This window comes from Ceratosolen solmsi, unplaced genomic scaffold (genome assembly GCF_000503995.2).
Source record: "Ceratosolen solmsi marchali unplaced genomic scaffold, CerSol_1.0 scaffold35, whole genome shotgun sequence".
Classification (NCBI taxonomy): Eukaryota; Metazoa; Arthropoda; class Insecta; order Hymenoptera; family Agaonidae; genus Ceratosolen; species Ceratosolen solmsi.
The window spans coordinates 8,756,918-8,879,982 of NW_011948423.1; the positions used below are offsets into that span (position 1 = coordinate 8,756,918).

The 123,065-nt window shown below is 27.2% G+C and overlaps 11 protein-coding genes across 13 annotated transcripts; 3 read left to right on the top strand and 8 right to left on the bottom strand.

Moving 5' to 3' along the window:
- Positions 1–10,654: 10,654 nt before the first annotated feature.
- On the bottom strand, positions 10,655–16,030 carry LOC105362345 (uncharacterized). Its single transcript, XM_011499772.1, has 8 exons — positions 15,574–16,030; positions 13,867–15,469; positions 13,544–13,778; positions 13,307–13,416; positions 12,917–13,163; positions 12,643–12,847; positions 12,351–12,552; positions 10,655–12,262 (listed from the first exon to the last, which is right to left on the bottom strand). The coding sequence occupies exons 1-8, from the start codon at positions 15,783–15,785 to the stop codon at positions 10,754–10,756; spliced, it is 4,323 nt and encodes a 1,440-aa protein (XP_011498074.1). The 5' UTR covers positions 15,786–16,030; the 3' UTR covers positions 10,655–10,753.
- A 6,079-nt stretch (positions 16,031–22,109) lies between these two features.
- On the bottom strand, positions 22,110–24,405 carry LOC105362346 (protein PFC0760c). Its single transcript, XM_011499773.1, has 5 exons — positions 24,200–24,405; positions 23,931–24,092; positions 23,760–23,849; positions 23,526–23,694; positions 22,110–23,448 (listed from the first exon to the last, which is right to left on the bottom strand). The coding sequence occupies exons 1-5, from the start codon at positions 24,273–24,275 to the stop codon at positions 22,155–22,157; spliced, it is 1,791 nt and encodes a 596-aa protein (XP_011498075.1). The 5' UTR covers positions 24,276–24,405; the 3' UTR covers positions 22,110–22,154.
- Positions 24,406–24,682: 277 nt separating this feature from the next.
- On the top strand, positions 24,683–30,830 carry LOC105362347 (uncharacterized). The gene is made up of 5 exons (XM_011499774.1): positions 24,683–25,070; positions 25,308–25,496; positions 29,577–29,582; positions 29,685–29,974; positions 30,478–30,830. The coding sequence occupies exons 1-5, from the start codon at positions 24,824–24,826 to the stop codon at positions 30,730–30,732; spliced, it is 987 nt and encodes a 328-aa protein (XP_011498076.1). The 5' UTR covers positions 24,683–24,823; the 3' UTR covers positions 30,733–30,830.
- Positions 30,831–31,232: 402 nt separating this feature from the next.
- LOC105362348 (PDZ domain-containing protein 2) lies at positions 31,233–36,998 on the bottom strand. 2 transcript variants are annotated; one of them, XM_011499777.1, is made up of 5 exons: positions 36,390–36,998; positions 34,295–34,492; positions 33,603–34,223; positions 31,403–31,607; positions 31,233–31,309 (listed from the first exon to the last, which is right to left on the bottom strand). In XM_011499777.1, the coding sequence occupies exons 1-4, from the start codon at positions 36,820–36,822 to the stop codon at positions 31,411–31,413; spliced, it is 1,449 nt and encodes a 482-aa protein (XP_011498079.1). In that variant the 5' UTR covers positions 36,823–36,998; the 3' UTR covers positions 31,233–31,309; positions 31,403–31,410. The 2 variants fall into 2 exon arrangements, with proteins under 2 accessions (XP_011498079.1, XP_011498078.1); XM_011499776.1 differs by having other exon boundaries at positions 31,397–31,607.
- A 6,112-nt stretch (positions 36,999–43,110) lies between these two features.
- On the bottom strand, positions 43,111–44,752 carry Orc2 (origin recognition complex subunit 2; the record flags this gene model as incomplete). The annotated part of the gene is made up of 6 exons (XM_011499884.1): positions 43,111–43,322; positions 43,385–43,615; positions 43,681–43,921; positions 43,999–44,131; positions 44,212–44,426; positions 44,507–44,752. Coding segments are annotated over 6 exons (1,272 nt in total), but the record flags the coding sequence as incomplete, so codon positions are not given.
- Positions 44,753–46,067: 1,315 nt separating this feature from the next.
- On the bottom strand, positions 46,068–46,803 carry Ercc1 (DNA excision repair protein Ercc1; the record flags this gene model as incomplete). Its single annotated transcript, XM_011499778.1, has 3 exons — positions 46,068–46,280; positions 46,352–46,537; positions 46,615–46,803. Coding segments are annotated over 3 exons (585 nt in total), but the record flags the coding sequence as incomplete, so codon positions are not given.
- A 6,636-nt stretch (positions 46,804–53,439) lies between these two features.
- Positions 53,440–54,709, top strand: LOC105362444 (uncharacterized). The gene is made up of 3 exons (XM_011499885.1): positions 53,440–53,592; positions 53,803–54,024; positions 54,546–54,709. The coding sequence occupies exons 1-3, from the start codon at positions 53,547–53,549 to the stop codon at positions 54,707–54,709; spliced, it is 432 nt and encodes a 143-aa protein (XP_011498187.1). The 5' UTR covers positions 53,440–53,546.
- A 1,315-nt stretch (positions 54,710–56,024) lies between these two features.
- Cisd2 (CDGSH iron sulfur domain 2) lies at positions 56,025–60,212 on the bottom strand. Its single transcript, XM_011499779.1, has 5 exons — positions 60,029–60,212; positions 57,479–57,610; positions 57,213–57,307; positions 57,015–57,131; positions 56,025–56,254 (listed from the first exon to the last, which is right to left on the bottom strand). Exons 2-5 carry the CDS (start codon positions 57,573–57,575, stop codon positions 56,168–56,170), a joined length of 396 nt encoding a protein of 131 aa, XP_011498081.1. The 5' UTR covers positions 57,576–57,610; positions 60,029–60,212; the 3' UTR covers positions 56,025–56,167.
- Positions 60,213–60,246: 34 nt separating this feature from the next.
- On the top strand, positions 60,247–92,131 carry Efa6 (Exchange factor for Arf 6). 2 transcript variants are annotated; one of them, XM_011499781.1, is made up of 14 exons: positions 60,247–61,491; positions 80,101–80,167; positions 82,556–82,609; positions 83,142–83,472; positions 84,402–85,599; positions 85,668–85,906; positions 86,041–86,234; positions 86,427–86,619; positions 86,708–86,877; positions 86,953–87,169; positions 87,250–87,394; positions 87,496–87,639; positions 87,738–87,913; positions 91,991–92,131. In XM_011499781.1, the coding sequence occupies exons 1-14, from the start codon at positions 61,357–61,359 to the stop codon at positions 92,010–92,012; spliced, it is 3,285 nt and encodes a 1,094-aa protein (XP_011498083.1). In that variant the 5' UTR covers positions 60,247–61,356; the 3' UTR covers positions 92,013–92,131. The 2 variants fall into 2 exon arrangements, with proteins under 2 accessions (XP_011498083.1, XP_011498082.1); XM_011499780.1 differs by lacking the exon at positions 91,991–92,131 and having other exon boundaries at positions 87,738–88,081.
- Positions 92,132–93,587: 1,456 nt separating this feature from the next.
- LOC105362352 (uncharacterized) lies at positions 93,588–112,808 on the bottom strand. Its single transcript, XM_011499782.1, has 23 exons — positions 112,336–112,808; positions 109,733–109,868; positions 109,555–109,655; positions 108,325–109,063; positions 108,031–108,204; positions 107,742–107,948; positions 107,386–107,664; positions 106,776–107,312; positions 106,521–106,684; positions 105,870–106,022; positions 104,975–105,326; positions 104,470–104,657; positions 99,266–104,330; positions 97,686–98,972; positions 97,005–97,445; positions 96,659–96,929; positions 96,354–96,580; positions 96,061–96,278; positions 95,597–95,980; positions 95,178–95,531; positions 94,136–95,101; positions 93,865–94,047; positions 93,588–93,782 (listed from the first exon to the last, which is right to left on the bottom strand). The coding sequence occupies exons 1-23, from the start codon at positions 112,498–112,500 to the stop codon at positions 93,690–93,692; spliced, it is 12,684 nt and encodes a 4,227-aa protein (XP_011498084.1). The 5' UTR covers positions 112,501–112,808; the 3' UTR covers positions 93,588–93,689.
- Positions 112,809–113,256: 448 nt separating this feature from the next.
- Positions 113,257–121,450, bottom strand: LOC105362446 (Lost PHDs of trr). The gene is made up of 13 exons (XM_011499886.1): positions 121,225–121,450; positions 119,095–119,337; positions 118,840–119,017; positions 118,315–118,488; positions 118,012–118,242; positions 117,679–117,922; positions 117,488–117,605; positions 116,474–117,408; positions 114,404–116,162; positions 114,157–114,318; positions 113,946–114,078; positions 113,475–113,686; positions 113,257–113,402 (listed from the first exon to the last, which is right to left on the bottom strand). The coding sequence occupies exons 2-13, from the start codon at positions 119,303–119,305 to the stop codon at positions 113,257–113,259; spliced, it is 4,503 nt and encodes a 1,500-aa protein (XP_011498188.1). The 5' UTR covers positions 119,306–119,337; positions 121,225–121,450.
- Between the last annotated feature and the right edge of the window lie 1,615 nt (positions 121,451–123,065).

Here is a 123,065-nt window from a genome sequence, read left to right on the forward strand (position 1 = left end):
TACTTTCGTTGAATTTTACGAGCTGAAGCATTTTTCAACGTCTTATATAAGATTCTCAATATTTTTTCATAATTTGATCATATTTTAAAAGAAAATTATTATCCATCTAAGTGATATTTGGTGATGTTTTCTGTTCTATTTTATGATATTATCCTCTCGAATATCTTCATTTTATAATATTACAAATTTTTCTTCATTTATTTAACTATCTCTGTATAATAATGCATTATTATTTCTCTGTGTATTATAATATCATCGTTATATTTATTTATTTAGTATAATTTTGTAATATCCTATTGCTATATATTCAGTCTCATAATCCATTTTGCAATGGATTGCTCCGTTACAAATGTGCTTGAACACAAAAGGATGTATACGAGTTTATAAGTGTATCAAGAGCATATATGAACGCGGTCCATTTTAATGCATTCGAGTGCGTACGTAAGTGCGCATGAAGCAGAGGTAAATGTCTGCATAGTCCTGGCTAAGATTTCTCATTGTTGTTTCTCTTCGGTGCTATGTACTTTCTCCTGTGTGCTGCCATGCGCATTGTCCCATTGCAAAACTTCTCCAGATGTGACTTCATGCACGTAATGATATAAGTCAATTGTTTCTGATCGTCCTGACTGGCGTACCTTCCTCAATCCCTCCGACTTTTACCGGAGATTACAAATATTAGTTTGGAGTTTTCCTTTTTACCTTCACATTGATCTTTAACATTGAAACTTTTACCCATGAAAACTGTATTGCACCATGGAACCACGTAACATATAAACATTAAACTACGCATTTATAATCATCAAATTCATCGTAAGTCTGAGAGTTCATGGTTGTAACGGTATTCTGACAAGTAGAATTGTTAAGTTAAAAATGGATTGTTTGTAAGCACATGACTAATATTCAAATTACGTATAAGTTTAAATTTTTCTAACTTGCTTATAATTATTAATACATAATTAATTTATTCCGCATTAGGAGCAGACTTGAATAGTAAGTGGGTAAAAATATTTATAATTTTATTTTAAAAATTTTATTTCATTTGACAATACAACCTTTCTCCCATTTATATTATTCTTTATTATAATTTTATTATATATAATATTATAATAATATTAATATTATAATTAATATATTATATTAATATTATAATTAATATAATTAATATTAATAATAATATTATAATTTTACTGCTAAAATAAATGTTTTTAATTGATTCCTGTTAATTTATTCTCACACTTTAACTCTGATTTGACATTATAAAAAATGCTCATTAACGAATATTTATTTAAATAAACTTTTTTCTTTTATTCTATGCCTTTACTTTTTCTAATTATGCAATTTCTTTTATATATATATATATATATATATATATATATATATATATTAATAAATTCTACATAGAAATGTTAAAAACGTATATATTTTTTTATTATTTATTATATTATATATTATTATATAATAAATAATATACTTATTCTAATCGAATAATATACTAATATATTAATATATAATTATAATAATATAATAAATAAATAAAATAAATAATTATATATTAGATATTATATATATTTATTTAAATTATTAAATTAAATCTCTATTACTTATACTAGTTATAATGTATGTATATTAATTATACTATTTATAGCTTTCTAAATCTCTAATGTTCTGCTGTTTAACGTAAGAAACGTAGATTACTGCAAGATGATCGCTAAATATGAAATAAATATAATGTATACTGTCAAAAAATCTTTATTACATGTTATTTATTAACTATACGGACAATGATCTTTCATCAGCTTGGATCATTTGTTTTAATGCTCGATAATCCATATGATTCGTCAATGAAGTGGGATAGCTTTAGATTACCGTTCTCTTGGATAATTTATTTATGGAAATAACATTTGAATTTTGAGTTTGTACTTCCTTTCAGGTAAACAGCTGACTATTAAATTGATATATTTTAATATTACTATATAATAAAATATTAATGCGTTTCTATATTCTTAGTAAAATGTTAATCGACTAGCATGATGACTAGCGAATTGATTAAGATACGCTTGCTTACTTATCATATTTTATGATATTATAATTATATGTATTATGTTTTACAATTATATCTATTAATTATATCTATACTTATATACAATTATATCTAGAATTTAGTTTGAATGACTTATTTTTGTAAATACTATTAGTTCTTTACTATATCATATTTTCTCAAAGACATTTCTACGAACTACATTTGAGTTAAATATATCTTATTTATTTCCATGATATATAATCTTATTATGTATCTGTTTGCGGGTAAAACTGTTATAAATTCCTCGCATTAATTAATTTTTATGGACGGTATGACAGTCTTTAATGATTAAACATACATAATTGAATTACTTTTATTAATCTACATTCATTTGCACTCATAATTATATTATATTATTATATAATATAATTTCATGGTTTTTGTCTAATTTTGTCTAATGTTCTCTAACTTTTAAACATTATGATAAATGTTTAATTCTGATAATACGTGTGCGTATTTGTTTGTCTGTCTGTTATGTTAAAAATGTATAAAAATAGCATAATTTTATATTAAAAATTTATTATAATATTAAATAACTAATAAATATCAATATAATAAAATTTATAAGCTATGTATAACCATCGTTTTAATAGAAATATAAAATTTAAATAATAGGTTTTATTTATTACTAAAAATCCTAATGAATTCATTAAACATTATTATTTACCTTTTTTCTAGATTTTGTGATTTTTAATATTTGAAAGCTTTCGAACATCTTTTCCATAACGTATTCATTAAGATTAATCATATTAGTGTTTCTTCGTTCCAATCAATTCATCTTTATTTTCATGTCGACAAATTTTTGTAACCGAACATGTTGTTAATTTGTGCTATGATAATTGTGTTCTGTTTAGGTAAATGTTAAAAATGATAAATATGTTATTTTCCAAGTGTGCTATATGTTTAAAGCCGACAATAACATTAGAATTTAACGTTTATTTCGATGACAGGTTGGTATACACACGTTTATCATTATTATTCATATGCCTTGTTTAATTTATTTATTGATTTTATTTCAATGTCAGTTAGTATATTGTTAACTTATCTAATGATTTATTGTGTACTTTTCATATAAGAAATATTTACTTTTAATCATTATCATTAAATCTCATTCTTTAACGTGATTGAGATTACAATTTGATTGCATATTTTTAGATTCTAAGTTTGATACTTTCCGGGTTAGAAAATGATATGCTACATTTTTTAGCGAATTTATTATAATAATCATTCTTAGTTATTCTTAATTTTTATAAACATTAAATTGCACTTAATTATATTAATTACTTATTTAGTAGAAATTGTCATATAACTTGAATTGTTTATGATAGTATGTAATTTTATCATTGTTTATTAACGATTAACTTATTTTGATAACTTATTTGAGAAAACATTGGTTATTAAGAAATGAAAATATACATACATTTTAACTTAAAATATATTGTAATTAGTAAGTCACGTGAATTTATACATTTATTTTTTATAAGAAAAGAATTACTTAGGATAATTAAGAATTTACTAAAATTATATAAAAATATATTAAATATTTGCTAATTCCAAATTGTATTAAGAAAAATTTTGCCTATCTGTGGAATATATCAAATAAATTGCTAGTAAATATAGTGAAATTTAATGGCGATGCTTTCGTGTAAAATACATTATTTATTAAATTCACGTATCAATATTAATTGTTTTCTTAACAAAAATTGTATTTTATTAAATGTATTATATTATATATATCATCAACTTCTATATTTGATGTAGATTTATATTTTTCATATTATCAGTTTGATTATCCATTGAGAATTATCCGTATACTCTTATAAAGCGAGGTAAAATTTTTTAAATAAATAATATTTAAATACTATTTTTGCCTTATATGTACCTATCATGATATGTATTATTTGTTTTTTTTTACAATATATTTTTTATTTTATAGTTTATTATAATATTTATAATAAATTTATATGAACTCTCATATTTATTCGTATTGATGTGAATATACATGCAATAAATATTTCATAAGGACATTTAATCAAAACCATCTAAAGTAAATGCTAGGATTGATAACGTTAGATTCTTCTTATTTTATACTCATTATGTTTTGGAAGAATTAAAATTTGAATAATTTTATAAAATTCATTAAAATTTGAATTTAATTATAATTATTATTGAAATAATTATTTGAATTATAATCGCTATAAGTTTTACTTTATTTTATTTGTTTTACTAACAGTTAATTTGCCCCAGTATGAATTGCATATAAAGAAATTATCATAATTTATTAATATGTATTTTTGAGTTTCTGAAATTTGCAGAGCTTACAATTTCGATTGTATTATGTACTACATATTCTAAAATGACTTAATTTTTCATAAAAATTATGTTTATGCTTCTATATATAATACTATTAAATGCCAACAAAAAATAAGTTCGACTTATGTTTAATGTATTAGATTTTATATAACATTTTTAATATTTTTAAGAAAATATTGTATTGTGCTATTAAGTCATTACTCAATTATTTGTCGACTTGACTGAATAATAATGTATTATAAAACTTTGCATCACTTATTAATGCATTTATATGTATTGTTATACTTACCATTTTTAAATGCTTAGAAATGCTTAGAAATGATTGATTTTTTAATTTTACTGCTTTCAACTTATCTTGTTATCACTAAACTTAAGTTTTACAATTTGTAATTACGATTCTTTAATTGCACAATACTCTGAGCGATGTTACTTTCGTTAGGAATATTATTGATTCATAAGTAGCTCAGTAGCATATAGGAATTCATTATGAATCAATTTATTCAATCAGTTAAAATGAATAGCAAGTCTTTTGATCTTTGACAATAGGTTCGAAAACACCGTTGGTTTTCCTCTTCTAGATTAAATTATAACTTTATATTAAGTCTTTGATCTCATGGTATATGATATATATATATCTTTAATTTGGATTGTCTTTTACATTTTGGAACTTACTTTGATGTTCAAAAAAGGGGCATCAGTGGCTTTCAGACTACAAGTCATAGTACGTTATTGTTAATAAATTTTTTTATACGACATATAATACTTCTCACTTATAGCATTCTAAGGTATAGTTAAACTACATAGTGTGTAAGAGCTTCCATATATTTACTATAGTATTAATCAGAATATTACCATAGTATTACAACTATAACGTTTTAATTTTATCCAACTTATGATAAGCCTCGGAAAAGGTTTAGCTTTGAATAGTGTTCATTTACGTGAATGCTTATTTGATATGTGATACAATCCGCTATAATATAATCTAAGCACCCTTTTAAAATGTCATTTTAAGAATACGCACTTTTTAATATTAATTAAGAGCTGTTTCAACAATCTCTGGGCCATGTGCACCTTATATAAATAGTTTTTACATTTTATTTAGTGTGGTAACCACAATACTTGCCATGCACTGAAAGTTAACAGGAATGGAAGATAGCAAACATTTGTTGACAAAAAAGTTGATAAAGCATAAAATAGTGAACTGTATACAGAATAAGTGATTAATTGTCTTTCGTGAGAATCACTTGCAAGCATGAAATAATTAGGTCAAGGGATAATAATTCTAACTAAATTCTTAAACTTATTCAAGATGGCATGGAGTTGAAACACAAAATATACTTATTTTATGATCATTATGTTACAGTAATCAATGCAATTTCGGTACTTACCATACGTTTTATTTTACGCCTTTAAGTTATTTAGTATACAAGATCTAGCATGAGTTTTTGAATATTATTAAAATGTTACTCATTATGTTGTGAATATAATTTAAACATGTGAATTTTTGTGCAAAAAATATGTATATATATAAGTAAAAATAACCATAAAGAGTTTTCTGGATCTGCTAAAATTTCAGTATAAAACAATTGCTAATCTGAATTGTTCAAGCCGTATATTTCCATAATTGAGTTGATAATAAATTTTCTAAACATTTGATCGCTATTAAATATAAATGTTCGGTATTCAATATTATTTTTATTAAAAAAATTTATCATTCAATAAATCAAAAAATTCTTTTTAATCCTTCTATAACGAATAAATGTAGATATTTTCTGTGTTGTGGCACATAAAGATTTAACAAATTAAAATAAAAATTAAAACTGAGAATAATAAAAGTGAGAGTTCAATAGACTGATATCGCTGTGAAAAAAGAAGTGACAGAAAATCTAGATAAAATCTAGATCTTAGTAAATGATTAATAACGAAATAAGTGTATATATAAGGACTCGTAAAAAGTATATATATATATATGAACTACACAAAAGTAGAATGTCAATCTAATGAAATATATAGATTGTAAAACTATATATGGGATAGATTTTCATACACAAAAGTCCCGTTCTAATACGTTATATAATATAAAGTAAACTTATTGCAACAGTATTCAAAATTTAATAGTTTCGGATAAATATTTTTGCATTACAATCCAATGAATTTCAATTTTCATATTAAAGAAATAAAATTTTATGCTAATTATTATGCACACACTATGTGAAATTCTATGATTTGTATAATAATTATTATACATAAAAAAATTGATGCGCGTATATGCGAGTGCATTCTAGTATAATGTTCCTTTTAACTAATCTATATTAATCATTCTCTGTCAAAATCTAATAATATATTTTAGAGATTAAAAATAACATTCATTTACATAAAATAGACAATAAGTTAAATTTCTAACTATCATTATTTAATACTCGAGTTTACTATAAGTTACTTTTAATATATAATATTAAATTTGAACTAATGTTACATACCATTTAAAATTAAATTACATTTAAATTTATGTACAATATTAGCTGACCTCGGTTGGGATCATTAAAAATGCAAAAATTTAAACTGAATTTAATATCATACATTTTTTAATATGTACTGGAAAAAATTAATTTTTACCGAGGATCACCTGCTTTTATATTTTATACCTATAAATATCTACAATGAAAATAATATATTAGTGTTCCTTATTCTAATAATTACTAGTTTTGGAAATAATAATAAAAATAAAATTACTTATTTAACAATAAATATATTATAGAAAATAAAAAGTTCTAAAAAATGAAGTAGCTAAATTAATAAATAAGAGAGATGACAGAAAAATAGTAACATTATACAAATTTACCACGTCTAAATTGTAAAATTGTTAAACTTTGAATAATTTTAATTTTAATAAATTTTAATTCTCTGAAATTAATAAAAGCAAATAAAGTTTTAAACTAATTTTAAAATCATTTATTTGAACAAAAATATTAATCGTTCTTCAATATTTTAAATATGCAACGAAAATAATTTATATATATATATATATATATATATACAATGAAAAAATATTCGAATATATACATTTATAGTTTTTTATTCAAAATTTATTAATCGTTTTTAAGAATATGTGCAAAGTTAATTCAATTGTCGAATAACATTCAAAATAGTTCTTCTAAATATTTAAACTTACAAAGCCCTTTTAATTACATTAAAGCAATTCATTAAGTCTGCAATATAAAGTTTCACAATACACTGCATAAGTATTTTAATTCTAATTTTGAAGATTTGAAAAACAAAATTTTTTAAACATTGGTTGGTCCCAAAGTTATACAAGAATTAAATATATTTTTCAGAATTATATGATGAAATTATTCATTTTTTGATTTACTTAATTATTATAAATTCAAAATTACAGTACAATGTTTACAATTACTTAAATGTAAATTACTTTTAAATCTATGATATAAGTATATAAATGTAGATAGCCCCTAAAACATTTTTATTTTTAATTATGATACTTAATTTTTTTAATAAAACCATTTCAATGGATTGAAATTTATACTCCTACTCCTTTGAATGTTTTGTATACATTTTTTTTATTAGTATTTTATTTTTAATTCTTTTAACAAAAAAATGTTACAAATATAATTTCAAAAAACATTTAAAAAGTTATTTTCAAATGTGTAAAATATAGCATTTTTCTTAAGAACAATATATGCTTTTGTATTATATTAAGTAATAATTTACATTGAATAATTGTGACGAGTACATAAGATATGTATGTTACATTACATGGAAAGACATTTTTAAATGTTCCATAAATATAAAAATATAAATGTACTGTGATCCCACATAAGAACCGTGTATTATTTTTATAATTATATTTTAATTAATAATAATAATAATAATAATAATAATAAGCCTCAGCAACGCTTCATGCCATCTTAAGACTTTATGTAAAAAGATGTTATCGAGCATACAACATTAAAAAACATCCAAGTAAAATTAGTAGCATTTAAGATATAAATTTAATCTAATTCAAATATTAATGTATAGTATTAAATGTTTTAAAATTTCTTATAAACTTCGAGTAAAAAGTGTTATTAACAATTTTCTTAATTTGTTTTTAAATTAATCTCATAGATGTTTTAAGCTTATTTTTAAAACACATTCGGACATTCTAGAAGATTTTGTTTATCATGTATGAAAAGGTTAGTTGTACATTTTCAATTATTAGTTGAAATTTTAATTATTAGTATTATTTTATGAGATTATTTAATGTACTATAATACCATAAAAGTATTTTAATATTCTAATGCACATAGAAAAAATTATACTTTCCAATCAAATTGCGTGTATATTATGTACTATGATTTTTGATTAGACTTTTTATTACATTTGATTTTGATTTTAGTTTTCACAAATTATAAATAAAATGATAAATATTTATTCAAAGAATAATCTTATTACTAATCTCTTTACAATACAATCATTTATAAAATCTGCATTTGGCACTTATGCAGAATCACCTTAAATCAATAAATATTTACTAAACATTTTGGCACACAATTTTATATTAATTAATTCTTTGGTTAAGAAAATAAATGAAAATAAGTCTTTATAACTATACGTAACAAATATTAATTTAAATTGACAAGTGATTATAGAACCATAAAATTGTATTCTATAAGAAAAATTTTATTTTTTGGATGCTAAGTTAATGTCATCGTAATCACACATTCTCATTCCTAGCAGTAATAAATAATACAAATTTTCTATAATCCCTACTTCTCGAAATTGAAATATTATTCTAATCCTAATGTACATACATTTAACATCTGAAAAATAAAAGGCTGATTGTTTTTTATAATATTAAATTACAGACCATGGCAAATTTTATAATTATAAAAGAAGCAAATATTTATCTTGGAGTCAATACGATCAACATCAAAATTTATGTTAAAAAACATAAATTCCATATAAATATACTAAATAAATAATTTATATACTAAATATACTAAATAAATAATCTAACATCATTAAACTGTTGTAAAAAATTAAAAATTTTTTAAATCAATCCATAAATTATTCAATAGGTAATAAAATTAAAAATTTATATTTTACAAAAGTTCCAAATATAAATGTGTAATTTAAATTAATATGAATGAGTTACAGAAAATAAAAATATTTGTAAAAATTAGTTAACTTAGTTTTATTTAACAACAAAAAATATAAATAATTTGTTGAAATATTTTTGTATAATTTATTTATACAACTAATAATTATTGCACTATTCAATTTCATTTTTGTACATATAAAGATTTTCATATTTTAAAGATTTTATCTTTTTATGAAAAAAATAAACGTGTAGTTAAAAAATCACAAATTTTTCCTATAAATATTCGATAAAAAATCTATTATAAAATAGAAAATATAAATAAATGTAATTATATGTAGAAATATTATGTTTTATAATTCAACTATTTAATGCATAAAAATAAGTTTCGATATTTTACAGCAGTTTAACGAGTATTTGTTATTTTCTGTTTAATTTTCTAAATCACTGCTGCATATAACACTGGTGTTCATTTCTCTCCAGTAAATTTGAAAATAAAATTATTACATTACACTGTTATTATATATATATATTTTTTTTTTTTTGCAATTTGTATTTAATAAAATGTAATAAATGACTAGAGAACATTTTATATTAAAATATAAACAAAAATATTCTTATAACCTTAATAAAAAAAAGGTACATTAATTTAATGGAGTGTGCAACTTCTCAAATTTAATTGACCAATGCAATTTAATATCAAACAATTAAATCATATTTCATTTAACTTCTCCATTTGAAGAAATGAACACAGCTTTAGCTCAGTAAAATATAAAAAAAAACATAACTACTTATATACTTGATATGCTGTGCGGATGGTGACTAGATAAACAAAATTAATATCAATAATGGTATTACCGTGTAAACACTAGTATGTCTGCTAGACATAATATATAGCAAGTTAGTTACTTGATTCTAATAACTAATTTACTAATTTCATGTAATTCATTAAAATTTCGTATTTAACATGATTTCTCACATATTGCAAAGAATATTATGATTATGGCATCAATATTTACCTGTTACCAAATAAATAAAATAATATTTTACAATAAAAATATATCCTTAATACAATTATCGCAAATTTCTATATAATAATATTTGTAATTGTAAATATAAATAAAAAATTAAATAAAGATACGTAAGAAAATGCTTCAGGCAAAAAGGGTATCACGATCGTCTGTCATGTATACAAATTTGACAATGAACTTTTGAGTTATAAATAAATACAGAAAACTATAAGACATTGATAATTGTATACACTAATAATATCCAGAATAATGGTATCCTGACCTGGACGTATGATAAGGACTAGGTCCTACAGGATAAGCTGTATTATAAGCAGGCATTGACGGCGGAGGTGGGGATAAAATGCGAGACTCCAGACTTTCTGGTACTAAATGAGAAGTCATAGAACTCGCAGGTTGAGGACTGGTAATTATTCGTGAGACTGACGTGTGTAAATGATGAGATCTTGATGCCGATTCTAAACTAGCTACTCTTGGCACATCAACATGAGAATAAGGAGGATAAGGAGAGGGATAAGTTGGTGGAGACATACAGGAAGCTGTTCTACTCAAATCAACACCTTGACGCTCTCGCTCGCTCATTTCATATAGATGATGACGATGGTGATGATGATGATGATGGTGATGATGAGCGCTGGTTTGTATTTGGGATTCAAAAGCTTGTTGAAATCCCCTAGCTGACATATCTAAGCCCTGATCTCCCGCAGGTTGCACAACAAAATGTTCGAATCTCGCCCGGTCTCTATTAACCAAAGCAAATTCACTTTCAAGACCATCATACTTGGCTAATTCAAGTTGCTGCATGCTCTTTTCCTTCATGGGTAGGCTCAAATTTTGAGCAACAGAATCACCTTCATCACCCGATAACGATTCTGGTTGCAAATGTGGCTGAGGGTGTGAATGTGAAAGGTTTTGTTGATATCGTGAAGGAGATGTTAAATCTTGATTAATGTGAATGACGCGTTGAATGTCTTGTTCAAGATATTGTTCAATACTGTGCGATCTATTAGCCGCGCTTACATAATCGAGTGGCCTATGTATATGGTAGTCTAGATGCAAATGGCTGGGAGGTGTATGTGTAGCTCTAGTCTGGGTAGTGCTCTGTTCATCTTGAATATATGTGTCGAGATGTGTTTCGGGCGAGTTTTGTACAACTTGATGTTCATTCTGTGCACAGTTAGTTTTAAAATCAAGATCACTTGAAATGGAATATAAATTAGACTCGCGATCATTTTCCTCTAATATTGGACTAGATACAGCTCCGATTTCTCTTTCAGCAGCATCAAGAGCAGCTTCGACAAGGAGACTAGCACTCGCACTTTCGGTTCTTCTATACATACTTATACCAAGTTTTGGTTCGTCTATAAATGTTGAATTCGACGATTGAATCTTTGTCTCGTCTCGTCTATTTTCATGAAAGTCGTATATATCTGCTGCTAACGTAGACGGTGGTGTATCTGTTGCTGGGTCAAATTCAGTTATCCATTTTTTATTAGTTTTATTTAATTCTAATGGCTGACCATATATATCAGCATCCGACTCAGCACTTTCCACTGCTGAATCTCTGGTAATTACAGTTGATATTTGGTTATGCGATTCTACATTAACCTGTTGTTGTTTATTACAAGATGTACTACTATTACTACTACTACTATTACTTCTGCACGGTAATTCGGCGATCGATGATGCATTATTATTTTCGCTACTACAGTCGTCGAATGATGCTAAACTATCGCTGTTATCCTGTTATTAAAAGAGTTTTTCGTTAAACAATATATATAATTCCTATTATGCATAATTAATTTATCCATATCCTCTTTTATGTTCTTACCTGTGAGTTACCAGCATTGAATTTGGGGCTTTTCCCTCTACCAAGATCTTCTACTAAACCACCACTATAGGCATCAAATGTGTAGGCTACTGAACGTTCAATTTTTGGCATCATTTCTTCACTAAGGCCATGTACTTTTTTATAATGAAATTGTAGGCACTGTTTTGTCGTGAAAGCTGCTTTACAACCATTTTCCTTACATCTGTCATATATAAATAAATATATAAAACATATGGTACTAATAATAGATTATTATTCAGTATAATTGTTAATTTAAAAAAATATATCTTACTTGAAAGGTTTAACTCCGCTGTGGGTCAACATATGTATTTTTAAATTACTTTTATTTTGAAACATCTTACCACAACGGTCACAAGTAGCCGCTCCAACAACATCTTTATGATGAACTTCTTTCATATGTCGTTGAAGAGCAGCACGAGAACCAAGTAGTTTTAAACAAAGTTTGCATTGGAATTCTCGCAATACTTCTGACATATCTGAAAATCAATTTTACAATAAATATGTTGAGATTTTATTAATTTTATTTAAAAGCAAAATATAATTACCACTGTGCATTCTTTTGATATGAACTTTAAGTTTTTGTGGTTGGCAAAACTTTCGTCCACAAAAATCGCATAATGGCCTAGATCTCTGAGGATTTTGTGAACAACCATATGTTCTATGCATTTCAAGATAATTAAGTCTTAAAAAGAATTTTTTACAATACTGACATTGATATGCACCACGTCCTGCATGGAGTTGAGCTGCATGTTTCATAATATTGTCTTTTCCCAAAACAGCTGCACCACATATCTACACAAAGCAAATTGTATAATAATAATAATAATAATAAAAATAATAATAATAATAATAATAATAATAACAACAATAATAAGGATAATAATGGTAATAATGATAACAATAATGGAGCTTATTATTAAAAGGCAGATATTAACTTTGCAATGATATTTTCTTATGGTAAGACTGTAATTTGTATCATGGAAGATGCAACAATGTAAGCGATAATAGATTGGATGTATAAAATTTAAATTACATCCGCCACAATCTGAAATTAAAAATGAATTGTATTTTAATACTTTATAAAGATTATTTAAAAAATAAAATAAATTGATTCAATAAAAAATTTAACCAATTTTCCTTATTCGCATTTAGTTTTTCATATGAATTCTTACTTGTTTTATCTATTTTATTTTTTCGAGTCCAAGTTGTTGATTGCGAATCTGACCAATATGTCAACTCTGTTCCTGCAATTAGACTTTTGCTTGTAACTAAAAAGAGTTCTCCATTTTTAGTAATGACAGTTACATTTCTGTTATCTTTAGTTTCAGCTGGTCTGACATAACGAATCCAATTACTAGTCAATGGGTTAGTAGTGCTAATGTACAATGTTTTATTATTAAGATCAATCTGAAATTAATGATAGTAATATAAGCAAATTAATAAATAATAATAAATTAACAATATATTTAAATATAAATAATAAATAGTTTTATACCTCCCAAATATGTCTCATTGAAAAATCATCAGGAATGTCCATTTCTTGAACAGGTTTACCAATTAGAGGTCCTAATTGTGCATACATGGGAACAACACTTTTTACAAATACTCCAAGACCATGATCCATATTTGATAATTTAAGTTCTAAACATTCAGGCAAAGAATCTCTTGCGTAAAGTGGTCTACTTGTATCAATGCTTTGTTGTTTTTCTTCACAATCTGTTTTCATTTTTGATTTGTATAGTTCTGATGATTCTTCTTCAGAATCAAAACCATCATCTGTATGTCTGCCATAGCCTTGAGTCATAGGATCATTAGAATTGAAAGCTTTCATTACTTCCAAATTGTTATTATACTGTTTTATCCAATCTTCAAGTGATATTGAATCTTTAATTGTATATTTGGGTTCTTGTAAAGGACAAGCATCTTGTAAATGTCGACTGTTGCATTCTTGACATAATTTTATTTTAATAGCTAATCTTGGTGGTTCTGTACCATTATTTTCATTTCCTTCTGATAATAATGTGTTATTACATAACGAATTATCAACAGCTGGAATTGGCCTTACATCCTTTGGACAAGTAACTTTATCTTGACAATCATCTGCAATTATTAATCCATTCTGTGGGGCTTTACGAACATCACGATGTTTTTTCATTTGATCTCCTTTATTTTTCTTCTTATCACGCTTTTGTACTGGTATTACTTCATCAGAATAAGATTTATCTAGCCCTACTAGCATAATAGAAGATTCATTCGATTCATGTTTTGAACGCTTTTTTTTTTTATTTTGATTTTCACTGTTAGAAACTTGTGGACTTTCTATACCTTTTTGATACAGTGTAATCTTCTCTGACTGGATAGTTGAAGGTTCACTTGACTCTACAGAATCTACTATTGATTTTACAGAGCCATTTGAATTATTTTCTGCTTTTAAAATTTGTGTATTAGCATTTTCTACCACATTTAATTCTAATTGCTTTTGAGGATATTGTGTATTCAAAAAATTTTGATTAACGGATATGTCAATTTTATTACTCTCTGGACAAATAACGTGAGTGGCATTGGTACATGTTTGCATAGGTAGTACTTTATTCAAATTTGTAGAATTAGATTTTTTTTCTAATGCTTGTGATAGATTATGTTCCGCTAAGTTATTAGGGCTTTTCTCTGAATCAATATCTGAATCAAATTCCCAAGGAACATCTTCTTTCACCCTATTATCTAAAATAGGAATTACGTCCTTTGAATTTTTTACTTTTTGATGTTTTCTTTTTTTGCGCTTTTCTTTATGATGTCTTGCTTTATTTTTATGACGTTTTGTTTTACTAATACGAGAACCAGATTTTGAGCAAGACTTTGTATCTTGAGATATTTTATCTAAATTATTTGATAAGCTTATCAATCTGTCAACCTTTTCACACTTCTCTTTTTTTGCAGATTCTTCTAAAATTGCAAGTTTTCTCATGCTTCTTCTTGGTAGTTCTGTACGCAAAACTTCATGATTAACATTTTCATTTTCTGCAATACTCAATCTTTCTTTATCTTGCACACATTGTATTTTCCACGCTTCAATGTTTTCACGACAATTGTCTTCTCTACTGTAAAGGAGAAAATCCATTTAAAAACATCCAAATACTTAAAAGCAAACTGTAGAAGTAGTAGTTAAACATATTATAAAATATCTACTACTTGTTTTACTTACCGTGCAGCAATCGAGTCAGCAAGATCGAGTAAATAAACAACAAGATCATCGTCTGTGAGAAGACCAAGACGCTTTTTTAAGGAAAACCAACGCCGGCCGTTTCTTGGACCGATATGTACGCTACGATGATGTTTTATTTTTTCTGTTACTTCAATTTCAGCTGAAGATGTTGAATCGCGCAAATGTGCATATTTTACAGTCTTTTTCGGCATAGCTACATACCCTGACGTTCCAGCATAAAATGCTCACTATAATTTGATACGAATGCTTGCGATATTAACAGTATAACAGTATAAGTTTAACAAAATTGATTATGGCTTAATATCTGTCTACCTTAAATTTTCAATTAACAAGCAATGACAAGTTGCCGACAACGTAGCTACAGATACAACGTCAAACTGAGTAAATCAAAAAGGTAATTTTAATTCAAAACTACTATGGAGTACAGCTCCGTTGATATTCTGATATTTCTTTTATTCTGTTTGTCCTAATATCTATATATGCATCTCTACAAATCTATTTATCTATGCATTAATCTATGTATCTATTTATCTCATGGACCTGGTAATAATTTTAAACATTAAATCTTAAATGTAGCCGCGAGAAATTTTTAATCTCATCTGTGAATATGTTCCATTCAAATTAATTATTTTAGTTAAATAAAAAAAATAATAATTTTACAAACTCTACGACATTGTCCAATTTAAGATTTCACTTACAATGCATTTAATATATGTATATAATTAACCTCGGAAATGTAAGTTACGCTGTCATACAATAGTATTAAACTATTATAATTTCCCAAATTTAGTCAAAAAATCAGCCAATTAAAATTGCCAAAGATACAAATCTATTGTCTCCATAATACTTGAATTCTTGGGAACCAAATTTGAAACGTATTTTTAATATATATCATTTGAAAATAGATTAACTTTATATTTTTATTTTTATTTACAATTTTGACTATATACAATATTTAGGAATAATAATGAAAGTTAATTTTACGAATTTCAATTCAAATTCAGATAATTTTATCCCTTTTTTAATAAATATAAAGCAACACAACCCTAAATTTTAGTTGTCTTTTAGTCTCAAATAACACTCGCAGAGGCATTGCTGAAAACCAGCGGGAAAATTTAAAATATAAATTTTATATGCCTTATTTTATGACGTATGTATAATTATTAATTCTTATTAAAACAAAGAAATTTTATGTCTTAATGTTATGCTTAAACTACTTTCAGTTTTATTTTATAGAAAAATAGAAAGAAAGAAAGGCACCCAAATTGGTAGATTTATTAAATATAAATGGATATTAATTAGTGATAAATTAAATTAATTATGACAATAGAATCATCATAAAACTATTATATATACAAAAATCACTCTAAATCAATTTAAAATATATATATTTCATAGAAACGAGTTTTAATATGGATATTAACTCCAAGCTTAATAAAAAAGAATTATCAATTAACGCAAATATTAAAATTATTAATCATACTATTGAATTCTCTTACATATTAATGTCTCTTAAATTAGATATTCTCTTATATATTAAATTTTTAGTTTTCTTCAATTTATTATTACCTGTTAAAACTCTGTAATAATCCATAAATATCAATTCATAATTTCTGCTTAGACAATTTTGAGAACAAACAACATCAATAATGTCTGACGAATCTGATATTTTAAATGTTTTCAGTAGAATATCCAAGGGATTAAAAATGTATCCTTATTATTTATTACTTATGCTTAATTTAGATCGTTTAAATAATTGATGAAAACAGTTTTAAATGTTTATATGTAAATTTGATTCTGTTTGGAGAAAATTCTTTTTAGTTTATAGAAAATTGTTTTTCTTAAGGACGTACATTACAATATTCGTTTCAACTTATATTAATTTAAGAACGTTTAATCAAAACCTGGCATATTTCTATCATGCCTATTATAAAATATTTAAATCTTTGGGGATACTTATAAGTTACAATCATATTAACAAATTATGAATTTCAAATTTTTTTTTTGTTTTAGCCACTGTCTTTCAAAAACATCGAAATGTTAAAAAGATTTTTGAACATTTTTAATCTTTGAGATTATTGTGCCAATTTTAAATTGCCTTCTTCGATAACAATAGAAAAATATTTGGACAGTTTTTTTTTAACTTTTAAGAACGGGGCTGCTAACAAAAATTTTGATAAGAAGAATTAGGACAATCTTTTACATTGTACTCACACGTGGGAAATCAATTTTCAGAAATCAAACTATTTTATGTTTGGAGAATTTAACGATGACAAGTAGTACTAATACGTAAGTACTAATCATCCTTACTTCATAATGTATTCAAAATTAATCTTGCTGAATTTCAATTTTATACATAATAACTTAATTACGTTTCAAAAATGGACAAAACTTCATTGATATCTGAAATCATCAATTTATCTTCAATATTACTCTAATAAATCTGATTAAAATAGTAACGAAAATATATAACCATCTTTAAAAATAAGAAAAAAAAATTTTTTCAAATCAATTTTTCACCGCAACTTCTTTTTTATAGATGAATTAATATTCAGTGGCTCAGAGAACTTATGTAATAATAACTTCAAATTTATTAACCAAATAATTTTATCTAATACTTGCTGGCGTATGTATTATGGTATTAATATTCAAACTTAATAATCTAAAAGATCTCATTTCTTAAATGTAAATGATACGTGCTTCTTAATCAATTATTTATTAAATACAGAATGTTTTCTGTATTTAATTTGTTTATGTAAATTTGTGCTTAATGCACAAGAACTATATATTTTGAAACATAATCTATTGTATAATTTTAATGAACACTATATCAAAATATAAATGACATTGATAAAATTCTCCATATTTATAAATTTTCATTGCATCTTGTTTTCGACTCCAATGTTTGTTCTTAAAAAATATAAAAATAAAACAATACGATAATACTTTTACGCATAAAATTAAACATAATTATTAATTCCTTACAATTTCATCTGCAGTACTATTTGAAAAAAAAAGACATAATAAATGATAAATATTAAATGGCAAATGATGAATGATAAATTGTGAATGTTTAATGATGAAACAGAAATAATCAATAAACATTAAAATTTCTAATATACTTTAAAAGATCAAAATATCAAGACTGCATATGTTGTATTAAAAAATAAAATTATTTTTACTTAACTAGAGAAAAAATTATATTACATGTAGTTATCACTGATATTTCCTTATAATGGGATAATATTTTCTATAAGAAAAAAAACCTTAATATAGTTAAATTTATTTGATATGCGATTTGTGTAAGTGAAAAATCAAACGATAAAACTTTCTTATAATTGTTCAATAAAACGTTATTTTGAAAAATATTATTAAACAATTAAATTATAAATATAAACGCGAGTTTTATAAATTAAATTTAAATGCATCCATATTTCAATCAGTATTCAATTCTACTTATGTTTTATTCTACTTTCTGCATTATTTTTCTGTTAATAGCTCGCGCTTCTCTGAATTGCTACGTAATTCGTTCTGGAATATTCTTCAATTATATATCAGCCACAAAACAAAATGTAAAATAACAATGCATTTCTTTAATTGACCTAAAGAATGTGTTATTAAAGTTAAAAAAGATAAAAAAAAATTACACAAATATTATTAAAATATTGAACTTCTTTGAAATCAGAAAGTAATTACATTGTCACCATAATTTCTTTCAAATTTGTGAATTAAATTTTATTCATACAAATGGTGAGTGTTTAAAAATGATTAAAAAAAAAATTATAAACTGTTCCAAAATTAATTCAATAACAAAATTTTCATTGACTTCATCTTTGAAAAAAAAAGACAATGTAGTTCATTTGAAGAATTAGATAATTGGCAACAATTCACTCGTGATGACTGTAACGAATTGTATATTTCAATTTGTCCTTAAATAAAGTTATAATTAAAAGAGTGACAAAGATTATTTTTCTAATAATTGAAATCGCATCACGATCATGACACAATACACTAATTTCACTTGAATAATATTTTATAAGTAATTAACACATTTTCTATTTTCATCAATAATTAATCAATATATAATAATCATGATCTTACAGTCCAATAGTACTGAATCTGCTGTAATCAATTCTATATTCTGATTATTATTTTATTTGCTATGTAGTGATAAATTCACGTTTTCACAACATATTCATAAAACTGCAAAAAATTGTTTAGATTATAATAATATATATAAAAAAATTGCCTCAGTGAAATGAAAACAAAACGAAAGCGACAATAATTTCTACTATACTATTCAACAATTGATACGAAATACGAAATAACAATTTAATCAGAATGTTTATAATATTACTAAAATTTTGTCTTTTTTAATTGGGAATATCTTAATCAAATATGATTGCTCAATAACAAAAAATTTATCTCACAGAAAGATAGAAATTATTTAAATTTGGTCATAAATGAAACTTGTTATGTTATAAAGTTATTCCATACTGAGTCTTAATATGTATATTATTTATATTGCAACAAGGAATATTTATATATTTCCATTTAATTAGTGATAGACTCGTTTATAATAAAATATTGTAAACAAATTCATAGAAGTATACAATTTCAGATAAAAATTTATATATAATGAAAGTAATTATTAATTAAAACGCCATTTTATAATTCTTTTATATCTGAGGATATCATGATAAAATGAAATTTCATTTAGAGACTTTTATTGATTATTTAATGTTATTGCAAGTTTGTAATCAATAACTGAAATTATACTAAATTCATTCTGCAAAGGCTAATCTTAAAAGTGAAAATATTTAAATAAAAATGTATAAAACGGAATAAAATCATTTTTATATATTTTAATGTATATTTTTTGAAGTTTTAATAAATCGATTATGTTTAATAACGATTTTTACAATGTAATTATAAAATTATACAAATGAAAAGTTATATTAAGAAAAATTATACAAATCAACATCATAAAATTTAAAGTGTATTAAACTAATCACATTATGTAAACAGTCATAGAAATGTAATTAAAAATAAAAATTCCATATTCAATCTTATTACCTTTATGTTTATTACTACATATATAGTAATCAAATTAATTCTTTAAAAATTATTATTTTAAAATGTTGTAGTCCTAATGTATAAGTTCTATAAAAATATATTATAATTTTGGTGACAATATATGTATATATGTATATATATATATTTCTTTTTTTTTAATAAACTTACTAAAATTTGAATTTAGAAATTTTCGTTTAAAAAACTATTTATTGAAAAAAGTATATAATAATGAATTATATATAGAATTTAGAAGAATGCATATTTTCTTAATAAAAAGGATATTATAAATTAAATTTTTTTTTGTATTTTATTAATTCTATAATAACTTAGAAAATAATAGATGTAATGTGACGAATAGAATTATACTTTAAAATAATAATACTTAATTTATATTGAAAATGCAGAAATAGTGTATTACTACAAAAAGTTGTATTATATGTATAGTAATGGGACTTTTATCCGTACAATTTTATTTAAATATTAATTAAATGAAAATTTAATTAATTTATGAAACATTTTTATAATTAAACAATTTCTTGATGAAATAATTTTATGCTTTACTTGAGAATTTAAAAAATAAAATATTTATAAATCATTTCACTGAAAAAGTTCTAATTTAAAATCTTTAATCAATTAATTTCAATTTTCATTTTCGTAACTCATTGTTAAATAAACTTTTTTAAATATTTATGTTAAATAATTAATAATTGTTTATATTTTAAATATAATATTTAAAATAAAGAATAAATAATTCATTAAATATAAACATAATGACACGAAAATTGGGTAATAAAATAAAATTAAAAATTTTTTTATTAAATGTTCAATTAAAACTTAATATTCTCTTGTATCATGAATTTGTAAAATGAATCACAATTTTACCTGAAAAAGTATTTTATTACATGTAAAGAAAATGCAACGGAAAATAATATACACAGATCACTAAACATATCTCTTTCTCTCTCTCTCTCTCTCTCTATATATATATATATATATATATATATAAAAGTGAAAATCAATATCTTATGTTAAAAAATACATTATTTAATGATTAGTAATTCATTTTTAATAAATTACTCCATAGGTTAAAAATAATTGAATAATTGGTCATCTTCTTTATTATTATTTTCTTCATAAATATTAAAAATTAATATGATAATAAGAAAAATTTGTATAATTACTTTGATATTATATTCTAGAAAATTTTATAATAATAATAATAAATTAATAGAAAATATTAATATTGTGTACATAATTATAAATATCTATATTAATTATACGTTCTTTTCTGACTCAACGTTTTAATAATGCACATATAAAATATAAATAAAAATTAAAATAATATGACTTGTCAATAAATATATAGAGATACTGAAACATATATCTCTACTTTTACATTTTCATTTTTGTACAATAAGCTAGGCATTATTATTGTTCAAACTGTAAATACGTTTAACAAAAGATTTTTCAAAATTTAAGAAGTTTCAGTCTGAAAATTTCATAACTTTACTTCGCCTTGCAATTTTTCTTGCAAAGTTTTTATTACCGATGGTTGAAAGTGAATGTTGCTTTCGAGCCAAAAGATCAGTCAATTCATAAGTATAATCATTATCATATTCTTGTAAATCATTAGTTTTATTGGCTATAATTTTATTTTTATTTTTTTTGTATTTATCTGCTTGATTATTTGATTTATTATGACCATCTTTTAAAAAAGCATCAATTACGGCTTCTTCTTCATTGTCTTCTTCATCTTCTACTTCTGTTTCATCATCATTATCATCGTCTTCTTCATAATCAACTTCATCTACAACTGGTACTTCATCACTATCTACATGTTTATCAGTATTATTGTTATCTTCTTTTTCATTTTGTATACTGCTAATTATTTTCGTCTTATTATTTTCATCATTTTCATTACTTTCATACTCTTGACTAGAATCAAAATCGTAATCATTATCTGGATCATCATTAGAACTTTGATAAGTTTGTTGTAATTTTATAATATTGTTATTAATAGTGTTGACATTTTGTGAAGTGCCACTAATAATTTTTTTATTTGTAGTTTTTGATTTTATTTTCTTAATTTTAATATTATCTAAGTTATTTATATCGTTTTCTTCAGAAATATTATTTGATTCAGTGATAGCACTGCCAGTAATATACGTAGTACTATCATAAATAGTTTTTTCTGTGTTTTCTTTTAATATTTCTTTTAATGGATAATAAGTAGTTTCAATATTGGAATCATTAGATAAATTTATGACAGTAAAATTAGTTTTGTAGTGTAAATTTGACGTTGATGTATCCAGTGGTCGAGAGGATGAAGTAATAATAGATGAAACGATAGGCTCAATCGTAGCAATAGTAGAAATTGGATTTTTACTTACAGGAGATTCAGTAATAGTATGTACCACAGTTGATGCTAATGGCAAAATTGGTATAATGAAAGAATTTGGCGATTGTGTTGAAGTCACTTTAATTTTTTTATCACGAGAAGAATCATCTTCACCAGTAAAAATATCAAAAAGGGCCCCAAAACCTAAAAGATCATCTTCGTCCTCTTCTTCTTGTTCAAGAGCTTGGTTTTTATTACTTGAGATGCCAAAAACTACATTGTTTTCAGGATTTATTTTTTCATAATCTTCATCATCATCATCATCATCTTCGTCATCACTTAAACCAAAGATGTCATCGTAATCATCATCAGAGGCAGACTCAATAATAGTAGCTGGTAATGGTTCAGCTGGTCGTAGTTTCAGACCATCGGGGCCAAAACTATAAAAGTATTACATTAATTTTTATATTATTTATAATTAAGTTAAGTTGGAGTCGTGTAATATTAATTATGGTACCGAAAACAGCTCACTCGTAGACTTGCTTCCAGTTCAGTGACGGATCTTAATTCAAGTCCAAGACAAGCTTTAAAATGTTTATCAGCATCTCTTTTAATAGAATAAATTTTACCACAAAATTTTGAGAAACCACCTGGTAAAGTAACGCAAACAGGCTTTGGATTCTTACCTGATAAAATTAATAGACAATTAAAATAATAAATTATTAAAATATTATAAATTTAAACACATTACCATTAATTATGTTACTAGATAATATATTATCCCCGATGTTTAATTGCATAGCTAATTTGTCATCTTGAAGATACTGTAATGAGGCACAGCCTGAAAATATAATTAATTAGCATAATTCAATATCAAAAATAAAATATATCATTATAAATATATGTTTAAAAATAATGTTACCGGGTCCTGATAATTGTACAAGTGGAATATGAAAATCTCTGCAACAGTTGCAAATATTTTCGTTGCAAGTACAATATTTGTTAACATTTTCAGTTGCTTGTTTTAATGATGTAGAGCTATTAACTGAGCTGATTTTTGTATCAATAGCGTGAATATTGCGTTCTGAAAATAGTGATTAAGGATGATACTAAATAAAAGCCGATTCGTTGAAAATTTAATACTCCAATTACATATATTAATCAACGATTGGATGTAAATACAAAACTTACCGATGACTCTTCCGTAAGCAGCGAAAGCTACAAGTAAGAATATGAGCAAAAGCTCAAGTATTGTCGACAAGCGCATTTTACAATTGAAGCAGACAGGACTACCAGCTAGTGAACTGCTTGACCTAGATGACTCAGCTTCCGAATGTAGCTCTAATGCGAATCCTCTTTCAGAGACGAAGGCCGACTGACTGGCAACTAGCCGCACTGCTAACTACTGACTGTTCTCCTTTCATCCATTCACCTATTCATTGACTTACTCGACTTCATTTCCTCAACTCTCTCTCTCTCTCTCTCTCTCTCTCTCTCTCCCTCGCTCTCTCTCTGCCTCCCTCCCCTCTCTCTCTCTCTCTCTCTATGTGTGTGTGTCTGTCTCCGTCTCTGTCTCTCTTTCTCTTTCAGTTTATTACACGCAGTGGTAAATCTGGGGACAGAAGAGAAAGTAGCGATCCTTCGGTCGAGTAGCGGGCGCAGTAGCGGATTAACGGGACCTTTGGAAAGTGGCACTCACACTCATTGGGGATCGGGGTCAGCGGGTTAGTAGAACTGCTCGGTACCGAGTCCGTTCTCGCGGCACTCCGCACTCGGAGAGCAGACTCCGCAGCGTTGACTTGGACCTGGGTCCCGATGGCGCGCAGTCGAGTAATGAGTCTGCTGTCACTGTTGTTGGCAATGTTATTCGTAGCACCTGCGATAGCTGAATCCAAGTGCCTCTGCCAGGTTTCAGGCTGCCTTTGTTGCGTTGAACTTAATCTTACTACATCAATCGATCTAGGAGGACCTGCTTGCATTAATGTGCATCAAAACGAACGTAACGTTTCTCTCAACTTGAGTTACGCAGACAATTCCTTACACAATGCAACTATTGCCCTGGGTAAGCAAAATCATTAAGAGTCAATCGATTTACTTTATGCGAAACTTTATTTCTATACATAATTAAATTAGCTGGAATTAAAATGCTTATTTGTTATCTATTTGACGACCTTACAATTAAAGAATATTTAACTACTTTAATTTTATATTTACTTCAAGTTATTTTTTCAAGTGATTAACTTTCGCCAGTGCAATATTGTTTTCTTTTATTTATAACTGATGTATATATTCTTTACAGATAATGCTGCTCATAAGCCGACCTGCATGAATTTGCTTTCTGATTTGGCACAAATCTGTGCTGAATTTATTTCCATGAAAGTACCAAGTCAAGAAGAACATTCTTATCAGGGCTGTCTTATTATACAACCTGCTTTATTAGGTACACCACAGGCAACATATCCTGTGGGTTGCTTCACTTTCGACCGAGGTCAAGTGCGACTAGTTGAAAATACTACCATGTAAGTTAGTTCATCAGCTCTCTCTCTCTCTCTCTCTCTCTCTCTCTCTCTCCAACTCCCTCCTACTCACTCCTACTCCTTCCTACTCACTCACTCTCTTCCTCTTCACCACTTTTCAAGCTTTCTTTATTTTGCTTTTTTCCTCCTCATACTATCCCTACTTTCCATTGCCTGAAATATTATACTGCACAGAAATACGAGATTACTTATTTTAAATAATTAAACGTCATTATATTTATGTTTTATTGCTTCACCGCTTTTATATCATATACCCAAAATATTACATATATGCGTAAATATATATCCTTACTTACACAAGAAATTAAATTACGGAATTTAACATCTTATTATGATTATTATTAAATAGATATTATAAAGTAGTGTTAAACAACTAAAATATATAATAAATTTTATTTTAATATATTTACATTGAATATTTTTATATTCAAATTATTACCATTTACTCGTAATTTACTTAAAGATTTTTAATATTACGGCTACAATAATAATAAATATTCATTACCTCATTAATACAATTCATTTTTCGCTGACTATTGTGACAGTAATATTTTTAAATAAATATTTTGAAAATATAACATATTTAGCAAAATATAAAAACTTAATATAATTATTTAATTATTATAATACAAAGCTAATATTTAGCTTAAATTTATTCAATACTTTTATAATAAAAGTTTTATGGTTATTATTCGCAAGTAAATAAATGTAAGCATTTTTTAAGTTGTCGACATATAATAAGCATCGGATTGTAATATTTATATTTTTGTAATTTCTCAAATATTATTTTCTATGATATAACTATGAAATTTTATTATATAGAAATACATATAATTTTGCATATTTCTAATTTTCTCGTATGTTCAAATATTATTCAAATTTTTAATTTTTAATAATCTTTAAACTGTTACAATTCGCAGTATTATATATATATTTTTTTTTATATAATCAATTGTTATAGTGAAAAATAAGAATTATTAATACAGAAGATTAATTTAAAGTTATGAATGATATTTATTAATACCCATTATTTTTAATTTTATTAAAATTATATGGCTTTCCAATATTGAAATATCTCAATATTTATTAAAACAAACATTAATTTTAAAAGATATAGTTTTTCTTATTTTGTATCTTTATACCTCAAAGATGTTATTATAAAATTCATAAAATTACTGAACTTACTTTTGTTGAATTTTGAATCTTCTAAAATTATCTTTTGTTCTATTTAAATTAAATTATTACAAAAAATAATTTATAAAGAAAGTTATTGCGAAATTAATTATATTCGAATTATTTCGTAATTGTTTTTGATTGTCATTTGAATACCACTAAATTGTCACAGATCTTTGTACTATATATTTGTATTAAAAGTTGATTTTATCATTTCTTTCAATTTTTAATATTATTACTGAAACAATACAGCCTAATAATTATAAGAAATAATCTATATTTTAGAATTTTTTTTCATGCAACAAAAAATAATAATATTATACTTTTTTCATATATTTTAATAAAAAATATTCTCACTTGCATAAACATCACTAATTGCAAATGTTGTATTAAATAATGAATTTGATTAGCTTACCTTTGGAAATAATTATAATATATAAAATTTTATACCTTTTTCAATACATTGTATTAAATATTTTAAGTGTGATTGAAAATTTATATCTTTTTGTAGTTTTAATTTTCATTGAAGCTCAAAATGCAATTGAGAATAATACAATAAATACCGACACCCTTATCTTCGAAATATGATCATGTAGTGTATAATAAATTTGTTTTACATATATTTACTTTAAATTTTATAATATATAAGATTATAATAAAAAAATAATTAAGTGCGATAAAACTCTTTTTATATTTTTTAATAAAAAATAAATATCTTGTATTACTAGATGCTTTTTGTTATTTTTAATATTCACTATATTAAGACAATAAAAATAATGGAAATATACATATACACAAATTAATTTATATTTCATAAAAATTACAATATTAAACTATCGCATCAGAATATCTATGAACTCTTTTGCGAGTAGGATAATAATAAATTTATAAACTTATTTATAAAAATTTATTTATACTACGTATATAGTACGTTATATTATTTCTAAGTTTAAATTATTGTGATAATAAAGCATACGGCAATGTTTCAAATTATTCTGAATAATCGTCTGAATAATAGCAACAACTAAAATATATTCCATATAAGTAATAATAATTTTGTGAATATTTTAATTATATAATTATTTAAAAAAACAATTGAAAATTCAAATTTTCAAAGATAGGAAAATAGCATATAAAGTTGAACATTGATAATTATAAATTTCTTTAATACTTCTCCCTTTTACTTTTCGTACATAAAATTAATATTTCAATTGTCACATAACTTAAATTCAAATAGTTTAAAAATTCTTTAAATTTATATTATAAAATTAATTATTGATTTATATATGTTATTAAAAAGTAAAAAACTTTCCCAAAAAATAAATTTACATTTATATGTTAAGTAATCATCTATTGTAATTATTCTAAACTATATATAAATATTCTCTAATGAATACGTAGATAATATATATGTATGAAAACGGTCTAATTTATAAAAACATGTTTTTTATTAACTTTCGTTTTATTACATTAATAAGGACTTTCAAGAGAATCAACGTGGAAATGCAATGTTCAAAATTTCCGGGATATCGATTAGCATATAATTCGTATTTATTCCCTAGAATCGAATTTAATTGCTTTGACCGGGCATCCTTCACAACGTTTAATAGGTAACTGTACAAATCAGCACTTATCAGTTACCACTCATTGTCAAATCTTACAATATATAATTTTACAATATATAATTTATATTATTACAATATTTGGAAGTTACTAATTGTTTATTCAAAATTTACTTGGACGCCGAATAATTTTTCTTTTCATTTTATTTATTCTAAAATCGCAATTGAAGTATTGAAAATTAAACACATTTTATGGATAATATTCGCTTTAGGTATAACATAAAATATTTGCAAATATCAATTATGAAAATCATAAAAAAAATTGTGCATATGTATTTATAACAAATATTTACGATTTACATGCCTTATATTAAATATATGGAATATAAAAATTATAATAGAATTTTGTACTACTTATATATCCATTTTATTTATTTTCATCCGATTATGAATGTTTGTATAAATTATAACTATGTTTTTAATAATTACTGATATATTTAATAAAATATATAAAAAAGTAAATAATCATCTACATATTTAATTTTAAAATATGTTATTATTATAAATATATTAAAAATCTTCTACATTTTATACTATAATTTAATTATAAAACAATATTTAAGGATTTTCAATAATTTATAAAAAATTATAAAAATCGATAAAATATAAATAAATGGAATAGGCAGAAATATAAAATATTTGTAAGGTATAAAATTTTAATATACACATAACTTTATTTGTTTAAGAACAAAAAGTGAAAGTATAAATTAATTACTTCCGATTAGAAAAATTATTTAAAAAATCATCGTAACATCTAAAGACAATATTTTTTTAAAAGAAAGATTTTAATTTGATTGCAGTTTTTTTATGAATACTTTATCTTTCTGTTATTCGATTATATAAAAATTACACTTACTTTTGTATGCGGGGGAGACTTATAGATAGACAAAGATATATGTATAAAATTAAAATAGTTATAGATATTAAAATCTAAAAATATTAATATATTTATCAGTACTAAATAAATATTCATATAAAAGATATTATTTATTTTAAACTTTTTGACTATATATTAATGCATTAAAAAATTACATTCATGTGTTTGATAAATTGCAACTATATTATAGCAAATATATTCTAAATTTATCCGTGAATAATGTAATTTAAACTTACTAATATTATCATAAATCATAAAAAAATAAAAACAATAATTACATAAATAATCATAATATTATATAAAATTCTTATTCTAATAAATTGATTATAGCTTATTAACCTTGCACAATTATTTATAAGTTTTAAGTAATAATAGATGCAATTAAGTAAGTTTAGACCTAGAATACATATTTATTTATGAAATTATGAATATTTACTATTTTTTCAGTAAATTAAACGAAAAGCTAGGACAAAAACCAGGACAAGAAATCGGACATGATGAGGATCAAGAACAAGAAGATGAGGAAGAGGATAATGATTTAAATGCAGAAGATTTACTTGCTGCTGTATCTGCAAGTGCAGAGCAAGGAATTGTTCTATTTTCACAGTGGTTGGGATTAAATTTATCACCAAGAATAAATGTTACAAATAGCAATAATAATAAAGAACAGTCTATAAAGTTTGAGCGACCTATTGGTAACACGAATTATACGACCAGTAGGCATGGTCGGACTATAGCTGTTCTACTTGAAAATGAGGTAACTTTCTAATAAAATATATTTTTATAACTATTCGAATATATATGGCTAATAAACATGATAGATCACAAAATGGAAACAATTCTTTTACGATCTAATTTAGTTTATTGTACCGTATTATAATATCTAAATTTATATTTATAATTATAATGATTATTTTAGTACTAATAACGTTTTATTTTAAAACCAAATTTGTAGTAATTTGAACGAATTAATTCTGGTTACCGTCATTTAATTTACATTATTTCATACTTTTCTACATATTTTTATTGAATAAAAATATGGTGAAAATATTGTTGCAATTAATAGTAATTGATATAATTTTTTTTTATTTCTAAATTTAATGTATCCTATTGAAGAAAAAATTTTAACGATAAAATTTATATAATAGTTTTCTCATATTGAGTCTTTAGTTGATTTTCTCATATTTATATCGAATTTAAAAGATTGATAGTGTTCCTATGTTAAATTGCCTATGCTTATTATTGTAATACTTGTGACAGGATAAAAGTGACGAGAGATTTAAGCAACTACTTAGTGCTCAAGATAATATTCTAAAAGAATCAGCGACTATTGGTGAATCATCCAGTAATTTAGCGACTACTTTCTTTTATTCGCAACCAGATGTTGACGAAGCACGTATATCTAATTTAGAGCCAAGTGCTCTAATTTCTCCGGAAAATCTTGCTGTTGTATCTTCTGAGTCAAGACGAGGAGGTCGTGCTTACAGTATCCATCAACATATCAATGAAGTATAATGCAATGTTTTTCAAATCATGTTTAGAAATACTTATAATTTTATAATGGATTTCTTTTCTTCATCAGCAGTAAAGTTATCGTCATTGCTTATATTTTTCTAATTAAGATTGAAGTGTACAAAATTGTAAATTTCTACAAATTTTTATTTTGTTCAATTTATTTACATTATTATAAACTTATTTGATCTAATACTATAATAGATTAATTTTCAAAAGTTAAAATATTAATGGACTAGATAATAGCAGCATTTTGTATTACAAAGGTAAATTTATTTGCATATATACGAGCACATACGTCTAATTTATATCTTACTTCTAAAGTAAACTTCTGTACATAAAATATGTGTTTGTGAAAATATTTTTGGATTTTATCTTTGGATAAATAAAAAATCTATCCAATTCGTATAATATCACTTATTCCATTATTGTATAACTATAATAATAGACAAGTAATAAAGTGTATATATTTAACAAATCCAATAATTTATTATCCTTTTGTTTGCTGTTGTGTTATGATTAATTCTTTATAATTTATCATATTATGTACAGATTTGAAGTACGTACTATTGTACATTCTCTGAAAAATAGAAACATTGATTAAATAAAGCACATATAGTCACTTAAATTTACCTAATTATTCATTTTCATTAATCGATTCATTTACATCTACCCTCAATTTTATTTTAGAACGTTGGTAGAGTGTTTGGTAATATGTGATGGTGAAACCATGGATTTCAATTTATACTGAAGAGCATGAATGCGTCTTCCAAGATGAAGTACAATGTTGCCTATTTTTACAGCTTTAAATTCTGCAATTGCTTCGGCATGAGTCATGCCATGTAAAGCCTTTGAATTAATCGACAAAATTTCATCTCCTATAAATGATTTCATAAGAATCAACAATAATTACTATAGAATAAATAAATTATATATTAAAAATAAAGTATAAAGAGAAAAAACGAATTTTTACATAATTCATCATGTTTCACAAACACATTTCTATATAAATATATTATATTATATCTAATAATATAAAAAATTATTAATATATGTGAAGGATAAATTTTGTAATTTATTCAATAAGTAAGTATTAGCTAAATTTGTTTAAACTATCCAATTAAACGGTTTGTAGTTTTCTTCGGCAGTCTCATAAAATGCACGAACATTAATTTGTGTTAAATGTTAAGTATATACCTAAGTATGTAATTTAAAAAATAAAATCATCAGTGAAATATTAAGTGTCGTATGGTTATATGTATGAAATAATAAAACATAATGATATTATTAATGAATAATAATTTATAAATATTATACTAATAATTTGTATCTATTTTTACAAAAAATTTTAATATAAAATATATCTAGTTCGTGCAGAATTATTTATATTTTCATTAAGATAATTTATAAAATTAAACCGTAAATTATATACATTGTCAAATAAATATAATAAATAATACGAATACTTTTGTATTTATATTTTATAACATAAGCTTATGTTTAAAAAGTAAAATTATTGATTTGTATAGATTTTTTTTTTTTTTTTAATCAAATATTTAAAATTAATCAAGTTTTTATTTTATCTAATAAACATTTTAATTATTAAGACTAAGGAAATTCATTTTTAAAAATCATATGTAAAAATAACATTCGGAAGAAATTAAATATAAAATTAAAATATGTAAGACTTTATAATCGTACATCTTTACAGAGCCGCCATCAATAGTTTATAATATATGGATGTTAAATAACCTGACTTCAAGTATTCATTAAAAAATTTAAATATTAAAGAAGCAAACATAAAAAATAAATCGTTTATGAGTATTAAATTATCAATGACTTAGAAGCTAATGTCCACTGTGTATAAGGTTAACGATGTTGCGAACTGGAAAAGTGAAATGCGGATAATCAAGGCCTCATCGGACACATAAATATTTTAGTTTCATTACCATGTAAACCTAATATCTATATATCACCTATGCAGTTAGCTATATTAACGAAATTCTCGAACAATAAATTCAATAAAGATACCAATATATTGAATCGAAATATTATTCAAAAATATACAGTACGCCCTTACGCCACATTTTGTAACGATAAAGTACGAAAAAGAAAAGCTAATGATGTTTCCTAATATTTATTAAACTGGAAAGGTAAATTAAATTATATTTAATTTATTTTTAATTTTGTAGATGACATTATATTTTAAAAAGCAATTAATTTTTGTTCGCTATAATATTGATTTAAAGGAATTGTTACAAGTTCATTGATACTGTATTAATTTTATTATATGTTTACAAACTTGATAGCTAAATAAAATTTATCTAAATTTACTGTTCTTTACAAAAAGTAATTATTTTATCTATTGATTTCCTTTTTACAAAATTTCAGGTTTATACGTATCTTAAGCTGATAATTTTTGTAATTTTAACTTACTTAACTTTCTTTGATTTGATTTAGAAATTAAAATTATACTAATAAATTAAATTTATACATTTTTTTAATAAAAGATATATGAATTTGAATTAATATTATAAATTGTATGCTAATTACTACATTTTTCTAATGAGAGGATTTTATGTATATTTATCTTAATCTTAATAAGATAATCTTAGAATAATAGAACAACAATAATAAATGACCATTAAAATCTTGAATATTAAATAGTAAAATATTATAATAATAAAATTCAATATTCAAATTAAATACAGTAAGTAATTAATGAAATAATATTAATAAAAAATAGTAATTTATAATCTTAAATATATTTGTAGTCGTTTACTGTTATCAAGTGATTATTATATACTTACTTAAGTATCGACAATAATAACAACAAACAATAGTAATAACAATTATAATAATAAGAAGTGTACCTTCTTTTATAACATCAAGATCTGAAGCTTGTCCATTAGGAAATATTGTCTTAACATAAATCCCCATATTTCCACGTGGGCTATCAATACCACCAACGATACTAAATCCTAGTCCTTTATAACCTGGCCCTTTAAAAAACTTTGCGATTAAAATAGTATAGGATCCAAATTTATTAGAAGGTCTAGGTAATGTGCAAAAATGTAAATCATTTGAATCTTTCAGTTCATCTATTTCAAAATCTGAATTTAAACCTTCATCTATTTCTTGCGTAAATTTTGTTTGTTTAAAATCAGAATTTGAAAAGTCAAATATATTAGCAACACTTTTACTAGAAACGGATTTTTTTGATTTTATTGTAGCAACTGATACGGCTAAATTTGAAGATTCCGACTTGATCTCATTTAAATTAACTTGCTTCTTTCGACGATGAAGATTAATGATATTTACACGTGGAATATGATAAATTAAGCTTTCGTTTGATGAACTTAATGGACTTGGTACGTAAAAATTTGATACACTATCCGCAAAACTTAATGCCTTTCCTCTTCGTATTCCAGAATTTATTTTGTTAAATTTAGTACGAAGTGCAGTTTGTATATCAGTAATAGTCTTTCCTGTGCCTAAAATATATTGTCATTTGATTTTTAATTTAATTACTAGTTGACTAAGTTATTAGAATATTATAACCTACTAGGGAGTCTAAGAGAAGTAGTTTGTAAAATTTTTCGAGCATGAGATGTAGCTGATGTTATGGCTGACACTGGTGAAACTTCTCGGCTAACCGGAGTAGAATTAAAAGAACGTGTGCGTTGTGTGCTTTCCTTAACTATATTAGGACGTCGTAATTTTCTCCATCGTTGCCGAATAGTAATATTCCATGAATTAAAATCTGAAAATATAAAGATTTTTATCATTTCCAACAAATTCTATAAAATATTGTGTAATTCTCAACAACGTCAGTGTATTACTTAACATTAAACTAGTATAAACATAGAAAACAAAAAATAGGTGTATGCATTTAAATTAAATGAATTAATTTAAGGTCAAATTTTTCGAACTTATGTTAGAAAAAGTATATATATATATTTAAGTATATATGCAGAAAAAACAAAACTTATGATCGGATTTTCAATCATTATATCTTTCATTCGAAAGTTGTCTTTATGCTTACTATTAAAATAAATTGACAAATGCTAAAGACCAATGACAAAAGGCGATTGATGAATTTAAATTTTTCATCAAAATGACAGTGGTTTAAGAAAAAAAATTTGTAGAAACAATAATTATTCAAGAAAGCTTTAAAAATTAAAATATATTTGAAAAATATTCATTAAATTTCAGATGTTTTATTCTAACTGCTTAAATTCATTTTTGAATAGCATTATTATTAGATTTATAAATATGTTTTAAAATCTGTATTTTTTTTATAATAACAATCTTATTATTCATTAAAAATTAATTGTGTAAAAGTAATATTTAAAAATAAGATAAAACTGATAAATTTATGATTCAAATTATTGTTATTATTGTTATTATTATTATTATTCTTTTGAAATAATTTTAATGATTTGAATGAAAATAATTTGTTTATTTTAACTTTTTTAAAACTTTTTCAATAATAAATCACACTGAAAGTGGACATTTTTGTGGTTGTTAATTTCTAAACAATATAATACCAAACATTAATTTATTATTAAAAAATCCTTCAATTCTAATGAATTTAAAAATAATATTTGAAATATACTAAATATTACATCTAGCGGCGAAAAAAAACATTATTTATTATCACAGTTTTCTTTAAGAGTCCGACACATATTTTAAGAATTCTTTAATATTTCAATATCTTTTTTATATAAAACATAATATGAGCTCGAAAATATATATCAATTTTGTGTTCGAAATTCACATCCTTTGAATTTATTTTTTCACGTTGAAAAATAAATAATAGTTGCATTTGTCAATATAAAAGATAATAAAATATTATAGCTATTCAAATTTTAATTTATTCTATTTTGTCCTTGTCGACATAGAATGTTACTGCATTTTTAAATAAAAAATCCTTATTCTTCGTCTGGCGCTGTTTTTTCCTTGATTTCTTAGTTTCAACGATCTATTGACTAGTACATAATACACTATGTATGATTGTGTTCCCACTCTTAAATCAATACATATAAATACTTTGTGAATAATATGTTAATAATAATTGTATGTATATCAGGAACAATTATTAAATTCATATGAGTAGTAATAGCCTAATATTTTATCCTTTTTCCAAATCAACTCAACATACACATTTAACACATTGAACAATAGCAAAATAATACAATATCTACCTCGCATGTAGTTTTACCACAAGCAAATATTCATATAAACTCCTTTTATACTTCAGCTATTCATGTATTATCCCCATTACAATGAAAACTCTTTTTCACAATTATTCAATGAAATACGTTGAATTGAATACTTTTATTATTGGACATAAGATATATTTTACCATAAATAATATTTGATCAACAAATCAAATTCTTTATTATTCATTATTTTTATCAAATTTTAAAATTTTATAAAATTTTCGTCTAAAAAATCATTTCAACGTTTAATTTATAGAGTTTTTTAATACCTACTACCGAAAATTGTGAAATTAATAAAATAAACAAGTGATAAAAAGTAGAGTATTATAGCATTTTTGAGACATAATCAAAAACAAAATTTTTTGTTTTCATTTCTTAAATATATAGCTTATTAAGCTATAATAAGCATTAAAATTTAAAATAATTATTACTTACCACTTTCCTTTCCTTCCTTATCAGATTTTACAGATATTAAGTGATTACTTCTCGAATTGCTTTGAGGGTACAAATCAGTTTTAAATTCTTCTAATTGCCAGTCACATTCTTTGACTAATTTATCAAGTTCGTTGGGTAAATTCAAAAGATCAATCGTAGAATCGTTATCTTTACTTTCATGGTTTTCCTTCCTTTCAGATTTTCTGCGTTTAATTCTTTTTCTTCTAATTGGAGCTTGCGGTTTCTCTTCTATCTCTGCTTTCTTCTCGTCTTGCTTTATTTCATTGTAAATAATATGTTCGTCTTTGTTTAAATAAGACCTTCCTATTTTTTGTTCTTTTACTTCATCACTTATTGGTATTTTCTGATCTTTAGTAAGTTCTATTGTTGATTTAACTCTCAAATTCTCTAAATCTTTCAAATCAGCAAGCATACTATAATGACAATTCTTTTGAACTGTTTTCGATGATGATCTATTAATTTCCAATTGTTGCAAATATTTCTTTTGTTGTGCTTCATTCTGGTGAATACATATATTCTTACAAGTCTGGCAAATACTTTTATGTTTATTATAAACAAATGAATTTTCACTTAACTGTTTATTATTCATTTGCAACATTATTTTTTTACGTTATGAATGTCCTGTTAAACAAAAATTGACACTTTTTAATAAGTTTTCTCGAAGACAAATTTATCTTTGTATTTTACATGTGTAGTATAAAAGCTTAAAGGCGAAATTGACATTTAAAATAATTTTATGGAAAATTTTGAGCTGTTTATTTTTATATTAAGATAAATTTAAACAACAATTTTTTTCATTATTACAGTATTATTGAATTTACTCGTCTCTCTAGAGAATAAGTATTAAATTACCTAAAATAAAATGTATTTCAAGATTTAATTTTTACATCAAATATTTATATCAATAAGAAAATCTATATAAAAAAAAATATTGTATAATACTTATGTTAATTCTGCCAAACATATAAGCACTACATTGCAATACAAATAATTGAAAAAAAACTATTAAATTATCGGAATACTATTGAAAAAAATAATTATTTTCAATATTATTTGATCATTAATGAACCAGCAAAAATAATTTAAATAAGCGGAAGTAAGAGCAGTATCTAAAAAGAAATTTTTTTTAAATATAAAATTTGTATTGGAATGACATAAAATTAATGCTCTTCGTTATGTTATAACTAATATTGGAAAAGTATATTGCGACAATAAGTAAGAAGATCGTGGGCGTATTTCTCGAACGTTCTTGTCTTGCAACAAGGAGTTATCGCCCACAGCACCATTCGGTACAATCTGATTGTTCTTTAGTCGTATATTCCTGTTATAATTTTTTTCTTATTTTATTTAAATCCTTTATTTTTTATTGTGGTTTAATTATGTCTATATTTATTAATTCATTCAATTTTTTATAATTTGCACATTATTATATGGGTACAATTGCACATATATCAATATACATATATTCACATTCTTTTAATTAGTCGCTACTAATCCATAGTATTATTTACTAGTTATACAAAGAATATTATTATTAAATCGAGTTCTAATTTATGAAAATATATAAATTTCTAAATAGTTATAACCAATAATGTGCATATTCTTTTAATATAATTATTATTGTAATTCTTATGGAACAAACATTTACGTAATAATATAGATACATTATTACAAGTTCTATATATTTTATTACAAATATAAAGATGCAAATTAACTGTCTGACCCCAAACTCCCTTACTTTATTGACAGTTATTCGTGTGCTCTCTCTCTCTCTCTCTCTCTCTCTATTTCACTTACTATCTTACACACACGTTTTATAACTTTATTTTACTATTTTTAATATGAAAACATGTTAAATCAACTTTTCGCACATAATAATGTAATTATTAACAAATAATTATACATTAAAAATAATAATAAAATAAATATTAAAATTTGGATTTAGCAATACAAATATACATTGTTAACGGTGATAGAAAAATATTAATCGAAAATATGTTTGATCCATGGAATTGGTTGATAAACAATTATATAAAAAATATTTACACATTATGCGTGCGTGCGTGTGTGCGTACGCGCACGCTTGTTGTAAATGATTCCGTGTGCATACATGCGTGCGTATTCAAGTTTTAACCAAATTAAAAACATACATGTTAGAAAACAACTATAATTACTTATACATACCTAAATAGCTTACATTGATCACACCCAGTGCATTTATACGTAAGCAATATAAAAACGTCTGCGGAAGCTCTGAATTAGTTACGGTCCCGTCATGTAATGTACGCTCACGCATTTAAGCTGTTACTTTTCTTTCTATGTATCCCGTTGCTTCTCGTCGATGGTGCACGTACGAGTGACTGGTAGGGAGAACGCTGGAACAAACTATGAATTTTCTTGAGCTACCTTCTCAAGTCGAATGACTTCTCGTAACATAAGTCACTCCTTTGCGGCCACATTGGACAAGCCCAAATATGACACAATAGACTTGAAACATATTTTATTAAAAATCAAACAATACGCTTTTAAACTTACTTCTAAATGAAAAGATGTCCCTCAATTAGATTAATTTAATTTTAATATTAACTGTTATTTACTAATTTGTATTTCCAAGTATGTGTTTATAATTATAATTTAAATATAATATTATTGAAAATGCTAAGACTGGAGAAACTAATCGAAGAAACAGACTTTATTATTATTTAGTATAATTATCAAAATGTATTATTTATGACATTATGTATATTTATTTGTATAGTTTAAAAATTTATAATGAGTTAATTTAAATTTATAGTAAATTCGAGACAAATATCTATAATTCTTTAAGTAAATTAATATTTTATAAGTTGAACTACATAGAATTCAAGAATTTAGTATTCTACAAATTTTTATAATCTATACTAAATTTATGAAAAATATTTTTGTTATTATATATATATTTAAATTTGTATATATGTAGAAAACTCCACTTTCTTAAAGTATGTCTGTAATTTATTTTTGTTTAAATTATAAATAAGAAATATTTGAAATAATTTCAATCTATCATGTTGAAATAAAAAGATGCCTCAATTTATTTAGATTCATATTATTTTATATTAAAAACTTTGTGTGTATTTAAATTATATTAACTTTCTAATTTAATAAATATTGCAATAAATATAGCAACAATTTTGTATTATGTATTTAAAAAGATAATTTCATTTATAAAGATACTCAATTCATTGAAATTATTTAAATTTTATGAATTCAAACTAAATGTTCAAAGTATGTTTTATATTGAAGACTTTTAATAAAACAAACAAAACTAATAAAATTTATAAAAATATTATTATAATTATTCTTAATTAGTACTGATCTATTACTAACAAATGATTAATATATAAAAAAGGAAAAGGAAAATCTATATATATCATTAATACAAAATATGAATAATAAGTATAATGGAATTTTTTATATAATCTAGTCTATTAAGATGATTTGAAATTTTTAATTTATGATGGTATTAATTTAGTTTCTGATTTATAACTTACGAATTAAGCATACATAAAATAAATAATAATAATAATTTATTAACTAACACTAAAATTACATCTAAAAGATATTTGAAAAACTAGTTTTCACTATGTAAAATATAAAACAGTCGATTTAATTAAAATCATTATATTTTTTATAAAAATATAAATACTTTTCTTTTAAATAAAATTTTCGGATTTTTAATTATATATTTTATAATTAAATTAAATTTTAATTAATATAGCACGTTATAATATGCATTAAATGACATAAGACATTTATGTGAATCAAATTTACAAATACTTTATTCCTTAAAATTAGTTTGTAACATAGAATACATTTATTGTAGTATTCTTACAATAAACATCTCAAATATCATTAATATATCAATGAAATGTAAATATAGTTTTAAATATATAAAAATAAAAAAAAATATTTAGCATTTAGAATAAATTTAAAATTAATTATAACTTTGAAACATAAATTAAATGGAGATTAAGCCAAAATTATCTCTAAAAGTGCCAATCAAATAAAAAAATTTAAACTTTGTATTCTGCTTAATAAATAATTTTTAATTTTTGCTTCTTATACAATAAATAAATAAACAATAATATACAATAAATAAATAAAAAACTCATACGTATTTTTTTGAGTTACAGCGTTTTTGAGTATAGCGTTGAGAATTTTATGTTTTAAAAAAGTAAGCAATACTCATAATAGAATTAAATTATATAAATATTACTTATATTTACAATGTATATTATATTTACTGTGTTACGGTTTTGAATGGAAGATTCACACTAATTTTATAATAATAGTAATTTATAAAATTCGTATGCTTATAATGAAAATTTGTAACTATAAGTCAATAAATTGTATTAATATTCATAATGTATGCAAAATTACAAAAGCAATTACTATTAAAAACTGAATTTATCTACAATCGACCAATAGATTACCTAAAATTTTAAATTAATTAAAGTAATTGATTAATAGGAAGTTTAAAATTAAGAGAAAGCATTAAAAATTTTATATCTTTAATTTAAAGAACCATTTTTCATTTGTATTATTTATTACCAATACATGAAAATAATAATAAATTTACATTTTAAAAAATATAAAATACATTCAATAAAGTATCTCTTAATAATAATTTTATATTTATTTAATATCCAATTAATGAATATGTCTTTATAATAGTACTATAAAATTTAATGATAATTACAAGTTAATTAGAAAATTTGTATTGGACACTAACAAATTAATCCAAAATATTCTTGAAAAAAAAATTATTTTACAGTATATAAAAAGTAAAAAAAAAGTATTATAAAACATTTATTTTCATTACAAGAATATTCATCGTTACACTATTCATAAAAATTAAAGCGTAGATATTTTATTCTCTCTATTTACATAAATGAACATTTTATTAAATTTTATTGAATAATTGCCACTTCATAGAAATCAGTTCCATATTTAATAGTATTTTTTAAATAATTTATATACCTTTTCATTAAAATTGTAAAACATGAAGAAAATTTGTTTCTTACTTTAATTTTAAATCATTTGATTCAAAGAATTTTTATAAAATAATTACAATAAATAATTAAAATAAACTTAAATATATGTTTTTATTCAAAATTAATAGGATTAAAAATTAACGGCTATAAGTAATTTCGGTTTTAAATATGAAAATGCACTTTTATTTATTCTTTTAAACACAAATATTTTTTTAGTATTACTTTCTAATTTTTAATTGGTTTTCCTAGAAGTAATTTCAAATCATAATTGTATTTTAAAACAAAGTTATGTTGATTTTTAATTTTAAGTTCCATACAATTGTATGTGATTGTTCTTCTAATAAGCAAAAAGTTGTTTCCGTTTAAGCAAGCATTGTGAATGAGATCTAATACATACTTGAAATTATATTTTAATGCCTGCATGTATCGAATAATAGTAATAGAAAAGCAATGATTATAGATTCAAATAAATATTATGCAATTGAATAATAAATATTTCGATCAAATCATTTTAATAGATAATTTTCTTTTATTTCTAGAAGAATTCATTTCTAAGCTAATACACTCAATTATACATTATTTACAGTGTTCATTGCTAATTAATAAACATTTAAATGTGTAGAATTAAAACTTGTAAGTAATTGTAATTTAATATATAGTAAGATAATTGGTAGGCTGAAAATAAAATTATTTATATGGTAATAAGCTACATATATAAAAATAAGTAGAAAGTATCTAAAGTAATATTAGATTAAAATAGTATTAATTTTTATAATGTTATATTTAATGATTTATCAGATTTTTTAAAATACAATGACAAAATATACTATAACATATAATTATAAATAATTTTAAATTAATCAATAAGAAATACGCAATGTGAGACAATTATATTTCTCATATTTCATGAAAACATGAAAACATTTTTCATAAATTACTGAAAAAATTGTTTTATCGAAAAAAATAATATACAAAAGGATTCCATGAATATTTTATATAATTTTCGTTTATTATTACACACGTAATATTTATAAAATTACTTAATATCCTTTGTGCTTATCAGGTAGACTTTAAATTGATTGGTTACTATGTATAAAGAGTTTATAATTTTATATAAAAATATAATAAACTTTATGAAGTCATTAAGGTTTGTATGCTGTGTCTTTATATTTATTTGAATAGACTTTATTACTTATTTAAATTCTCAAAACTTCAAAATTTACTTAAAAATAGTTACAGTGTGAACACTGAAAATCTGAATCAAAGTATTTAATTAAAGTACATAAAGGTATATTGTTTTTAACAAGAAAGTATACAATCAATTATCAAGTTGTGTTTCATTTTTATTACAGAATATGATAAGAACTACAGATGATTGATAGAACATAATGTAGCGATTTCAAAATAAAAAAATAATTTATTCAAAAAAGATATTATCTTATAATATATAAATTTATATGCTTATACTAAAATATAGATTATTAATACCGTTTTGTTACAAATACTTATTATTAAAAATTTATAAAAATGACTGCTTCAATATTTAACAATAAAAAATAACAAAATCTGCACATTTGTCACATAAAAAAATAAAAAATTGAAAACATGTATGCAACCTCAACAATTGCTTAATAGTAAAATAATAAAATATTTTAATAAGTGTCTAAAAACAATTATTCCATGTCATTTTGTTGCTCCAGAAACTGTTTCAATAATGCATCATCTAATGGAATAATAAGATATTCAATTCCATCAACTTGTCTTTTAGTTTTTACAAGTTTGTGATCAATAAATTCAGTTAATTGAGCTCGCAAAGCTTGATCAGAAGATACTAAAAATGCCTCTCTAGATGACATATATAAATCTTTAAATGCCATTCCTAAAATAATATTAATCACAATTTTAGTGCTTACTACTAAATATACCTAGAAAAGTATTTACCAGAATAATTATTTCCATTGTGCTCTAATTGATACTTTACAAGAATTATATATATGGCTTTTGCGTTTGAAGTTAATGATGCAAATACATTTTCTAAGGATAACAAAGCAAGTACTCCACTTTTTTGAACAAGTAATGAACTTTCATATGAAATTTCAGCTTGATATGGTAAAAATGTTGTAACATCCATCCAGTAAAAATTATATCTTGCCCTTTTAACATTATCCCATACTAAAATAAATAAAATTAGTATTCTACATTTTTTAAATGATTAATTTAAGAAACTTTTTTATTACATAAAGGCGCATTAATATGATCTACCGAGGCTAACATATGAATATTTGGTATGTTTGCTAAGCGTGATAACATATCCTGAGCTTTATTCAAACGTAACATTCCGCAATCAATATTATGAATCAATAAATATATACAATCATCTGGGTGAGTTTTCATCGTTTTTTCAATAATATCATAACATTCATTTTGATTAGTGACTGTATTCAATCCTAATAATTCAACAATAATGTTATCTAATATCTAAAACAAATTATAGAAATAACTCAGTTTTATATCATAATTATGTATATACATATATATTAAATTTATATAATTACATCTTTTATCGTCAAACTTGGAAAGAAACCATTTATAACTAATGTCGGTTCATTAAAAATAACTTCTTTACGAAAATTATTAATTAAAAGTCTTTTTGATCCAAGACCAAATAATAATACAGTATAACCTTCTCTAAAAATTAAATAAAAAATAATGTAGCCATATTTATTCACAATATTCATATTTAAATATTTATTTAAATTTTGATTTACTCCATTATATAAAGCCATTCCTTGTAACACAAAATTAACGACTCTGATATTATTTCAATTTTTTTTTTATGAGTTTTTGAAATATAACTATCATTTGCTAATAATTGTTGTAATGTTTCTTCATCTAAATGTCGATTTCTTAATCTATTTAAAGTATGATTCGATGTTACAGATTTTTCTGACTGAGTAGTAAAATACTCATCTGCTTTTAAATGCTAAGAAGGTAAATATCATTTCTATAATATAAAAATTTCTAAAGCAAGTTTAAAAATATTTTATTAATTTTAAATCTTACATATCCTTTGTTAACCCTTGGTCTTAATGATCGTAAAATATTATTTTCTAATTTTGTATCAATTATATTTACTTTTCTCTTTTCATCTTTGTTACTATTGCATTCAAAATTTTCATCTATATTATTATCATTGTTTGTTTCATCAGCTGAACTTTCACTAGATATTTTCAAGAAATGTAATTTTTTCTTTGATATTTTATTTCTCAATTTAATTTTTTTTTTACTTTGATTTGAATCTGTTGGAATAAATATTAATTACATACTTATTATTTATTTATATAATTAAGTATATTTATACTCACTTGTAATATAATACTGATCTGTTTCTTTATTTGTTATAACTTTGGTAAGACATATTCTCAAATCTTTTTTTAAGGATATAGTTGGTTTATCTTTTACATTGCCAAACATTTTTGCTTTTTCAAACATTGCATTTTTCTTGATTGACGTACTAATTACAGGATATATAGTTTTACCATCAACATCAGTTTTCGAAAATAATTCTAAAATTAATAATCAAATATTTAAATATATAATTTTTATTTTTTATGATAAAATTATAACATTTTTTAACCTGTAGGTTTTTCATTATTTATCTCAGTATCTTGTGATTCTTCTTTACATTTATCATTTTCAAAATTAAGACTACTATCGCATTCTTGAAATTTACATTCAGTTGAACCTTTTAAATCTGCAAAAATATTATAATTCTTAGTGATAATGAGAAATAAAATAGTAAATTTATAAATTAAAATATAAAATATATACTTATCTAACATTTCAAATTTAATTATGAAATATATAATAATGGATATGTAAATATTGAAGTAAAAAATTTTAACCTGTATACTTTGAAATACTGTTACGAGTTTGAAATCTTGTAGACCTTCTGGGATTTCCCGACATCTTGATAATAAATTATAAAATATAAAATGACATAAGTTACAATACAACAGACTATGAAAATATTGTGACTATATACTATTATTTAAAGTACACATAACTGAGGATTAAAATCCTATAAATTAATGTGAAAATTTTTCCCGCCTAAAAGCATATGGCGAATAGAAAGATGAATTGTCACTAGTAAATTCATGCTTACTTGAATATATACGACACTAGCTCCATATTTTTTATATTTTGTATAAAAGTACATGTAAATACGGATAATTCCAAATAAATGTTTTTGAATACATTTAAACCATATATTCTTTAAAAATCATATAATGATACTTATTTTGACTCTATAATATCTCTATCATATAATACTTGATTATTATTTTAGTTTAACTAAAATGAATCATTAAACAAATACTCTATATAACCAGAAAATTCTGAAATAATATTTTTATTACAAGAACGTATAGAGTAAACTGCATTATTATCAATAAATTGGTTTTATTATCAATTATTTCAAAATAATACTTTAAACTTTCATTTATAAAGGATTTATTTCTAAAATAATCTCAAATGTTAAAGAAAAACTAGTATAATACTATACAAAAATTTAATACATTTCATATAATTTAGTAATTTTCGTATATAAATAATTTCTATACAAAATTTAGTTTTTTAAATTTTGATTATTAGCTCTCAAAAATGGTTCATGTAAAATTTTATGCAATCGCTGTGCTTTTTGTTTTCCAAATCCTGGACATAAACTTAATGATTCAGGTGATGCCTTGATTATGGCATTAAATGTTCCAAATGTTGATAAAAGTGTCAAAGCATCAGTTTTATTTAATGATCGAACTGTAGTTAAAGCATTTATTAGCTATGAAACAATATCGTATTAGTAATTTCGTTATAAATACTTAGTAATATAGTAATTTCAATTGTATTTACTTTTTGATGAGGTAATATATCACTCCGCTCCATAATCATATCTGCTGGTTTATTTTCATAAACTTTATATGTTTCAATCATTTTACCTGCCTCGTCAGCACTCCATGCCAACATTAGTGTTAAATCAGCCAGTATACAAATTTTTGTAAGATGTTTTAATGAATGATGTGGTTCTGCTATATCAACCTTTTTAAATAGAAAAAATATAAATAGTAGTATATATTTTTAAAAAAATATTCTATTTATTTGATAATAAAATATACTTGAACTAGCAAAATACGAAGATTATATGAAGAACCTAATGTTTTTAATCGATCATGTATGTAATCAGGATTTAATTGATGATACCGAAGTGACAAAAACAAAATACATGAAGTTTTACTCATAACATAGTCAGGAATAATTTCTGAATATTCATACGGTATACTGGTTATGTATTTTATTAATGGATTACCTTTCTAAAAATAATGTAATTAATGTTAATATTTAAATTATATTCTACATTATCAGTTTACATAGGACATACTTGTTTTGGATTAATTAAAAGAGGATTCAATTTCAAAGTATTTTTTGTACTTTCTAAAAATTCTTTTTTTAAAATATCAGATTTTTTTGATGAACTGAAGTTTTCTAAAAATGTAAAATTATTAATTTGAATTAATATATTAAATGTTTTTAATTTTATTATATAAATGGAAAATAATTAACAATTATAGAAATTTACCATTAATTACAAGAGCTGATTCTGATTTAGTTTTCTTTATCTTTGGTTCATCAACTACCTTATCTATTTCATTGGCATTCATATTTATTATTTATTAAATGTACAAAATTGACAATTTTAATTTCAGCTAGTGATATAATTTGCAATATTTTTTCTATATATATTCTTTTTTTTTTTTTTAATGTGTACATTTGATTTTATCCATTAAAATTATAGCCATAAATTTTACTATAAACGAAATATTTGTATTAATATTTTACTAATGCGGTGGGCCAAGGTACGAGAATGTTGCGTATTAAAATCAGCTGTTGTGACTACTTTAACCTATATCAAATACAAGAATGCGTGGATAATATTTTCATTACGTCATTCATAAATTCTAATTATGATTAAATCCCACATAATTTTTTATGCTTTATATGTATTTCTAACGAGTTTAATGAAATGGTGGTCAATTTTATGACAAAGTATTTTTATTTGATCCTAACAAATCTATTTTAGACTATATAGCTTTATACTTTTGTTCTAAGATGATTATTTATTATTTAGGCTGATACTGTTGCCTAGGCTGGATTTTTGTTATTACTGCTCGAACTTTTCTGCCACCAATGTTTTGACATTGTATAGCCAAACTATTATTATAACCAAAAAAATTAATAACATAAGAACTATATAACTTTGATGTAAACCAGTATTAGTATTACTATTATCATCTTCTTATGCTGTAATTTTGTATATAAATCAAAGAACTGAAAATACTTTTTTACATGTAAAATACAATTTATTAAATTTTATAATATATTTTAGTATGACGTTTATTTCTTATATTGTATTTATTTACTAAACTAATTTACAACATATTTAGAAGTCACCCATACCCCATTAAACGTAAAATCCGTAGCCCAAAAGTTGAAACTACGTCGAGATACAAAAACGACTAAAGATCTTCAATTAAAATTTAAGAATACGAGCAAAAATTTTAGATTAATTTTATCTAGTCATACTATCACTTAAAATATAGCTATTATCAATAAAACAGCATTATTGCAATTAGTGTAAAAAAAATATATATAACGGACAATAAATTTGATATTTTATTATAGACATTTGCAACCCAAACTGCATTTTACCAAGTGTTGATCTTCATACACTTTGCTCATATCAACATATGATTACTAAAGCCATTGCAATAGCTTGCATAACAAAATTAGACAGGTAATTTTGACACTGTACTTTTGTAAAGTTGTTAATAAATATAATGAAAACGTATATTAATTTGGAAATTTTTAATAGGACAACCTTTTTTTAATTAAAGCCTCAACTTGATTTGAATTGTATTGCAATTTTTTTGATAGGACAGATTTTATTCATTAGCGCGTGAATTTGATTGGAATTGCATTATAAATTTTAGAAAAAATGGTTTTCATGCCGATCCTATTGAGCCACCTTTATTTACAGTAAATTATTTTTCTACATTAATTTAATCATTCAATTCTATTTTTATTTAAATATAAATATTTACAAATATCTATTTTAGCAAATATCACAAGAAATTTATATAAAATTTTCCCTAGCTTTTTTTCTTAGGGTATATCTTTAATTTTGAAAATTATCTTTTAAAATATATATTTGTCTTTTTTTTTAATAATTTAATACGTAATTTAATACTTAATAATTTAATACTTTTATATAAAACAAATCTTATCATTTAAAATTTTATTTAATATTGCTTTACGAGTAATACATAGAAGACAAATTTTAATAAGTTATTTAATAATGTATGTTTTATTACAGACAGCTAAACTCTATTAGCTTGGATCTATTAGCATCTATAAAAGCTATTGATTTACGAAAAAAATATTCCAGTACAATCACCAGAAGTTTTACAATATCAATTCTTATTAAAAAATAAGCTAAGACACATAAAAATATTATTGATTAACGTTGTATAAAGTCATCAATTAAGATTATGGATCCGTTAACGCTTTTAATGACTTTCAATTTCATTATTTTTACGTCGAAATCATGATTTGTTGGTATTGAAACGAAGAAATTATCGTTAAATATTACCTTTCCTGAAATAAATTAAATTTTTTATGTTTTATTTAAGTTTTTTATTATTTAAATTTAATTTTAGTTTTTTCCATGCATATTTTTTACAATGACGTTATTAGGTCTTCTATGTCGGCTATTTAAAAGGTAGACGAAAGAACCTCTTTATGGTGTATACTCAAATACATAAGTCTTTAGAAATAATTTGAGATTAAAATTATAAAATTATTTTAGGAGACATTAGCCAGTAAGGTAGATGATCGCATAAACTGTAGCATTATGCTGATTTTTATAAAGTTTGACATATACATATTTATACCGTATAAGTATTGAGAATTAAATTAATTAAGATCCTAGTAATTTGGTTATTATGGAAACCAAGGGATTTACATATATATATATATATATATATATATATATATATGGATGTATGCATAACAACACTTAAAATGAACTACTAATTATATATAATGTTTAAAAAAATAAATATAAATGTACTACATTATTTTTCTAGAAACAATTTCTTTAGCTTGATGAGAATATAAAACATTACCATTCAGATCTATTTAATCACACATAAAAATTTTAATTAATTTAATATTTAAATTATTTTTAAAAATTTATGAAAATTATTTAAGAAATCATTTTAATTTAATAACAATTTTAAAAAGAATGAAAAAAAATATATTTTTTGTAAGAATTAAGTTGGTTTTGTAAAGTAAATTAATGTTATTGTCATTTGTTTACATTATTTAATTTTTTTTTGCTTTTGTAAAAGCTCATAGGCTTTGAAATAATCTGTACATTATTATAATAGGCGGCACTATTTTTAATTCCTAATTTAATAAATCAATAAAACTAGTCTTTATTACACTACTTTTTTAAGATACTCTGATACAATTTGAGTCGGCAAGTATTTGGGTTATATGAGCACAACCATTGAAATATCTCTGATCTAATGGAAGCCGTTTAATTCGAAAAAGATAAATCAATAAATAAATTGGAATACGCATTTAGTTCGCAATCATGATATGAAATAAATTGAGCTTAATTATTATTTTAGGTTTTAAAAGTTACTATATTAAATTACTATATAAAATTACAGTTCAATTTTTAGAATATAATATTTTTATTTCTAATTGATTTTCTTATCAATACCTAAATACCATATGAAACGTTGGTTCTAACTTGTTCAACTAAAATAAAATTAGCAAAAACAAATATTTATGCTAATTAATGCTTGATTAACTTTAAATATGGTTATATATTTTTATTAAATTAAGATTGTTTTAAAGAAAATAAAAAATTAATTGTATAGTTACGATAATTTTATACAGTGTTTACGTTAGAAAGACTGGGAACTTCAATCAATTAAAACTGACATGAGAATGAAAGTGTTTCATTGTTTAATAAAACCTTTTGCGTTTAAAAGGTGGCCCAGCCAATTTATAGTCTTCATAATAGTTTTTATATTTTTATACATCACTTAGATACGTTTTGTAATCGCATTGACGACGTTTCTTCATTCGAGATCAAGTATTTAGATATAGGCTTTTTATATTAGTATTCAAAATTTAAACAAAAATTAAGAAATTATTTCATTATAAAAAAATCAAAAACGTGCGATTAAAATGAAGTACCTTCAATTTTATAAATTACCACTAAACTATGTAATTATACAACAAACGGCATTTTATTAAATTTATTATGTGCTTAATCTGCGAGAAAAAATATTAAAATTTTCAAAATTATATTTATATGAAGACAGAAAGATTTGATAGCGTAGAATCAAATAAAGAAATAGAAAAACACGCTTAAGAGAACGTTTACAATACTAGCTGTATGTTGCTTAAACTAACAAATATTTTTGCTGCTATTGTTGATACACTTACATGGAAAGTAAGATTGGATACATGTAACGATATTAAAACTTACGTGTGTTGTTTTAATTAAGCAAAGCACATTTTAAAACTAAAGCAAATACGTCCTTGTGTCCTTTATGAATACGTGATATTTACGTAAAATAAATTAAAATCTAAATAAGAAACGAACATATATATGCAAAAGAATATGTCAAAAAATGTTATAATCACTTGCAGTTCCCTTTGTTCAAAATGCACTCATATAGTCATAATTAGCTTTTGCGGATCTTTGTTGCTTAGAAATTTAGAATTGCAAACCTCATCAATATTTCTAATCCCTCTCAATTTAAAAAAATTTTCTTGTTTACAATCATAAATAACACTGTTGTATTTACCAACTTGAAACAAATCATATTATAATAGAATTTTAATAAAATCAATAATTTTACTCCAGTATCTCCAACGAAGTATTAATTTTTATCCAATAATTTTCCCCATATTTATTAACAAAAAATAATATAATTATTTGAAAGAGTGGGTAGCAAAGCCATTGCAAAATTCATAAAAATAACCATGATTTTTGGTTAAGGCTCAACAGGCTGAAAAAGATGTACCAATGAACATATTTAACCTGGAGAACAAGATCAACATCCGTAACGTCAACCGCCGCTGCACGTCGCTCACGCAGCCGCGATATAAGAAATTCTTTACAAATAGCAAATACTGACCATCGGTAAATTCAAGATCATTCGCTTCAAAGAATTTTTGCATGTTACATTCACTTTTTTTCAATTTAACGTACGTTATTCTTTACCCTCCACTGATCACTGATCAAGAAACTATTTCAATGAGATTCGTGAGTACTTGTACAAGTTGCATTGTTATATATATATATATATATATATATATATATATATATATATATATATAGTAGTCCTGAAAGAGAAGTTATATAATTTGTCGTACTAATAAGTTAATATTAATAAAGGAAAGAGAAAGATAATTTAGTAAAAAATACAAATTTTTTGTTCAGTAAGTTGTATTACTATTAGATACTAATACCCTCTAATTTAGACGGTACTTAAAATTAATAAAAATATGCACTTTTTTGTATGTTAAAATTATTAAGTATTTTATTTTATATTTCATATGAAATAAGACATGAATAATAAGTAACATATATTTTCAAAAGAAAATGAAACTAACAATTGACATATCTTTCTACGTGATTATTACAAAAGAGATTCACATTTTTAATGTATCACGTAATATTTATCAAATACTTGCGAAACATTTTATCATTGAAAGACAATTATAAGCTTTATTTATTGAAAGCATTAAAATTTTTTTAAAAATAAAAATTATTTGCGTTAAACAACGAATGTGTATTAATTAAAAATATATATCATAAAATATTATATAAAATTTTGTTAATAGAATAATTTATACAATTTTTCTAAATATAAAAAGTTAATGGTAATGGTTATATAAATACAAATATCAGTGTACTTAATACTTGATTAAGAATGCAGTGCTCTTGCGTAGATACATAAATTTATTAAAAACGAACAAGGGCATATGATATGTTTATACTTATTTAAAAGTCATGAATAGACAAAGAGTCAACTAATTTTATTATAAAGAACTGTCTATTTCTTTAACACCCACTGTTGGTAAACGCATTTATTTATAATTTTAATATACTTAAATAATTTGTTCTATCAATTACATAATCAATTAAATGCAAAGTAAAAACAACAAAGATAATTAAAGAAGTTCATTCAAAATTAAGAGTACTTCAAGTAAGTACAGATGGTAATAAAATCTTTATTTATAATTAATTATTTACTTTAGTAGCATAGATATTCATGTGATGCTGACTGGCTCGAAGAATTATTCTTAAACATTTCGTTTGAAAGATTAACCCAAGGTAGGTATATCATTTCAAAAAGGAATGTATACAGGTCGATACATAGTAATAGAAATCAGATTATAAGACGATCGACAATAAATTAAATTTCACTTTATTGGTAACTAAGCATTGGAAGTATTGTTCCATATCGTTTAGCGGTAGTGTGTAACACAAAAACATTGGAAAATATATCGACCTCTGTTGAATGTTATTCAATAGCTCTTCATGTCACTTATTAAATGTCAAATTGTATTAGATTTGAGCAAAAATATTTTATAAATATGCCACAGATCGAAGTGCAGTAGTTAAAAAAGAAGCTACTGGTATAAAAATTCTGTTAAATTGCAAGGAGTAAAATTTGAACATAGAGTTGACAACATTATGTCAACTTGTACATTTTATATGTTTTATTCATTTCCATAATGATAATTCACATCTTTCATTATTTATATATATAATGTTCGATAAAAAGCGATAGAAATCTAAAATACCTTGTATAGAATCGAATGGATTGAACTGTTTTCTTATCTTTTTTCAGGAGTAAAAATCGATAGAGTTAATAGATAGTAATATTAACGAATCAATACTTTAGTGCTTGTTTCTACAAAGTCACTTCATTAGATTATTACACAACGTTATTCGATCATGTTAATAACACCAATTTATTATTTATCTATATTACTCTGTTTTGGTGAGTTTTATTCAACTCGGATTCTATTAATATAACAATAATTAAATTTCATTAATTAATAATTTATAATAATTACTGTCGATGTCCAATATTAAAACTTTATTTGACAATTAATCAAATGTCTTATCAAAGTCTATTTTTATATTACCTGACGATATATTATGTACTAAAAAAATGCTTAAAATTATTATATAAATTATTTTATTACAGAAAATATAGTTATACAAGGCTTGAGATATAAAGAAAGTATAAACCAAACTGTTGAATTACTAGATATCGAAATACTGCAGCATGACAAATCACTTCCCAAAGAAACTGAATCGAGCGATGTGTTATCGAATTATAACATAGATGGCATCAATACTATGCCAAGTGCAAGAGTATTAATTAAGAACGATGAAATTATTGACAACAAAAAAGGCAATAAAATAAGTAAATTTAAATTTAAAATACCAAATACTATTGTTTTATCATTATATAATAATGATTTTATAATTTTAATCATTTTTAATTTGCTTAATATAATTATGTTCAATTATACTTATTATTATGAATAAGTATAAAATTTAATATTTGTTTCAAATAAGCTAAGAAATATACGTAATATTTAATATGAGTAAGGCTCTTGTATAACTAAAAATATTCAGTTTTATAAAAAAATTTGATTTTCATTTAAATAAACTGAATTCATTATAGTTTTCCTTTTAAATGCATATACAATTGAATTAGTAAATTTTATAGAAATCTGTACATCTATATATTATGAAAAATATTAAATTAATTTAATACTACATGTTATTTTACATAATATAAACTACCATAACGAAATAAAACTAATAAACATGTATATATCTATTAATAGTATTTTATTATATTATAATATGATTATTTTAATATTTTAAAAAATACGACCAATTTTTATTCTTTTCATAATTTAATTCAATTCAATGAAGACATGACTGGTGAAATGACCAAATATAACACCGAAAACGAAGGAATATCAAATAAACTAACTACAATTACTAAAAATCGTCTAAAGTCAACATCTGAAGCCAATAGTAATAATTACAATGGAACAGAAACTTATCTAATTATTGATGGTAGAAATCATTCTTAAAAATTCAATAATGTAACCAAAATGTTAATAACTTTATCAACATTAAGAAGTCGTTAAAAATAATGTTTAGAAACCACATTGTCTGACCTCACAACCGAAGATAACAGTGAAAAAATATCAATAATAATTGTATCTTCATCAGAAACTACATCTACGTTATTCAACAGTTTAATACCCATGAATGATTCTACAAGTATGGAACCATTAACGAAAGAAATTGAGAAAATGTCTTCGGGAATAATAGCAGTGGTAATGGCTATTGTTTTTGCTATCGTTGTAATACTTGTCTACATAGGCCTTTTAATTTGGAGACGCTATCTAGAGTAAGAACATAATTTATTAAAATAAAAATACATTTCACTGAGCAGCATTGACATTTTGGATATTTTTGAGAATACTTCTTACTAATTTAATTCATATTCACTTAATACACAATGAACAAAAAGCATCTATTTATTCATTTTATTTTTTGTTAAAATTCAAAACATCTTAAAAACATTCAGAATACATTTGTATTTTTAATAATACCTAAATAATAAATAATTCCAATTTTTTAATAATTTCTAAAAATTTTCTAACATTTTTTTTTATTTTATAAATAAAATAAAATATCTTAATTACTAACATTTTTATTAATTTTTTCAGATATCAGTATGGCAATCGTGAACTACTTGTTAATGACCTTGAATTTGATACTAACGATCTTCATCATTTTGAGGTAAAATGTTATGTATATAAACAAATTAAAAATTTTAAATAATTTTATACACAAATAAATATTTATTTTCAGCTATGATACATTAATATTTTGTGAATTTATAAATTTTGAAGCAGTAATAGGTACCATAAATTAATCGCTCTGTGATATTTTAAGTGGCTTGTTTATATACCGATAAAAGGTTCTACCAATGTCACATTAGCCAATTTCCATTTATGTTATTGTTAAATAATTAAAAAAGTATCTAATAAAAATATAAATAAATATATGATAAATTATTTATATGAACAAATAATATTACATTAGTAAATTTAAGTATAATAGTAGGTTGTTTTTAAAACTATAATATACTCAATATTCATTCTATATTAAGATTTAATTTTAAATTTCATTGTAATTATACATACACTTTTGTATACTGCAATTAATGGAATATATGTATGTTACTTTTATATATTTATATAACATATATCATTAGATGTACGATTTTATAGAAATTCTTATAGATTAATAACTAAATAACATTTTAAGTATTAAAATTTTTTATTATATATTTATATTATAATTATATAAACAATTATTAAAGATTTAATTATTTAGAAGATTGTTTAATGACAATTTTTTAGAATTCCTTATATACCAATTTACATCAAATGTACCTCCCAATAGACTATGAAAAATAGGTAACATGTACATGACTCTGCTTACATCAATGGTTATTATGAAAAATTACTTTATTTTTAGTTTTTCTTATTAATAACAAGAGGACCTAAATTATCATTACATTTAGAGTTATGACCTGCATGAGAACCATCACAGTAGGGCCACTGCAAATAAGAAATTAAACATTTAATTTAAATTTAATATTTACAATATAAATAATCGCTTTAATATTAATTTATAAATAAATTCGTATTCTCAAATATATGTTTATATAACAATTATCTGATTTTATCTCTTTTTAATATATATTTTTGAAAATTTTCAATTCCTTTTATAATAATCAATGTGTACAAGCACAAATGATGTAAAAGCTTATGTTATTCATAATGAATAAAAATAAATACAATATGAGCAAAAAAAATTAATTCAATTTATTTTATATTACCAATATTTTATTTTATACATTTAAAAAAAACTTTTTATAAACTGAATTATATATAATATTCGTTATAATTTTGTATAAATAAAATTCTTTGTTTTTTAGATTTACTTAGTATTAAATTTCCAATTAAAGATTTATTATTATTAAAGCTTTAGAAAAAAAAAACTATAAAGAATAAGTGACATTCCTTGTATATTTAAGGATTATTGCTTATAGTGGATTAAATTTGAAGTTGATCAAATTGACATTTTAATAATAATAAAAAGGAATATTTTTAAACTTTCAATTATGTTTAATCGATTTCAATTATTCTTGATTGAAATTTATTATATAAATTGCAATCAAAAAAATTTTATTTTTAAAATTCATATATTTAATTTTTATAAAAATTATCAATATTAATGGAATGCAATGAAGGTATAATGAACGATAAAAATTTTTTTGAAAGTAATAAATAAATATATAAATTTTATTCTACTTACATTTTTGGTTTTCCAGCAACGGCAAAAAGCAACATTTTCAGTTATATTTTCAATGTCTAATACATCAACAACTTTATTATTTAATAATTTTATTTTGGAATTAACTCGTTTACAATTCTATAAAAATTAACTAATTAGTTTCAAGGTAATTTTTATGATTTTTATGATTTTTTAATGTTTTTGCATGCAGCTACTTACTCCTTTTCTAGCTTTTGGACAGAAAGATAGGTAGGACATATACCCAATTCCTACAAGTACAGCAGTCGGTGGAATTAATGAAAACCAATCTTTTACTAAAAAGAAACAAATAAAATTGGTATTATTATTTATAAAAGAGTTTGGGTATTATTAGTTCATGGTGCAATTATTTGACCCATTATTTCTTTAATAAAAAAAAGTTCACAAACAGTTCTTTAATAATAAAAAAATTGCCAGTTAATATGATTTATAAAAAAAATATTTACCTCCTAACTGAAACCACCCTCCAATCGAATCAGGAATTGGTAAATTAGATAAATAGTTTGGCACAGATACTTTTACAAGATGTGCAATAGGCTCCATGTTTATTATTCGTGACTAGATGATCAAACGAACAACTAGAGAATCAAACGTTCTAATTATTCGGATAAAATTTTATACATTTTTAAAATAGTTCATTTGTGAGTAAAAAGACAAATGTTCGCAAAATTTACATTAGATAAATCATAAATGCAATTAATAATTTTTTAAAATAGATAAGTATTGAATGATAAGGAGATAACTAAAATCAATAAGTAATATTTGTTATTAGTTTATTCATAATTTCATTTATATATATCAGAAAAAATTTTGAACAAATGCTACGGTTCTAAATATTGCATATGCAAATATTAAATTAAAACGAATACCTAATAAAATAGACAAATAAATGTTCATGTAATGAACGATACATTTTCTAAAAAAAAAAACAATTATTCTCAACATTTATATATTTAAATGAAGTTAAAGTTTTTAATTATACCTGATATAATAAAAATATGAAATTTTAACAATCATAAAAGTATTGTAAAAAATCTGTAAAATTATTCCCAATTCCTCGTCTCATATTTAAATCGTAAATAATTTTGGAACAGTTTCTATATCACAGATGTACAGGAATGCTTGAGGTGGAATAAAATGACACATCTCTAATAAACCGACTATGTATAGCTTTACAAATAAATGTATACCAACAATGTCTATATACTTAACGACGATATAAAAAAAGCAATTGGAACCTAATTTTTTAATACCAAAGTCATAGAAATTTCATCAAATTCATTCGCAACCTACAAGATAAACGTCTTTTCAGATTAGTTGGTATTCCAATGCGCCTATTTTCTTTTTTGTCATGCTTCCGTTTTAATAAAATTAAATAGAGGAATATTGTGGAATAGAAACGCCTTTGAATATGGAATCAATATGGGTTGGACATTTCATTATTAACCTGTGGTGTAATCGATTCACAACAAAGTTTTAATGAAATTAATTTTATAAATTTATTTTAAAGATTGCATAAAGTATAGAAAACAAAACTTGAGAAAAATGTATATATATATATATGTTATTATTGATAAAAGTAATAAAAAAAAAAAAAAAGTGTAATATATGGTTATCGTATATTTATTTTGCCAGCATTTACATAATTACACATTACTTCTAATTAATTATATTTAGATTTAATAGCATACTTTTACTTTGCAAAAAGTAAGTATACTAATCCATGAAGTACTTAAAATTTAAACATTTATAGAAATGAATATTTACTAAAGTTCTTTTTGTTTTTTCAATTTTATATTAACTAATTTGATTCTGAAAAACTGTGTATAATGTCTGTGATGTAGAAAATTGTAAAGAATTATGCAGTTATAACTAATTACTGATGAATACTGAAGTTTTCAAAACTTTTTCAAATTATTATAAAATTTATTTTAAAAAAAGATTTTTTGTGCCGCTTTGTTAATAACAAAGAATGTGAATTAAAATATGCAATAAATAAAATAAATAAAATAACATCAAAATTAAAATTTTAAGATAAGAGTATTTGAAAAATATTTAAAAGAATATAATAACAATTCATATAATCAATTATCACCTACTATTATTACAAAAAAACAATTTTTTTTTATTTTTATTCAAATATAAGAATAATTCATGCTTATTTTACTTTTTTATATTGTATATAAAATAGTAATCAAAATATAAAATTTTTACTTATAGCTTCAAATGCATATTATATATAAAAAGAAATACCAACATCTAATATCGTAGATATAAAATATAAATAATTTATATTTTCAGCAATAACATATACAGAAAAGGATAACTTAAATATTATGATATTTATTAGCAGTCCTCTTATACCATTAATTATGTGTTTAAATATTAAAATGATTTCGTTATATGTGTAATATTTGTAAAAATTAGACTATTGATTTTTCAAATTCTATATATGGTATCTACACCAAATTTTCTAAAAGTTTATACTTATAATTTTAATTAACATATCAAACTTTTATTTATTACTTTTTATATTTTAGTATTTTAAGGAATCCTATGTTAAACATATTTTTAATGGTTTACATAAATTGAGCACACACATTTTGTATTATTTGATCTCTAGCACTAAAATTATATATATTTAATTGATTTAAATAATATACTTTAAAAAATCTTGCGTATTATTTTGCAATGTCCAGCAATTTTTAAAAATGTTTCTATAACAATCTATAATAAATCTTTATTGATTATTTAAAAAGAATAACAATCAAGCATTTTTAATACTAAACAAATAATGACGCGATTTTTTAGGTATTGACATTTTTTCATCATTATTGCTTACTATTCATGACTCTTTATGCTATTAAGATTTAATTTATTATTTTGTAATTTTACTTTAGGAGACAAATAAGTATAACTAGTATTTACAACTGATTAAATGGTGCGATTGAAAATTTGTCACCTATGAAGCAGGCAATTGACTTTAGCATGGTCACCTCTTATTTATATCCACAATATTTCCCCTCCTTGTTATATTTGAATTCTAATTTTGAAGTAATTGACATTCGCTGTAATTATGAGTCGATAGGACAGATTTATTGTGCTCGAACAATTTTATTTAAACCATCAGTGACTAGTTATACTCGTTTTTGGTATGCGTAAGGTGAAGGGCCATCCCTTCCCTCGCCCGCATACACATACACACTCGCATGCATGCAATCCATTAGCAACAATAGTATGATGGAGCCGGTCTCTGCGGGTAGCGCCATCGTTACACGGCAACGTCACCTTTAGCATTTCGTTAGCTGAATGCCATTAGCAGCAGATGGCGCAACTCGCGAATCTACAAAATGCAATGAAACGTGCAGAACTCACAAGTCTCAAATTTCAACTAGTATCGTTCGTAATAACTCGTATAATTTTCAATAGAATAGTTGTCGATGACTAACACTACGTCATGCTCTTCCGGCAGCGTTTGCATATCGGAGTAAATTTTAGAGATCATTGAAGTGTTTATAAAGACGTCTTCGAGTGAAGCCGTACTCGTATGTCACGCATCAACAACAGAATTAAACGTCAAAAACAAGTGCACAATAACGTTAAATTAACATCAGCAATAGCAGCAGCAATCGTCGCTTATCCCCTCCGTTCCGTTAATCAATCCGCTACGCTAATCAACTGGCCTAATCCGGGTTTTAGAAGATATAGACGAGGGATGTGGCAGGCCGGGAATGGCGTTAGTGGCGGCCTCCAAGCGGCGGAACTCCATGGGAGCCGGCAGCTTTGGAGAGCAACCCTTCGTCAGTGACTCCGGACAGCGCCAGGAGCGGGCGAGCCCGTCTTCTCCGCGGCGCTCGCGTTAAAAAGGAAAGCGTGCGTGCCTCCTCCACCTCTCAACCTTTTCATTAGTGCCCTCAAGTGTGCGTATCGTTTGCTAGCGGCCAAAGAAAGGAGAGTGGTGAACAGAAAGAGATTCATTAAGCGAGTGAGTGAGAGTGATAGAGCGAGAGAGCTCGAGGGCGAAGGGGGGTCGAGTTCGAGCAAGAGCAGGAGAGGAGGCACTCTCCCGAGTCCTTATGCGCGTCCGCCGGTTTACGCACAAACTAGCACACGCAGGCGTTTCCTCCTTGTAAGGAAACACGCAGGATCTAGTGTTTCGCTTTCGTGCGCTAATACTTAGAGGCCCTCTTGGGGGAGGCGTACAAGCTTCAAGCTGTGTGCGTTTTATCCTATTCGAGCTGCGGGAAATTACATCGGAGCCGGAATTCGGGTGCTTGGAACCCGTCCGAGGAATCGATGTCTAAGCTGTGAGTAAACGAGGATCATGGCCGAGGAGCTGTTGGTTACATTGAACCGCAGTGACTCTACGGGCTTCGGCTTTTCGCTGCTCGGCACCGCCAGTCTGCCGCACGTCATCTATGATATCGTCGAGAACTCGCCCGCGGCCGAAAGCGGGAAGGTAAGCTTCGACAATCTGCAAAACCAGTCAGCATCAGCCCATCCATCCCCTCTCTTACGACCTTCATCGTTCATGCGCGCCCTTCGTATAGATTCGCCTCGAGGGCGAGAGCTCTCGAGCTATTTGGAAGTTTCCGCGTGCGTCTGACAAGAGCAGCCGGTATCGACCCGTTCCCCGTTTATATCACTTTAATACGCGGAACATGCGCTTTCTGGCTTTCCTATTATTTTCTTGGCTATGAGAATCCGTTACCTCGGTAAAGTTGTCTGTCCTATTACTTCGATGTTTGGTGGCTTGTACAAGCATGTTTGCTGCACTTGTAGTTAAGAGTTCAACGTAAATGTTGTTAAATATAATTTTTTTCGTCTTCGTTTTTGTTTTTGTTTTTTGTTTTTTATTTATGCTTGAAAAGATAATGTTCCAATGTGTTTACGGCAATAAATTAGCAAAGTGCCAGACAAATTCTTTTATAATACAATGGCCCTTTAATTGTCCTTTAATGAACATCTTTTAATGCATCTCGTTTTTCAATTTGTAGTGCAGGCATATGATAAATAGGTTATGTTTTCTGTATCATTAGAGACTATTCAATTAAATATTATTGAAGCTTGTAGAATTTTCTTCGAAATTTGAAAATAAAGTTTCATACAGTTCCTAAAATGTTTTTAACATATAACAGTCGACCACCACACTTTCACCAGCTTCTTTTATATACAAAAGTAAAAAACATTTGAACATGTATTATTGTATATTTTAATATTTATATAATCATCTTTTGATTTATTTACACGAGCATTGATTATTCTTATTGTAGATGTTAGGAATTTTAATTTTCGTTTGCTTCAAATATTTAATATTTATTATTATTAATTGAATAAATCTATCTATTAAGTATGTATATAATATATACATATACTATGCAAATATCTATGTATATTACTATGCATTAAGCAGTCACAGTATTTTCTTTTAGTTTAATATATCTATACATTTGAATATCATGATTTAATTGTACTACAATTATTCGTCTTTATATAAAACGTTAAATCATTTATTATTCTATAATGACATAATGAAATTATTATTACATTTATTTTTATTTTATTTTAGTTATTTATAGTGCCGAATAATGTATTTCAAAATATTTAAACTGGATAGCTTTCTACTAAAACAATTTATATTATTAAAAAATCTAGTATGTAATAGTAAAATACAGTAGTCAATAATAAATTATTTTATGTCAAATTACTACCTTTTCTTATATTCTTATCGTTATTATTAAGACTATTAAACAGCAGTTATTTTTTAAATTATCAAAAATGTATATATATTCTTAAGAACATATTTATTCTATCCCAAGCATAATAATTTATATTTATATATAAAATTTCATACTAATTCGATATAACTTTGTGTTTCAAATTTTTACTATTTACCTTTGGTATTTTGATGTTCTATCGAGATGTATTAATATATTTCACGATTAGTTTACGATCAACATCTTGTCGTTTGCTATATTTATTCCATGTAAAAATGTTAATGTGTATTTATATTAAATAAACAGTAAAATTTCGTTTGAAGGAAGAATTAAACCGATTACTATTGCGATTTAATCATTGTTACGAAACTCTCCAACCTGGTATAACCACGATTAAGCAAATCAAAATTTTTTAATTTCCATTATATTTGTTAAGCTTTAACTATTCACTAGGAAATATTGTTTTATTATGAATAACTGCTTTATAATCGATTCCTAATTGACATTTTGTATGCTAACAAATTTATTTAACAGTTGCAGAAACGCTACATAAGTATCAGATTCATGGAATAATTGCTGTAAAAATTTATAGCTGAAATTAAATATTTTTACAGGAGTAGCTAAAACCTCGGGTGAATATATTTTATACCTGTTCACAGAAGGGCGCTAAAAAGTTTAAATTACTGTTATGAAATTTCAATTATATTTAAATATAATAAAGTAATCATTATTTAGTGAAACCTGATTAATCTATCTTCTCGTGAGAAAAATAATTAGTTGGAATGCAGATAAAGTAACGGAAGAAACACTTGTAACATTATGAAATTATAAGGTATCATAATGCATTAATTGAGAATTATTTCACTAGTAAATTTAATATTGAAAGCTACCTTATCTCCTTCGATAAAGAAGTTGTTATCACGTTCACCATTATTAATAAATGTACTTACCGTCGTGCTCATGAATATTACTTTTCCTTTTACAGTAGAAAAATTGCATGCAAATTAAAAATAAAATTACGAGTGAATTTATCAAATACAGTATTTGTCTAAAGGGTAAACTATTTATCCTTTTGAATTGATGAATTTAGATTTATATTTATGGGCATACTCAGTCCTAGTTTAAAACCAACCGTTTATCGTTTTTCATACTTTCATTCTAAGATAAATCATTATAACAACATACCTTTTCGAAGCTTCCTGATTCATTCTCCAAATTTATACTTAGATGCCCAAGAATATATAAAATAAATTGTATTAAATTATAAAATATGTCTAATAGTATAAAATATGTCTAATTTTATAATTTTCAATTTGCAATATTTTCATATATTGAAATACATTACATTCTAGTTTTAATAATGTAACGATTATAATTATAGAAGAGTCATATCATCCTAGTGCATTGTTCAGTAATGCAAAGAATTAAATCCATATCCTTTGACAAATGCGAGTTCAAAAGCCTTGTTGATTTTCATGAACTTTTTGTTCTATATTTATGCGTATATAAAAATTCATTACTTCGACGTCTGGAAAACCACGTGCATAACATGCTGTCCGTTATATCGTCACATTAGTCAATCTTACCTGACTTCGTTACTTCGACTCTTTCTCTCCGTATCTCCCTCCCTCTCTCCCACCCTCCTTCATTCTGTGTGTATTTAATGTGGAAGGTTACTAAAGAAAATATAACGAACATTCCTTATTTTAGACAGTTGAAAAAAATACTAATATTATTATAAATTTCTCATGAACCAATTACTTAAAGATATGTAAATTACTTTTTTATAAAGTTTTAAATTCTAATAAAAAGAAAAATAAATTCAATCCAAATTTTATTAAAAATTAAAATATGCGTTATAAATAGTCAAACTTCAATTCTTTGAGTAATTAAATTTTTGTCTTAGATATTAAAAAATACAAATTACGATTATTTTTTAATTTAAACTTTTTTATTTTTAAGATTCATTACTTGTTATAATATAATTGTCTATATTATTCATTCAAATTATTGTTACGTTAAACAATGACAAATTTTTAAAAGTTTTAATAATACTAAATTGATTTATGATATTACTAATAATACGTATCAATTAAAGCAAATTAAAATAATTTAAAATATATTTTAATAAAAATCAAATAAAAACATACATATCATTAGATTAACAATAATAAATTATTAAATATTTTTAATTCTCTCAAAAAACATGAAATTTAATAGAGAAATCTTAAATCGATGAATTTAATTAGAAAATTACTATTATTTAATTAATTAGTAAGTAAATTCTAGTTGTGAAAAAATTATTTTTAATAATAATAAAAATATATGAATCACATTGATCTCTTATAGACATTTTAACATGATAATTTGATGAGTCTACACATTCACATATCTTTACAAGTAATAACTTAAAATTGATCAAAGAAAATAAAATAAACGGCTTTATTAATTATAAAACTACCTAAAAATAATTAATTTTCGTATAATAATTGCTGATTTACTATTAATTTAACATTTAATTTTTGTAGGTTTAGTAATAGTAAAATCAATAATAATACATTTTAGTGAAGAATTCTATTTCAAAGATAGATATAGTTATTCATAAATTTCATATATTAATTAATATAAATTCGAAGATTTTTAATATAAAATGACATTTATAATGGTTTTTACTTACATTTTAACAATTTATGAATTTATATGTTTATAACATATTATATGATAAACAATTTAAATGTTTTAAAACGAACGATAAAGAAATTATTCATCAGAACATATGTACAAAAAGCTTATGAATAAAAATCGCAGCAGTATTTTAAATGTTAAAAAATTTTAAGTTAATTAAACGATTTATATTATAATAATTTTATATTATCAAATATTTTAAAACATTAAGAGTTCATCTATACATGAATTTTGTTAATGAAAAATAAGGAATTTTTACACTGTTAGCCTACATAATGTATGTTTACAGACATAGGTTGATTAATTCGCTTTTAATATTAATATAATTAATAATAGAATTTTTAATAAATTGATATTTTATGTAATTTAAATAAATAGAATTTGATTTATGCGCTATGTTTTGGAATATATAAAACAGGTATAATATTTATTCACATTTTTGCTAATTAATTTAATGTTATTTCTTCTGTATTTATATTTGATATTAATGAATTGCACTATTTTTCGACCGGAGAATTATAATGTTCCTCTGTCGCATTCAATGGTGTGTAACATAAACACGACGTCATTCAACACTAAAATTTTTAACATAAGTATTTCATTTTGTTAAAGATTATTAATTTCTATAGTGTTTACATTTTATAACCTTCTCATTATGCTAGTGTTTACATACACCTTCTACACGTGTACACAAGGATATCATGTACCATATAGCGATATTCAAGATATCATGTACAATATATCAGCGTTAATATCAGGACGTGGAAGACTTTATTTTCATATTTATGAAAAAATAATATATAAATTTTAAAAAAATTATTGGTAGATCTCTAATTTTATATTTAAAATATTAACGAAATTACTTTAATTATATTATTTATAATTATTAAATGAAAGACTGAACAGAAACATTTGCCTAACACTGTTGTAAATGAGATTTAGAATTATATTAATAATTTCAATTTGATTGAAATAAATAATACTTAATTATATTTAAATAAACATTACATGTAAAATAAGGCAAAGTATCTCGAATTATTTCAATAATATGTATTATAATACATAAAGTAATATCTATATGGAAAGTAATTGATGTAACTATTTTAATAATAATAATAATACTAAGTTTTTCTGTCGACTTCATTCTTTTAGTTCTTAAGAAATTATTTATTTTATATTAATCAGTTTATATTTAATTATGTATACAATTTATATACAATATATATATATGTTTTCTGATGATTAAATTTTACTGCGTAGAAATAATGTTTCATATAAGTACATGAGATAAGCCATTATTATAAATATTTTTCTCCCAGAGATCAATAATTATTATAACAATTATATTAATTTTTATTGTAAATTTATCTGTTCTATAAAAATAAATTTATACTAAAATTTTGCATATATTTTTAAATTACTTTGTAGGTTAAATTATTAATTATAAATAAAGGAATCTTGTTATTAAATAAGTGAAACGAAAATGTTTATATTAAATTAAATATTTATAAAAACTTTTATAAACGTTAAATGTTTATATTTAATACTAATTTTCAATTAATTTTATGTAAACACATGAAAATTTATTATTTATTTAAAATATTGGATATATATGGACAAGTATACAAAAATTTTTACTATGTTATTTATTTAACATCTTTAAACTTTATTGTTAATATTAATAATTTGAAATAATTTAAAAATTAATAACGAATATTTATTTAAATATTAATGCGTTTATACTTGTATATGTGCTCTGTTGTGATTTTATATTCTATTAACATAAATTGTTACTTAAAATTTAATTTATTAATATATAAAAAAAATTTAATTATTGGGAGTTATAGAATAAAATGAAAAGATAATATTGGTCATTGTGTTAAAAAATGTTCAAACCTTCATACAGTAGTGTATTAGTATCATATAGTCGGACTTAAGAAAGACATAATCATGTATTCATTTAACTATATATTCTCGAACACATCGCAATCACATTTATAAGTAAAATTACTGTGTCCTATAAACAGCGCTACATTAAACATTTTGACTGAATATAAATGGCTCTTTAAATATTCATTTTTATCCTTTTTGCTGCAATTCGTATTATATCGTTACTTCGCTTAAACTTAATCTTAAAATTCAAAGAAAGAATCAGATAATCTGCCGTATAAACAATTTCATTTAATAGAAGATCAGACTTAATAAGTCTTGTCACCTTCAATATTTGGTGATGTATTGTCTTAGCTACTTTGAACAGCTCGACATCACTACCTTTATGTACATAATTAATATGGTACAATGCAGCTAAGGGCCATTAATGAAAGTTTATGGAAATTTCAATGTAAAATATTTATTGCATTTCTTATCCAAATAAAGACCTATATAAATAAATTACTTTTAAATTGTGAATTAAAAAAATAATTTTATAGCATTTACTGTTCATAGTTTAGAGTATCCTCAGCCACCTTCTACATTCATTCATAATTTGTTTTCAAAACCATTGAAGTATAGGTTCGAAGTCAATTTTAATATTGAAACATTACGCAATTGATTAAATAAAATATTAGATTAGAATTTAAAAGGCCTATGTGCTATCTCTAGTATCAATTTTAACCTAATTATTATAATGAAACTTATATGATTAATAATTACTCAATAAATTTGAAACCAGAAATAAAATTTGATTTTATTTATCTACGAATTATTTCTATATTAGTATTCATTTAGGCATTAATGCTCGTTAAAGAGAACTCTTTAAATTCATTAACTCTAAATTTCAAATTAATTAAATAAATATTTTCAGCCTTCTTTAAGAGTAGTTTTGAACTATGAAAATACACATAAATAATATTGTAGCGTATTATATTATTATTTACGAATGTAAATTTTTTTTTAGTATTTAAAGATGATTTAAAATATTATTAAAATTGGTTAAAATTTCAATACTGCAAACTTCAGACTTATAAAAGTCAGATTGAAAGTATCTTCTACAATAAATACCAAAGTAAGAAATTATGCAGTAAAATTTAAAATTTTTTACGGTATTAAAATGTATGCTTTGATGGCTAAAAACATGAAAAAAAAATCTATGCTAACTTTAGAATAAAAGATATCCGTAGAAAAAATATAAAGAAACTTTTCCTTTATACGAAAAACTACAGTTTCAGCAGTGTAAAATGATAATAATTAAAACCTATATAGGATATGATATTCAAGAAAATAAAACATGTTTAAACATTTTATTTATTTTTTTACGTATATTTTAACTATGCCAAAATAATACATCGAATGCGTTATGATGATACCTCGTACATAAATCATTATCTTTTATAATTAATATAATAATTTTAATCTTATATTGATTTATCTATCATTTGTATTTTCAAAGATATTATTAGTTTCAAAATTATTATTAATAATTATAAAATTTTTATTAATATGACATTTTACCAAATCTTAACTCATTTTCCTAATTCAGCATATTTTGTTTTCTGTAAATAATTAAAAATTGAAAAGCCAATTGTTTTTTATTACAATAATAATTCCATTAAAAAACACTTTAAGCTCATTTACATATATAAAAGAATTTCTTATAAAAAAGATATAAATATGAGGAATAAAATACCAAAGTATTGGAAATATATTAATAATTTGACTATTGATTATTATATATATTATTCAATCATTTAAAATATTCTTAATAAACGAAAAAGTCGTCGAGTTAAACATGATTTTTTAAAGAATACACATATAATGTTAAATTTGTCTAAATATCATTGATTATTGATTTTGGTTCAAATTATTATTATAAACGTAGTTTATATTAGTAAATTCTTATATTATATTCTTAATAAAGAGAGTCATAACTATCAATTTGAATTATAAGTTTCAAATAAAATGTATTTATCGTTACAAAAAAAAAACGTGTTTTCAGCACTCGTATGCATGATCTATATATATAAATATATATATATATATATATACATATATATATATATATATATGTATCGCTATTTGACGCCATTTATGTGAATAAAATGAAGTACATCTTCTGCAAATAGGAACAAAAGATTGGATCATAAGTGCCTTTTATTATTTACCTATAGAGGTTTTTTATGCCTATTTTAAACGTCCAACGATATAAAGATAAAGATAGAAGAAAATTATTCTTAATAAATTTCGTAATTTAACTTATTTACTATTAAAAAAAAAATTAATTCAGATTGTATGTGTATGTATATATCTTGTATGTGAAAAAATATTTTTAAACTTACTAATGAATAAATAAAATTTTCAAAATATTGATTATAAATATTAAAATGATTTTATAGCGGAATTCGTGCAAAATATACACTTTTGAATTCATAGATTTTTGCTTATATATAAACATTTTAAAACTTTGATAGATATTTTAATCAATATATTTCATAAATGCAAGTCTACTTTTATATAATGTACGTTTTTCTTATAAGAACTTCAACAAAGTTTTTCAAATTATTATAAGTATATCCAAATGATAATATACTTACGATAATTACTATATTTATTATTGCTAAATGATTCAATCAAGAAGTTATTGGGATAAAACACATAATATACTTAATATTAACATCAATGTTAAGTGGTTAAATAATTAATTAGGCATTGCAACAATAGCTCTGTTGGCGATAAACATATTTTTTGATAAAAACTTACATTCTTTATTGAAATGGTAAATCTTGTAGTTTATATTTACATTTCTACATAAAATAAATTAATTTCAAAAACCTATTTAAAGGCATCGAAATAGTTCGGCTAAAAGTCACATATAATCTGAACTAAAACTTGAAGTTTGAAATTTGTCATCGTAAATAGAAGTTGTTATATTATTTTTGGTATAGTAATATATGAGTTTAATTTAATACTATGAACTCAATTCTGACTTTATAAAATAATAGCTCCTTTGTTATCTGAACTTCGAATAGTAGATATAATTGAAAGTAAATATAACGATAAGTAAATAGATAACTGCGACGCGAATAAAACATTTGCATATATTTATTTTAAATTATATTTAATATACATGCCAACAAATTATATTATTAAAGTAAGTAAGGTCAAAAGTAGAATAATATAACGTTTTTATTACTGAATTGAATAATAAATAAAAATAAATATAATTTATATCTTAAATGAAATAGTATTAAAATTTAACACTATAAGTAAAGGATTCAACATTCTAAAATGTAATTTTTGTCCCTGAATTTTTATTAACGCTTGCGTAGTGAACATCCATATGCAACTCAACTAGCTTTATTTAAATATGTCATTAACTCAAAAACATTTCAGTTAATCTTGTTTACATGATACATAAAATGATACATTTATTTAGGTAGCGACTGCAAGACTCAATAATCAAATTTAGAGAAAGTAGTAATAGGCCGTAAGATGTTTGAACAATCACTTAAACGATAAAATAATCCACTTTTCATTTATGTGCAAGAGCGATTATCAAATCTTAATCTGATGATTCTTCAATATATAACAAAACCTTTCGAGATTTGCGACAAATAAAGTTTAGTAAGATCTATCAAAGACATTTTTTACGTTCACTTCAATATTTAAAATTTTTTACGTTCACTTCAATATTTAAAATTTTCCATCACAAAATAATTATGAATTTTATTTATCTAATTACATTTTTTACGTTCCTTTTCATATGTACATTGCTGTAAGAGACATGAATTGATATGATTGTTTTAATGTTCTTATGCCCATAGTATCCGAAATTCAAATAAATTATATTTGACGCCCTTGTAATCAAATATTGCAGTTAAAAATAAAGCATTTAAATTTTGTATATTTAAGAACAAAATTTCATATACAATATTCCAAGCAAAGTATATGTTTGATATCGTTCATTTTCGAAAATAATTCTTATGCTTATAATAGAAATATAATAGGGTTTTAAATGAATGTGAGTTAATGATACAAATGAGAAGTTTGTATTAATAATAACAGAAAGCTTTCAAAGATATAAAACATTCTGTGTTACAAAGTTGACATAAAATCTTCCTTTTATTTGTAAGCGTCGGTTTACGTTTTTTACTTCTTATGCTTAAAAAGTAGTGTGATTTAATTAAGGAATTCTACTTACTTTAATACATGTATCAATTAGAACCATTTGCAAAGAAACAATGTCTTGACATTAATATTTAAAGTATTTTACTAAAAACATAAACCGACATTTGTAAAGATAAAAACTGTAAAGACAATTGTAGGGTAAATTAGATAGATTATCAAATGCCTTTTTGAACTGTCTATAATAATTTAAACGCTAAATATAATTATTCCCTAAAACAGTTATAAATGATAAGGTATTTTTACATATGTATACGGTTTTGCGAGCATTCTTGTATTATATGAATGTAATTCCACCTTACCAATTATTTAAAATTTGAATGTCAATTAACGTTTTTAATTCATACGTTTATTTATATCTGAAATGTGAATAATCGGTGCTGTTTTTTCTTCTACATATAATTCATTTGAAATAATAAGATCTGTAATTAAAGATGTATTTAATAAATAACTTCTAATTTTGTAAGCATTTCCTACACATTTACATATGTAAATGTATATAAATGTATAATTGGTAAACTGAAGACTAAAAGAATAGGCTTGAGAAATTTCATAACGAGTAAATTTATCTATGTACCAGTAAATAAAAATGTGTAATATTTATATGGTTAGAAATTATTACTATAATTACTAATATTTAATTAATAATTATTTATCAATTATCAATAATTGATAAATTATTATCGTTACTATGTAGTTATAACTATGAAAAATTGTAATTTCAAAACAGATTTCGTTAATGGTATCATTTTTAAGCAGATTAACAAATTGAGAGGCTTCGGTAACTGAAGTTCGAGGAACATGGAAACAAAAGCTATATTATTATACAGTAATGTTTTTATTTTATTGTTTTTTTATATAAATGAGAGAGACAGTTAGAGAAAGTGCTTTTTACCGTATAAGCTCGTAAGATTTTATAATATATTAACCGTCAATTATTATCAAGTAATTAATGCAGTTTGTTTTTCTTCGACTGATGCAAAAGACATATTTTTGTTACATACAGGGTGAGACTTTTATGTAATCTATATTATTATCTACATGCTTCAAAAGTCCATATTTTATATTTGCTTTTTATTTTCTTAGTTTTTCGTGCATGAAACATTGTTGTCTTATAAAAGATTTTACGACGAATTGTTGAACTCAAAATAAAAAGATATATTATTTGTATAAAACTTTTTGCTGTCAAACGTTCTAATACGGATGCAGACCAGTTTTATTGATTAATAATTAGAGTAACTTTTGAAGTCTTTTTTGAAGTTACTTAAAAATAAATAAAAATTAAAGTACTACAAACAGAATATTTATTTATTTATATTATATTATAAATAATATAGAATCAGATTGATATTTTTAAGAATAAATACTTATTAGTAATATCAAATACCATATTGTATAAGCAATATATAATCCATTAAATGCGTCAAAAATTTAGGTACGACATTATAATTTATTAACGAGTAAAGTAATGTCAGTATATGATTTTATTATATAATCATTTTATTTTATTTGATTATAGTTTTTTTAATTTTATCATTTATTGTTACATAAAAAATACTGCCCGAATAAAAGATCATAATAAATTTGGAAAATATGAGTTTCATTTAATAATTATAAAGCTTATTGAAATTCTATAATTTATTAATTTAAGTGTAATGCATATAAATTAGTCAAAGATGATGCTATTATCAGTAAATTGCAGAATATTAGTACATACGCTTTAAATTTTTATATTAATTGTTCATGAATATTACGAAATGTTATATTATATGTAAAAATGTTACGCTTTGTACTACAAATATATATACTAAATATAACATTTGTAAACAAAACTTGCCAAAACGTATAATATAAATTAGTAAACGATGTAATTGAAAAAAACTAAAATGGATTAGAGACGAAATACAAAACTTTTTCTTTAACATTGTTTATCGTGATTATATAATTATTTTAAATAAATTCAAATCTAATTGTAAATTTTTTTTTCATTAAAAAATTTCAAAATGTACCATAATAAGCTTCTACGGTTAAATAATTTTCGTATAAAATCAGTGTTTTTGGTATGCATTTAATAAACATATCACTATAATATAAAAAGATATTCATAAAATATTTTACAATTCAAAGAATATTAATTCATTAGTCACCGTCAGTATTCATATTTATATCTGTGCTAAATCAATATTTGTATAATTTTACAATTATACAAATAATTTAATCTTATAATTTCGTATAATTAAATCAAATATATTAAGCTAAACTTATTAATGTAAATATATCTAAAAGTTTTCTAGAAAAAAATAATCTATTGTATATAAATTAGAACAATCTTGTAAAGTATATATTGAATATACAGATAGTGAACAGGAAATAAATTTTGCAAAGAAAGTTTTTGTAAACTTTTTTTTCATGAATATTTGTTGATAAAAGGACATTAATCGTTCTTAATAAACTGTAACATATTTTATTTTATTGATTTGAATTAAAAATTTCAAAATACTACAAATATGGCGTGATATATATTTTATTTTATTTTAATTTTATATTGTTTAAAAAACATTTTCAAAACATTTGTACAGTTTTGAATCTGAGCATTGGAGATTCAAATAGGGTAAAAAAATTAATCTATCTTTATGTTTGAAGATTTAATTTAAAACATTTTTGCTAGTACAGTAAACAGTAAATCGCCTGTTTTTAATATATGGAAAAATAGGTTTTTTGAATACGATTACAAGCTTTTTAAATTATCAAATTAACTTTTTAATATTTCTATTATTATTTTTTTCTTGTTAAATTTTATATTCTTCATAATCGTAATATTATTTGTGAATTAGACATACTGTATAATACTTGAATTTGAAAATTATACTAATTTACAATATATTATAAAGTGCATACCCAGTATATAATATACAATACAGTTAAAAACCCAAGTTATTAATCTTCAGAACATTCAATTATTGGACCAATTATTCGTATTTGAAAAAAAATAATATAACAATTATTTGACACACAGACATCTTTCAAAATAAATTTTCTTACTATCTAAATGCTTCATCACACCTTACATTACAAAGTTATGCAAACGCTACTTTAGAATGTACGATTAAGAACAAATTCAGTTATATAATTTATAGAATTCGCATTAGCTACGGTAAGAAGCTACTCTGATACGACTCACATCCTATAAATAAAAGTATTGGGATATGCATTTCATATTAGGCATAATTGTTTTTCATATTAGAGAAATATTCTACTTGGATAACATCTATGAGTATCTTTGGATCGATAAAATTGCCACGTACAGCGAATATTGCGCGCGACGCCCATTGAGAGCCACACCTTTACTCTTCTCGCTCTCTCTCTCTCTCTCTCTCTCTCTCTGTCTCTCTCTCTCTCTGTCTCTCTGTCTATCTGTCTGGCTTTCGTGTGATACATGAACTCGTAATTGCGTAGGTCGGACTTCCGTCCATTGAGGTGAGTTAAGTAACTTGGCCAAAATTGATCTGCATAGTTTAATAACATTTTAATATTCATATTAATATTAATTTTTTTGTATACATATTATTTAATCTCAAATGTGTTGAAAAATAATATTAGATATACTTATGGAAACGATAATTATTCATATATTCTATTTTTCATTTTATTTACAAAAATTCTAATGTCGACTTTTTAAATTTACTTTACTTTAAATTAACTTTTAAATTTCATATATATCTATTACATATATAACATAAATTAAAATTTGTTAAATTAAGTAAAAATTTAAATCCCAAATCTTAATTAAAAATAGATAAAATTATTTTCAATAGGCATTAGTGATATTAGAATTATAATAAATTTTAGAAGTAATTTTTATTAATATACTTTAATGTTAATTGTATTTTGAAAATTAAAAATTTTTTTATTGGTTCATTTAATTTGAATATTTATAAGCAATCATTTGACATAAAAAGAGTTACACATATAAGTTATTTTTATTTGTAATTATGTTAAATGAAATTCTATTTCTTCGATTGAGTGATTATGTACAGTTTAATTATTGCTTACTATGTTAAAGTATGTTTAAAATAATATTATCTTTATATTAGATGAGTTTTTATACGTAATTCTAATTTGGCTAATTCTATTTTTACACGATTTTATTGATTTCTGATTCATGAAATACTGTCACTATCGGAGATCGTGTGCTATTCATGTCGCTATTAAACATTAATCTGGTAGACACTAAGCGATTAATTACACTATATTTTATTTATAAAGAGTGTTTGAGCCTGAATTAATATGCGTTTATAATTTGTTATAAACTTTTAGTAAATCATTTATTCGCATAATAAATTGTTTATTCACAGATTATGAAAAAATCTAATTAAATTATTGTAAATAATCAATTTATCGCCTGTTTTATCAATTCCTAGTTTATAATCTAATTTAATACAGTAATTATTTTTATTGAAATATCATTATCGTACAGTTTCCAAAATACAGAGAAATGCATTTTTTAATATTTTTTTTAAAGAAAAAATAGAAAATATTAAATAACAATTTATCATTAGAATTGCTATTTTGCTTGTTTATTTTAATATTTAAAAAATATAGCTAAATAGACTTGGAGAATAAATTGTAAATCATATTTACTAAAAATGATATTAACGTAAAAGTGCTCAGACTTAAATAATTTAGATGGAAGAATAAGAAGAAGAATAAGAAAAGATTTCAAAATATCTATTGTTTTAAAACCAAATATTTAATGCAATACCTTTTTATTCACCGTCACTACAACTATTCTTAAATTATGTTTTTATTTAAGTACTTTTTATTTCTAAATAATGTCTTCATTATCTTTAAAAACATTAAATTTATAATTCGATGTTTCAAGATTTTACTTGTATACGATCACCTTATTCCTAATCAGTAATTTTAGTCGATTATTATTTTGCGAAAGATGGTTCAGAGTTCAATAATTAATTTTATGCCAGACATATAGTCATACATGCATTTCTTTTCCATAATTTAAATGTCTGAATTCTTGTATTATAGCACAATACATTCGATTATTGATATTTATACCATTTATAAAACTTACTATCTAACGATATGAATTTATTATTGTCATACAAATTTTGTATTTTTGATAAATTTATTTGTCTGATTGATATACACATATACATATCGAAACTTAAAATATAATCGAAAGCTAAACAATTTTATATTTTAATAGATGATAGAGGATACTACATTTAGAAATTAAGACACAAGATATATTAATATATATATATATATATTAATCTCTCTTTATATATAGATACATAGAGAGAGAGAGAGAGAGAGAGAGAGAGAGAGAGAGAGAGAGAGAGAGAGGAATCGACAGAGAGAAAATTGATTATTTAATCAGCTTTTAAACATCGAATATGGACTCTTACATTATTTTTTAAGATGTTTTCTTATGCATTTAAACGATGGTATCTTATGTCAATTTTTTCTGGTTATTATGATCGATATCATTTTATGATGAAAATATTAAGAAAATATTACATTTTTCTATTCTATTGAATGTATCGATATAATATAAAGAAAATGGATATCAGCGTTTTTCATTACCATAGAATTTGATTTTCTCTTTTCTGTAATAAGCTAAGTTATAATTTTATAAGCTCCGTTAATAAATCAATATTTTATTGTTTTTAGCCAATTTGTTTCTTAAATTTGTATAATTACTTAAACTATTTTATTATGGGGAGGCGGAGAATGTATATAGGGAAACATCTTTCGTTTATATTTCACAAATGAGAATACCAATACAATAATACGAAATAGTGATTAATGAACGATGTTAAATATTTAGTATTATCACATGTAATTTCATTCTGCTAATTTATCTATCCATGCTGAAGGTATCAGTAAGAATATTAAATGTTTAATTTAGTATTTAAGTACTTATTTTATAAATATTTAAATGCTAAATTAAAAATTCAATTCGTACTAATTAATCAATTGAAATATTGTTTTTAATAATATTGGTCAATCGAGGAAATAATTAAACACTATAATATTAAGCTATCAAGAATAAAAATTTCAGATTTGTTTATTATTTGTTTTCGGCTATTCTTTAATCATTGTGTTCAAAGTATATTATATGCTATAACAGATCTTTAGATTTTACGACGGATAAAAAATAAATATTAAAAGTGTCTCGTGCATAATCGTCACTCAGTACAATCGCAATATAGAATTATATGATAAATGCAGGTATATTAGGTATGAGAAGGAGAACGTAGAGCATTCTACGCTATGAATATAAGAGATCATCGCCAGCAACAACGACCCTTGCAACGAAAGATATCTATCATGCTAGAAACTATGCTATGAAAATAAGTCAAACGAAACGATCGATAGTTGCAGACTCACATGCTGGCAATTTGACATTCTGCGCTCCCTACTTCATCTATACAACAAATACAAGAAAAGATATATATATATATATATATATATATATATTCATAACAAGTATTTCTTAATTTTTCTAATTCCACTTTTCTCTCTCTCTCTCTCTCTCTCTTTCATTTGCTATCTGTATTTACTGAAAGATATCTTCTAAAGATATATTCTTTTAATTATTACACATCATAATACATAAACACAGGATTGCAATATTAGATAATTATAGAATTTAAATTTGATTTCCAGAACACTGCCATATAATAAAACTCTAATATTATATACAGAGTTTCTTTGTATTATTTTGTTGTTACACGTTTGTTGTGTTATTAAAACTCTAAAATACAGTTTAGACTTTGTATATATGAATGATACTTATTTCTCATAATACAACCAAGTGTGTTTAGATAATTTGAATACTAATTTTTATTCAATAACGTTTATTATTCGACAAATATTATTATAATTTTATATGAAAAGAAATTCTTCCTTATTTGTAAATACATTGTATAACAAATATGTATATGTTTTAAAATTATTATTAGTATTTTATTATAATAAATATTGTAATGATACGTAATGTACTTATTCTTAGCAATAAATTCATTGACTAGAAATAATTGTAAGAGTAATATTTTGTAATAGAAATATTTAAGAAAATGTATATTTTTGTAAATCTCAATTTAGAACTAAATTTAGATATTTAGTTTTAATAAATACAAAAAACATTGTACAAAAAATGAACCTATAAAATACTTTATTAAAAAAATTTTTAGTTACAAAATGAAAAATTATTTAAATTGATTATAGTTTTATTTTTTCACGATTAAATAATAAAATTGATGTTAAGAAAACTGTATAAAATTAAAAATAAATATTGACTATACAAATTAAACAGTTACAATTAAACTAATAAATAAACAATTAAAAGGAATAAAAAACATAAAATCGAGAGAAACTAATTAAACATTTTTTAATACATTAAGTATATACAAATAATAATTTTGGTTTTAAATTATACATTGAATAAAGTTTTTGTTCAATTATATGTTATTAATATATTAAATTGATGGCAATAAACTTAATACATAAATATATAATATTATTTCTAAAGAATAAAAATAATAACAATTTAAATTATAAACTAAGAAATTTTAAACTAAGTACGATTAAACAATTTTCATACTTAAAATTAATGAAATTGTTTTATAGATAGGTCCTCTAGCCTATGTTGAAGGTTAAATATATGATAAATTTAATAATTATTGACAGTGAAATTAGGCATTTACCAATAACTCATATATGACACTTACCAGTTGAATTGAGTGACTATTTTTTACGCTTACATTACCGATAACGAAGAGGTTAAAGGTAAATTTCATATTACACAGTATTGGAAAACATTCTTATAAATTGCAATATTGACAACTTGATGATCTGAAGAGTTATATTGTTAATAATATTTATAGTTGTATATAGAACTATATTTTGGATTCAGGCATAATATTTTATTTAATTTCTTTAAATATAAAATAAATTATATAAAATATATGAAGTTATATCAGTACATCAAGCGCACAAACATGCAACTGACACAAAAAGAATACCTGTGCATTGATATACTGACATTACACTCAATTAACGACATAATCTCTAGTGCTTTCTCCTAACCTTAGATGATTACTTAGAATTGATCGTGCAAAATGTATGTATAAATAAATACTAACATTAATTATGTTTACACTAACAATATCCCTAGACATTTAATATAAATGATATAAATGATATAAATGATGAATGTATTTTTTCCGAATGAAAAATAATTAAAAATGTAACTTTTTGTTTTTTTTTATTTATTATTTTTGTAAAAGACTGTTTATAAAATAGTATACATTTGTGAAAAACGAAAACTGTAAGTGTAAAAGTTGGAAAAATAAAATATTTTCCTAGTAGATAATTACATAAATTCTTTCATAATTCAATGACTACGCATTGAGTATATAATGACTGTAATTGCGAATAAATTTATGTTTTTAAAGATATTAAATATCTGAATAGTAACGTTGAAAATATAACAATAAAAATTAAATAATTATATTTTACAGGTCGAAGCTGGAGATGTTATAATAAAGATAAACGACGTCGATGTTAATCGTTTGAGTACTAAGGAAGGTAATTATTTACATATTAATTATGTTTTATATTAAATGCAAATTCTTTTTATTAAAAGAAAATTTGAGATTTTTCTCTGGTAACTTATTTTTTAATTATTATGTAATTTAAAGTATAGATGAGAAAATGAGTTACAATTTTTCACAAAAATTAGACATAACTGAATTAGATTTATATTTTTGAAAGATACAGATAGAGAGAGAGAGAGAGAGAGAGAGAGAGAGAGAGAGAGAGCGTATCTATAAATATTTTAAATATAAATATAGTAGAATTTTGTATACAAGTGAAATTTGTAATTTTATAAGATTAAAATGATTATAAATTAAAAATATCACGAATAGTGCCTTCATTTATGCTAATACTTTATTGAAATAATTAATAAATTCATTATGAAACTAGTAATACTTAGATATTTCCAGTTATTCTCAAATACCGAGCATACTTGATTATTAATATGCCCTCTTAACACATTTATATCAACAGTATATAAATATTAATTTATACCAATAAAATATAAATTTATATTTTTAGGGAAAATTTTTAAAAGAAGTTATACGTTAAATAACAAAAACTATAATCAATTAACATAGGTCTATCACTTCACATTATTATTTCTAAATAAAGGAAATTTTGCATACCATTATCATAAAATAACACTTTCATTCTTAAAAGTAATGAAAAGAAAATGCTTATTAATAATACGACCAAATTTGCAAGTGTTGATCTATTATATAAAAAAAGATAATGAGGATACAAATACAATTATCAAATACAAATATCAATATGCAAATAAAAATACGGCAGAAGGTAACATAGAGTTGTAATATTGTTAAAACGTTGTACAAAGTAACTATCTGATGGCGGACACAACCGATGCACTAGAATTAATAAGACGTAGGTAATGTTAATACGATAATAAATGCTTTTAGGTAAATCGGTTAACCCGCATCACAGCATATCGCAGAACATCATTACTATCAGGATTCTAAAGTGCCGTATATTGCCATTTTTCGAATCATAGCAGTAATGGGAAACAATAGAAAGACTGGTAAGATACGAAACATAGGCTTGTCATCCCAAGGATTGGTCTGGTCCGATTATCCCGTCGAATAGTAGTGATAAACAAAGTCTAATTTTAATTTTCCGATTGTAATTAGTATTTTAAATTGAATTCTTTAGAAAATATGCAGTAGATAGTATACAGCGCGTAAAAAATAGTACAAACTATATTTCAAAAATTGATAATAAATTCAATTCATAATGTAATTACAATTGTTGTGATTTTCGTTATTGTCGCCGTCATCATTGTTATCGTTATTTCCACTGCTGCCGCCGCTGCTGCTACTTACTGCTATTGTTGTCGTTGTCGTTGTGTTGTTGTCATTATCGTCGTCCTTGCTATTGTCGTTGCCGTTATTATCCTTGTTATCGTTGTTGAAACACTTTAAAAAGAAGAATATTGAAAACTATATATGAAATTAAAAACATAAATATTATTAAGTAATATTTATAAGTGAAGTTCAGTTTTAATAAAGAACCATTTATGTCAAAAGGCTTGAATCGCTCTTATTATATTTTCATTGTAGTCGTTTAATATAGAAGATATGTATTCTTACAACATATTATTAATATAAAATATATAATTATTAATTCTAATATAAATCGCAAATGATTTATTGGGTTCATATTTTCCATATCTCACGCATTGAAAAAAAGTAGATTTTTTAAATCTAACCACATATTCCTTTAAGTCTTTAAACTCAGGTTTGGCTAGGTTTTAATTTAATCACCAGCTAACTAGTCAGTTTATTTTACCGAGAAAATAAACAATTATACAAAGAAATACTACTAATTCGTCTCTTTTAATCAATTACTTAACCAGTACAAATTTAACTAAATGACTACAAATTCCTAATACATGACCTGAGACTGTTTATAATATGAATAGTATTCAGATTTGATAATTTATTATTTATTTTCCATTATATTTGTAAATGATTACAAAATAAAGCATGGTATTAATAAGTAATAAAAAAAGCAAGTGAAAATATAAACAAATGAATAACTAATTGTAAATATGTTTTACAATATTATCGGTTATTTATGCAGTATTTATGAGGTTTTGGCTAATTTGCATATTTTTCTATTTTCAATTTATTTTTATTCAAAGTAAAAAAAATTTTAGAATGTAATATGTAAGTAAAGTTACTACAGGCATAAATTAAAAAAACTCACTTATTAATATATTTACATCGTTAAATTGATCCAACATATAGAAGTGTATTGTTTTTTACGATAACGATTAAAAACTATTAATATATGAGTGATGATAGAAGGAGGAAAGACTCACGTAAATCTTAAACGCCTGTATCTTTGTTTTTGTTTCAGTTTTAAAATGTCTCCGGCTCTCGTCCGACCCTGTCATCTTAAAGTTGCGGAGGGGTAAGCATACTCATTATCTCCATTTTTTCTTCATTCTGCATTATTCTCTAAATAATTGCACTTTTACAATCTTCAAATTATATAAAATATTGAAATATCAGAAAAAGTGTTTCTATTTATAAGAATATAAGCAGTTTCTTTAAATTAAACTTAATATGTTGTACTTTCTTCAAAGCATACTGAAATAATCTTAAATTTCATGAGCACAATAATCAAGATACAAATCGTGATATCATATAACCAAAGAACGTTACTTTATTGTAAAAAAAAATTGAAATTATTAAGGCTATTTTAATCTATTTTCCGGTATACAATACTTTGCTTCTATCTAAAACTTGCAAGTATCAATTCATACAAAAACTTACGGTTATAAAACCGGAATCATCTTTAATTTCAAGATATTTCTGTTAATTCCAATAATCAGAAACCTTCCATTTTTAAGAAAAAAGAGTGGACGTTATTTTTTATATCAAAATCTTGAACATTATCGATTTACATAGTTAAGGTTTATATAAATTTCTTGACTGCGTAGATCCCGACATAAAAGCTCACGTGCGGCGATTACTTTCACCGGCAGAAACAGTGAGCAAAGATTCCGAAAAACGAGAACAGCGATCCCTTGATATCTTACATAGGAAATCGTCACCTACCTCACCAGAGTCTGTAGTCGATCCATCCCAGCAACAACTAAAGACGAATTATTCTTCTCACTCACGTAGCAATGGTTCATGTAGCGATCCTTCAGGCTCATCCGATCTTGAGGTCCTTATACCTCATCAATTTGATAGCTTCAAGGAAGAAGAGCGCATGCAGTGGGAACCATTGGCTGCTGATATGTTTACCAAACAAAAGAATCCGCCCAGGTACTTTAATCATATTAGTAAATGTTTTCTAGTTTATTTTTTCCCTATTTCAACATCTTTGACTTCCAACTTATCCTTTTATTCTTTATTTTATTTTAGTAAGATATTAATCAATCTCTAGCTATAATTTTTTTATTTTTTTATCCTTTTAACTGCTTTCAACATCGACTACTGAAATATCTAAAAAATTCTAATTTAAAACATATTAGAAATATTAAAAAATACGCAATCAGTGTTTAAGATATTAATTTATTAATAAAAATATATAATTAAAACAATATGCAATAACTGAAATAATTAAATTTAGCAGTTGTAGTTTAAAAGAATAAAAAAAACTTTTACAAAAACAATTTTAGGTTAATGTATTACTGGAAATTTTAATAAAAAGTTGCTAGTATTAAGTTAAATGAATTTCTTTATTAAATTGAATAGCACGTTGAAGATTAAATTTATAGAAACATGCATTTCAATTTTAAGGTTTTTATAATATATTTTATTATTATTAAATCTATTATAAATATAAGGTATTATTATATAATGTGTATATAAATATTTATTTATAGTTATAATAAAAATGAATATAATTATTTCTTATAAAGTGTATTATAATATTTCTAAAGCCATTTTGTTATGCATTAAAATGATCTTTATAAGTTAACATATCTTAAGAATTCATTATTGCTTTTTATAATATTGATTAAAGAAAAATGTAATATATTAAAGATATTCAAGGTAGTCATAATTGCTTATATTTAATCAATAAAATTGAATTTTTTAACTCATTTCTTTTTCAGTTAAGAGTTAAAAAAAAATTGAGCATTTTCTTTCTCTGTTGATTGACCGAAAATAAGATGTTTACTAATTATTTATATTAAACTAGTGCTTTCATTCACATAATGAGTACCAAATTTCTACGTTACTAAATACAGGTTTGAGGCGTACATGATGACGGGTGACTTAATGCTGAACCTTTCACGCACTCAACAAAGCAGTGGTTTTCTACCGAAGCACCAAAAAAAGGTTGATTCATTGAGGTACAACAACCACCACACTCATCATCATCATCATCATAATCACCACAATAATCATCACTACCATAACTCGTTACCCACAAGTCCCAACGAAACAATGGGTCATCGTCGTACCGGAAACTCGAGCTCAGTTAACAGTTCACCTGTAGGGTTAAGCAAGCGTGAGGCCTCCGATATGGCTTCAGGCCAGGCTCAAGTTGGTACTCAATCCATGGGCTATACCTCCAATTTCGTGCGCACTTCCAGGTCTGAAGACCACCTACAATTTCAAAAGGATCCCTCGATGTCTGCTGTAGACGTCGACATTGATGATGATGTGACCTCCTCACTTAATACTCTTCTGGACACACGTGCTGAAAATTGTGGCCCCGAATTATCGAACGAGCGCATTGTCTGGACATACAATGCCCCCGTGAGCTCAGCCTCTGTGGGCTCCCACTCCTCTCATTCCTCGGATGCCGGCTCCCAATCTTTTTGCCGCTCCTCCAGTTCAAGCTCCTCCACAGAGGGAACAAGTCCCCAGCGATCTCTCTCGCCAGCCTCCCCAACCTCGGTTTCATCATCCGTCATGTCCTCCAATTCTGACTCCCGTAGGTTCCCTTTACCGGCCCAGTCAGCTCCAACGTACTCACATCCGCCAGTCTTTCTGGCGACCAATGGTGATTTGAGCCAATCCGAAGTCTTCAGCAATATGTCCAGTCCAGATTATAATGACGAGGAGACGATGGATATACTGAGCGCACGCGACATCATGATGATCAGCGATCCAAGCGACAGTGACTCAACGATACTAGCGAGCGAGCCACCACAACGACGAGTGAAACAGCGTGATCATCAGCAGCAACAACAACAGCAACAACATCCGCAACAACAACAACAACCACAGCAACATGTACAGCAACAAGATGAACAGCACAGGATAGTGATTCAAGTAAAGGGCCCAGAAAAGGATATTGGAAGCTCAAGACACGCGAGTCCACGACAGCCTAGACGAAGACCAGTCAGTGTAAACTCTGACTCAGAGAGAATGTTGCAAAATTCGCCAAATGGACAGCAAAGAAATAATGGCGTCATGATTGAGTATCAGGGTTATCAGGTGAGTTAAACATTCATGACAACATGACATTCGTATTTAACGCTTTATCGATTGAACTTTTGAAAAAGGAACTCAGGGATTTTGAAGACGAACGCGAACAATATAATCTTTCTAATTGCGAAGATCAAAAACAGAGCGGAATATCGCCACCGCATTCGGCTGACGAAGAGAGTGATATCGAAAGCTTACACAGTTTTCACTACAGTCCAAAGGCAGTTGATTTACCTTCTGCTGTCAGATTAGCTAAAAGATTATATTCTCTTGATGGTTTTAAGAAATCAGACGTTTCGAGGCATTTAAGTAAAAAGTAAGTGCTTCCTGTATAAGGTATTTCACTTCATGTATATATATATATATATATATATATATATATATATATATATATTACAATGAAATTTGGAAACAATATTTAATATTATTGTTTGAATCTTATTTTTATAGTAACGATTTTAGCAGAGCAGTTGCTGAAGAATACTTGAGATATTTTAACTTTGAACGGGACACGCTGGACGTGGCTCTCAGAAAGTTCCTTGCTCAGTTTTCATTGACCGGAGAAACGCAAGAACGAGAGCGCGTTCTTGTCCACTTCTCCAAGAGGTATCTCGATTGTAACCCTGGATCCTTCAATTCTCAAGGTATATTTACTTTATAGTTATATAATAAATAATACATCTAACTTAAAATAATGAAAATAATCGTAAATCATCAACATTCCTTGACTTATAGATTTTTAGATCTAATGCTTGCAAGCTTTACAAAAATTCTTTCTTAATTTTCATTATAAATTACCTACCCCATATAAATTTAGTTTTACGTTGATATTTTAGATGCTGTCCATACGTTAACGTGTGCTATAATGTTGCTTAATACCGATCTTCATGGTCAAAACATTGGTAGAAAAATGTCGTGTTCAGAGTTTATAGAAAATCTTTCAGAACTTAATGATGGCGATAACTTTCCGCGAGAAGTATTAAAGCAACTCTATAATGCGATTAAATCATTTCCACTAGAATGGGCGCTGTAAGTAAAACAAGAAAAATACGAACTTAATTAATAATTTATTATCCCCAAAATTTTATTCACATGGTTTGTTATTGATGGTTTACAGTGACGAAGAGGGTGACGAAGTTGCTTCTCAAGCAATTCAACAAGGAGACAATACAATCATAACTGGAACGGGAAATCCATTTCTTGATGTGCCAAATGTTACTGGTGCTACAGAATTTAAAAAAGGTTACGTCATGCGCAAGTGCTGTTACGATGCCAATGGAAAAAAGAGTAATATTAACTCTACTCATGTCAATTATATCACCTAATCAATAATAAGCTTCTTTAATAATATTTGTATTTCAGCTCCGTTTGGAAAAAGAGGATGGAAAATGTATTATTGTACATTAAGAGAACTTGTATTATATTTGCACAAAGATGAACATGGCTTCCGTATTGACAATTTGCATAATGCTATTCGTATTCATCATGCACTAGCAACGAAAGCGTCAGACTACACAAAGAAACAGCACGTTTTTCGATTGCAAACTGCCGACCAAGCTGAATATCTTTTTCAAACTAGGTATTATATTTTCAGACTTATTCATGATAATCATGTTCATTTTTAATAATATATAAATAATATATTTTATAAATTCTTAGTGATTCTAAAGAATTACAGTCTTGGATAGATACAGTCAACTTTGTTTGTGCCAGTTTCTCCTGTCAGCCACTTGCCGGTGCAGTAGGTTCACAACGAAAGTTTCAACGGCCTTTGCTTCCATGCAGTCATACAAAATTAAGTCCAGTGAGTTTAATGCAATTCAATGTAGACTTCTCGATAATGCAAAGTATTTATCTATTGATTTTTTAATGTTCACCCGTAAATTTATACTTAAATATATTTAGAGAGAACAGCTTCGTGATCATGAGGAAAGAGTAAATAAGTTAGAGATTGAATTAGACGAACATAGACATCATCCACCAGAAAGGGGTGTTAAAGCTCTCGTGTTCCAAAATTATAAAGAAAAAGACGCGTATTTACATTATGAGGTACATTAAGCTTTTATCCAGCTTAATCTACAGTTTATCTATTAATAAACGTAAAAATTTATGTATCAATAATTTACGAAATTTATGTGGTGTTTTAGCTTAAAAGGTATAAAACTTATGCATATTTATTACGATCAAGGCTTGCATATTCAGAAATTGAACCATCCTTGGCAGAGAGCAGTATTGGAGAAGTGGATGAAAGTAATAGTGCTTTTATGAATATTGATATGGCACTAGTGCCACCTCCGGTTCCAGATCGACCAGCCACAAATAGGTATAGTTACAGGGCTGCCATTTATAATCGTAATCTATTAAATGGTCAGGATTATAGTGGGGACATTGGTTGACGTGTAATGGGTGTCTTTATAGCATGTGTGGTCTAGTCTTTTATACTTACGCAGTTGCTTAACCAGTAGCAGTTATTTAAAAGAAATCATTTTCATTATAGTAGTATAGTAATAATAAAAGTTAATGAAGTTTAATCGTTATTTATTTTAGATCACATGAGACTATCGAATCACTAATAAAATATTTATTTAAATGAAACTGATTTTTTATTTAATCGATGAGTTCTTTAAATCGGAATTAAACTTTAAGAAACTGCATCTGGATCCTGCGTATTTGGATTTCTAGTCCAACTTGCCAGTGATTAAGTTGGTGGATGGATCAGGGCTTAAAACTAATATAATACAGTATTGTACATTGATTACTAATAAAATTTAACAAATTAATATATATTTGGAACCTTTAGGTTTTATGTATTATAAATACATAATATTCAAAATCTTGTACCTTGTGCTAATAATGCTATTGATCTTCACAACTTACTCTTTATTAATTAAAATTTAAAAAGCATAAAATTTATTAAATACTAATAATTAATTGCAATAAAAGTTAAAACTATAAGACATTCAATGAAAAATTTTCAAATGTGTTCATTCCTGGATTAATAACATTTAATAGTTAGCATTAGATATTATTCCTTCCTTATTTATCTATACAATTATTTAAGAAAATTTATGTTTAAAATTTTAATTTTAGAATTATGACCCTTTTTACACACACACACACACACACACAAAACACACACAAAACACTTTCTAATTATTACTTTATTTTATTTCATTTTATTTCATTAAAAATGATTAATAAATGTAACAATATGTACTTTGTTATTTTTTGAATGTCATATTTTTGCTATTTTTATAATTATAGAGTTAATGTTTAAAAATCTAAAATTGAACACGAGGAAAATCTTTTATATATTAAAATATAATAGTATTCTGTTAATCAAATTTATTTGTACCATAAGTTAAATAGTGTTAAACTCATTCTAATGATAAATTCAAGTTTAATAAATAACCACACTTAATTATTTGAATCTGAACAATATATTATAATTGCTTTACATGAATGAACTTTACAAAAATTATAAAATTCATTTTTATCTTTAAAGGGTGTCTAAATTAAAAAATCAAAATTAATATTTTTAGTAATTTTTTTGTAAAATTAAATTAGCTAAACAACTAATGTCCCCTACCAATATACTAATCACAATTAGGATGTAAAATTAATTGGTAAATAATGCAGAGATATATAATATCTTCCATGATTAAAATATTAATTTATTATTTGAATTTTTTGTTTTATCTTGTCAACACAAGATTCTTATTCTTTTCTTTTCTTTTTTTAAAATATTCTTTTTTAAAATAAAAAGTTGCTTTTTACGTTCACATATAGTAATAAAATTCAATTTCATTTTCTCAAAGTACCTTTAAACGTTAAAAAGAGTAGATTAATAGTTAAAAATTGAGATTAAAGCTTTTAATGCGATGTATCTTTTATATATTTAAGTTAACAAGGCTGTGTAAAGTTGTATATTTTCCATAATAATAATTTTATAATTGAGTTTGTGTTAAATTTAGATTAAATTATAACTCTAATTATTATTTCTTTTAAGCGGAAAGAAATAAGAAAAATTTATTATGTACTTTTAAGATATTCGTTTAAGCTCTTTAATTACAGTACTTCTATGTATGTTTTTCTTATGAACTGCAGAGCCAAAGTATTTCTTAAGACTTGAGTTAACATAGAAAAAGATAAGACTGGAATAGCACTTGATGAATTTTGAAATATGAGCGTTTATTGATACGAATTCTTTTTTAAAATTTGTAAAGTTTAGAAATTATTTCTATCTATTTTGTTGAATTTCAAATTATATATATTTAACTTTATAAAATGTTATTCTACTAATTATTTGTCTAATAATACACGTTTTTGTGTATAGTGGCTCTTTGTAAGCTAATTATAAGTGATATAAAAGAATTTATTTTAAATTAATAATGATAAATAGGTAATGTCACTAAGGAAATTAGTGTTTTTGAAAAATATTTATCGATAAGAAGTTGCTTTCGTTTTCATTTTTTACTCTTTTTATGTAAATATAAAAATTTATTAATTTGTCGAATTGATACTTCCGAAATCTTTAAAAGTATTTTAAAAAGTAGAGTCGTATATATTGTATAAAATGCATTTGAAAAAATAAATTATAAATTTTTGCATAAGTTTATATTTTGTATTAAGTAATTTTATTGGTTGTTCATAATATAACTTATTTTATATTCATTCATACTACAAAAATACTTTCTTATAAATTCTTTTTAATATTTAAAAATTTTCAAATTATTTATGTAATATTTGATTTGTATATTTAAAAAAAAATGAATTAGCTTACAAAGGCTTAGATTAGAATAAAATTTATGAGATTCCTTGAAATTATTAATAAAGAAATAGTCCAGATCTTAAATGAGTCTTAAAATTTACTTATATAAAAATATGTGAATTCTTTTTGGTATTATAAAATATTGAAACATTTTTTAATATTTATGAAGAAAACAGTAACCTTAATCAATATATAAAAATTTATAGTATAATTATATTACTTTATTTTAGATATCTTTAAATAAATTTCTTATTTATCATAATTACAATTATAATTTTAGATAATATTATCTATGATTGATAAAGAATTAGTAAAAATATTCTTCCGTAATTTTGAACATTTTAAGGTTCATAATTTTATTAATAATTACAAACTAATAATAAAATATGAAACCCTTTTAAACATTAATAATCTAAATTTGGGAAAAAATATAATTTTTTATAATTGGAAAGCTTGAAATAATTAATAACAATTATGGACTTTATGGTAAATAACTAGTCTAAATCATGACTACTTGTTATAACATATATTATTGGTAGAAGATAATACAAAAAGAATCTAGATAAGTTTATGATTGTCCTGTTTTGTATTTATAAGTTTTATGATTTTTGTAATGAAAAGTTGGAACGTAGATACATCTTTTGTATACCTTTCTTATTATTCTTTAAATATATGTAATTTTGTATGCCGGTGGCCAATATTCAGTGATTGCGATATAAATCTAAATAGTGATTGCGATATAAAGCTACATAATAAACTTCTTGTATATAAGACTGTAATATATGTGGATAATATAATATGAAATAAAGATCAAATTAAAAATTATACAGATATTTGTGTACGCGACCTGTGAAATCTTTATTTATGCTATTTTAGCCGTATTAGTTGTCGGTATTGCACGCTTAATTTTAAGTAAATATTATCTAAGTTATATTAATTTATTATTGACAAACTAATGCACTTAACAAAGCATGTGCATATCTCTCTAATGCAAAATTAACAAATCTGAGTAATAAACGTATTCTCTATCCAATAAGTGAAGAATGTCATCGTCTATAAAATTATTGTGATACGTGATTAAAGTTGAAAAAAAAATTTTTACTAAAAATAATTCTATTTATTATAATTTTATATTTTCTTTATATTTGATAGTATTTAATAGCCGTTTTGTGTTTTAATGAAAACATTTATTGTATGTTGTTGTTTTAAAATTATTAAAAATTCTATACATATATATACGAAAATATCTATAAATATTTTATTAATATTACAATTAAAAAAAAAAACTCGATATAATAGTTCCTAATAATAAATTTTAATCATTTTTAAAAATTAGACGAGATTAAAGAAAAGTATTTATCAATGTTAGAATACTATGGTATTGATGTGAATATTCATAAATAGATTTATAAAATCTATTAAATTGAAAAGTTAAATATTATTGTGTACAATGAATATAATTATTTACATGTAATTGACCACGAATAGATTAAAAAATTATTTATTTTTAAGAAAAGCTATATATAGTGAGGTTGATCATAATAAATGAAAAAAACTAAGTAATATTTGATAGAAGGCTATTACTTTAGTAATAATGTGTTTGACATAATTATTTCTTACGTGCGACAGGGTTGACTTGGCAACGTCTTGAGTATTCGACATTCCAGCTGTTTTTCTGACTTCATAGGAGTTTACTGCATCTCCATCATTCTACTTCGTATAGATTGTACAATCACAAAAATGCTAGTATTAATGGGTAATTTAATTAATAAATTCGTAAGAATTTAGTACTTTATAATTTGAATTAGTTATTAATTTAAAAAAAAAGAAGTATGAAAGTGCTGGATTTAGTCATGAAAATTAAGCAATTATCTGTAAAACAAAATTGTCTAATAAAAAATTCATTTGCTTACAATTCCATGAAATTTTATGCATAATGATTATAACATATAGTGAATAACAAAATAATTGTTATATTGGTTAAAAAAAAGTGAAAATTTTTACAGTATGTAATCAGATTACTGAAATTTTATTAGTTTTAGGATATTTACTGTATTACAGCTATTAGTTACTTATATTTATGTGCGTTTGATTGTATATAAAAATAATTGTTAATTTTGTACAAACAATACATAGATTATAAGAAATTTTTAATTGCTAATTATAGCATTTATCAATGCCAAAGAATTGCATTTATTGATTATAAATATATATAGACACATATAAGGATTTCTATACATATCGTTAGATTTACATAATATTCAATTACATTGACTATCGATTGTTATATGTAAATATTTTAAGCTTAAGATTATTTAGTTACAATAGTACTATAATTAAATGAAAATAACTCGTTCCTAATGCTTTAATAGCTTATTTAAAATGTAAATAATCATTTACTTTTTCCATAAATAAATTTATAAATTTTAATATTCAAAGTAGCTGCAAAGTATATTTCTTTTTCTGTAATATAATTTAATTAGAAAATGTACAGTTTATATATTTGTATATATAATTAGTGTAAAAGCTAGATAAAATGATGAAAAAAACTTTGTTTTTATGATATTTATTTGTAAACCTCTCGTATATATCTTGTTTTATAGTAACTGGTAAGAAACAGAAAGGTAGCAATAAAAAACCAAGTAATTATTAAATTTTTACCGATTTATTTTCGTATAATCGTGTACAATGTTATATTAGAGTACTTGTTATTTTACATAAATCTGGTGGCTCAAAATAACGTATGTTTCTACTTATGTACATTTATGGTGCTGTGTATATGCAATAATACTTAATAAATTTCTATATTACAATAGGGTCAACATCGGTCGACTCCATTTAACATACAAAGATACAAACTTTTCTAGTATACACATACACGACTGTAAACTTATTTTGCGCATAAGCTTACATCGTGTTTTTAATTTATTTTTCCTTCAAAGATCATAATAGTAATATACAGATAATTCACCTCTTGATTTTGATATAAAGTAAAACTAATATTGTACAACTTTGGAGGAATGTCGTGATGGCGTAGCACCAACTTCACTATAAAATTGTTTAATTGAACCATAATGGCACTTTATAAATTAAATAATGCCTATATATATATATATATATATATATATATATATATATGTATATATATATGTGTGTGTGTGTGTGTATGTGTATGTGTGTACACATGTTTATGCATGAATGCGCACGCGCGCGCATACGTGACATACATGCATACATACATGCATACACATACATATATATTTTTTTATTTCTTCGTGTAAAACCTACCCAATAACGTAGCAACAATAACAACGGTGGATCACACTTTTTAGTTCATCCACTTGCGGCAGTTAGGCGCCCCACACGCGCATGCTATCTTGTGCTGGTCATCTTCAATGTCAAATTTGTAGTCGTATGCCAGCTTAAACAAAAACAATTTTGTTAAAAGTTTTTCTTCCTTTCTGTAAAACTTAACGTAAAAATAAAATTATACAACGATGTACCTCTTCACCACGTGAGATTCTTCGCTTCGCAAAGATAATTATTCTGAGATCACGTTCAACTTCGACAATTTCAGCAACACAGTTTGGATTGCAGGAGTGATTGATGTAACGAGCAAGCCCTCCGCATAATGTCGCATCAACTACACGATCCTCATCTAGACGAAACATATAAATTCCTCGATTCTGAAATTGACAAATAATGTTGCACAATAATAAAAAAAATTATAGACACTTAGTGAAATGCAGAATAAAAATAGTCGTGGATACGAACCCTAGCTTCATATTGCTTTTCTCTCGTCTCGGCCAATTCAGTACGAATGATTTCCCCAATATATTCAATGACCATAGTATGTTTCTCTAGATCGCGGGCTGCATAAAGACCCAGACCCTGTATTTTCGATCTGGCCAAATAAACGTTATTTCGCCAGTCTTGCTTCATTTTTTTATATTGAGAGCTCTTTGAGTGAACGAACTGCTTAGAATACGGGCATGCAACCTCTCCCGAACTATTTGAAGCGGGTGCATAGGAGGCCCGTGCCGAGGAGGCAGTCCGCTGTGTATGTGGTCTCTTCCATGGCAGTTGGTTCTTTAGTCGCGCTTCCGTTCTTGCGCAACCACTAGGATTTATGGCAAGCGGTAGCTCAAGTAAAGGATTTCTCCCGTACTTAAATCTGTAATCGGTCAGAGTTTCGATACCGGGCAAGCTTTCTAGAACGCGCACAACCGCAGGCTCTGTCAGGCCGAAAAGATCCTCACCGGTAACGTAACGCGGGAACAATTGAACGCTATTGGTGCTCCGACGGAGTTCTGCGAGCGGCTCGAGAATGCGATTCCAAACGGCACGCGGTGACGCGTCGCGTAACTCTACGTCCTCTTGAGAAGGTTCCTGTACGAGCACTCGAAATTCAGGCCGTCCTGATACGTCATGGATGGAACAAACGTAGCGGCAACGTTTGTTTGGCCGTCTCATGCTCCAGTAGAAGCGAACGATCTTATAGCCAACCGGATAGATATGGTTGGTCGTGTGGAAATTCGTTAGTTGGTGTGGCAAAAGCTGCCCAACGCTTAGGAATATCAAGCTTCCTACACGTAAGAGGTTGTTGTGATCAGAATGATGCATGACAGCCGCCACCTGTTTATTCTCGTCTCGATTCACGTACACTCTTCGATAAACAGAGAGAGTCGTAAGCTCATTATCCTTTTCATTTTTAGGAATATGCTGTGAACAATATGTGCTCTGCAAAAAAAGAACACTTCAATGATGATTTTCTGTTATGCAATTGAAAATATGAGAAAACAATTTTTTTAAATACCTTATTTTTATAAAAGATACAACCATCTCTGACCGCGCATCCAAGATGATAATGGCTGTTGCAACGTATTTTGAAGCATTTAACAGTAGCGCCAGGCTGTTTGCAAAGAAGGCAGGTCGTACCTTTTGCGGATTGTAAAGCTATATCTAGATTCATTAATGCTCCGTTAACTGTTTCGTATACTTCTTCAGACCACAATGCACAATTAAGGTGAACCCATTTATCTACATCGAAATTAAGGAGTCTAGCTGTGCCGTCGCCGGCACCGTCTCCAACATTTTGGCAAAACATGCAACGACGAGTATCATCTGTACTTAATGGAAACGAAACGGTAACTCCTAATCGAAAAAGCATCTGAAAAAATGTTTTATTTTAAAAAATATTTAGTTGAATTATTTTTTATGTAACAATGAAATTACCTCTGTAATTTCACGATCAGTTGGTTTTTTGTATTTCGTAGTAGGTTGTATTGCACCGTTTATCCAAGTTTTATATCTTAGACCTCTCCAAACCTTAGGTGGAGGTTGTGGTTCCATACAATCGTTCAATGGCTCCTCAGAAGCTGGATGTTTCTTTGGTCTTTTTTCATCAGAAAAGCTATCTTTACTATGTTGTGATTCAAGTTCATCCTTTTCAGTTTTTATTCTACATTCAAGATCCATTTCTATAGAATCAACATCCATTGGTTCAATTTGCCCGATTGATTGTTTAAGAGAAAATTTTTTTTCCTGTATTTTCTTTAAATCTTCTTCTAAAAATTTAGTTTCTGACTTCTGGCACAGATGATCAACAATTGCAGCAGCCTATATAAAGCAAAATATTTTTTGAATATTAATATAAATTGGATAAAAATATTTCATGATGCATGAGAAAAAAAACTTACTTTGTCATGAGTATTACTTGGAGTTCTATGCATTAATGCAAATTGCATATAACACGTTACTGAGCAAAAGCAAAGTTCATCACCAGGTTCTGCTTCCTCTTTACTGAGAAATGGCAAGTCGGAGACTTTTTTTCGTATTAAACTGTTAAGTATTACAACATCACAATGACGACAAAATTTAGCTGCTCCATTTAAAATACTTTGAATATCAATTGGTGCTATAAATAAAGCATTTAATTTGTATTATATAAGTACAAAAAATTGCATTTCAGTAATTTCAATAAGTATATTACCTCCTTCTTTCCCATCTTTTCCTTTAATTCTATAGAGTCCTAATTTCTGGCTTGGAGGTGTGGTCGTGCGTTCGATAATCTGATAACCAGTCGGAGGAGCAATATTTAGAATATTCGCTAAATCTTTAAGAACTCCCATAATATCATCCGCTGCTTGACTATTAAGGGTTAATGTTACCGTAACATTTCCGTTTTCCGATAAAGTTGTTGGTGACGATTTACTAAGTCTAATAATTTAAAATATTTATAAATAAAAAATATAAAACTTGGATTCTAATTTTCTAATTTTATTATTTAATAATTACCTCGGTACTCCTACGTTCTCCTTATCTTGTTTTGCTACATCCTTAAGATGTCCCGGTTTCAAACGAATGGGAACTGGTGAAACTATCGGAATAACAGGTGATATTCGTCTTAACCAATCGGCTTCTTCATCGGATTCTTCTTCAATTAATTTTAACCCAGGGAATCGATGCATATATTCGGGAATGACACATTCGGGAGAAGAAGAACTCACTATAGTATCGGGCGTATCGATATCACGCCCCATCAGAGAGTTTTCTTTTCTATCATCAGCTAATAAATAAAAAATTACTAATATAAACATTACAAGTTGTATAAATAATAAAAATTTATGATGTTTGTACTTACAATCATCTAATTTAAGTGGAGGAAATTCTTGGTCGTAGAAGCTTCTTTGTGTAGAAACGGGTGGAAGTGGTGGTAAGGGTTCCAATTCACCAAATGGTTGGGTATTATAATGATCAGAGATTCCCATAAGTCGGGCATTTCCATATGCACCAATAAGATCGCCAGTTCTTGTGTTATATTCCACTGGACCACCAAATTTTGATAAATCCCCTGAACCGAAAATGGGACACACGCCATAGTTTTTACCTAAAAGAGGTTCTAAAACTGCCATTGGTTGAAGTTGTCGTAATTGTATCATGAGATTGTCAATATATGTATCGTAGTCCTCATCCAAGCGAGACACCTTTCTTGACCTTTTCTTTTGAGGAGCCATAGAGGCATCTTTTCCTTGACTTTGCCTCCGTTTTTGCTGATATTGGCGCCTTTTTAACTTTTTGAGATCTATTTAAATAAATATTTATATACTTTAGTTAATGCATGGAAAACAGTAGTTAAATATACATTAAATAGTTAATTAAATTACATTAAATTGATACAATTTTCTGAAAGTAACTTGAAATATTTTGGTAAAAAGTATTTATGAGCTTTAATTCTTAAACGTTTGAATTATTTTTAATCATTTTTAATCGTTCACAATAATAGATTTTACTGAAACAAAAGTTGTAACCATAATATAAATACCAGATTTATCGTCGATTGGGCCATCGATGAGTTCTTCTTTGGCAGATAAAAAGTCTTTGGTATCAGTTAGCTGTACGGAAGTACCGCTGGAGAGGACGTCATCAAGTATTTCTTTCTTAACTTCAGTTAAAGGCACAGTGTGTTGCGCAGTTGTACCCTGTGGCAGCTGAGCTTGACGACTCAATGTCTGAGCCATTGAGGCCGTTTGAGGCACTGGAGGTTGTATTGTATTAATCTGTTGAGATGTCTTGGTTGATTCGCTGACTGTCGAGGCAATGACATTCCCTAATGCACTCGGCGATCTTTGAATCGTAGGAGATATAGACTTGGGATTGGAAGCTGGCATTGCGGTGATGTTACTCTGTTGCGTGCTAAGGCTCGATGTAACATCTTGAATCTCGCCGACGTTAGATATTTTTGACCCAATCGCTACTTCTTGAGTCTGTTGCTGCGACTGCGACGACAGTGGCAGCGGTAACAACGATGGTGATGACAATTGTTGCTGCTGTGATTGTTCCATTTGTATACGCGTGCCAGAGGTTGACGTAGATATTCGCTGCTGTTGTTGCTGCGATTGCTGATGTTGCTGATGTTGTTGTACTTGGGCGACGTTACTCATCGTTGCATCAATGCTTGTTTTCACTTGAATCTGTAGGCTAGCTGCTTCTTGATGAGTTATCGATTTATCACTCGATATAAGTGGAATTGTAGCTAAGCCAATTTGCTTCTGAGTTGTTGAAATATTGGATTGTTGGAAGTTTTGAGACGTTATTGGGACTAGTTTCGCTTGTTGTTTCTCGGAAGTCTCGGCTGTTGGTTTGGTTAAAGTTGTGAGTAAAGGTGAGGTGATCGCTGGAGTCAATTTTGTAGGCTCCTCTACATTAGGCGAGTTTTGTGATTTGACAACGTGAGACAAAAAGGAAGTTTCTCGACTAAGAATCTGCTTCGTATTTGTGGACTTCGGTATTGGAATCTCATCCAGTAACGGTGGTATTAAAGATGATGGCGTCGGAGGTACGGGCCTCGCTAATTGATCTTCCAACGACGGTACGTTAGGGAAGCTTGCGGTTTGAGTCGAGCTGCTTGACCCAGAGGTAGTTGCACAGGCTGTATTTTGTAGTAGTTGTTTTAACAGAACGTTTTGAGAATCTTCCATTCTGTGTGATGAACCACCAATTTTGCTTATTTCTAGATCAACTCTCGTTGCTGACACTTTTTCAGTCGATAAACCTTTCAGCAATGATGCTTCCGTATCTTTTTTCACAAGTAAGGCTTTATTTGCCGCTACTAAAAATATAAATGAATGCAATATTAATAAATCATTAAATAATTGATTAATTTGTTTATAGAATAATATATTTTATACAATAGGTATATAAACTATTGTTTTAAATTGTAGTTTTAGTATAAAGATTTTTAAATTATTAATTATTATTGAGTTTATAATAATCCATGTAGAGTATTTATTTTAAGAATAAATTAATAGTAAAAATTGATCTTTAACTAGTTGATATTAAGATCGCGTGCATAATACGGTATAAAGTAAAAAAATTTATATAGCTTGCGCACGTGTTATTTACCTGGCGAATCTGCATCCGAGCACTTAGTATCTATAGGCAAGTTTCCAGCGGATTTGTACTGAGAAGGGCCAGTCGTGAGCTGTGTATGAAGAAGTGTAGGTGCTTGCGATAGTGTTGATTGTAGTATACTCGTGGTGACGTTAATAGTGTTGGCGATGCTCGCAGCTATCGGTTGAACGAGTGCTCTACCAGCGGATTGGGCAATCGCAGGACTCGGACCCAATGGTTGCTGACCAGCTGTCACGTTCACTAGAACGCGGGAGACTGTGGTGGGGGAACTTGTGCTCACTTGCAGTACTGCCTGCACACTCGGGGCAGACGATCGTTGTACGGAAGACTGTGAGACAACCGAATTAAGAAGATTGCTACTCGAGGTAAGTATCGTGTTGGCGCGCAGTCCGCCAGCTACTGAGGACTTAAGCGAACTCGTGCTCGAGAGCATTGCGTTGAGCATCGCATTAGAAGTTATGGAGACAGCACTCGAGGAGCGACCTTTACTACTCAGGCTGCTCTCCTTATGCCCGGTCTCGGGCTTAGCGCTAGTCTGCAATCTGTAACTGCCCGAGGAGGCTAAGCTGTTATTAAGAGAGATGAGACCAGCTGTCGTTGAAGTACTGGAACCAGAACCACAGCCGTGGCCTCCTTGCACACCGCTAGAGTAACTCGGAGTCGGATTGGAATGCAGAGAGGAAAGTAGAGTACGTAGCTGGTCGCTCACGTTTTCTGTATTCGATTTGATTTCCGTAGGCTGTGAAAGTGGTGATAAATGGGGCACAGACGTTGTACTTTGTAATTGGGTAACCGTGTTCACGGTTAATGTTTGAGTTGTTTGTAGAGCTAAGCTCTTTTTATTTGTAACAGATGACTGCTGGACGCTTGTCGCACCGGCTTTAGTGTCAGATACCGATTTCCCCTCTATCATTATCGCACTTGCATCACTTGCTGTCGGTTCTTGCTCGAGATCGGCTAGTGAATCCTGTAAAATATTCAAAGGTAGGGCTTCTAATGGAGCTTCCAGTTGATACATTAAACTCGATTTTTGTGACTTGTCATCCTGCATTTCGGGTTTAGATGATATAATATTTTGTAACATATCAAGAATATCGTCCGATGATTCTTCCATCATTGCTTTTTGCTCGGACAGTCTTGATTGTGCGAAAAATTTATTACTCTCATTTTCTGTATCCATTAATGATTGTAACGAAGTTTTGTCACTTGCTAAATGAACCAAATTTTTTGATTTGTATTCTTCTACAAGTTGTTCTTCAACTTTCTCAGATTTACTTACTTTCCGAACATGTAAATTATCATTAGAAATATCTTTAATATCATTTTGAGTTATGGTTTCAACGTCGTTTTCTAGAATATTTACTAATGAAAGATCATCCGTGACAGGTGACATTCTTTTTAAAGTACGTACATCAGTTTTATCTTTAGTTAAAATTTTATCACCATTAATTACATTTTCATCATCAGGATTATGAATTGCTTCCAACATACTTTCTAACTCATCAGTAGTATTTAGAATATCTGTCTTTTTATTATCTACTACAAGAATATTCTCTAAGGTTGCCGTATTAGAACTAGTATCTATAAGTTTATCTACTCTTTCCTCTTTTGTTATCTCTGAAATTGACTCTTCCTTTTTTCTTGCTTCCTTGCCAATAACTATATTGTCATATTTATCCATCGATTTTGAAATTAAAACCTCTTGTTTTGGTAACTCTAAAGTAACGATTTTCGGTGATGTAAGTGTAGTTGAAGTAGATTGAGTAGTATACTTTTGTGTGGCATTGCTTTTTACTTTTTCCACAGATTTTGGGACGGTAGAAGTTTTTGATTGTAAAATTTGAGTTGGTAATGTAGAACTTATACTAGATACTTTTTCAGCTAAGCTTATAGAAGGTTGACAACCTATTGTCGATACCAGAACAGTAGCTGTTTTTTCAGGTAAGCTCAATACAGATTGACAAGCAGCTGTCTGAAGCATAGTTGTAGAATTGTGTTTTGTTACAATATCTTCAGTTTTTGATACAATTTTTCCAATGTGAATAGTACTAGAACAAATACTTTTTGAAGCACTTTGACTGAGCTTAGTAATAAGTTTAGCATCTGATACAATACTAGAAATAGGTAAGGGTGTACTAATTTGTTTTTGACTTTCCAATGTTGTAGAAGTTAATAATTCTTTCATTATATTAGTAGTAGGCATTGCTAGTGTAGATTTTATATGAGGTTTAACAGCAAGAGTATCACAAGATGAAGTTGCTTTTGCACAAATACTAGAATAAGTGGAAATTGATTTTGTCATACCATGTATAATATTCTTTTGATGTAAGCTTTCTGGAGTAATTTGACTAAATTTTTCTTGAAAAGCATAAGATGTGTACGATTTTTTTTCTTTCGATTCTTCAACTGATTTAATTTCTACAGTGATTGGGGTTAAGGATTTTGTAACAATGGCAGAATCGATAGTTGGGATTATTGGTTCATTTTTAAGTTTGATTGTTTCTATTGAATTAGTTTCTAAGCTTCCTTCATCGCAGCATATTTTGGTTGTATTATCAGGTGATTTGGAAGTAGGATCAATAATTACAATATCCGATTCAGTAAGTGATACTAAAAGATCTTGTTCTGGAGAATGATCCATATAAAGACTCGGAGATGGATCGACATTAAGATCTTCTTGATCTGGCGATTCTGGAGTATCTGTTACAGCAATCAATCGTTTTCCAACAGGCATGGCTCTTATAATATCAAGATGTAAATCCTTTTTGTTCCTATTAGTTTGCCCAGATAAAAGCTCCTCGTCAAAAGATGTATCTTCGTTAGGAGGTTCTGGATGTTCAATTTCCAAAATATGAACTAAATCATGACCTTCATTATTATCATTAACTAAAGCATTACTTAAAGAATCATTGCTATCAACAGATAGTACCATATCAGATTCGAAAAGCACATATTCTTCCTGCATTTCACTTTCTAAACTTCCAGATATAACATCAAGCTCAGGGTCGCCAAATTGCTCAATGACTGGAATGTCATCATTATCTTTTTGAGCAGTTGAGCTTAAAGTAACTTCTGTATTTATGATTGTCTTATCATCGTCGTAATCAGTAGTATCAGGAAGCGACTCTACTTTGTCACTAGGACTTCCTAGAGTTATTGCTGTATTATTTGTTATCGAAGATGATGCGGCCTTCGGCTCTACAGTAGTAGGCGGGGTTTGCGGAGGTGTATGAGAATCATCGTCAAAATCATTGTAATCCGCACATACTAATGAATTTATTTTTGATTGCGAAATGCCCGTTTTTCTATGTACAGCGGATGAAGTATTAGGTTTATCTTCGGAACTACTTAATTGCCCTTCTGCTGTTTTTCCTTTACTTGATTCTGGCTTAGAAGACCACATTGGTGAACCTCCTCTAAGCCCTAACTTGAAAAATCCATATCTACCAAATAAAATGGGTAAGGGTATTGGATTATTAGGATTATGCGAATTTCCGCCGCCTCTATTGTTTTGATCAATCGTTAAATTTGACTCTTGTTGACCCTGCAATAGCTGCAAATTTTGTGTATTTTGGAGGTGCTGCTGATCGTTTATTGGGTGATTACTCGAATTCTGCGAATTAAAGGTAGAATGCGGTGTGTGTGGAGTATGAGGAGTTCTCGGTGTGCCTGGATTCTCAACGCTTTGCGGCCGATCAGGCATTGCTGGACTATTCCCAGTCGATTGCCTACGTTGCATCTGCATTGGCGAACCGCCTACCATTGGGCTCCGTGGCATAGGTGAATTCGGTGTTTGACAAGTCGGCGGATGATGAGCACCGGTCATCTGATGCAACATTGGTGAAGTCGACGGATGATTTCGCGACATTGGGCTGGGTGGTTGATACTGAGCTACCATCGGAGAATTCGGCGGATGACTCTGTACTCTTGTGTTCATTGGACTGGATGGTTGCGATGATTGGCTAAGCTGCTGTTGCAGCATTGGTGAACCCATCGTTTGTTGAACCATCGGACTACGAGGATGAGGAGAGCTTGGTGGTTGGTTATAATTTTGTTGCATTTGTTGATGAAGTTGCGGACTTGGTGAAGATGCCGGTTGTGATACCATCGGAGATGTGGGTGGTTTCTGTATAATTTGTTGTTGCTGTTGCTGTTGCTGCTGCTGTTGTTGCTGTTGTTGCAATGATTGTTGTCTCTGAACTATTTGTAGGTTACGTTGATTAACTATATTTTGATTTTCTTGTGATATAACGCTGACTTCGTGCTGCTGTTGGATCATCTGCTGACGTTGAAGCATCTGCTGATGCTGTTGTTGTGTCATCATGGGCTGCTGATTTGGTTGGGGACTGCCAAGGGGTGAGCGTTGTCCATACATCATTCCTCCCTGAATCTGCATTCTCGGTCGCTGCACAACGTCAGCCATAGCCGTTGGTCGAACAAATCGTTGAGGAAGAACATGCATCTGTTGAGCCATTCGTACCTGCTGCTGATCAGGTACAAAGGAACCAGGGCTGGTTGCTAACCTGGTGCTAGCAACGGCTCGATGCTGAGGTGAAGCCATTCTCTGAACAGTTGGCCCGCAAAGTCCCGGTGAAAAGGGACTCTCCTCGGATTGCGAGTGTGGTGTACCGATCCTTGGAGAGGGTTGCATGTTGCTATGGGGTGACATTGTACCCGGGCTATGCTGTACTATCGAAGCCACGGGTGAATGTTGGGGCATACCTGGGCCTGGACTCTGGGACATAAGCGCAGCTGGGCTATGCATCGGTGAAGAGTGCTGCGAAGGTGACATAAGAGGTGAGCACGGTTCGTTTAATTGTGATGGCGGTTGCTGTTGTGCATGCGCTTGTTTCTGCTGTTGTTGCTGCTGTTGTTGCTGTTGCTTGTTACGATACTCCTGTATGAGCATACCATGTTGTCGACTTTGTTTACGACTGGTATCTAAATGTTTCTGGAATATTGCTTGCTCGCTTGAAATTCTTTGAAGTTCAGCAGCATCATTTTCAGGCAATTCATTGCCAGATTTTCGACATTGTCTTTGCTTGCTGTTAAGAGACTGTTGAATAAAATTAATTTATAAATAAGAAACTTATATTATATGTTATTATCATTAAAAAGAAGCTAAATAAAAATGAAATAAAAACATTTACTAATCAAGACACTATTGCCAAGCGCACACAAAAACCATGACTCACTTTTCTAACCTTCCGAAGTTTTTGAACCTCTGTTTCGTAATACTTCAATTGTTGTGTTAATATCTGATGTTGATGATTTAACCATTGTTCATATTGAAGTTGTACGTGGCGCTCTTGTTCGGTAACAACATTATCTGGTGGTACAGGTGGCGCCGGAAGTTGAGGTATATTAAATGTTGTAATTCTTGCTATAAATATATGGGAAATTTTACTTTTAAGGAAACTTTTGAGATAAATATTATATAATACATAATTGGCTATACAGTATGCATAAAAGTAATAAGTTTATTATATTAAAGTAAATAACGTGATTATTTGTCAAAAATAGTATTTTAAAACTTTTTATAATCCAAAACAGTTAATTTCTTTGCAAGAAAAATAAAGAATGACAAGTACTTTTTATTTAATAATTTTGTCTGTTTTGTTATTATTTCACAACATAGATTGTAAAGCTAATAATGTATCTGTGTACACGAAAATATGAAAATAGGTAAATAAAACCAACGTTCTGTAGTAGTTTGAGTCGTAATGGGTTGCCTTTGAGTTTGAACAACGACTTTACCAGGATCGGTAATAGGCTGTTGCCAATTCTGAGTCGCTGAAACAGACGGTCTGGTTGTGCATGATGGTCTAATTGTATTCACTCCAGTAGCGACATTAGTAATTCCTTGAGGAGGCGACGAAAGAGGAGCTGAACCCAAAACATCGGCGCGCAAACGTTCAAACTCGATATCACTGAGCAATGTATTACTTGGAGTTGTTGTATCTGCCTGTTGCTGCTGCTGTTGTTTCTCCTGTTCACGTTTCTCTTGTTCCAGAAGCTCCTCCAGAAGCAATGGCTGTTCCTGTGAACATGACTGCTGACCGTTAAGGTCTAATTTCTTAACAAGCGGGAGGTTTGTAAAGAAATAAATAAAAAGATGAAATAAAAATGTTAGAAACATGATTCGAAAAGCCATAATACATTTCAATTAATGTATTTTGACATCTGTAATATTTTGTTAATCACACGTAAAGGAATGCATTTGAACAAAATACAAAACATGCAGTATTTTAAAAAATCCTATAGTAGTCAACTAACTTATTTATAAATATGATATTAATATATCCTATGAAATGTTGTTTCATGTGATTGCATGTTACTATTTTTCAACAAAAAATAAATATAACCCGGTTACTCGCCAATAAAATTTATTAATTATTTATTAATATGAAGCAAAGAATATTCTATCTGTCTGGTTTATAATAGTTCATAAATACATAATGCAGAAATAAATTAAAGAAAAGAAACTATCAATCACTAATATTTTTCAATGTGTTGAAAGGACAAAACATTCATATAATGAAATGATAAGTAAATGTTTCCTATAAATGTTGTGAATGCCCCAGAATTTGCTCACCTGCAGAAGCAAGGGCCTTCGGTGAGGATGGGGAGTCACTGATGGAGCACCAGTATGAACCATAGGGGTCATCGGTGGACCAGCCACGGATACGGAATGTCTCATGTGCATGGGGGGCCGCGGCAAACCCCGATCACCTGGGCATAGCCCCATCTAGACATGCACCAACACCAACGCATTGCATACACCCAGGCCAAAACACCATTTTACCATCCAATACTAGCTTTTATTATGTACAATTCACTTGTATACACTTAATAATATAAAATCCCAATTTTACTTGCCTTTTCTTCTTTTCTTTTATTTTTACTCATTTCTTTTCTCTAGTAATTTGCCTTTTATTTAAAATCTTCTACTCATACATGCCATTTAATTGATGACGTTTTGAACATATTTATCTACATTACGTTTATATACCTATCTAATGATCTATTAAAACCATCACCGATTTATAATTGATAGAATATTACTTAAAAATACACGAACAAATTATTAAAAGAGCACAATATTGTTATAAGCATTAGGTGTGCTTATTATAAATAAATCTAAATTAATTAATAAAAATATTGTTAATTCAGTTATGATTAATACTGAACTTATTAAGCAATCCAAAACCTTCACATGAGACACATTGAATAATGAAGAGCGCACCTGTATTGGTCCTGGATAAGGTGGCGGAGGTCCTGGATAAGGAGGAGGTGGTGGAGGTGGCGCCAATGGCATTCTTGGGCCAATCATATGTCCAACTGATACCACCCTTCCAGCAACATTTTGAATGCTTGTTACTCTCATTCCCATACGCTGATGTTGTTGAACTGTATAAAATAATTTTTTTACAAAAAATTAAATATTTTTAAGTTTGAAAATAATTCTAAGAAAAAACGAATAAAATTGAAAATATATAACCTTGCATATGCTGTTGTGGGATTCGCTGTGGATGAGCGGGAAACGTAGAAGGATAACTAACAGTTACGGAATTAGTCGATGTAACAACTCCGACAGCACCATCTGGAGATAGTAGTCTTGTTCCAGGCAATATCGGCCGTCCCATTGCAGCAGCTTGTTGTACATGCTGATGCATCTGCTGTTGAACAACGACAGCCTGAGGATGTGCTTGAGGTAGTATAGTAGCTTGTGGCTGGGCCGTTTGTGCAGCTTGTGATATCGGCGCCAAAGTTTGAGCTTGTGTCAAGACGTTAGATGTATTAGTTGATGTTTGCATTGTAGTACCATTTACTTCAGAACTGTCAGTAACACTTGGACCAATAATACTTTTTGATTTGTGCTCTTCTTCTTTAACATCTTTCTTTTGTTTTTCTTCTTTTGTTTCAACTTCGTCTTGTTCCAGATCCAAATCCAATATATTGGTTTTCTCACCTCCGGTTAATTGATCTAATTCAGGATCGGCATACTCGAGAATATTAAAGTCAGCGCCCATTTCAGCTATGAAGCAGAATAAAGAAAAGTTGGTCAAATTCTCGCGCGGATTCAACTAATAAATTAAAAGTTTACTCACCTAATAGTTCATCGTCATCATCAGCTAAATCTCCTAATATTGCACTCACATTTTCAACCTCTACCATAGGTGCTCCTTCTTGTTCAAGCTTTTCTAATTCAGCTGTTACATTGTCTGGTATTTCTGAAGTCTCTGACATTGTTACAGTAGCTTCACTAACTGTGGGTAAAATTTGCGGTCTAACCATACCTGCTGTATTTATCATACGAATTCCTTGATTTACCGTACTTTGAGACGTTCGAACAATACGTTGTCCCAAATTTTGTCCTTGATTCGAATCTACAAAATGTTACAGTAAAATACATATTTCCTTATAATTGACTTAATAATATATATAAATAATTTACTTTGCATACCAGCAAATCGTTGCTGCAGAACTTCGTAATGTTCCTGTAATTGAGTTCTAGGTCCAGCTATACGTTGTATAATTTGATTATTTTGAAATTGTTGAGCAACATTAGAAGGCACTGAAGGTCTTTGTAAAAGCATTCTATTTCTTGGATCTAGTCCTTGTAATCTAGCAGCATCGATATTTGTTACTGCTGGATGTCGTGGAGTCAATCCTAGTTATGACAATCGTAAGAATTACATTTAAATAAAGAGTAATAACTTTTATAAGAAAAACTCCTGAAACATTAAACTCACCAATGGGATTTCGTATTAAAATATTAGACTGTATAGGCATACGTGGTCTTGCTGCACCAGGAGGAAGTGGCTGTCTAAAAGTACCTTCACCTGGACTACTAGACGGCTGCTGCGGATGCTGCTGTATAAGACTAGCCTCAAATTGCTGAGGTGCTTCGGTTGCAGCTTGACCATCTAACAAAAAAAACATTTGTAAAATAAGGAATAATTACTACATTAGAGTAATCAGATAAAATAATTTCAAGTTGGGTAGGAAATTTTAGATGAAAAATATATAAATAAAATTGGTAATACCTTGATTCCACGCTTGATTCAATGGTTTCACCTCTTTACTAAACTGTTGTTGCCTCTGAAGCAGATCTCTCAACTGCCTATTGACTTCGGGTTGTTGTGCAAAAAGCTCTGTAGATTGCGTATCGGTGCGTTGATCGGCTCTCGGTGATAAATAGCTTGCTACGGGGCTCGGGGTCGCCGGTGAAGGCGGCTGCTGAGGTTGCTGTTGCTGCGGCGAGGCATAAGAATCGGGCGTGCGTGAAGGTGCATAAACATGACTCGTCGGCCTGCCTGTCGGTGCACTAAAAATGGGTCGAGGGGTGCCCGGAGGCTGCGGAAAACCGTCGTTGCGCGGTGATGTGGAGTAGGATGGAGTGGACCTGGATTGATTCTGGGACGCCTGGCCGAAGCCCTCGACACTCTCGAAGCGTTGAAAGTGCTCGGGCTGTGGCTGCGGGGCCGGGGACTGCGGAAAATCATGAGGGGATTGAGGCGCTTGAGGGGAAAAGGGGGACGGCGGCTGCTGCTGGCCGAAATTGTTGGACAACCCAGACCTCGCAACAACGGGCAGCGACCGGCCGACCTGCGCTGCCGTCGATTGCTGCTGTTGCTGCTTGCCAACTAGCCGGCCGGGCATACCTGGATGAGGATTTGGGGGTGCAACTCCTCGGTTCACTTTCAAAGCCGGGGCGGCGAATTGCCCACGCGCTGCTGGCTGCGACTGTGACCCGGAACCCATTTGTCCCAGAGGATTACCATCCTATAAATGAAAAAACCAACTCATAATACATTCTCCATTTTTTTGTCTCAACCTATTTTCTTCATGTTCTTTTTTCTTCATGTTTCTTTTCTTCATTCAAAGTTTTAATACATGATATGGTCTATCCTTTTGAATTAAAATTTGAATGCGTTGAATGTTTAGACATAACTAATAAGACAATTTCCACAATTCTCACAAAGAATTCTCGGTACACTATATTTTTTTCAAACCGCATTAATAATATTTTTATTATATACATGGTATTCAAGAAATGCTAAATATGCTTAAAATCCATTAATTTAAAATAGTGTTTCATGTATCTATTATAGCTTGCAACAATTACTTTTTCATATCATTTATTTATATAATTCATTAATATATAATTTATAAAAAATTATAAATAACTATTCATTTTTTAAATAATGTTCTAATAAATTTTGTAATTTATCTATAACTTATAATCATCGCTATAACTGATGTACAAAAAATACCTGTGAAGCAGAAACTAATTGCGCAGTCATAGTACTTGTGTTTTCAGTATTTAATGTAGAAGTACCATCTTCGGTAAGCTGTCGATGAACTCTTGCAATAGCTGTAAACGGTACATAAATTAGAAATCGCACATTTTCATAAAACAAATTGTGGATGTCAATTACTAGGAAAACTCACCATGTGCCCGCTGATCGTGAATAACTTGTTGCTGCATCTGCGCTTGTTGCTGTCGCATAGCTTGTAGCTGTTTCCATTGACGTTCCTGCTCTGCTTCTCTATTAGAGCGATCTCGATTAGCAAGCTTATCTTGTTCCTGTCAAAATATATTCGCTATACTGTATTTTTGCTTAGATTTCATAAAACACTGCATCTTTACAATGAAACGATTCCAAATGTTATTTTGTCATATAAATATTAATATATTAAAATAAAATTTATTTAAAAAGATGCAATGTTCATTTGGAAAACGCGCTAATAACGTTAGACTTTTGTTAAAGATCAGCCAAGTACATGTTCAATAGCAGCGATTATAAAAGGCAATAGTTTACCAATTTCTAAATAAAACCAAAGGTTAGTAAGTGCATTATAGTATGAGTAATGATCAGCCACCATCCAAAAAAATAGAAATACAATCTTTTTGTAAAAAATGTTTATTATTTACAAAAGCTTTAAAATCAACCGTTCATGCAACTGATTGAAAAGTAATACCAATTAACTACTTTTAAGATATAAAATAAATTAGTGTTGTTATTACATTTATTCACGTTAAATTAATTATTAAAACAGTATTTATAAATATATTTTTTATATAAATACATAGAATACCTAGATTTATGTTTGCTTAATAAATATCTGTTATATAAATATATATATTAGAATAAAATATTAAATTTTTTATATATACTTTAAAAAATATACTACGCTCTCTCTCTCTTTCTCTCTTTCTTATATGCACGCGACATACATACATAGAGAGAAAAGCAGGCATCGCTCAAACTTGTATTATAAAATAAGAAGCAATGAAATGTTCGCTACCAATAAAAAGACTACAATGAATATTAGAATAACCATATCCACCAATTAAAAATATTATGATATATTAAACTGATGTAGGAAACTTATTGACCAAATTTTAGGAAAGGAATGAAGATCGATAAATAATTTTTGGGATAAATGAATGTAACTGGGGTAGTTGATATAAATCATATTTTGAGACTTTTGACATGCCATGGTACAAATGATAAATGTAAAATATTAAATTAGAATAGTAACGAATAAAATATTTCAAATGAACTAACAGCCACAAGAGCAAAGGAAATAAAGATTGAGAGGAAGAAGCTGCGGGAAGAAAATCAGGCACAACAAATTTATCATTATAGTTTAAACATCTGGGTAGGCTAATCATTCCAATTAAATGTTCTTTATCACATATGAATATTAATTTATAATACATAAATGCTTCTTTAAAATATTACTAATAAATCATTGTTGAAGCAAATCAATATACTAAATACATATAACATTTTTAATACACATAGAATAACATCATTTGAATTACAAAACTGGATTTAATCACGAAAATAAAATATTTAACTTTAAATTTAGTTGCTTGCTACTAAATTGTAACAAGAATTTCTACATTATTATAATGAAAATTATATAATAATGATCATGCAGACTCTACGATATATATTATTTTGTCTTTTAACGTAAATGTCAACGAGTTGAAGTGCTCGTTTGGTTTGAAAATGTAACTAATTGAAAATCTGAATTCTTCATTCGTGTAAATCAATAAACAAATTTAAAAAAAATTGTATTTATTTCGTCGCTTTATTAAAAATATTTTTAAAAAATTAATTAACACAGTAGAGCGCTTTAACTTTTTGAAAATAAAAATAAAAAATTATTTAAGTTTTGTTTCAAAATGTACAAAAAATTTATTCTATAATTAATAAATTTAAATAAAATGCAAATTACAATAAAAATTAAAGAAAAAGTTGATAAAGAAGGCAATTAAATAATAATAATAATAATCATCATCGTCATCAGTACAATAATAATAATAAAGACGTAATAATATTGAACGGCAAGACACAAGAGGCACAGTGAAGGTGGCTCACCATAACCGGGGACTGTACAGGTACAGTGTGAATAATTGCAGTGGGTGGCGGGTCGTAGTGCTCCTGGCAGAGGGAGGGAAGGGTGCGCATTATTTCAGACGGAGTGAGCACTCTAATTTGATGATCTACCGAGGAGAATTGTCGAGCAGGAGCAGCAGTTGCCGCCGAGGTGCTCGAAGAGACCTGGTGGCTATTGTTAGTGGCGCTACTAATAGCTTGTGGCTGTGGTGCTGCGGATGTACGTGGCGCTGGTTGCGATTGGAACTGGATTGGGATTTGGGCCTGGACTTGAATCAGAGAGTGTGAATGTGGATGTAGCTGTGTTTGTGAGTGTGACAGTGATTGCGATAGGGGTGGTGGGGTTTCGTGACGATGACCGTCACCGGCGCCCAAAATCGTGTCACAACAAGAAGATGTGGAGCAAGTAGAAGAATTAGAAGAGGAGGAAGAAGAAGACGATGAAGAAGACGATGAAGAGAAAGATGATGATGATGAAGCGCTTGTCAGCTCGTTCGTTCGATGATTGTTATTGGGATTGTTATTGTTGGCAAATGTTGAAGAGGTTCTGGGCGAACAAGAGGGTGGCGTGGAGTTGGGGGAAGAGCTTGGAGAGCGAGATGTTAGCCGTCGCTGCGCCTGTCCTCCCTGCACCGCACACACCTCCGCTAGTTGAGGGGCAGTCGTTGATGCCGAGACCGTGTGGACTGCTACCTGAGCTGTCGCCACCGTCGTGGCCATGACGGCTGATGGATTGGAAGACCCAGACTTATCCGCTACAGCTTGTTTGTCCTTCGGCTCCGGCAGTGGTTTTTGATTCGTCGCCATTACGACGACGGGCGGCACCGAGACTGCGCCCTTTGTGAGAATTCCAACTCCGCTCGCTCCTGTTGTTGGCTTCGTGTTCACTAACTCCTTAGGTATCTGTTAGAGTCAACGGCCACCAAGGCGTTCACACATCTTTGCTTTGCTTTTATGTACATGCTTACTCTTAAGAGGGACTAGCAGCCAACTGAACATATCGTACAACCCATTGACTAGTTCTCACCAATATCTTAATATCAATGATTGTCCTAATTTAAATGCCGATTGCACTTCTACTGAGCAACGAGTCACACATCATACTGCCACGAAACTTAAATTGTTACATTTGCTTTACTTTTTTGTCTTTTCTTATAGCAGCTGGTGTTTATCTTTGCGTTTTTAAACGTGTTTTGTACACGATATATAATTGATGAGAGTTTTATGAAATTTATTGTAGAAAATCAGTATTAGTCGTGTTAAATATAGAGCAATGACATCACGAAATAGTATTGGTAGATTTTACACGTAATTATTAAAACAAGTACAAAGATAGACACACAACGTTTAAAAGATTTTGGATTATTAATATTGTAAACAGCAAGGCACCTACTTTTTTTTCTATTAACGATAATTCTATTAGAAAATGTTAAACATTTGACGATTTGTTAGTTTGATTTAATTGTTAGCGACAAGACACCCTCGATAATAAGTATGACTACATTTCATCAAGTAGAAAAACAATGTCACCAATTTTTATATGGACATTGAAAATACATTGAATTAAAAATGAATAAAAATATCATTACCTGCTTTTTTCATGCGAATCGCCGCTCTGTTTTCACGAGCCTGGCTTACATACGGGGCTTTCTTATCACCGGGTAAAGCACGCCACTTCTTTACTATTTGTTTATATCGTTCTGACCAGACTAGAAAAAAAAATTATAGTAAACAAATTATTTAATAAATCTTAGACTGATAATACAAATTGAAAAAATTACTTGGATAATCAGTTTTCCATTCTGGATGATTCATATTAGCATACAATACTGAAGCTGTTGTTGCCCCATTGCCTAAAGCTTCATCGGCTTCCATTTTTATACTAGTTCTTTGGTTGTAAGTAATAGCTGTTGTACCACTTGTGGGAGCACTACCTTCTTCCTCGGGATTTACCCAAGGACTTGGCGGTTCCGAAAATGCAGGACTAAAGGGGCTGCTACATGTATGTATAATATATCGCACATGTAAATGATATGCATTGCAATTTATTACTTAAATATATTGAAAAATTGCTTATAACATAATAATGTACATTGGTATATTTTCAATAATTTAATTTTCAATTAGGAAATAATTATAAATATAAGACTAGAATATAAATATATATACATATAATGTATATGTAATATTAAATTATAATAAACATTATTTTTAAAAAATTTTATTTTTTGAAATAAGAAAATTATACTCACTTGCTGTATTCAGAATGATAAGGTGATGGTGGGGGAAAACTCATTGGGGAATTTAAATTAGATTGTCCAACCGATGGCAAATTAGCTGGTACTTGTGGCCTTCCTAGTGGTAAATTAGTTGGTTGAATGTTAGCTGAAAAATTATTTTCAGTAATAAAGGAACATATGATATATTAGCTAGTTATTTATTATAGTTATAAACGTAACTAACTTGGAAGAGAAGACGGAGATACTAAAGGAGTAGAGGAAGACGAAACCTGTGGCGTTTGTGCTTGCATAGTATATCCACCCGATTCTCGAGATTCTTGAGATTCATCTGTAAGAACACCTTTAAATATTTCTTCTACATCTTGGCTAGCCATATTGGTCAGTCCTGAAGAAAACAATAATTTTTTACCAAATTCGTAAGTTTTTAAATACGGTATTGAATTGTGTACAACAAACGTTTCTATACAGACCTGTATCTCGGACCATGGATTCCAAATTAAAATGGGGACTAAGGATATCCGGGAGTTCATCTTTAGTAGATTCGGGTGCTTGATCAAGCTCATCCCAAGCCTCGGTCGCTTTGGCTAAATCATCATCGGGCTCATTCATAATCGTATTAACGAGGTCACTATCGAGCAAATCGCTGGAGATGGGCAAAATGTCATCGAGTGCCTCGGTATCACTGCCCTCTTCTTTGATGATTTCCTCGCGTTTAATAGTCGCTGCTCTGTTAATCAATTGATCCTCTTCCTTCTCTTGCTTGGCTTTAAGTAATTCCATTGCCTTGAGCTCGTCCCGCGATAGTTGAATCGTGTCGGCATTACCAGAGTTGTTGCGTTCACTTCCGGAATCACTGCTGCTGTCCAGATCCTTGTCTTTGGTAGTGTCCATAAGGTCTCGACCGAAGAATGCCTCCTGCATATACACAGGAAAGTACTCGGCGAGTTTAGTCTTTGGTTTTCTACGCTGAGGCTTCCTACGCGGCTTGTCGTCAGCTGGACCCAAACTCAACAGACTGTCGCTGATGCCCGAGATCTCGGGCTCGTCTTCTTTATCTTTACGCGTACCCCGTAGCCTCACTACAAAGCCGCCAATACCGAGTTTTTGCAAATTACGCTGTCGTTTGCGCCTCAGCACAGATACCCCATTCTCGGTTGTGTAGATGCTAAAGCCCTCAGGCGGAGGCAGATCACCGCGGGGTGCCCACACCATACCTTCTTTGTATACCTGAGTAGGTTCATCTTTCGCCTCGAGGAGTTCAAGTTTACCGTTATCCTCAAGCGAATTGTCGAGGCTACCGCCAGCGACAACTGATTCAATGGTTGCCATTATATCAGCTTCCGCGTCAACGACTGCAGCAGCAGCTAGCTTCCTTCTCTTTTTTCGAGTGATCTGATGCTCTGACATAAGAGATTTTATGTGACACATGCCTGCTTCCGACAAAAATACGCCCTCCACTAAATATTGCTGTGGTGATGGCTTCTCTGGTTCAGGACTACGAGCAATTGGAGGCGGCGTCCTTGGTTGTTGATATTTGCTAACTTGGGGCTTTGCTAGATTACACAGAATATGTGGTGGCGGTATGTCCCTTGGTCGACAGAGGACACAATTATAGCCTTCTTCGGCGCATTTCTCGGCCTCAACTTCGCTTTTAATACCATCACACAGACAGTGTAACCATCGTTCGCACTGTATGCACTGAATTATGAGTTCACCTTCGCCATAAGCCTCAGTACACGCAGCGCAAGAACTGTGGGAAGCACACGGTCCACACTGAGTATAATTTTTCTGCCAATTACTATTAAAGCCAGGATCATTGGCTCCGCAAGTCTGACACTGGGCACACCACTTGCATTTCCACGTTCCTTGAGGTACATACTCTAGTGGTGGATCCATGCAGTATATGTGGTAACTTATATCGCAATCATCGCAAAGTATTAAGCGTCCCTCATCATTACGTTCACCACAGCCTTCACACACTGTACAGTCCAAGCATCGCCAACCTTTTTGCAATATTACCTTCGTTACCTTTACATTTGCACAATATGGATGATAACATTGTCCACATTGAGCACAAGCAATTAAACAACCTTCTTGATCGGTGCCTATTGCACCACACATTACACAAATATCCTGTGATAACACAAATTTATCTTTTGCAGAACATAATACTAACCGATTTTCAACACCAGGCTCTTCTTCTTTTGAAAATGAATCTGACATGGGTCTCTAAAAAAGATACAAATTTTTTTTAATACATTCACCATAATAAACTATGTAGTATTTTAATGCTTTTAATTTCATTTTTATTTGACACATTTTATCTTTGTATTAAAACGTATACGAGAACATATTATAATTTTTAATATCCAATATTAATAAATCTCAACTTACTTTTTACAAAACTATTAATTGAATCTAGGTTGATTATATAAAAAATCATTTATATATTTATAAATTTATCGTTTATATTTATATTAAAGACAAATATTTTATTCTTCTATATTTTAAGGAATAATTTTATATTTTGATTATCTTACCTGTAGGCCTAAGCCTGGAACACCAAATATGCCTCTCATCTTGGCTTTTGGACCTCTTTTTCTGCCAAATTCCGTCATTTTTTGTCGTTTTTGGTAACCTAATTTTCCTACACCTTTTGGTCGACCAATTAAACCTCCAGCAAGACCAAGCCTTTTTTTCGCTATTTTTGAGGCACAAAAAGGTTTTCCTTTTCCTAATCCTATTGAGTAAAATGCATCTTCTGAACTTCCATGATAGTCAAATTCAGATGAATCTCCATCTCCATATAAGCTCTCTTGTGATGCTGTCAAGCTAGATTCTCCTCCATAATCATCAACACTGTCCTTCCGTTTGACGAGGGCGACGTTCTTGCAATGAAGACAAATATAGTCGTAATCTGGTTTCGATTCTTTACGGTGTTGGTACGTCAATGGATCTGCTTCAGGATCACATGTACCATGAACAAACTTTTTACACGAACTACACTGAACCATTTCTCTGTAAGCAGCTGCTCTATAAGCTTTTCTGCAGAGTGGACAAGAGAAGCCCTTATTCCGCTGCTGATAACATGAATCACAAACTGTGTAATGAGAATGCCAACGAGAAGAGAGACCGGCACCAGGTGTTCGTGAACCACAATCAGTACAAACCCGACAACACTTGCATTTCCAACCATACTTAGGTATAGAGGTCACAATTGGTCTTAAACAACTAGGATGATAAGCTTTGTCGCATCGCTCACAGGTCATTACCTTAGCTAATTCTTCAGGTTGTCGACATACCTGGCATAAACGGCAATTGGTACACTGCCATCCAGCACGAACGCTTGGTAACAGAGCCAATCCAACGCAATTACCGTGATAATGTTGTCCACAAACAGAGCACATCACCAAGTTTGATACATCTCCCATTCCGAGGCACGTTATACATTTGATCCTTTCTCCATCACCATTCACTATAAGCAATTTCATTTTTAATTGAAGTATTTTATAAACTTCTTTTAAATAAATGACAAAAGCAAAAATGATAGTTACATAATAGAGGAACTTGTCCTAAATGTTGACTACAAAATAATGACAAGCTCTTTATATCTTGAAAACAACTAGATGCAGCTGCACATGGGTAATGAAAATAACGATTGCACGATTGCACCTAAATGAGTAATTAAAGTTAAATTATAGTTGATTATGTATATAAAAAGATAGTTTATAAAATATTAACTCACTTTGCAAGAAATGCCTGCCCCATAATGAGAACAACATGCGCATCGACGAGTTGAAGCTTGTACAATTGCAGAACTAATCATTTCTGTAGACATTTCTTGGTTGCAACCTGTCCAAAGAGCACAAGCTTGATGAACATAATAATGACCCGTCGATTCAAAAATTATTCCTAAGTCAGGTTCTTCTAAATAACCTACTATAGTTAATTCCTCAACAGGCTCTGTAAAATTTGTTAGACTAGGATTTCTAAAAAATAAAAATTTCAATTTTATAGAAATGTACTTTTCAAAGATCCTTAATCAAAGTAATTAATTGTCCAAATAAACATGTTATACCTGCACTTGGCTAAACTTTTCTGTCTGCGGCATGTAACAGCTCCAAGACTGTTGCTTGCACGTGGACTCTTATCACCAGTTACAGGCACATCTATGAGACTCTCTGGCGTTTCTTCTCGATTGCTATTTTTTTCAGGAGTAAAATCTTCAGGTATTGAGAACTTTAAAAGTTCACCCTGACCTAATTGACTCCTTTCACTTAAATTGCACAGGGCACAAACTTTTCCAGGCCTGAAAAAAGTAATATACTATGTTAGATAATGTATTAATGTATTATAAATGTTAAAAAAAAATAATAAAAACCATTGTTCTGGAAAATATGGAGGTTCTTCTGGTGCTGGCATAGATCTTTCAAGTCCAGAAGATTCTCCATCAATCGAAGTATCATCTCCGATTCTTAACGGGCTTGGTGATTCTGAATGCGTATCATCATCTTTGCTTTTTGTACGACGAGGCATACCCCTTCCATAACCAAACCTAAATTTCAAATACATATTTAAAATTTTATTTAGTAAATAAATTCAAAATAACAAAAAATCATAAAAATACTACTTTCAAATAGTACATCCCATTAAACATGTAACAAAAATTATCATACTTTACAAAAGTAATAATAAAATATTTTAAATTTGCTTACACTATTGATTTTATTTTTAAAACTGTTTTCTTAAAAGGACGTATATAATAGATATAAAAACTATCAAATTTGTATTAATTGATTTTAATAGTTCTAAATATACCAAAACTTTTATATTAAAAAAAATATTTTATAAATTATAAATATATGCATGAATATGTACCAACATATGTTTATATATATCTACATACCCTTTTCCTCTAGTTGAACCTCTTCCAAATCCTCTGCGCATACCACTACCACGAGGAATTCCAGGAGGACGCTCTTTTCTGGGACGTCCCGGTCCACGTCTTATGTGCAAAGGTTTTCCACCAGGTAATGGAAATTTTTGATACCGCAAAGGGTCATGAAAAACTTCTTCTGGAGTAACTGTCAATGCAAAATAATAATTTTTTATAATTTATAAAGCAATAAAAATAAAAATAATTTTATAAACTCATATTTACTATTATATGCATCACGAGCATTACTATTTAAGCTTTCCACATGAAAACTTAGACACTGACTCGTGCTTGGAGTTGGTGCAGAACCAAGCAATTGATCAGAATTTGCAGGGGAAATGGGAATTCCTGAATTCTCTTCATCATCATCTTCACCATCGGAAGCTTCGTCAAGCTCCATTTCCTCCTCTCCTTCCAATCGCTCTTCATCATCCATGGCACTTCCTTCTCACAAAAGAACTTACGACACTAAAGTGCAAAATAACATTTTTAAATTAGGCAAATATTGTTATATCTTCAAAAATAAACAATAATTAAATTTTCCTTTATAAAATACATTTTTTAATCACTAGAATAAATCTTAATAACCATTGCTGAATGGTTTAAATCACAACTACTATTATTACTAAATTACAAAACTATATTACTATTACTACTACTACTGCCATTACTACACCTGTTCCTGCTACTGCTACTACTACTACACAACCACTACTATTGCAACTCCCACTACAACTGCTACTCCTCCCACTACTGCTAGTACTACAACTTCTACTATTCCCACTATGCAACTACTACTACCCCCACTCCTGCTATTACAACTACTCCTACTACTCTCGCTATTGCAACTACAATTACTAATACTAAACCACTACTACTACTACTACTGCTAGTACTACACTTCTACTATTCCCACTACAACAACTACTACTATCCCCACTCCTGCTATTACAACTAATCCTATTACTCTCGCTACTGCAACTACCACTACTACTGCTACTACTACTACTACTACTACTACTACTACTACTACTACTCCTCTTCCAACTATGTTTACTACCACTACTCCTACTCCTCTTCCAACTATTATTACTATCACTACCACTACTCCTACTCCTACTATTACTACTACAAATTCTATTGCAATTAAAACTAATAATATTGGTACTACATACTAATATTATACTAATGCATCTAACACTGTAGTTGTTAAAACTGCACCAATTCAAGCTTATGCTATTACTACTGCTACAGCATCTATAACTACTATTGCCACTATTGTTGCTGTTATACTATTCTGTAACTGCCATCACAATTATTACTATTGATAAGTAACAAAATACAGACACCAATAATAACATTCAATATTAAGAACTGTATTTATAGATATTATCAATTGATTTTTTTGAATTTTGTTTATAATTCATTTATAATTTATAATTTAAAAAAAAAAAAAAAAAACTAATAATATGACAAAATTACAAAATAAAATCATTAATACAAAATTTTAAATGTATGTGGATAATAACGGATAAACGAAAGAGAATATAAATAAATAGGGCATCAGCACGAATTTATAAATGTATTGGACTAAAAGTAATAATAACAACAAGACTATATATCGAAGTGGGGGTATACTTTTGTTTAAGATTGCGGGCATGAAGGGCAGTACTGATAAAAGGCGCCCCATTATCGTGACAGTAGTCAACAATATAAAAGCGCAAAAAGCAAGCGCTGTTAATATACGGACGACTGCTGTTTCACAGGTCGATCGCGAATTCAGGAGTAGCCCCGGTGCTTATTAAGATAGGCGCAGGTAATCGAGGAAGGAAGTGTTGTTCGGGAGCCGGGAACTGTAACACCTCGTTAGTGAAATACCGATCGACTTTGGCCGATCGAGCATTGCACTCAAGGACCGGCCACTGGGCTCCGGCGTCGCTCCTAAGCCGAATTCGGGCGGCGCGTCGCTCGCGTCCCAGTGTGCGCCGTATATCGCTTCCTCCTCGCAACCGAGGCGCTAGCGTACGTGCCAGTGAGCTCCAACTATGCGTGTGTGCGCTGGTGCCGCGGGGTTGGGCCTCCTCTTCAGAGCGGTCAGGCCCGCGGTCCGAGACGCGTCATTGCCCAGCTCCCGTCACACGAATCGCAATATTTGTAGGCTATAAACACGTACGCACACGCGATGTATGTACCTCTCACACGAGCGCATGAATATGCGACAAGAGCGCTTGCACACACTCACTCACTCACGCACGCACGCACGCACGCACGCACGAACGCACGCACACACACACACACACACGGTCGGAGAGTCGTCCGTGGCTGGTGTGCGACCGGCCGTGACGAAGAGAATACCTGTAGCGTCTACTGCTGCCTCCTTGGGGGCCTCATGCTTGAGTCGCGCGTCCAATTATCCTGCTGTTGGGATGCGTTCGCGCAGTTCGACCGAGTAAACATCTTGCAACAAGCGACCAAGTCACACAGGCCTGCTCGATCGCTCCGTTCTAGTGCCTCCGCGCGCGCGACTCGCGAGTCGCCCCTCGAGTAAGCCCACTCTCTTGCTTGCTCGCTCGTACGCACGCACGCACGCACGCACGCACGCACGCACGCACGCACGCACACAGGCGTGCGCACACAGCAAACTGCCTGACCCACAACCACGGACGCAACGCTCGCCAGATCGGCTTCCCTGGCGGCGCTCCTCCAGTGCTTACCCGAGTGCTAACCGCGCTCTCGCGCGCGCACACCTACGCACTCGTTCGCTCGGTGTCGCTGCCCGAGCGCGGAGCAACTCCGGATGTGTATGCGAGCGGCGAATCAAGAACGCTTGATACTGCTGACGTCACATGTCCCTCGAGCAAGCTCCCATCATTGGGCAACGAGAGACTCGCGTTCATAACCACAAGTCTTATCGGGGCAGAGAATGGCGGTCACTGTTGATTCGATGTATGGTTAAGCGAGATCGAGCGGCCTTTACGACGTTAGCGCCGCGGACGACTAAATCTCGGACTCGCACATTTTCAAGCGATAGATGAAGCTCTGCGCCCATTCCGGAAGAGCAGTTGGAAGCGGTGAAAAGGACGAAATAAAGACGATATTGGTTAATGGTGAACGGAAAAACGAATGAGGAATAGTAAATAGTTGCCAATTTAAAAGAATCATCACAAAAACGAGATATTAAAATAATTAATTTTAATGCAACTTTTTAGCTTGTCTCGGTCCAACTGAAATAACTACAGATATGCCTTACGTATAATCATAATTGATTCGCCAATACCAAATAATCAGAACCTTTTTACTGGGCAAATCATTTACGACAATTTAAAAACACTAACAAATGTTTATTATAATAAGCGTAAACATGCATTAATACTATAAGGTAAAAGCAATTGTGACTCTGAAATTCGTTCCCTCGTTCAGTCAGTTTGCGAATAATTTTCAGCTGGTATTGGAATATTTTCGTATAGCAAAGAATATTATTTAAAGCCATTTTGTAATATAATTTCTTTAAAAGACTAATGTATTATATATATATATATATATATATATATATATATATATATATATCACATTTATTTCACAAATGAAACGTTAATCATGTTAAGTATGTGAAAATAATTCACCTTTTCTCTGATAATCTATGATATAATAACTACGTAGTAATATACTTATACAACATATTTATATTATAATAACATCACTTATTAACTATAATTTTTTTAGTAATAATAATAATAATAATAGTTTTTTAATTTAATTGTTGCCAGAAAGGCTAACATTAATATCCATTTGAATTACAACAATAATTACTTTAATATAAAGTAAATTAAAGCAAATTTATTTTATTTGATTATATACTTGACTTGATTACATAAAAATAGTCATATTATTCTAATATGAAACGTATCACATAATAAAGGATTATTAATTGGACATTACAAAACTCTTTTACGGATAACATAAAATTACATTGTATATATTTTCGAAAACTATTGCGACACAATAAAACATATATTTAATTAAGCACAAATAATAGTAATAAAAATAATAATAATAATATAAATGAAATTGAAAATATTTTAATATGATTGTATAAATGGCTGTCTTTGAAACAAGTTTATAATACTTTCTGATCCATTATTTTTTAATTGTTTCGAAGGTGCCCGATCTTTATTTTTATTTTCAGAGTCCAATAA

What these genes read in the sequence shown, in the direction of transcription:
- LOC105362348 (XM_011499777.1), bottom strand. Translation starts at nt 36,822, where the DNA reads ATGCTTGCTGATTTGAAAGATTTAGAGAATTTGAGAGTTAAATCAACA. An exon ending in TAAGGAAGGAAAGGAAAGTG is followed by an intron (nt 34,493 to 36,389) that starts GTAAGTAATAAT and finishes TTATATTTTCAG; the next exon opens with ATTTTAATTCATGGAATATT. An exon ending in TACTTCTCTTAGACTCCCTA is followed by an intron (nt 34,224 to 34,294) that starts GTAGGTTATAAT and finishes AATATATTTTAG; the next exon opens with GCACAGGAAAGACTATTACT.
- LOC105362345 (XM_011499772.1), bottom strand. Translation starts at nt 15,785, where the DNA reads ATGCCGAAAAAGACTGTAAAATATGCACATTTGCGCGATTCAACATCT. An exon ending in TATCAAAAGAATGCACAGTG is followed by an intron (nt 12,848 to 12,916) that starts GTAATTATATTT and finishes ATTGATTTTCAG; the next exon opens with ATATGTCAGAAGTATTGCGA. An exon ending in AGCGGAGTTAAACCTTTCAA is followed by an intron (nt 12,553 to 12,642) that starts GTAAGATATATT and finishes TATATATGACAG; the next exon opens with ATGTAAGGAAAATGGTTGTA.
- LOC105362446 (XM_011499886.1), bottom strand. Translation starts at nt 119,305, where the DNA reads ATGGATGATGAAGAGCGATTGGAAGGAGAGGAGGAAATGGAGCTTGAC. An exon ending in GGTTCAACTAGAGGAAAAGG is followed by an intron (nt 118,489 to 118,839) that starts GTATGTAGATAT and finishes TTTGAAATTTAG; the next exon opens with GTTTGGTTATGGAAGGGGTA. An exon ending in TATCATTCTGAATACAGCAA is followed by an intron (nt 113,687 to 113,945) that starts GTGAGTATAATT and finishes TACATGTAGCAG; the next exon opens with CCCCTTTAGTCCTGCATTTT.
- LOC105362444 (XM_011499885.1), top strand. Translation starts at nt 53,547, where the DNA reads ATGTTAATAACACCAATTTATTATTTATCTATATTACTCTGTTTTG. An exon ending in ATCTATATTACTCTGTTTTG is followed by an intron (nt 53,593 to 53,802) that starts GTGAGTTTTATT and finishes ATTTTATTACAG; the next exon opens with AAAATATAGTTATACAAGGC. An exon ending in CAAAAAAGGCAATAAAATAA is followed by an intron (nt 54,025 to 54,545) that starts GTAAATTTAAAT and finishes AATTCAATGAAG; the next exon opens with ACATGACTGGTGAAATGACC.
- LOC105362352 (XM_011499782.1), bottom strand. Translation starts at nt 112,500, where the DNA reads ATGGCGACGAATCAAAAACCACTGCCGGAGCCGAAGGACAAACAAGCT. An exon ending in GAATCAAGCGTGGAATCAAG is followed by an intron (nt 108,205 to 108,324) that starts GTATTACCAATT and finishes TTTTTTTGTTAG; the next exon opens with ATGGTCAAGCTGCAACCGAA. An exon ending in TCTGCAGCAACGATTTGCTG is followed by an intron (nt 107,665 to 107,741) that starts GTATGCAAAGTA and finishes AACATTTTGTAG; the next exon opens with ATTCGAATCAAGGACAAAAT.
- Efa6 (XM_011499780.1), top strand. Translation starts at nt 61,357, where the DNA reads ATGGCCGAGGAGCTGTTGGTTACATTGAACCGCAGTGACTCTACGGGC. An exon ending in CCGCGGCCGAAAGCGGGAAG is followed by an intron (nt 61,492 to 80,100) that starts GTAAGCTTCGAC and finishes TATATTTTACAG; the next exon opens with GTCGAAGCTGGAGATGTTAT. An exon ending in AAACAAAAGAATCCGCCCAG is followed by an intron (nt 83,473 to 84,401) that starts GTACTTTAATCA and finishes TACTAAATACAG; the next exon opens with GTTTGAGGCGTACATGATGA.
- LOC105362347 (XM_011499774.1), top strand. Translation starts at nt 24,824, where the DNA reads ATGGCGCGCAGTCGAGTAATGAGTCTGCTGTCACTGTTGTTGGCAATG. An exon ending in CAATGCAACTATTGCCCTGG is followed by an intron (nt 25,071 to 25,307) that starts GTAAGCAAAATC and finishes TATTCTTTACAG; the next exon opens with ATAATGCTGCTCATAAGCCG. An exon ending in CTGTTCTACTTGAAAATGAG is followed by an intron (nt 29,975 to 30,477) that starts GTAACTTTCTAA and finishes TACTTGTGACAG; the next exon opens with GATAAAAGTGACGAGAGATT.
- LOC105362346 (XM_011499773.1), bottom strand. Translation starts at nt 24,275, where the DNA reads ATGCGCTTGTCGACAATACTTGAGCTTTTGCTCATATTCTTACTTGTA. An exon ending in TGCTTACGGAAGAGTCATCG is followed by an intron (nt 24,093 to 24,199) that starts GTAAGTTTTGTA and finishes CACTATTTTCAG; the next exon opens with AACGCAATATTCACGCTATT. An exon ending in ATCTAGTAACATAATTAATG is followed by an intron (nt 23,695 to 23,759) that starts GTAATGTGTTTA and finishes TAATTTTATCAG; the next exon opens with GTAAGAATCCAAAGCCTGTT.
- Cisd2 (XM_011499779.1), bottom strand. Translation starts at nt 57,575, where the DNA reads ATGGAGCCTATTGCACATCTTGTAAAAGTATCTGTGCCAAACTATTTA. An exon ending in AGGGTGGTTTCAGTTAGGAG is followed by an intron (nt 57,308 to 57,478) that starts GTAAATATTTTT and finishes GTTTCTTTTTAG; the next exon opens with TAAAAGATTGGTTTTCATTA. An exon ending in GTTGCTGGAAAACCAAAAAT is followed by an intron (nt 56,255 to 57,014) that starts GTAAGTAGAATA and finishes TCTTATTTGCAG; the next exon opens with TGGCCCTACTGTGATGGTTC.